General features: G+C 40.8%; 12 protein-coding genes and 1 non-coding gene across 20 annotated transcripts; 3 read left to right on the top strand and 10 right to left on the bottom strand.

Moving 5' to 3' along the window:
* The first annotated feature begins 5,408 nt into the window (after window positions 1-5,408).
* Window positions 5,409-16,588, top strand: cops8 (COP9 signalosome subunit 8). The gene is made up of 7 exons (XM_085136160.1): window positions 5,409-5,537; window positions 6,188-6,258; window positions 6,413-6,461; window positions 7,874-8,006; window positions 15,040-15,147; window positions 15,258-15,320; window positions 16,022-16,588. The coding sequence occupies exons 1-7, from the start codon at window positions 5,466-5,468 to the stop codon at window positions 16,099-16,101; spliced, it is 576 nt and encodes a 191-aa protein (XP_084992286.1). The 5' UTR covers window positions 5,409-5,465; the 3' UTR covers window positions 16,102-16,588.
* Window positions 8,045-11,148, top strand: trim63b (tripartite motif containing 63b). Its single transcript, XM_085136159.1, has one exon. It carries the CDS (start codon window positions 9,725-9,727, stop codon window positions 10,781-10,783), a length of 1,059 nt encoding a protein of 352 aa, XP_084992285.1. The 5' UTR covers window positions 8,045-9,724; the 3' UTR covers window positions 10,784-11,148.
* A 2,797-nt stretch (window positions 16,589-19,385) lies between the features above and the next one.
* On the top strand, window positions 19,386-19,459 carry trnai-aau (transfer RNA isoleucine (anticodon AAU)). The gene has a single exon. It is a non-coding gene; the product is annotated as a tRNA-Ile (tRNA).
* A 22,397-nt stretch (window positions 19,460-41,856) lies between these two features.
* On the bottom strand, window positions 41,857-68,928 carry LOC146500977 (collagen alpha-3(VI) chain-like). Of its 5 annotated transcripts, none has more exons than XM_085135142.1 (46): window positions 68,485-68,928; window positions 67,587-67,668; window positions 66,771-67,370; window positions 65,928-66,515; window positions 65,107-65,706; window positions 64,265-64,852; window positions 63,449-64,048; window positions 61,314-61,925; window positions 60,497-61,117; window positions 59,736-60,332; window positions 58,990-59,601; window positions 58,531-58,865; window positions 57,809-57,887; window positions 57,565-57,710; window positions 57,388-57,480; window positions 57,245-57,298; window positions 57,040-57,111; window positions 56,908-56,934; window positions 56,779-56,823; window positions 56,616-56,669; window positions 56,474-56,536; window positions 56,133-56,198; window positions 55,898-55,951; window positions 55,767-55,802; window positions 55,621-55,683; window positions 55,293-55,355; window positions 55,148-55,210; window positions 54,785-54,847; window positions 54,567-54,617; window positions 54,367-54,402; window positions 54,181-54,243; window positions 53,810-53,872; window positions 53,277-53,309; window positions 53,117-53,153; window positions 52,984-52,995; window positions 52,374-52,867; window positions 52,180-52,282; window positions 51,274-51,975; window positions 51,026-51,128; window positions 50,873-50,928; window positions 50,317-50,577; window positions 49,339-49,413; window positions 48,188-48,373; window positions 44,537-44,596; window positions 43,580-43,765; window positions 41,857-42,667 (listed from the first exon to the last, which is right to left on the bottom strand). In XM_085135142.1, exons 1-46 carry the CDS (start codon window positions 68,923-68,925, stop codon window positions 42,621-42,623), a joined length of 9,885 nt encoding a protein of 3,294 aa, XP_084991268.1. In that variant the 5' UTR covers window positions 68,926-68,928; the 3' UTR covers window positions 41,857-42,620. The 5 variants fall into 5 exon arrangements, with proteins under 5 accessions (XP_084991268.1, XP_084991267.1, XP_084991265.1 ...); XM_085135141.1 differs by having other exon boundaries at window positions 41,857-42,661; window positions 48,176-48,373; XM_085135139.1 differs by having other exon boundaries at window positions 48,176-48,373.
* Window positions 68,913-72,403, bottom strand: LOC146500978 (collagen alpha-3(VI) chain-like). Its single transcript, XM_085135149.1, has 4 exons — window positions 71,738-72,403; window positions 70,897-71,484; window positions 70,075-70,674; window positions 68,913-69,851 (listed from the first exon to the last, which is right to left on the bottom strand). Exons 1-4 carry the CDS (start codon window positions 72,258-72,260, stop codon window positions 69,475-69,477), a joined length of 2,088 nt encoding a protein of 695 aa, XP_084991275.1. The 5' UTR covers window positions 72,261-72,403; the 3' UTR covers window positions 68,913-69,474.
* A 49-nt stretch (window positions 72,404-72,452) lies between these two features.
* On the bottom strand, window positions 72,453-74,028 carry LOC146500979 (collagen alpha-3(VI) chain-like). The gene is made up of 2 exons (XM_085135152.1): window positions 73,381-74,028; window positions 72,453-73,159 (listed from the first exon to the last, which is right to left on the bottom strand). The coding sequence occupies exons 1-2, from the start codon at window positions 73,895-73,897 to the stop codon at window positions 72,537-72,539; spliced, it is 1,140 nt and encodes a 379-aa protein (XP_084991278.1). The 5' UTR covers window positions 73,898-74,028; the 3' UTR covers window positions 72,453-72,536.
* A 59-nt stretch (window positions 74,029-74,087) lies between these two features.
* On the bottom strand, window positions 74,088-76,389 carry LOC146500980 (collagen alpha-3(VI) chain-like). Its single transcript, XM_085135150.1, has 3 exons — window positions 75,873-76,389; window positions 75,050-75,649; window positions 74,088-74,829 (listed from the first exon to the last, which is right to left on the bottom strand). Exons 1-3 carry the CDS (start codon window positions 76,387-76,389, stop codon window positions 74,189-74,191), a joined length of 1,758 nt encoding a protein of 585 aa, XP_084991276.1. The 3' UTR covers window positions 74,088-74,188.
* Window positions 76,390-76,822: 433 nt separating this feature from the next.
* LOC146500981 (collagen alpha-3(VI) chain-like) lies at window positions 76,823-80,775 on the bottom strand. Of its 2 annotated transcripts, XM_085135147.1 has the most exons (5): window positions 80,024-80,775; window positions 79,201-79,800; window positions 78,357-78,944; window positions 77,535-78,134; window positions 76,823-77,312 (listed from the first exon to the last, which is right to left on the bottom strand). In XM_085135147.1, the coding sequence occupies exons 1-5, from the start codon at window positions 80,538-80,540 to the stop codon at window positions 76,966-76,968; spliced, it is 2,652 nt and encodes an 883-aa protein (XP_084991273.1). In that variant the 5' UTR covers window positions 80,541-80,775; the 3' UTR covers window positions 76,823-76,965. The 2 variants fall into 2 exon arrangements, with proteins under 2 accessions (XP_084991273.1, XP_084991274.1); XM_085135148.1 differs by lacking the exon at window positions 76,823-77,312 and having other exon boundaries at window positions 77,428-78,134.
* Window positions 80,776-80,791: 16 nt separating this feature from the next.
* LOC146500982 (collagen alpha-3(VI) chain-like) lies at window positions 80,792-82,288 on the bottom strand. The gene is made up of 2 exons (XM_085134637.1): window positions 81,689-82,288; window positions 80,792-81,465 (listed from the first exon to the last, which is right to left on the bottom strand). The coding sequence occupies exons 1-2, from the start codon at window positions 82,209-82,211 to the stop codon at window positions 80,792-80,794; spliced, it is 1,197 nt and encodes a 398-aa protein (XP_084990763.1). The 5' UTR covers window positions 82,212-82,288.
* A 181-nt stretch (window positions 82,289-82,469) lies between these two features.
* LOC146500983 (collagen alpha-3(VI) chain-like) lies at window positions 82,470-83,875 on the bottom strand. Its single transcript, XM_085134639.1, has 2 exons — window positions 83,353-83,875; window positions 82,470-83,098 (listed from the first exon to the last, which is right to left on the bottom strand). Exons 1-2 carry the CDS (start codon window positions 83,873-83,875, stop codon window positions 82,470-82,472), a joined length of 1,152 nt encoding a protein of 383 aa, XP_084990765.1.
* A 193-nt stretch (window positions 83,876-84,068) lies between these two features.
* Window positions 84,069-85,586, bottom strand: LOC146500984 (collagen alpha-3(VI) chain-like). The gene is made up of 2 exons (XM_085135151.1): window positions 84,999-85,586; window positions 84,069-84,775 (listed from the first exon to the last, which is right to left on the bottom strand). The coding sequence occupies exons 1-2, from the start codon at window positions 85,513-85,515 to the stop codon at window positions 84,153-84,155; spliced, it is 1,140 nt and encodes a 379-aa protein (XP_084991277.1). The 5' UTR covers window positions 85,516-85,586; the 3' UTR covers window positions 84,069-84,152.
* A 6-nt stretch (window positions 85,587-85,592) lies between these two features.
* On the bottom strand, window positions 85,593-87,303 carry LOC146500985 (collagen alpha-3(VI) chain-like). The gene is made up of 2 exons (XM_085135153.1): window positions 86,662-87,303; window positions 85,593-86,425 (listed from the first exon to the last, which is right to left on the bottom strand). Exons 1-2 carry the CDS (start codon window positions 87,182-87,184, stop codon window positions 85,767-85,769), a joined length of 1,182 nt encoding a protein of 393 aa, XP_084991279.1. The 5' UTR covers window positions 87,185-87,303; the 3' UTR covers window positions 85,593-85,766.
* A 71-nt stretch (window positions 87,304-87,374) lies between these two features.
* On the bottom strand, window positions 87,375-117,219 carry LOC146500986 (collagen alpha-3(VI) chain-like). Of its 3 annotated transcripts, XM_085135146.1 has the most exons (22): window positions 116,911-117,211; window positions 109,523-109,637; window positions 108,515-109,147; window positions 106,436-107,032; window positions 103,009-103,602; window positions 101,573-102,196; window positions 100,885-101,472; window positions 99,184-99,765; window positions 98,025-98,618; window positions 97,341-97,943; window positions 96,482-97,075; window positions 95,801-96,382; window positions 95,088-95,684; window positions 94,323-94,910; window positions 93,332-93,931; window positions 92,490-93,077; window positions 91,664-92,263; window positions 90,822-91,409; window positions 90,000-90,599; window positions 89,144-89,743; window positions 88,324-88,923; window positions 87,375-88,069 (listed from the first exon to the last, which is right to left on the bottom strand). In XM_085135146.1, the coding sequence occupies exons 2-22, from the start codon at window positions 109,611-109,613 to the stop codon at window positions 87,459-87,461; spliced, it is 12,054 nt and encodes a 4,017-aa protein (XP_084991272.1). In that variant the 5' UTR covers window positions 109,614-109,637; window positions 116,911-117,211; the 3' UTR covers window positions 87,375-87,458. The 3 variants fall into 3 exon arrangements, with proteins under 3 accessions (XP_084991272.1, XP_084991270.1, XP_084991271.1); XM_085135144.1 differs by lacking the exons at window positions 87,375-88,069; window positions 88,324-88,923; window positions 89,144-89,743; ... (2 more) ...; window positions 91,664-92,263; window positions 99,184-99,765 and having other exon boundaries at window positions 92,383-93,077; window positions 95,801-97,075; window positions 116,911-117,219; XM_085135145.1 differs by lacking the exons at window positions 87,375-88,069; window positions 88,324-88,923; window positions 89,144-89,743; ... (8 more) ...; window positions 98,025-98,618; window positions 99,184-99,765 and having other exon boundaries at window positions 92,383-93,077; window positions 116,911-117,213.
* Window positions 117,220-125,107: the final 7,888 nt, after the last annotated feature.

Here is a 125,107-nt window from a genome sequence, read left to right on the forward strand (position 1 = left end):
TTTTTCCTTTCCAGTCACCTTTCTCACTCACTATGTGTTAATAGACCTCTCTATATTGAATCATACCTGTTATTAATCTCTGTCTCTCTTCCACAGCATGTCTTTTATCCTGTCTTCCTTCTCTCACCCCAACCGGTCGCAGCAGATGGCCGCCCCTCCCTGAGCCTGGTTCTGCCGGAGGTTTCTTCCTATTAAAAGGGAGTTTTTCCTTCCCACTGTCGCCAAAGTGCTTGCTCATAGGGGGTCATATGATTGTTGGGCTTTTCTCTGTATCTATGAAGTGCCTTGAGGCGACTTTTGTTGTGATTTGGCGCTATATAAATAAAATTGAATTGAATTGAATTGAATTGAACAGAGACATAGCAAATTCAAAAACTACCAGGCTGACCTGACCAGAAATAAGTCAACTAGTCAACTGTTCAAGAGGGTTAAAACAACTGATATTTTGAGGGGGGTATCTTTTAAAATCATGTGAATGAGTGCATCTACAGGGTGGGCAATTTATATGGAAACACCGTAATAACATGGGAATGGTTGGTGATATTAAAGTCTTGTTTGTGGCACATTAGTATATGTGAGGGGGCAAACTCCTCAAGATGGGTGGTGGCCATGGTGGCCATTTAGAAGTCGACCATCTTGGAGTTTGATGTGTCACATGGCCCTCTTCCTATTGAAAAAACAAAAGTTGTATCCAAGATGGCCGACTTCTAAATGGCCACCATGGTCACCACCATGGTCACCACCCATCTTGAGGACTTTGCCCCCTCACATATACTAATGTGCCACTGTGATGGTTTTAAAGTATAGAACAGTGTGTGACTGGTGTACAGTGACTTTGGTGCAAGTTAGGATACAATCAAGTTTAGCAGAGATGAATCTGAAGTTAAGCTGATGATGTTTAGATGGTTCATACCAACTTTAAACCATCTAGTATAAAGTTAGTATAAACAGTTCTCCATCCCCTACACTGACTGAAACATCTGCGTACATGTTGTTGGATTGTGTACAACAAAGTTTTGTACATCCACAAAGAGCAGTGAACCTGTGCATATCCATATCAGCTGATCACAGCCTGTACACTAAGAAAATTAACCTATTGCAACCTACTTTTCCCCACACTGAGTGGCTACAACTGATGTTAGGGTTCCCCACGTGCTGAATCCCACTTTAACCTCTTCCCTACTCCCCTTTTCCTGTTCAGAGGCAAAGTCACCCTCTACAATGTAGACAACAGAAAATGTAGATTTTTTAAGCTTCCTTCTTTTCCTTTTGATTCAAGCTGAGTATTAAAAATTAGACTAAAGTTTGTATTCCCATCTTCTAATATTATTTTGTTATTGGATAAGTAGCTTTGCACAAAACGTTTAAGATGTTTCTTGTTAAACCGGACACAATAAGGTAATATTTGGAGAACGTGAAACACCTGCATTCGTTTTTGTTAAGTGAAAATAAGCAACCCAACAATTCCTCTTAGTGCATCCTTCTGCCCAAAGACTCAGTCATGCATTCAGCGTCATTAAACTCTTACAATTCAGAGATCAAAGACCCATTTTCTCAGTTATTTATAGAAGCCTAGCAGCTCTTAGTTGTGGAACTAAAGCCATACAACATCACATCATTAACAGTGTTTTCTCTTACAAAAATCACAGTTATTTTTATAATAGGGTGTTTATGGTCCTGGATTTCCGACGTACGTTTTTGCTTTGGGATTCCTTGGGAATTCTTCTGCTTTCAGGGTCTCTTTTCGTTTGGCTTTCTTTTGGTCCTTGGTTTGATGTCTACATTTTGACTTTAATTTATCAGGACAATTTCTGTTATTATTACTGAGTCTAATTATCCCTCAGGTTTCTGATTTCTCTTTTAACTTATGATCTTTATATTTTTCCAGTTCTACGTATTAATTATTTTGTTGTGTTCACTATAGTTGTCTGTGTTTTCACGTTTCATTTTTCCATTTACTTCCTGTTTTTCAATGCGTCATCAACTTGAAATAAAGGGTCGCTTTGTGTTATTTCTACCTGCCTTTTGGAGCCTGAATTTGGTACCTCAATCTACAGGACATGACGGTTTATGAGGCTCTTAAGATGAGGGGTTTTTTTTAATGACATTACTGAGTCAGAGAGTCTCAGTAATGTCTGGAGCTGAATCATTCACATATATAAAGAATTAAGAACATCAAAAGTCCTCATGAATTCTGCTGATGCAGCACATGGGGATTTCTTCTCAGAGCTGAACACTGAGATATATTTGGAGAGGAGCAGCTAAGTAAATAAAATCTGTTTTTATTATTATTCTTTATATTCTATTCTATGTTATCCACACTTCAGAGAAAGAAGCTGTTCTGATGTTCTTTATGTAGTTCATCGTGATTCATTCATGTGTTTATGGGATTCTCTTTCAGCATTATTAAACTATTAAGACCACTGCTTTACATTTCTTTGATCCTTTCCTTTGGTCTACAACATAACAGGGATTATGGTCCCCATATACTTTATTGATTTATTGAGGATTTGACAGGAGGGTCAAGGTAGCACATCTGAAAAGTCTTCTAGGTTTTCAATAAGTGGCTGCTGAGAACTGTAGTACTGTGATTGTAATGTAATAGGAAGTTCCAGTCTTAACTCCTTATTAGCAGACCATTAGATGAGACTTTTCATTCTTGTCAATGAAGATTTCAGATAGTTACAGAAGGTAATTCAGACACAAAATAGATTTTTTTTTATTATTTGTGTGCATTAAAGGACATTTAAAAGAGAAAAACAGACGTAAAAGCAAGTTCAAAATTGGTAAACAGGTAAGCAGGAGAATGAGAATCAATGTAAGACACAAATTAAATGTCTAACTTTACCCCAATTCCTAAAAACTTGTGCTGCTAAATAACATACCCCCCACCCCACGCAAAAAGCAAACACAAAAAAGAAGAATGCAAAGAATTAATATATGTGTTGTTTATTCACAATGGAAAATGGAAAACATATCTAATTTTTAAAGCAAGTAAATGTACTAATTTAAGGAAAAATATGAGCTCATTTGGAAGTTGGTGGTAGCGGCACATCTCACAAACGTTGCAGTTCGTAAACGTCTGGGAAGAGAGGAGACTGGCTGTTGGACTTCTGGGAGAGGACAGGTGTCCCATTCTTGTCTGATAGAGGATTCTAGCTGCTCACCAGTACTGGGTCTACTCTGTCGCATTTTTTTCACCTCGTGCTTTTCAGTTGGTGACAGGTTTGGCCTCCATGCAAGCCAGTTCTGCACTTGGACTCTTTTACTACAAAGCCATGTTGTTGTAAAACCTGCTGTATGCTGTTTAGTATTGTCTTGCTGAAATATGCAAGGCCTTCCCTGAAAAAGACGTCGTCTGGATGGGAGCATATGTTGTTCTCTGTATATCTTTTTTGTATTTCAAATAAGCAAATTTACTGTGGAAGATCAAGTGATACAAATGAACGCTGAAACTACATTCACTTACTGTTCATTCACTGCATCAGCCTTAAACAAGATTATTATGGTTATAGAATTATATAAAGTTTATAAAGACTGTTTACTGAATATCTTATTGAAATGAATATCTTATTCAAAATGGTTCCTACCAACTTAATTTTATTAATCAATAACAGAAGTTATCACACTGGTGAAGTGATAAAAGTCGTCCATGTCTAGTTAACAATTCTCAGAAATCTGGTTTTAAGATTTGAATTTATAATATACAGGATTTATGGAATGCAATAAATAAGTTCCAGCTCTTCTAAAACTCAATTTCAATACAAAATCCTTATCCTTAAAGGCATATCAAACTGCTTTCACATTACAGGATCACATTGTAGTCATTTTTTACCCAGTATACCTCCAGTAGCTCTTTAAGTCTACCTGAAGCACATCTGGGATGCCTTCTGACAATAAGGGACAATGCCAGATATGCCCTGCCATGCAGTTAAATCAACAAAAAAGACTCATAGAAATCTGATAATCTGTTTGCTGTTTTGATTTTCCACTCTCTCTCGTGTCAGGGTTGGGTCAGGCAGCTGAAGATCCGCCTGTGAGTGGAATCACGGATTCCTGCTCTTCAGCTGTCACACCTGTTGCTCACCACACCAACTCTACTCACTACTCAGCTGCCTGCCCATGAGTTTGTTTGCTGGTGCAAAACAGATCAGTGTCCCCACTCCACGTATTCTCCCCAGACCTGCAAACTAAGTAAACTCACATACTCTCCATAAAACCCCCTGGAACAATTCTGTGGAACACCTTTACCTGTCTATGGATTAACCTGGGCTAATTTACCTCTCTCAGTGGCTCCCAAACTCAAATTGTCCTCATTATATTTCCTTGTTGGTATTCAATAAACCTTTTGAACGTTGAAGTTGTCTGCACTGGGTCCTGCTTAAGAGTCCACAAAGGTTTTTTTTTTTCTATTTTGTCATGCAACAGTAATCTCAAACTTGTTGATTTACAAGATATCTATTATTTCCATAGAGATTAAAAAGAGCTTTTGAAGCTGATAAATTGATTAGTGCATGTTGTGTTCCAGCATTGATAAAAACAAATATTTTGGAGGCTGTGACCCCCAAAAATGAATTTTAAAAATCTCAGATTTGTCATTATAACTGGTGTTTTTAAGTAATTCAAAAATGTTGTAATTAAAGTGTGAAAAAGATGTCTGAGGGGTGTTTTTCGTTTGTTTTTACACATTTAGTGTTCCTTCAGACTGCAAAATACCACCCTCAATGCAGATTTTAAAAAAATCAAAAGCTTGGAGAATGATAAATTTTCTATATCAACAGTACAATATCTATCTAAATGAAGAAAACACATGAGAGCTGTGTCTCAGTTGCCAAGCTAATTTGTTAGAGATTGAGGGCATAAAACGGTATATTTAGTCTCCACCATCAAAGGCAAAGAAAAGATCAAAAGGAATTAAAATAGAGGAATGCCCACCACTGGCAGGAAGATCATTAGTGAATTAAAAGAAAAAAAGTATCTCTCAGCAGTGTTATTTAAAGAGTGATTGTTTCCCTGGTAGAAGTACCAATAATCTAAACTTGCATGTATATCTTAAAGTTTACAAACTACAGCATTTAATAATAATAACAAGAACTTTTATATGTATAAAACTCATTAAACTCTAAATTTACTTAAAGAAACAACAGTTTGTTACCCTCAGGATGCTCTCTAGATGTAGGGTTTAGATTTCTTCGATTTTGTGAATGCAGACTTCCTTTTGACAAACTTTTTTTTAAAATTATGTTTCTTTTTACATTTTTTCTCTTTTTGTTTGGAATTTATTTATGCATGCTTTATTTATGTCACTACTTTGGTCCCGTTGCATTTCACTGTAGTTTGCGTGTTGGCCAGCAGAGGACGGGGGTGAGCACACACCCGACGTCGGACTCGTAATAATACGGCGAAGACGCCAAAGAAGAAGAAGAAGAAGAAGCAAGTTTCCGGTGCAACAGCTAGGCATCATCATGCCTACTGCTGTGATTATGGAGGAAAATTTTGATAAATTATTAGAGCAGTGTGAAGCCCAAGAGCTTGAGGTAAGGACTTTGTGATCTTAAATATTAACAAGAAGGTCGCAGCGATTTTGTGGCTTTGAAAGCAGGATGGGAACGGTGCGGTTTCTAGATATTTTAGGCTAGCGTATTGGCTACAAAACCTAGCCTGTGTGTAGCATACCTTAAAGCTCTGTGAAATTAACTTATCAAACACGTTTTCTGGTAGGCGAAACATTCTCATGTTAAAAATGAGATATAGGCTTTTGCAACGTGTTCATGTTGGACTGCTCTTTGCTTTACCTTTGCCTTTACTTGCCAGCAGATAGTAGGAAGTTAGCGGTCATAATCTCTCCGTTAAATTGGAACATATCTGCAGGTCATGTGTTTGATTTAAGAACCTTTAAGTCTTGTCTGTGTTGACAGTCTGTCTATCTGCATGCAGCCTACGGACTGACAGTTTATAGTATAAGAATAAGTGAGCGAGACCAGTACTGTAATGTTAGCAGGAGCTAAAACTATTAACTGGACGCTTGCTGTTGGCTGGGTGAACATATGCGACTATTTTTTTTCTTTATTATGACAATAATAAGACAATAATAATAACCCGTTTTCTCTGAGAAGTAACATTTGTTCAGTTTTCGGCTTGTTTTAGTTCCAATGTTTAATCGCACACCTGCATTTCTTTGTAACAGGCTCCAGGGGGCATTGCAACACCTCAGGTCTACGCTCAGCTGCTGGCGCTCTATTTACTTAATAATGACATGTAAGTCACTGATCTCTGATCTCTATGTATTTATAAAGAGAAATGCATTTAAATGTATATTTGAGTCTCAGATTGCAGGTAGCTGATTTAGTTGATGAGCCCCTTTTTACTGCCTGTATCTGTATTATGAATGTGTTGTGTGTTTTCCTAACAGGAATAATGCCAGGTATCTATGGAAGAGGATTCCCCAAGCAATAAAATCGGTAAGCTTGTTAAAACATGTGTAAACACTGCTAAAGAAATAACATTTGAGCATGTAAATGTGAACAGTAAATGCTGTTTACTTTAAAATCCAATGTTGGTTTTATTACATTTTTCAAACCTACTCATACTGTCATGTATACAGTTACTAGACACTTTGTAAGGTGCACTTTGCTAGTACTGGATGAGCCCTTTTTTGCCCTCAGAGCTGCCTTAATTCTTCGTGCCATAGATTCAACAAGTTGCTGGTGTTAGAAGTTTTGGTCCATGTTGACATGATGTCATCACACAGTTGGTGCAGATTTGTTGGGTGCTTATCTCTGACATAAATCTCCTGTTCTGCAACCTCTCTAAACGCTGTACTTGCTTAAGATATGGTGACCGTGGAGCCCATTTGATTAGCCTTCCTATCAGTTCGAAACAGTTTGACCATTCTCCTGTAAACTCTGTCATAAACAAGAAGTGGCACTCATTTGAGTTTTCCTTTTTTTCTGAAAATACAGTGTAAATCCTAGAGATGTGGGGAAAAATCCCAGCAGATCAGAAGTTTCCTAAATACTCAGACCAGCCCATCTGACACCACCCACCATTCAAAGTGTCTTGTATTACCTTTCTTCGTCATTCGAATACTCAATTTGAATAGCATTTTGTCTTTGTCTCGTCTTGTTTGAATGCACTACGTTAATGTCATGTGACTGGTTGATTTAATGAGTAAAGACAAACTCATGGATTGGAGAAGTCCTTTAATGACTGAGCAGCCAGATCCATCATAGCATCACAAAGGGATGGTACAAGGAGCCAATGGTGAGAGGCTAATATGGAATAAAGATTTCTTTTTCTAGTCCCTGTTTGTTTTGGATCAACTGGAGGCTTTTCATGGAGCTTTCAGAAGAATATGATAATAAGGAATTATATTCTAGCTCCAAATTATAAGTTAGAAATGTATGGTCTGTGTTTTTCATCAGCTTTTTGCCATTGTGGTGCCTGCATCACATTTAATATTAAGGGCAAACATTTCTTTACCACCCTGACACAAGCAGTTCTGTGTTTCTAGAAAAATTGCTCAACTGTAAATGTAAGTAACTAAAAACATATGTAATTGGCATTTTTACTTGTATTGCAAAATGATCTTAAGTCCTGGCAGATCAGTTTGCCCCACAGGAAAACCTTTTGGACCTGCTTAGACAACCAAGAGAGCACTATGAAATAAATGGAATTATGGTACTGCCAATCAAGTCTTGACTTCTTGCCAAGTCCAAGAAAAGATAATTTAAGGATGATGGAACCATTATGATCCAACAGTCTTACATATATAGTGGGCTGTGAATGCTCTTCACAGTAGCATTAAAACCACTACCTGGTCAAGTGTTGCATTCTGATTGTGTTTGAAATGCTTCTCACTTGTTTCCTGCAGGCAAATCCTGAATTAGCAGCTATATGGGCAGTGGGCCAGCGTATTTGGCAGAGAGACTTTCCAGGGATCTACACAGCCATTGCTGCTTATCAGTGGTCAGAGAATATTCTTCATGTCATGGAGGCCCTTAGAGGTAACCAAAAAATGTTAAGAACACTAGTTGACTTCTCGTGCCTCTCTACCTTCTTCTTCTCTACCTGTTATTACACTTTTCAGATTAATTATGCTTCCAAATATTCTTTATCTGATATATAAATTTGGCTCTGTTGAAACTAGAAACTAAGGCAACATGTTCTTTCAGCACGTTTAAGTGAGTTCAATATTTTAAAAAAGTTTCATAAATCATTTAGAATAACTGCCAGCAGGGGGCAACAGCTGAACCCAGTCAGGCTATGATGCAACAAAGCAATGGGAAAATAAACAGAAACCCTCATGGTCATGAAGGGTACATCAAATAACCACAACAAGATACTTGCATATTAAGAAGGTGGTTGCGTACCTACATATTTTTGTCTGTTTTTCAGATCACCTTCTCAACTTCAAAGGAATGATTTTCTAGAAACATCAGGTCATAAAGTTATATCATCCGATGGTCACAGTTCTAGCTGCATTTGTATCATGTGTCAATTAAATTGTGCAACAGTTTAAAAATAGCTTCTCACTTATGTTTATGACACTGTGTGTTGATCAGATATTAATGCTCAGTACACTATGTCATAGCACAGTTAAGCAACCACTGGTCATAACTGCTTAGTAGATGTGTAAATAAACATTAACATTAACAAAAAATGCACAACAGTCAAGAACTGCAGCATTTATTCAAGATTACATTTTTTTGCAATCTGACTGTACTTCCAGGCACTTAATGTACTGAGTGTATTCATGACCATCATACAGCTCACACTAATTAGAATATTGCATAATGTATATTTTTTCCATCAATGTGTTAAAAGAATACATTTCCAAACGTATAAATTAATCTGAATATTTTTAATAAATCTGTTTAAATCAAAGCCACAAAAGGAAGACATTAAATATATTGAGAACCTAAAAAGTAATAAAATATATTATCATCTTACCTTAAATTTAATTTAATTTAACAGTCTCACTAAATTGTGTATTTTATTATTAAACGCATCAGGTTCCAGTGCTGAAGAATAAGCATTGCAAAAGAAAGAGACTAGCAGATAAATTATCATTTAGAAGAAAAGAGGCTTAAATGTTGTGTCAGTGGTAGTTTAATAAACATAATTGATCCTCAGCCATTTGCTGTTATCAGTTAGTTTAATTTAAAACATATGAAAATTGTTTTTCTGTACAGTCACTCCATTTACTAAACAGAACCGGTTACATAAATTGGCACATTGAGCAGATAAGTTAAAAGAAATCAAATGGAAAAACAGCCAAGTCACAGGATCTTGACACAGACTTGTTTACCAATAATACTGAGCCCCCTTTCTCAGGTCGAGCTCCTCTGAGCCGGTCACATGGACCCTGTTTGTCTGTGCTCAGTTGGCCACTTGGGTCACTGTTAGAGGGGACTCGGCGCCCACTGGGGCATGTGACACATGCTGCAATGGGCAGGAGGGGGAGTTTCGGTGAAAAGATCCTAGGCTAGCAAGCGGGTAGGAATGCCTGGTGGAAAGGATCGGGTGTCACCAGCTGTGAGTGTGCAGTATAAAGGACAGAGCTGCTAGCTCTCAACCAGAATAGATATCAGCATTTCAAGTACAGCACACCAACAGGAGAAGTTCTTAGACGCTGTACTCTCTTTTAGCGACTCAGCTTTTAGCTTTCTCCTTGTGAGAACAGAAAACTTCCTAGTCTAGGTGTACGCATAAAACTTACGAAATGGACATCCAGAGGACAGGATCTGTGGTTCGGCCCCCCAGCCCCATGGATAGCCTTGAGAAGCAGCTGAGCTGCCCCATCTGCCTGGACATGTTCACGAAGCCTGTGGTCATCCTGCCTTGCCAGCACAACCTGTGCCGTAGCTGTGCCAGTGACCTCTATGACTCGCGCAACCCGTACCGCTTTTCTGGTGGCGTCTTTCGCTGCCCTACCTGCCGGTTTGAGGTTGTGCTCGACCGCCATGGTGTGCACGGGCTTCAGCGAAACCTGTTAGTGGAAAATATCATTGACATCTACAAGCAGCAGCAAGAACTAAGTGGCAGTGGAAAGACAGAAACCAACCTGAAGCCTAAAGAGTCCAAAGAGCCAAAGTGCCAGGAACATGAGGATGAGAAAATCAACATCTACTGTGTGACCTGCCAAACACCCACCTGCTCCATGTGCAAAGTGTTTGGCCAGCATAAGGACTGTGAGGTGGCCCCTCTAACAGCTGTTTATGAGACCCAGAAGGGTGAACTGAGTAATGCTATCGATACGCTGGTGACCAGCAATGGTCGCCTGCAGTCTCTGCTCAATCAGATGGAAGACGCCTGCCGTGCTGTACAGGAAAACGCTCAGCGTGCCAAGCAGGGCCTCGCTGAGCGGTTTGATCTGCTATATGCTATCCTAGAAGAGCGTAAGGGCATTTTACTTGAGCAGATTGGGAAAGAGCAAGATGAAAAGGTGGCAGCTCTGCGGGCACTGGCTCAGCGTTACGGTGAGCGACTGCAGGCCAGCTCAGAGCTGACCGATTCGGCTGTGAGGGCATTGGAGCAGAGCGGAGCTGCTGAGTTCCTGTTGGCTTCGAAGGGCCTTATCACACAGACCAAAGATGCAGCCAAAGCCTCACTGGGGGAAGAGAGGCCCGAGCCAGGCTTTGAGAAGATGGACCACTTCACTATATCAACGGAGCATGTTGAAAGAGTCCTTGGAAAAATGGACTTTGGAGTGGTTGGAGGTGATGATGAATTTGAGGATGCAGAGGAGGAGGAGGAAGAGGAGGAAGAAGAGGAGGAATGATGAGAATTGGAAGTTGTTTTGAACTTAAGTACTCTTGAAGGTGTTTTGAAATAGGGCAGTGTTTGTCTTGAGGACTCTGAATTTAATGTTGAATGAAATATTAAGGAGGTGAAAGAGGATGTGGGCTGAAACTTTTGCCCTGTCAGTGCAATATCTAATTTCAGTGTCATATTCATTCTTTTTTTCTTAAGTTCTTTTTATACTTTTGTACCTCTAAGTCTGTTAAATGTAGAAACAGGTAGTATTTAGGAATAGTTGTTATTTTAGATTTCCTTTCTCATTTTCTTTTGTGGAATTGGTGATCAGCTGACCTCGATGTAATCACCAAGTCTGTTGTTACTGGTAATAAACCTGCATGAATTGAAGCAGCAATGTTCTTTATTTTTAGCTCAATGTAAGCCCAACTTAAAATATTGATTTATTTATATTAAATAAATGGGGATTAAAGGGAAAAAACCCCTACATGACTTAGGATTATTTTGGTGCTACAGACTTTTGGAGTGCTTCCATCAAAATGGTTCCCAGTCTGTTGCTGCTCTTACTTGGCAGTGGACTGTATTTAAAAATAAAGCCCCTTGCCATGTCCTGTCTGCTTTGCCTTTGCTGGTGAAAAGTGGGGGCTATTTTTAAGAGGTGAGATGGTGAGAGGTGATAGCTCACCCTGGAATAGACTGACATGGAAGGACAAGCCAGGTCCCGTTTCTCCTGCATAAAACTCCCATCCTCCCACTCACTGATGTCTTACTCAGCACCTCCAACCCAACTCTGAAGTGTCAGAGGGGCATGCTAAGAAAGGCCCGTCCAGTTGCCACACAAGTCATTCTCTAGCGGCCAAGAGGCCATGGTAAAAATATACATCTTCCCTGAGGCTGGGTTACAGAAAAAAACCCTTGAGGTGATCGGCCTTGTTGGGTCAGGAGCATTTGAATTTACAGATGGTCAGCTGCCAGAAACTTGTTCCAACACAAGAAGCAGTTTTATAAGCGGTGTCTCTTTTTAATAGATAGGAGTTTTTAGTATAGTGATGCACAACAAAATGGGTTTCATTTGGATTTCTTGATTTAAGAGGTCGTTTGAATCAGAACAGTATTTAAATAAATAAGGATTGTAGCTATTTGATCTCAAGCCTCCATTTCAGGGACGACACAGAGGACACCCAGTCAGTTTTTATAGTCCAACATATTTTTTTAGCTTGTTTTTGGCTAAGCTTTTGTTTTCAGTGCAGTTTAGTTTGTCTACAAAAACTTTGTCTTTATTCGAGTCACAGTTACACAGTTCGTTTTTTTTTTAAGGTTCAGGAAAATAATTATTCAGAAAAAGCTTCTGTAACATTTTAGTGAGACAGAACACCCCGCCAGAATATGACTATGAATTATTTGTTCAGGTCCCCTGAATCTTTTGGATATATTTAATGATCCCCACCACACACAAACCCAAACACACACTGATCTCAATCAGTAGAATCACACCATTCGTCTAGCACTCTTCCTTTACATAAATAAAGATTTATTTATTTTTTAATAAATTAATGGAAGAAACAAATTGGTGTATCTAATGGTCAAAATTCTCTAGAGCTGGACCCACAGATCACCCCCCCCTCCCCCCCCCCTCATGCTGAAACGCCACCTACAGTCATGACTTTGGTTAAAACTCAAGTGCAGCGTAAACGGTGTTGACATATTTTCCAAGACATGTGTTCAGCTTCTTTTTGCTTCTTTTCGATAAGTGCAGTAACATTTAGGACAGGAAGCTCGTTGGACATCACAATGGGAACGCGCTCTTGACAATCTCCGGCCTTCCCCTACACAGCTGTCTTTTCTCATCCCACTTGTTATTGTTACTGCTGCTAACGGCTGCAGCAGACAGGAGGATTATTGTTGGTATACACACAACCCGTTGCTAGGCTATAAAACACCAAAGGCCATAACCCCAAGGCACTTACGTGATAGCTGCTGTAGCAGCAGCAAATACCTGCCAGCGTATGTTGTTTTTGAGGCCCTGTCACTCCTACAGTTATCCCCACAGCACGTCAAGTCAGGCTAGATAAACAGGGCAGTTTGGAAGCTGAAGCCAGAGCCTGCTGATAAAGTCTTCAACGGGTCTGTGGTGTGAGCATATTCATGATTCGGCTTAAGCATGCTTCATTTAACAGATCTTTAATTAAGTGTACTTGATTGTGGAATTCATTTTAGCTCAAGTCAAAGTTTCCTGAACAACAAATGCAAGATTTCACTTAAAGCAAACCCAGATGGTATGAGGAATTAAAGACAGACAATTTTTTGTTAAGACTAGCTTTGTTTGATTTACCCAGAGCAGTTCCTGTTAGAGCTGCGTGTCATTGTGTGTTTGTTTGGGCTGGGATGAAGTGACTTGCCAAATACATACAATTACCACAAGAAAGGTGAAAAAAATCTGCAAAGTCAGCAGAGTGAGAAACAAAGAGCTTCTTCCAAGGCCAGTGCACTGTCTAGTTTTAAAGAAATCATCATCAGAATTTGTTAAGTTCCTTTCCCACCACATTCTCTTAAATTTGGTCCAGGGGGCGTTGTGTAATCTTGCAGATGGACAGAGAAACAAATACCCTTACTTGACATTTACTCAGGATGTAACAATTTAGAAACTAAGACTAAAGCCATGATGCAGCTGTTCAGTTTTATTAGGATGATACGTCTCATACTTAAAACATGAAGTTGGGAAAACGCATTACTGATGATGCATGTTGGGAGTGACAGATCTGGGTTATGGCATAAGTGACACATTACAAGAGATGGAAAATCCTCTCCAGCATTGACATTTCAATATTAAGTGATGCCCCAGGGATGAGATCAGTGATGCACGCTACATGAGTGCAGCTGACCATAGCAGAACAAAGCCTCTGAATATCCATAAAACTAATCAATGACCCTAAAGTGTTAAAGTCAGTGGAAGAACACAAATTATTGCCTGAAAATGCAATAATGATTGGGCTTGAATTTATTGCATTGCATATTCTAAACGGAAACAGTTTGATAACCAGATTTCACTATTAAGGACCAAAGGCAGTGATAAATCATTTAAAAATAACAGAAGACAAAAACAATGTTCTTAATGATGCCTACTCAATCCATGGAAAAATCAGTGAGTGATCCCAAGTGACCTGCAAAAATCATCAGATTTTGTGTACATCAGCTTTACTTTTTTCATTCAAGCCATGCAAAATATTTCCAGAGTTATAGACCCTCAGAGTGCAAAGGTGTGGGTTGAAATTTGGAGCTTTTTTTTTTTTTTTTATCCGCTTACTGGTCCAGGATTTTAACTGCATGAATACCAAAGAGATCCACATGACATCTCCAGAGTTGAGGGAAAAATAAAAAAAAAAACATTAAGTTCTGCTTAAAAACTGGAGCCAAATCAATTTTACACCCACACTAAGGGTCATGGTCTAAGGAGAAAATGTTTCTGTCCAGTCCTGTAACCAGTTTTGAGCATCGTTATAATGGGATATATCATAGTTGAAATAAACTGCACCAGTTTAATGTCCACGAGAAGAAAAAAGCTTTGGTACCATAAATGTTTAATGTTTCTGATCATTCAAAGGGGGAAAAAAACTCTAAAGTGTGATTCATGAATAATTGCTAGCTTGTGAAAACAAGTTATACAAGCCCCCCCCCCACCCACCCACCCACCCACACACACACACACACACACATTTTCATACCAGCCTCATCGTCCAGCCACAGTTCCTTTTGGGTCAGAATAATTTTCCTTAATGTATTTTGACAGTCTGTAATTCTGGCAGGTTTTGTAGCATGAAGGTAAATCTGTACATAGCTTTTTAAATATAATAAAGTTGTGCTCAGAGGGAAAGATCTATTCAGAATACTTTTTTAAATACATGTTTCATATCTAATTTAAAACAGCCTGTGAATATAGATTATTTGTGCTTTGTACGTTATGAGATGAACAAGTCTGTTCAGTGGTTCATTATAATCTGATGTGTTTCTGGTTCTCAGAGCTTTCTTCCTTAGAATATAATAAATCACTCCTGAAGAATTGTTCGTCACAGCATGTGACCTCCTGTGCTGTTGCTCATTAGAAGTGCTGTTTACATGAGACATGTTGCTTAAATATCATGTTAAAATGCTGCAACATCATACTCTCCTCGTGCCTGGAAGCTCCCAGCAAGTTGCCCTGTTTGCTGTGCACTTTAAATAGAACCAGAGCCTAGATTTAGCTCATATGCACTCCAAATGCACTTATCTCATATGTCTTCACAGAGAGCACACGGCAGCGGGCGTACAGCCTTGTGGCCCAGGCGTACACTTCCATCGCAGCGGAGGATTTTGCTGCCTTTGTGGGCTACTCTGTGGAAGAGGCGGTGAAGGGTAATGTTATATCTGCTTTTTTTTAGTCAGCCAGTAATCTTGCTCTCAATTTTATCGCATTACTTTATACAGAGTTATTAAGAATATTTTTTTCCCCCCTCACTTCAAAGGTGTGGTGAGCCAAGGCTGGCAGGCAGACGCCAACACCAGGATGGTGATGCCCAAAAAACCAGGTAGGTGGCAGTGTTGCTCTGTTAAACTGCAACCAGGATGTACCCAAAAGGAACCAAGCATCCAACTCCCAAGCGTCTCCTCCCCGGAGATTTTATTAGACACATAAAAATGCTGTGAGCACAGATTTAGGACTTGGGTCATGCTGACATTGTTTTTCCTTGAAGTTCTTGAAGTATGTGATTATCGTCCATATAGCCCAAATTTTATCACGGTCACATGTCCGCGATTCAAAGCGTCAAGGCCTAATCCACGGGTTTGTTGATTTATGTGGACATACCAGGAGGACATCTGTCTTATCTGTAATCATCAGAACTTACTGCATGACTGAAGCATCTGCTGCACACATGCATGCACGCATGCAACCAACCAACCCACCCACATGAATCCCCCAACTTTCTTCCTTAGTTTTTATTGGCTCTTTTAGTTGTTGATCTCACACCGGAAACGATTCTGTTTGAGATGGATGTAAAAAATTGTGCTGGCCTGGCAGGTAGTTGTTGTTTAACAGGTCAGGAGTAGTCTTGAGCTCACTTCTAGATGTGAACAGTAGGTCTAAATCGAATGAGCTGAGCTTCAGAGTCAGAGCATGTGGGCTAAAGAGCTAAAACTGAAAGGATGTAAGAAGATCGATAGCATTTGGCACAAGAGGAATCTCCTTCTGACTCAACTTCTCCTCCTCTGTGTCTCTCTCCTTCAACAGATCCTCCCCCTGTCTCGTTGGTTCCAAATGAGCAGCAGTTGGCCAGACTCACTGACTACGTGGCTTTTCTTGAGAACTGATAACCCACCACAGCGACTACCACCCGTTTTCACCCGCTCGGTACTGAGGGAGAATACAAGACTCTTCATCCTTCCTGCAGCCCTGGTTGAGACGTACACCCACCCCACCCCCCATCATCTTGCATGATTTCTCTGGGACATGGCTATTTATGTTCAGTGACTAATAAACCCTCTGCTCTTGATGTGTTGAAAATTTCAGACTGTGATGTTGTACATTTTTATGCTCTTCGCGAACCCACCTGATGTCTAGATTTGGCCGTTTTTCAAAGGAAGCTTCATTTTCCCGTCACCAACTAATTCTTTCCTCCCAGCAGAAATACACAAACCAGCTTGTACAGTCCTCTCCTTCTGTTTTAGCATTTAAAGTTGGCCTTGATATAAATGTCATCGGGTAACAGGAGTCTTGGCATGCATGCATCACCGTACGGAGACCTCATTTTGAAATTTTATGTTTTGACTGGTAAATAAATATTTTGCTGTTTCTATATTTCTGGTACTGTTCTTCTGAGTTTTGTCTGTAATTGGTGTTGTATTTCAGAGTCAACATTCACTGTAAATGAAAGTTTGTTGTCTTCTGTGGCCCAATATGAGGAAGCAGCCCTGTATTTATGTATGATTATGGACCACCAGGTAAGCTGATATTGGAGCAAATGGATATTTATACCCCAAAATCACATAAATTGTTCTGGAAAATGAAACGAGTTGCAGTTTAATCCTGGTGGTGGAAGGCAAAACATCTCTGCTAAATATAATAAACTTCTAAAGTGATGCTTTCTAATTAAGATCAGAGAGCTCATGGACATTTTTATTCTGTGATGTCATATCTGGCTGCCATCTGTTCCTCACTGCTGCAAAATAAAAACCTGTATAAGGCCTCTCTGTTCTGTTTTGAGGCATAATTTGAAACGTGCACTTCTCCTTTACTTTGTAGTCATATCAGCTTTTATTGTAGCTGGCACTGGAAGGGAGAGGCAGCCATTTGATGTGATTTAGTGTGAAATCCTGGACATCGGGGCCATTCCTTGCACTTTTGTGGTTGCAAGGACCTCATTTATTTCATGGCATGGTTTGCTTTGTTTTGAAAATGCCACATTGGACACGACTGCAAGCATGAAAATTGCCTGTCTGTTTACATTTACTGCTGTGTGTCCTTTTAAGTCTGTCTCGGGCTACAGATTTGCAGCATGTAAAGGGAACTGTGAACTTAAAGAGACTTCTCTTTGGTCTGGCACTGAACCAGCATGACAGTATCCACCAGGTTTAGTCAACACAAACACTAAAAGGTAACGGACCATAAGGATATACACACAGATGTGTGTCCAGCAAACTATTGTGCATAAACTGCCTAAACGAAGTAAAGAGTGCTTAATTTGATTTATATCAATAATTAATGTAGTATTAAGCTGACTGGAAGTTTAGTGACTGTCCTGACATTAAATTAAGGCAGGGGTGTCAAACTCCAGGCCTCGAGGGCCGGTGTCCTGCAGGTTTTAGATATTGCACTGGGTCAACACACCTGCATCAAGTGATTAGTTCATTTCCAGGCCTCAGGAGAACTTCAAGATATGTTGAGGAGGTAATTTAGCCATTTAAATCAGCTGTGTTGGATCAAGGACACATCTTTCTTTTTTTCTTTTTTTTTTTGGTCTGTCCCATTTGGTTCTTTAGCCGTCAGAATTGTTGTCTGAAGACCAACAAGGATACCCAATGGATTTATTTTGCCAAATGGATCATCATGGCATTGCCGTATTGGTCCATTTGATCGACCTTTGTCTTTATTATTTTTTATTTTATTTTCAGTTGTTACAGATGGGACAGACATGAGTGAGGGATAGGAAAGGGAGAAAGAAAGATGAAGGAAAAGAAAAACAGAAGGGGAGAGGGACAGTGAGAAAGGGGGGAAAAAATATCTCCAGGATCACCTGTTGAGAGAAAAAGAATAGAAAACAAGCAAAAAAAAACAAAGCAACATACTAAACACAACACCATCGCATTAATCTAGCTGAGTGTAAACAGCAGTAAATACTAAATATTGAATGTTGTTGTGCAGGACAGACAGCGCACAATGTGCTTTGAAGTAGCAGCCAAGAAAGGTGTGATTTAAGTCTACGAACAGTGAACACCCATGTGCACACCTGTGTGGATCGGCGCGCTTGTATTCAGATGGTTTCCCCATGTAATGGTCTGCAAGAGGATGTAGAGAGCCATAGCCCTGTCCCCCAGGGCATGAAGCAGGCATGGAGGAGATCCAGGCCCCAGACATCCAGAGGCCCCAGAGTGCAAGAGCCCAAGGAGGACCACCGGAGGGGCATCCGTGCCACCTTCATGGGAAGGGCTGAGGATCCCCAGACGAGGGGTCACCCAGTAGCCACCGGGCAGAAGCTAGAGGGGGCTGCACCGGCGTGCCCGCCGGCTCCGCCGGCTCTGCCGGCAGCCAGCTGTGCCAGAGTGAACCGAGCCGCAGGCACAGAGGCCAGAGGCCCGAGGGCCCTCCGCGCCCCGGAAGAGGCCTGACCGAGCAACAGGCGCCAGGCCCTGCCAAGTAGCCATCGGGAGTGAGCTGGTACATACCTGAGCGTCCAGCCCCGGACACCAAGAACCAACAATGCACCGACCCCTGAGGGCATCAGTCACCGGCAGGGAGTGTGGTGAGGGGAGATAGGCCTCCACACTTGGAGGGCCTGGGAGTTCCCAGAGAGGTGGAGTCTAAGACCCGACCTGACATATAGACACAGACAAACAGCCACACACAGACACAGACATGCATTCCCACCCTCATGCACACATATACAACACTCAGCACTCACCCAACGTAGGAATAAACGTAAATGGACATGTACACACAATCACACTCCCCAAACATACTCTATACCCCGGGTCCAGGTATCCTCGCCCCCAGAGGGGGAAACGGCACCCAGACCCAAGAGATGTTACCCTTCCCTCCGGGGTGGAGGCAAGCAGACCGCCCCAGGCTCCCCGGTAGCAGGGAGGCCAATCGGACAGCCAGCATCTCTTCCCAGCCCCCCCCCCCCCCCCCGCCCCGATGGCTAGCAGAGAACGGGGGTGTGTAAAGACCCCATACCTCAAGGACACATCTAAAACCTGCAGGAAAACAACCCTCTAGGCCTGGAGTTCGACATCTGTGAATTAAGGGAACACTGGCTCAAGTCAGGTGAAATCCAGGGTTTGGAGTTTTGGGTTATTCTCCCTGTTTGTGCAGTTTTCAGCTGGCAGCAGAGTTAGCACTGCCCACACGGGCCAAGGATGAATGTGCAGTGCAACATGGCCGGTTAGCTCAGTTGGTCAGAGCGTGGTGCTAATAACGCCAAGGTCGCGGGTTCGATCCCCGTACGGGCCACGGTTCCACGGTTAATTGAATATCTGACTCATCATTGAACTGCTGTGAGTTTTCCACGTTGTGCATGATTTCATCGACATGCAGTTCAAACAAATTTTCTGTTTTTTGTTTGTTTGTTTTTTTCAGGTTAACTGTTACAAGGACACCAGTTTTTTTCTTCTGAAGACGACTGCCAGGTTTATACTTTCAGGGACAACGCAGCCCAAGACTTTTTTTCCATCTTTAAAAAGATGGAAAAAAAACAGAGTTTCACTGAATAACTTTTAAAAACTCTGACTATTAACACAGAGTAATCTGATGTATGCAGAACACAATTCTCTAGGTTCATATGACACACAGTGACGACAGTGCTTTGAAGTAAGGGCACAAGGTCACACTGTGTTTCCAGAATTGGCTCTGTGCTTTTACTACTCGTGCTGGTTCAGATTACTGACACATGCACAATGCCATGTGGTATACATGGCCTCATATCTGCTATCTGCATTACAATAATAAATTTGACCTCAGTGTTCTCATCTACCTTTAACTGATCCAGTTTTGACACAGAGCTCTCATGTAGGAAGATTCTACAAGCACTGGTAACTTATTTTTAGATGAGGTGATCCATGGACTGAAAGTGAATGGAAAGTCATACACTTTCAATTATCCCCTCAGACTTCAGCTTCTTTTTCTCAGAAATCCTCACAGTCATAATATAAAGTAAGACACTTTAATTTGTCTACATATTGTTACTGTAGTAAGTGGTAGTACTCGTGGGAAGGGAAGCCAGGCCTCATATGTTTTCTCCAACTTCATTTGTCATTTTAATGAAAGCAATTTGTTTAATGGTTTCGGCCATTCTCTGCTCTTCTAATTTCTCACTGACTGTAAAATGGACCACATGAAACAGCAACCCTCTGAATGCCACGGTGAATATGTGGTGCAACACAGTTTTGCACTCTCACAATCTGAAGGCTGAGCAGGACTCCCTTGAGATGAGGCTCTGCTCCACTCTGATTACCCAGGGGTTTGTCAGATGAAGCCAGCTTTGAATTTGATTGATTTTTTTAGGTTTTAAGTAAATAATAATGTCACTACACTGCAGCTACAGCAGTTAACTCGTCGTGGTAGGTGTATACCAAAACCTGAACTTCAGTATGGAGAGAAAATTTGAACTGTCAGTATTAGAATGTGACATGTGCCAGTGCAGTAGTAGCACAGCAGCAATTTCACTGACCTTAACAACTTGGAGGAGGAACATTTGTGGACACAACAGACTTTTCAAGCCAGCAAAAAGGATTCTGTGAATGACTTGGTGCGGATTTCTTCAACATTCACAGTGGTTGTGAGCAAGTCTGTCTTTGCACACAGGATGCTTTTTCACTCTTTTTAAGTCCTCTTCTTGTACACAACCATTTTCAAAGCTTTGGCATTTTTAATACACAATTTAACACTGTTCAATGAAAAATTCGGGGATAAAAAGGCAACAAAGGATGAACCAGCGTTGTGTATTTACTGGCATTTCTTTTGTTGAATCTATGGAAAATTGCAAAGATAAAACAGTTTGACAGACATAAAATAGTATTTTTTGCACCATCTAGGTGATTTTCAAAGAGCTATTAGCTGTGTCAAAAGGAAAAAGAGAAATATCCAACACAGCGCCTGGACATTGATCCATCGGAGGTTCACTGACACGCCATAAGAAATTGTTTCAATGGAAGGGTGACTGTCAAGAAACCTTTGCAGCGAAACAGGGAGAAAAGGTAAAAGCCAATGGAACGTGATCAAACATGGACTGGACTACCCAGAGCACCGACTTCAATATTATCAAAACAGTGTGAGATCGTCTTGATGAAGGAGAGAAGAAAAGACAGAAACATTGAAAAAAAGGACCAAAGAAACCTGGAGAAGTATTTTTGAAGGCTACTTAAAGATGTTACAAGAAAGCTGCCAAAGAGAGTTCAGACACAGTTGAAGAATAAAGGCGGTTATACCAAATATTGACTTTCAAGCTTATTAGAATTGCTCAAACTCAACTTTTCCCTTGTATTCTCTATGTCCATATGTTTTCACATGTTTCAGTAACTCACTGCACATATTTTCTTTGCAAAATATAAAGAAATGAGGGGTGGCTCATGACTTTTGTGCATTACTGTATAATTGTTTTAAACGGTCAGGAAGTATGGGCGCTATTTTCATGTATTTCCAGGTTATATTGGACATACTAAAATGTTAAAATGTTGCACAGATTTTTCAGCTTCACTGATCAAGAGCCACGAGTGTTCTGTAACACACGACAGCTGCTGCTACAAAAATAATCGTCAGCTCTCCATACGTGCAAATGCTGTCCACATTGCAGAACACTTTGTCTTTCACATCTTCAGTTCGGCATGTTTCTTTTGAAGTGGCTGAGATAACTGTTTCCGATTCAATGTTCAACCCTCTCATTGTTGTTTGCAGTGAGTCTCTAGACAGTTTGTAGATTTTAGAAAGAATTAACATGAAAAAAATAGCCCAAGGAAAGACTGGCAGACATCTGGATGTTCTTGTTTTTGTTGTTAGGGTTTTTTATTATTATTCAATTTTATTTTGTTTAAGAAAAAAAAAACCCACAACAGCACTTGAGTCACTGGCTCAGCATCTTTTGCACAGCTGCTTATGTTTAGGTAGGAACTGTTGTGGGTGAGGTCATTTTTTCCAGGGGTCAAAAGTGACTTCTTCCTCACATGATGTTACAGACGACTGCACAGGTGAGTCGAGGCGCTTTTCCTTTTAGAAGTCTGTATTTGTTTACTTTCTCTCAAAATCAATGGCCATTTTCAAAACAGCTTTGTGCACTTATTTCACCAGTTATTTAAAGTCTAACCTTTCATTTCAGTGGTCAGTGGAACATTAAAAATTGTACTTAGAATCCCCAGTAAAATGATATAAGTTCTGACAAGCTCTTAAACACCATTGGCTGAAATGCCGTCCTAAAATATGACCCCATACTCCATGTTTCCCTTCCGCTTCTGATAAACAAGCTTCAGTGAACAAGCTTCATTGAAGAGTTGATGGATCAGCTGAATCAGGTGCATTTCCTAGGTACTGTGTCAGGTATTTGCTGGATATTTTCCTATTTCTAATGGATGTGACTGCTGCTGCAAAAAAATTTTTAAGGCCTGCCACTTCTCCTTTTGTCCTCCATTAGTCCAGTTTCCTCATTGCTTTAAGCATGCACTGCATACCGTGTCAAGATATATATAAGTTTTCAGCTAATAGCTTTCTGGGAATCACCTTGTGGTATAAATAATTTTTTAAGCTGTGAAACTGTGTTATCTTTGGCACAAAAGCCCAAATCTTTCGTTAAATGTGAAAACTATTTTGAATGAAAATTTAATTCATGTAGTATTTCCAACATTCGCCCTTACAAAACTAGGATAGGCCCAAACAAAAAATGTGCACTGAGTATTTTGACATGTGGGCTTCATAACTTAACAAAACAAGTTTCATAAAATTAAAACTGACTTATTTTAAGACATAGTGAAAATAAAATCAAACAATCCCCCTACAATGTGATTATAATCTGATCACACATTTTTTTCCAAAGTAATATGGGCTGATTAAGCTTTGTGATTGTTTGTAATCTGTTTGCCTAAACAGTTTCATGTAACACCCAATCCTGCTCAGGTACCTATTAGAGCTTGCTGCTGTTTTAGGAGCGTCAACAGGAACCGGAAGCCTGGTTGTTGATTGATGAACTGACTGCTCTGAAATTCAGTGGGTGGTTCTGTTTATTTTATTGTAACATGTGCAGTTTGAGTCTGGAGACGCAGACGTACGAGGACAATCATAACTTCTGTTAGTATCTGGATCAGGTGGAGACATTCTGTTCAGCAGTCTCATGATAGCTGGAGAGTGTTTTTACCTCACAGGGAATACCTTGGATGTGAAAAGAGATTACATAAAACACTGTGTACTAATATGATCCACTGGGGGGCAGTCTTCGCCAACACTGTGATCTCAAAGTGAGCAAAATATTGTTTGCCATTTCCAGATGTCAAAACGTTAAAGACCAGAAAAGCTCCCATTAAAACTAGTAGTATTTGGATAACAGCATAAAAAAAAGAAAATTCCTCTTTTTTCACATCTCTTCTCGCTGCTCCAACTGCAGTGGGGGTGTTGTTTGAAATTTCATTAACAGCAGTAAACGATCTTTCACATCCACACAAAAACTGTTTCCATGTGGGATGATGAGTCATAAGCATGAGACCAGAGAAAGACTCCAAGAGGATGTGGGAGACTGAACAGAGGATGGTGATGAGAAAAAACAAAGAGGATCAGAAAGGAGGAGGAGATGAAAGCTGGGGCTGTGGGAGCCAAAGTGAAAGAGCTGGTAGATGCGAGGAGGGCAAAGGGAATGTTACAGAGGCACTGCTACAGGAGTGCCAAGTGGAGAAATCAACAAAAGATAAAGAAATAAAATTATATCATTCTCATGACTAGTGCAGCTGTTTCCATGACCATGTGACCTCAGTTAACAGTTCCCAGATAATGGTCCATGGGGCTCCGAGCCCTCACATGTCCAATCTAAGAGATTTCCTAATCTGCTATTAAAAGTGGAGATATCCTGTAGGAGCAAACTTGGCTTCGACTGTGCCTCTGCCAGCCAAACTTGAATGGCTCTTTTATGAGTCCACCGTGTTTCATTTATGTCCTGCTCCCGGGGCCATGACCTTCTGACTTTAAGTAATTAAAGAGGAAATTAAGGTAGGAAAATGAATACAGATCACCGGTAGAGTAAAGGGAAGACAAGCAAAAGTGTGTTGTCATTTAATACAGCTTTAAAGTTGACTTGATTTTAAAAACAAAACATTTTTTAATGCCATTCATTATAAATCACCACCGAGTGCCAGAAGTCTTTTTTTTTTTTTTTTTTTTTTTTTTTAACTAGGACAGCTTCAGTGTAACACTATGCTTTCTGGAAAGTTTTAAGCTGAGGGAATGACATGGCTAAGGGCACACAGCAGACATGGCTTTTGCAATATGTGAGTCTCAGCCAGCTGGAACATTCATAATACACTTCTACCCCAACTGTCTGCTTTAGTTATACTTGATAAAAACTGTAAATTCTAGATATTTTTTCTGCTTTAAAAGAAAATATGTCTGGCAAAAATCCATGTTTATCATGCTGCAAACAAAAAACGACACTCAATGTATCCCACTAACATGTACATGTTAAAAAAAACAAAAACAGAAATAGTAGAAATTACCAGTATTCCTAGAAGAATTTCACTCCTAACCATAATTAGGCTTAAGATCAATGCTAACCATGCTTTTAGCACCTGTCATGTTGACTGGATGACTAATAACTCTTAAAAATGAAAAAAAAAAAAAACAGTTTTTAGTCAGGCCAGGTTTTAATGGTTTTGATGGCTGGGGCCCGGTTTAGGGAGTCAATAAATAGCTGAAGCATGCAAAACAAAAAGGCACGCATCAACAAACTGTAGTATTCTAATTCTAGTGCACTGTTTTGTATGTTGTTTGTTTTTTAACCATTAGTGCCATCTGTAACCTTTTTTTAAAACAGGAAGTTAAACTCCTGGCATTAAGTAACTCTTTTGCATGAGTGTCTTTGACTTTGGTTTTTTGATGGCAGAAGGAAAAGCTGTGCAGACCCCACTCCAAAATGCTGTACACAGGTTCAAATCATGCAACCTCTTGCTTTGACACAATAGCACAAACCACTGTTCCACCCAAGAGTTATTTATGAGCATGTGGAAGGTTTAGTCTATGCTAAAATGAAAATTGAAGACAGAAGCTCATTTTGTCTCATATGATATTAAATGTCAACCTATGACGTACCTAGAGGTAAAAGAAAGAAAGAAAGAAAGAAAGAAAGAAAGAAAGAAAGAAAGAAAGAACAGAGTGCTGCTGCTGGCTGCACTTTGAACACCCTGGAACAATTCCAAAAAAAGCAAGAGCAAAATGTTTTGAGTGCTTGCCCCCTTTCTCATTTCTCAATTTGCACATCCTCCATTCCTTTTCTCGCCTGCTTTCCTAGTGTCTTATTCCCTCCTTCCTCGGATGCATGTGGAAAAGGTGAGTAAAAGACACAAGGAGAGAGAAGGTGAGACAACAGGCATTTATTGTGTGTGTGTGTGCGCTGAAGAAGGTATGATCTACCTCTATCAGCTTACCACCGTTACCAGCCATCTCACCTGCCTTTCATTAGCTCTTGTGTGTATTTTTCATCTATTCCTCCCCAGAAAGTAATTTCAGCTGTTGTGTTAACTCATAGTTTAGTTATTTCTAGTCTGTCACTGCCTCTCTTGCAACATAGACCATATTCCTACCTTACCGACTTTAACCCCATTACCCACCTACCTTTTGTTTACTCAGTATGGGTTTATGACAAAATGCCTGTTGAACTAATGACATTCCCTTCATCATGAGCTGCACAATGTTTAGTGCTAATTAGCAAATGTCAAAAATGTAGCAAATAACCTGAAAGACATGCTAACATATCACCATGATGCTACAGAAACAGCAGCAAAATCAGAAGATAATGAAAGGTAAGAAAAAAAACTCACTCCATTTACTGAACTTGATGATGATTACAATTTATACCCAGAATAAAGACCTAACCTCACCTTGTGATAAAGCTTTAAAGCTCTTATAGAATTGGCTTTAACAGTATATTAAACTGATTTACCTGTTTTTACTGTCTGTCCATTCACTGTAGGTTTCTTTAAATCACCATTTTGAAGTGCTTGTGTTCCCAAAGGATTAGTCCCAACATTTCACTCTGGTTAAAAGTAAGCCACAGTCTCTCAATGCCATATTATTAATTTAGCTTTCCCTGAATTCTCTGGATAGTTCTGTGCAAGGCTGAGGAACATTATGTCATGTGGCTTTATGTTCCCCCCAGATCCAAATAATAGTTTGGATATGTTATCTTTGGATATTCTGGAGGCTCAGGTTCAGGGTTGGTTTTTTTCTTATGTTTTATTGTTTGTTTTTTTTTTTTACTATTCTTGGATGCTGTACAAATAATTTGGACATCTCTTCCCATCGGCACTGTGTAGCTTTAGAGAACACCCAGCAATTTAAAAAGCTATATGTTATGTATAGAACACATTATGTAAATAATGTGTATTCACAGTCCTGTGAATATTACACAGTATTTGCATATGGAAGAAGTCTTTATGGCCTAATTCTTAACGAGCATTAAGTTTGATGAAGATTAACAAACATCAGCTTATTTTTTATTGTGAAATTCACCATGGTACTGCAAACATTCCATAAGACAAAGACTCAAAAACTACACAATTTTACATTGCAAAGGTCTAAGGATAAGACTGCCTGAGTATGATGTTCATCTCAAGGAGTTCAAGTGCAGTGCCTGTACAAATGATGTGAGAATTGCACAATAAATTCAAAATAATGAACTTCCTGTTGTTTACATTGTGCTTTCTCATACATTTTGGGGGAACTTTACACATGCACATAAAAAGCAGACGTAGGGAAATTTCATTTAGATTTTCTACAGGGGCTCTGGAGAGCTGAACATTTGAACATTTTCAACCACTATGAACATCTGTGCAAATTGTTTGAGCATGTAGAAAAAATAGAAGAGGGTCGTATTGACATTTGCTAAAGTTGAAGGTACACACTAAGCTGAGCACAGTCACTGAATCACAGCAGCTTAACAGACTGTGACTCATATAATTCCAGCTGTGCGGTTCTAAAATAGTTCTCACAACCTGCATGATGGTGTGATTAATAAAAGCTAAGTAAATATGGTGAGAATCACGTAATTTATCAGCAAGTGTTTGAGCTGCATGCTTCAGATCCTGTGTCAGAGTTTGAGGAACAGCTGCAACCAGTATGAAGATGTGTGCAATACTAAAACTTAGAGGTGTTTTGGGAACAGTTTGTTTGGCTCACATCTACATTAATTACAGAGTTTTGCATTGTGTTCTGAGACAGACTGAAATATATTGTGTTGGGTAGCTGCTGAGCTGGCACATGTGCAGATCCCAACTTACAAAGACCAGAGGACTGCAGAAGGTCCCACATCATGTGAAGAAGAGTCTATGCATTGCAGTGAAAACACAAAGGATGTTTCAATGTGGACTTCTAAATGAAATCTTTTTCCTTGTATTTTGTTTGCTGTAGCTGTATTTGTTCATTGGTTTCCTGCTTAAGGATCAGAGTATCATACAGTGGGTTGTTGACTGACTGGTGCAAACTTAAAGATGGTGTGTTTTTGCTCATTTTTTCTGCTTCTGATGTGTAAGAACATGTCTCCTGTACTTGCATCCGCCATAAAATCTATGCCTATGACTTACAGTCAGCCTTTTCTTCTGGAAACCACCTCACCAACACAAGTGACAACCATAATTTAGCTATTGCTCACTCTTGCAATCCAGGCAGTTAGTATGCACTAAACCAGAATTAGAGGAATTTCAATGCAAAATAGACCAGACCTAATCTGGGTAAACATAAAAAGGAAAACTGAAGATTGTGGTTTACTTTGCTTCAAATTCAACAAATGTGAAAATCTGGACTGCAGATTGTTATGGAACAAGTCTACAAAAACCACTTCCATGTGACTTTGCACTGGTTGGCAGTCTGGAAATAAACCAAAAAACTGACAGAGTGAGCTGCTCAAATAAAAGCTGTACTTGTTTTCTGGACTTGCTGTGTGAGTGCCCCTCCTTTCTAAAATGATTGTTTCCATTTGTGCACGTCTACTTGAAGTTGACTCGTCATTGCAGCTTTTCTATGGGTTCCTGTGGTAGAAGCATATAAGCAGCCCTGTAAACAATTAAAAGTATTTTTGATCAACTATGGGACAAGATTTCCTGCAACAATGAAGTGACTTGTTATCGTAAGCATTCCTTCCTGATTTCTTTTCTGAAATCAAAGCAGATTAATCTTAATTAAATTATCTACTTTGCAAACACTTTTCACACTGATGACTCAGGATGGAAGGAATGTTTTCCTGATAGACAGGAAATGGACGTAAGTTTTACTGCTGTCTGATTAAAGTACCTCAGCATGAAATGGAAAAAAGAAGGGGGGGAACCATAATGGCTACAATTTGTCAATTTGTTGGCTAAACAACAAATCTTGAATTTTTGTTCCTAAGACACCAAATCACTATAACGGAGAGAAGGGTTTTATGAATTTTTCACTCAGTATGAAATAAAACTGGCTTCTCCAAAATTAAACTGCTCCTAGAAAAACAAGTGGATAATCATCAATGAACAAAAAAACTCTAGGAACATGTTTTTAAGGGTCTGACAATCAATGCTAAGTTGAGCTTAAAGGCTCTGTGTGTCTACACAGGTGGTTATAATGTTGACTTCTTGTTAGGTAGTATCTGGCAAGAAGGTGAGCTATGTCATACTAACACAGTAGTAACATCGCTCCTGTGCCACAGACTGTATATAAAAGGATTTATTTGTTAGTGTATCCATTTTCTCCCACTTGTCCAATTCCAAGTCACAGGAGGGGCTGGACTTAATCCCAGCTGTCATAGGGCAAGAGGTTGGGTACACCATGGACCGGTTGGTAGTCTGACACAGACAAACAGGCAACCACTCACTCCAACAAGCAATTTCAAATAACCAAATAATCTATCCCTTCATGACATTGGATTGTGGGAGTGTGCCAACTGCACACAGAAAGGCCCCAGTCTGGATTTTAACCTGGGACATTCTTCCTGTGAAGGCCTCCACCACAATGTTGTCATTAACTTGCAAATGGATTCCAGCCCTATGTCTTGGATTAGGGCTGGAAGTGATAGTCCCATTTGTTCTGCATTCTCTGTAAACTCAACTTGCAGCAGGTGCAGAACATGACCCAGGTGCAGATGATGCAAATAATCTTGAAACAATCATGTTAGTGACTCTAAATGTATGTCCTCACATCTTCCATAGTTTTGAAGGTCTAACAAATTGTCCTTAGCTTTTGGCTATACAATAGAGATGGGTAAGAAAAATCTGCCAAAGGACCAAAGGTTTTGAACCAGCCTCATACAACAGGTAGAGAAGCCATAAATAGATTTAAAAGTCAACACTAACATTTTCAAATCAGTTCCGATACATACTAAGAATCCAGTGTGCTTAGGCCACACAAACAACAGGTGATGTTGTTACCTCTTTGTTCTTGTTTGAAACCCAAACTGTTAAACCTACAAATAAGTATAGACAAAAGATGAAGAATTACATTCATAAAGTTTCAAATTTCCTCTTAAAAAGTGAGTTCCTAATGTTTTGGTTTATTGAAAATCTTTATGATTCAAGCTGTCATCCACATACAAACACAGGAAGCTCTGTTGGACATGCACCTGAACAGTGTAATGAAGTGTTTTGACATTAAACATTTTCCTGGCAAACTGCACACGACGTCAGATTTCAAGCATCTGTCGCTCTTTAAACAACCTGAGGAACGTGAAATGAAAATACTCCTTAATCTGTTTCTCTTCCACTGGAAGCAGCTGAATTCCTCTTGTGGTGATGTTGCTACCTTACATGGAGGTCAGGGACCTCAAGGAGTCAGTCACTGTAAATGAGCCCAGTTCCCTTTCCCTCAGTACTAATCAGTTTGCAGCCTCTGAAGTGAATTGCGGGCAGTTTCTTAATCATCCTCAAAACCCTGTTTCTTTTGTTAACAAGTATTGTTGGGTCAAGAGTGCATTTATGGTTTTAATGTATGCTGAGTACAGGCAAAGTGGTATGTAATCAGTAAGAGCTGCACTGTGTTTGTTGTTGGAAGCCTCGGTGGGATTTTACTGCAAGATTTAACTGAACCAAAGGAAAAGGCTATGAATGTAGAACTCATTTGTGGGAAGAGATCCCAACTTCATAACTGGCGGTTTCAGTTATTTCAGAAGTTATACGGTTATCTTTGTTTCATGGAGCATAAACATAATGCATAATTGTCCTCATCATAAAATCTCTCAAGTGCCTACAATCCATTACTACTCCCAGATTTTTCTGATTAAAACTTAAATATTTAGAGTTTAAAGAAAGATTTTCAGTGTTAAGTGGCATTTTGCTCTGGTAACAATAGCTCATGAAAACAACTGGAATTATGTGCTTTGGCCACGATCTAATGAGAATTACATTTCTATTATTCTAGTAGGGTTTATTTTTTTTTATTAGGGCAGATGCAACTCCCTAAGTAGCAGGTTTATTGTACAAAATAGGGACGTTCCTCCATGACAAACTTCTTGTTCAACTTAGCATTAGACATCAGAATCACACGAGCTTAACTAGCCTTCTACTTTATTGAGAAATATCTGATCTAAATTATCAGACTGTGAAAAGACTTCCACGAGGAATCTGTCAGCCCCACATTTACTGTAAAATAATTTAGTCTAAAAGGGGAACATTTTTCCAGGACTTACTGGGGAAACTTTTGTTCCTTCTTTTGCCTCAGAACTCTTTGGTCTTTCACTTCAGACATTTAACTTGGCAGAGCCAAAGTTCACCAATCCAGAGAGATTTGCAGACTGTATGCTCAGCATTTAGGCTGACCATGAATTAACAATAGCAGAAAGGCGTGCTGGGGATCCTAGAAAATGCCCATTTTGAATTCAAGTAGGCACTGAGGAAGGGAAGAGCTGAGTGTCCTTGTGGTTTCTTATGTGACTCAGAAGTTGCGGATAGCAGAAGTGCATTTACTGCTCTGCTGCTCAATGTGAAACTCATTACAGGCCCCTGAATTTTATGGCTCTTGTGGAAAGACGCAGAGCCAGCAGTATGAGTCATCAGTGGATGCATGTGTGCTGCTACAGCAGTAAAAAATCCTCACTCCTTTCCCCTCCCCTTGTTCTTTTGGCCACAAATGTTATAAAACCACCAGGGACGAAGCAGGGCTCCCACGCTCAAGGTTTAACCTTGCCAAGTTCATCAGCTGGAAAGTAGTTGAGCAAACCAGAAACATAATCATTCACCAGGATCACTTTGTCTATAAGACCTTATTAAATGTACTTTTGCTTGGTTTTCCTAACATCAAAACACACTTTTAACCACCATTTAGTATTTCACTCATATTCAGAAATGGTAATGCAGTTCAGGCTGGTTTTTCAAGTCCAGACCGCACATTTTTCAGTGATTTTCTTCAGTTTAAGTTTGTGGCTCAAACTTCCATGGTCTTCCATCCAACAATGTTTATGCTGGCTCTCTCATGGCCTCTATATGAATCATCAGCCTGTATGAACTGACCACACAACCACAGGTTTGGTAAATGCACCATATGGTGGAGCCAAAGGAGCTGGTTGAGAGAAATAAAAGTGACTCCTCATGATAATATGCTGTCATAAAGTGGATACAAAATTGTTTGATATCGGGTTCAAATTGCTCTTGTTTGTGATTCAGAAAGAAATGAAAAGGGTTTCAGCAAAATGACAAGACTTTACAGGCAATTTGAATACAGAAGCTGAAATATTTAACTTTTAGTGGTAGTGCACACTGTAAGAGCTAATCCATGAAAATGAAAAGATTTACTTCATGCATATTTGGCAAAAGTCATCTTCTCAGATGGACAGACAGCTGTGATATTTCTGTAGCTTCAGAACAGTTTTACTTTCACACTTTCTGTCATGAAACTGTATTCTTTAGTTTCACGACAGACCTCAAATTTCTGTCTCAAACCCACCTGAATTTCTAGGATTTTCTGAAAGTTTTCTAAGTTTTCTAAAACTGTCTTCACAGAATTCTACTAAAATGTTCTGAAGCATCTGAAAATGCATCATTGTCCATCTGTCCATCAATTCATCTTTGTTCTCCTTCTTATCTATATAAGGGTAAGAGAGTGTGGCTGGAGCCTACCAATAAATCATGAGCTGTCACAAGGCAAAAGGCAGGAGAGGTCGTCAGTCTAGTGAACCAAAATCTAAGTGAACCAAATCTAGATAAGGTGTAGTTTTTAACCTGTTCTCTGGTCTTTTTGACCACACCTTGTATTATTTGTCACGCAACCTATATTTGTATCATGGTTTAATACACTGTGGTGGGGTGCAGTTTGTGGCTCGGCTGCAGGAGAAGGTTGGAGCCATAGGTTCAGGTGTGGTGTCAGCGGAGGCTGACCAGAACCTGATTGTCATGGCTGTTTGTGGGCAGGCCGGACCCAAAATGCAGACTCGCTGAGGCGGAATTTAAACTCAAAGTCCACTGCTTTATTGCAGGTATAAATCAGGAAACGGAACAGAACGATGAAGGCATGAAAGTGAAACACACAGGCCAGAATGAGGGTATGGCACAATGACGAGCAGGAGCAGACACAGACACTAAATACAAGAGGAAATCAGGGCAAAGGGAAAACACCTGGAAGACACAGCTGACATCAATTAACAGACAGAACTGGCAGACGCCAAACTAGAAACACCAACGTAGTGCACAGCCTGTCAAAGTAATGCAGGACACAAACTGGCACAGAACAAAACCAATACTAAACACTAGAAATCTCAAATTACAAGAAAATGATAAAATAACAATACACAAAACACTGGGTCACCGACCCAGGACCGTGACACTGATGACTATTGTCTGATCATGCCTTCTGTATTTGAGTAGGGCGTGCAGAGTGAAAGGATGCAGCTGGAAAGTTGCACAAAGGAAACATATTTTGTGGTACTGTAAATAAACATCTTTGAATGTGTACTTTATCATGCCACATGCACTTTAGAGAGCATCTTTTATCTTCTTCAACCCAAACATACATTTTCTTCTATGCCAACACTAGCTAGCATATGGATAAGATATATAGGATAACACTAGCTCACACAGATTCCATATGAATGATTTAAACCTAGAATCTTCTTGCTATGAGGCAATGGTGGTAATCATAATACCACTCTGCTGTCCCTTACTTTTTTCCATGTCTTGAAAATTCTGACTAAAAATTCCCATGACATGCAATCTGCAGTTCACATCTACAAAACCCCTGCAGAAAACACAGGATATGAACATTTTTTAAATTCATGGCTAGAAAGAGACAAGCCCAAAGAAAAGTCACCAAAGTAAAATATTACATTTTGAATGAAAGGCTTCAAAGAGCTAATGAAAGGATTGCTGCTTTTTCAGATTCTCTATGACCCATTAATTACCTCACTATAACTGAAAGAATAGTTTCCTCTGTCACACAGTTCTGAAGTTATTTGTTTAGTTCAAATTCTGCCTTGTAGCTGCAAGTTGGAAGAGAGTGGTTTGCTTTGGCCTGTGCTGAATGCCCCGGCAGTGTATCACAGTGAGCCGCTGTCAGTAACTCACTCCATGCTATGGAAACTCTGACACACAATTACCAGTTTCTGTGTCGTTTTTTCTACATCAGTGAGTTCTGGCAAGTTGGTTTTAACTTCTGTAGGTCTAGTTTTACAACCTGTGAACTTGCAGTGAACAAAGCCCTGTGTTTAAAAACAAAAAAGAGACTTAATCTGTGTGGGTGGCATTCCCTCAAGTATTAGTAAAAGGTGATCTATGATCCAGGAAGCTGTATCCTACATTTAGGTCATCTACCCTGTGAAATCATTACACATAGTGTATTAGGCAAGACTGAGATGGTTTGGATGTGTTAAGGAGAGATAGTGGTTATATTGGACAAAGGGTGTACAATATCTATTTTCCTCCTCCCTGGCAGGATATTTGATTATTCATCAAATATCAGCGTAATTTTTGTCCTCGTGCATTAGTTTTGGTATAGTTATCTTGTTTTTGTCAGAAAAAAAGTTCATGAAAACTATGATAAAAAATTGTTTGGCAATGAAATGAACTGTGGTTAAAATAAGAAAAATACCCCCCCCCCCCCCCCACACACACACACACACACACACACACACCCCAAAAAGAAAAAAAAATTCTGATAACCCATTTGGAGCCTTTGTGTATACATCACATTATAATCTGTGTAAAATAACTTCTTAAAGTCTATTAAATTCCATAAAACGATCAATTGTTTTAAATTCATTTTATTTGTGGTTTTTTTCATGTTAACCGTTCGAAAAAGAAGATTTACAAAAATGAAATATACTGTTCAGAACTCACTGCTGGTGGCTGGATGAGTTACTGATTCATTGCATCAGCTCTTGCATATTTGATCAGTTTGCACCACAGTGTGTCATCATTGCTCAAAACAAACCATTTACTCTGATAGATTTAAAGGAGAAAAATGACAACTGTGACAAGTGTGTTAGTGATAAACTCCAGAAACATGCAACCCACAAATGTGTATATTCAGTATCTCAGAAGAGGATTACATGTGTACATCTGAATTTTAGCCGCAAGCAATGTAACCAATCTTTGACACATCAGACCAAAAGTACAAATTCCCACCCATGTAGAGAAAAAGACAGCACTGGTGTAAATACATCAAGTCTCACCACTAATTGTGAGCAGTTGTTTTTAGTTAAAGAACTGGTTTTGAATTATTGTCCTCTAGTGGAATGTTTGTGATATGCTAACAAGGTCTGATTGTATGTGATGTTTGTCATTTAAAATACTTTAACTAAAGCCTTAACAGCAAAGCGTGGAAAACCAAAACAACTAGATCAGAGGGCGAGGTTTTTGTCTATTTATGCATTATGTCTGGAGCAGTACTTGTAAAAAGAAAAGAAAAGAAAAGAAAAGAAAAGAAAAGAAAAGAAAAGGTTATATTTCATTGGTGTGGCCTTTTGCATATAGAGTATGTAGCCACATATAAGTAGATATCTGAACATCACCCTTATGTGTTTGCTAAAAATGATATTCCAAAGTGTTAATCTGCTGGCGGACGTAGGTTACTGGCCTGGTGGCCTGGCTGCCCCTGAGTGGATCCGGGGCGGGCGTGGGGGTTTGGGGTTCGGGGGTGCTTCGCCTCCGTGCTGGGGCTCTGGCTGGGCCTTGGGGGCTTCGGTCCTCGTCGGTGTGTCGCCGAGGTTGTGGGCGGGTGGGTGCACGGGGGCTCAGCCCTGGCGCAGGGGGCCTCTTGTGCATCGGCCTAACCGGGGGGCTCTTGAACTGGCAGGGAGGTTGTTCCATCTTTGCAGGAGTCCACTCTGCAGGTGGGGGAGAGACATAGGAGAGGTGGAGAATAAACTTAACCTGGGTGTCTGTGTCTTGTGTAGTCTGGGAGATGATTGAATGTTGGGGTGGGTACAGTTTCCTCTGCGGTGGGGTGGAGTGGGCTGCCCCGGGTCCTGTGGGGCTTGGCGGTGTTGCTGCCGTAGGCCCCGGTCTGGATGGGCCTGGGCTCCCTTGCCTTGGTGGATACCAGAGGACGGGGGTGCATATTGGGGTCAGCGGGGGAGCTGGCCCTAGGGAGGGACACCCTCCCCTCCCTTCTTTTCCTCCCCATCCCCGGCTGCCTCCCTCTTCACGCTCCACCACACCCACCCACACAGGTAGGGCTTTGGGGTGCGGGTGTGTCACCAGGGTGCAGGGGAGACATTCCCCCCCCCCTCTGTCCTCTTCTGGCCACCTGTGCCTCAATTTTATCTCACAACTTAGACATCCACATTACTTACACTCTCATAACACACACATATATATATATATAGGGCCTTGAGGGTGGGCACGTTAACGGCGTCCAGTAGACGGTCTGTGTATTCAAACCTGCCTCTGGCGCCGGTGCCCACCTCTCAATTTTAAATCCATGTAGACATTGAGGGTTCTCGGGAGGGGCCGTGCTAACACCTGCTGCTCTCTGGCAGCAGCACCATGCTCTCCCTTGTTTTAAATACACTTTAGAGCAACACGCAGCAACACTACACTTGAGCGGGAGGAGGGAGGTATGGGGTCTTAACACACCCCTGTTCTCTGCTAGCCATCGGGGCGGGGGGGCTGGGAAGAGATGCTGGCTGTCCGATTGGCCTCCCTGCTGCTGCGGAGCCTGGGGCGGTCTGCTTGCCTCCACCCCGGAGGGAAGGGTAACATCTCTTGGGTCTGGGTGCCGTTTCCATCTCTGGGGGTGAGGATACCTGGACCCGGGATATAGAGTATGTTTGGGGAGTGTGATTGTGTGTACATGTCCATTTACGTTTATTCCTGCGTTGGGTGAGTGCTGAGTGTTTGTATATGTGTGCATGAGGGTGGGAATGCATGTCTGTGTCTGTGTGTGCCTGTTTGTCTGTGTCTATATGTCAGGTCGGGTCTTAGACTTCACCTCTCTGGGAACTCCCAGGCCCTCCAAAGTGTGGAGGCCTATCTCCCCTCACCACACTCCCTGCCGGTGACTGATGCCCTCAGGGGTCGGTGCGTTGGTGGTTCTTGGTGTCCGGGGCTGGGCGCTCAGGTATGTACCAGCTCACTCCCGGTGACTACTTGGCGGGGCCTGGCGCCTGCTGCTCGGTCAGGCCTCTTCCGGGGCGCGGGGGGCCCTCGGGCCTCCGGCCTCTGTGCCTGCGGCTCGGTTCACTCTGGCACAGCTGGCTGCCGGCAGAGCCGGCGGGCACGCCGGTGCAGCCCCCTCTAGCTTCTGCCCGGTGGCTACTGGGTGACCCCTCATCTGGGGATCCTCAGCCCTTCCCATGAAGGTGGCACGGATGCCCCTCCGGTGGTCCTCCTTGGGCTCTTGCACTCTGGGGCCTCTGGATGTCTGGGGCCTGGATCTCCTCCATGCCTGCTTCATGCCCTGGGGGACGGGGCTATGGCTCTCTACATCCTCTAGCAGACCATTACATGGGGAAACCATTTGAATACAAGCGCGCCGATCCACACAGGTGTGCACATGGGTGTTCACTATTCGTAGACTTAAATCACACCTTTCTTGGCTGCTACTTCAAAGCACATTGTGCGCTGTCTGTCCTGCGTGCTGCACAACAACATTCAATATTTAGTATTTACTGCTGTTTACACTTAGCTAGATTAATGCGATGGTGTTGTGTATAGTATGTTGCATTGTTTTGTTTTTTTTTTTTGCTTGTTTTCTATTCTTTTTCTCTCAACAGGTGATCCCGGAGATATTTTTTCTTCCCCCCTTTCTCACTGTCCCTCTCCCCTTCTGTTTTTCTTTTCCTTCCTCTTTCTTTCTCCCTTTCCTATCCCTCACTCATGTCTGTCCCGTCTGTAACAACTGAAAATAAAATAAATAATAAAAACAAAGGTCGATCAAATGGACCAATACGGCAATGCCATGATGATCCATTTGGCAAAATAAATCCATTGGGTATCCTTGTTGGTCTTCAGACAACAATTCTGACAGCTAAAGAACCAAATGGGACAGGCGAAAAAAAAAAAAAAAAAAAAAAATCTGCTGGTTAAACTGCCTTCACTTTTCTTTCCAGTCACTCTTTCCAACCAAAGGAGAATTGGAGGCCCATTACTGAGTACCACTACTGTGCTCAGTAACGGGCCATTGCTCCGCCATATTCTATATTGAAAGGAGCCAGTTGACATGGTTCGGTCATCTGACGTCGATGCCTCCTGGGAGTTTCCTGGGTGAAGTATTCCGGGCATGTCCTGCCCCAAGCAGGTCCCTGGCACACCCAGGACTCACTGGATGCTGGGGCAGCTGTCTGAGCAGAGACAGCTGCCCCTGCAATGCAAAAAAGGATAAGCAGCAGAAAATTGATAAATGAATGGATGAGCACAGACTGTGTATAAAAGCAAAGCCAGTACAGGCTTGTCTTAAACCAGGATTCTTTGTAATGACACTCATGTGTCACTTCCTATGTTTGCAAAAAAAAAAGTCAAGAGTATTAAAATAAATGGGTAAACCGTCCTGTGATCTGAGTAACAGGAGCTGAAGAGTTTGTGGGCTCAATTTCTAGCTTCAAGTTCTATCATATAAAATGACCATTTTGTAAATTATGGTCCTCTAAGAATCAAAAACATCAATAAAACTGGGTGTGAACCTTGTCATCACAAGCATGAGGACATGGCTCAGTGAAAACCAACAAAAGGACATCATCTACAAAAGGCAGAAACTGGACTTTGTAGCCAATGTTATGTCATCAGTGAAACTGCTCAAAGTTGGCAGATACAAAGATATTTGGCACAGTACTGATTAGTAACCACTGAGGGTTAAAAATGTTCCGATCCAATAAATCAATGTCTTGATGACTGCTGGAGTGAGGGACATGATTGGCAGGTGTTTGGGGAATGAACTGTAGCCATGTTCCATCTGCTAGGTTTCACCTGAGCTAATTTTAATTATTGATCTCAAGCATTTTAGTGAAATTACTAGGCTAATAATACGGCTCACTGTGCACTTAACGTACCATCCAAGGAGTTGGTGCTTCGTTTCTGTGGACCAGGCTTGTTAACCTTAGGTGACCATTTTATCTGTCATGAGACAGCCTACCCTACTGATGTGTTGGGTGAGTGTAGCTCAGGATGTAGAGCAGGTCAGCTACTGATTGGAAGGTTGGTGGTTCAATCTCTGCCTGCTCCAGTCTGCATACTAATATCCTTGGGCAAGATCCTAATCCCAAGGTGCTCTCTGATGCATCTATCTGAGTATGAACCTTTGATAGAAAGAGTTTAGGGGAAAAAGTGCAAGCTGAGTGAGGCAAGTTGTATAAAGTGCTTTGAGTGCTCAGATAGAGTAGAAAAGCACTGTATAAGAATCATTTCATTTAACATAACTTAGCCTTCCATTCCGTCATTCAAATATGATCATTTCTAGCTTAAAAGAACTATAATCTCAATAATGATAATATGAATCTTTTTTTAAGATGAACATTTAGTTTAACTTTTTATTACTAATGTTACATTCTGTTGCATAATGGGAAACGAGGATGATTGTGGTAAGATACAGAATGACAAAAAAAGAACTGATTATATTTAAAGACCCCAGGAGTGATGACATCTGGAGATTTTGCTGTGGCTGAAGAGAAATCACATCTGCAGACTTTTTATATTCACACGCTGTTTGCATTTCTCCTCTCCAGAAGATGGCCAAGTCTGTGCTCCTCACATCCTTCCTTTGTATGCTTATGAAAGATTATTTGATCACTTTGGAATCTTTAAAGCTTGCAAATACAATGTGTTGCTTTAAAAGTTAAAAAGAGAAATGATCTATGAAATGATTTACAAATGCATTACATACATAGAATCACAAAGGAGTAGAATAAAATTTCAGTGGCTGCCCTGAGAATAAATCAGAGATCATAATTGTCAGAGACAATTAATTGTAAATATTTTGACTTTTATTGTTTCTGGGAAGTAGTCGGGATTTTAAGAATATAGTGCTGTAAAAAATAGGATAGTTATTAATCACTGACATTTTCACCATACTTGTGAAGATAGGATGAATTATTAGAATCTGTCAGTTATGAGGATTAAGGATGCAACGGGGCTTCCATAAAAATTGGTTCTGGGCTTATTGTTACTGGATTGGAGATGCTGCAAGATGAGCTGAAGATGAGCTCTTGTTACTGTTCAAAATCACAGCTCTATCATGAAAATACAGAAGAATCTGATAGATTATAACAACTCAACTGTAGAAAAAATATTTCATAGGAAGACCTACTCAGCAACTATCTGAAAAAGATGGAGGGTTAAAATCTAGTCTTGGTAGAGCAATTTCTGGTGGGTAAGGGGTTAATAAAGGAAAAAGTATATAGCTGTAAAACAATAAACTTGCTGTGAAAATATTTGCAGCCAACAGGATAAAACAAGTTGAGTCTAAGAATCTATATTTCTTATTGATGCTCATTAGAAAAAACTGTCTTCCATCAGCTATCTGTATGCATTGGTCTGAGGAGTCTTCCAGGAATGGTGACGTTTTGTTTTTTGTTTTGTTTTTTCCAGAGAATTGATCTGTCACTTCTCTACAGTGATAGGCAGTGATTTCATACCTCTTGATCTCTAATCTTGAATACTACCTACTCTGGAGCAGGTTTTGTTCACTATGTTGATACATCCTGTTGTGAAGAGAAACACATTTATAGTACAAAAAACCCAGGGTTAGGCCTGAAGTCAATAAGCCCAAATCCAATTCATAGTACAGCCCTAATGATACTAGGTTTCTGTGTTTCTGAGTTTTAGATTTAGTGCTTTCCTGGGGGAGGGAGGGGGGGGGGTTGCATCTACTTAGTCATAACAGTTTTAGTGCTATAGTAGTAACTGTTGTGATCTTCCTGGTGTTTCTGCTTCCCTTATTCTGTGTTTATTCCTTGGTCCTTTTCTGTTTCCTTGTTTCTTACATCTTAATGTCTTTTGGTTATTTCCTCTTTTACTGTGAAAGTTTATTTTCCTTTGCAGTGCTTCCTGTCCTTCTCCCCCTGATTGTCTCGTTCCAGGAACTGTCTAATCCACAGTTAGCCCTCCTCTAGTGTGTATGCATAGTTCTATGTTCCTCAGTCTCTTTGTTCTGTCATCTGTTATGTTGCCAGTTGTGCTCCCTGAGTTTTCTCTGAATGTTTTACATTTCTCTTGTGTTTTTAGTTCTTCACCATTTGATTCCTCTTTGCACAATCATCTGGGATTCATTCTGGCCCCAATAAAGATTTGTAGTTTATGATAATCTGACATCATATATTACAAAAAATATGGGGGGGTCGGGGGTCAGAGGAAGCCCTACTCAGCAGCTATCTGAAAATGGTGGAGGGTTTGGATCTAATCTCAATAAAGAGATTGCCTGGGGTCTAAAGGATTGACAAAGAATTAAGCTTGCCACAAAAAAATCAACCTAAAATTTTAGACAAATACTTGGAAAAATAACTAAGTTAACTAAGTCTACAATCCTAAAGGCCACTAATTCAACTGAAAGTAAGTTCAGCACTAAAATGCTAGGTGCTCGTTGTTCTGCTTTTCTCTAGTTAATGCAATCAGATTGCCAACTAAAACTCTAAACCTCAGTACTTAAATGAGCTGTGGCCCCCTGCTAGCACTGTCATCTCACTGGAGGGCCACTTGAATGCAATTTTTTCCCCTCACTCTTAACTGAAGCCTTTCATTGAACTATCAAATAAACACATTGTTACTCTCTCTCTGACCAGACACGTGGCAGCACTTCTGCTATAATTTTGTTCGTATTTAACAAAATAAAAATGCAGTCATGAGTGTACACTTTAGTTTTTGACTGCCAGTGAAAACTGTTTCCTTTACTCTAACTCTCTCACTGAACTAACACAGCCAGTCCCTTGACATGTTTGTATTTACTGCTCATATTGTCTTCATATTAAATAATGTTTTGTTTTATTTACGTTAACATTGCACTCAACAGCAAACAAGTCCTCCTTAATAAAAAAAAGTAACTTCAAGGGCCAAATTGCATTATATTTCTTCATGTCAATATACAAGTAAGTAGGGTTAATGTGGGCCACAAGTGGCCCTCGGGCCGCAAATTTGATACCCCTGCTCTAAACCATGCTACTCCAATGAACTATCACTTTGCAAATGAACTTCCATTAAACACATCTCTGTGTGACGTGAATGTCTAGCATTTTACTGCTGTGCAACATTTAATTCAAAACAAGAAATAAAATGAATCAGTTGCTCATGTTTATTAGAAAGTCTAATTCATTTTTATTTCACCCTTTCCCACATGGAACATAACTTTCTGCAAATCCAAAATGAAATGAAAAATAAAAACAGCTTGAAAAGTACATTCTGTTTCTCAATAGCTGGAAATCTTGTGTTTGAGGCAACGGATCCAGAAGTGCACTAAACATTACATTAATGTTGGCATCCCAGCAGTTGGTCGCTGTCTTTACATACACACACGCTGCCACACTAGACTCGTGTAAACATTGCTGTGGATTTGGTGACAGTGAAATAGTGAAATAATCCACAGGGATGAAGTGAGTGTAAAAAAAAAAACAATGCTGCTATGTGAATCTGGAATGTAAAAAGAAGACTTAACCACAATATAAAAAAAGATTACTGCTTTAAAATCCTTCATGTACTGAGTCATTGCTAATCTCTGTCCAAGATATTCATACATGTTTCTTGTTTAATCATAAAACTGCATTTTAAAAAATATGAAAACTGTGATCGTTCAATAGAACTTGATTTTACAAAACCAAATCCACTTAATAACTCTTGTAAAACAAACATATCATGTAGCACCAGTAGGTTAAAACAAATCATGCAGCAAATTGTGTTGCTTCCTTCTTGTTGTGAAAAAGACTACTTCAAGAGTTGGGGGATAAAGTCCATGTTTGTGGAATCCAGTGCAGCCACCATTACTTTATGGCCATTTTGGATGGTTCTCCTCAGAATCCCCTAAATGGAGGTAAGAGCTGGCCATGTCTGTCACTTTCGTCCTATGTTTTTATTGTAGCAATGACTCTTTGGTTCACTGGTTCTGGGGATGAAGGAAGAAGAAAACATGATTAAGTCCTTTGTATTTGACAAAATTCCATGTCTATTTCTATTAAATCTCTATGTTATCACTTGATTCTCAAGAGATTGTCTAGAGAAGTGTATGTGTTATGATAGTAGCAACTAAACGTCAATTTATTAACTCTATTTCTATGTAGATGCTTTACATTCAACCAAATATAGGCTAATTTGGTCATTATTAAAAGCATATTTAGATAAGGAAGGCAGGGGAGTTTGTGCTTAAGCCAGTTAAAAAAGGCTTGAAGATACAATTTTCTGCAACATGATAACAACCATTTTTCAGTGAAAAGTGTAATCAACTTGTACTCCTTCAGAATGATGGCTTATGACTTTTAAACCTATTTTATGGGATTGTGTTAGGCGTCTCCTTGCCCATGCAAACAGTGAAATGGTTCATAATATCAGTGAAATGGTTCATAATATTGTTTTCTGACCAGCGGCTGTGGACCAGTACTATTTGGTAAAAGAGTGAAACATAGCTCAATATCATTATAAGCTATAAAGCTTTATTTTGTTATAATCAGCCTGTTTTGTGCTGCATTTTAACTCCTTACTCCAAAGTTTTTTCTTGATCTGGGGTCAATTCCTTCCAAAAAGTTACAAAATTCATTTTGAGACACAGGAGAGAAAAATAAGGGCATATTTTCATTTCTGCTAGATTTGTCTTAAACATATCTGTGACATATACTTAAACAATAAGCCATCTGAAAGATTTATATATCTAAGATTATTCATCACATGATTTGATTTACTGGTGCTTAATGTCTTGTTACATTTACTGTGACATTTAGCGTAGAACAGCAAGCTGATTTCAACTTTTCCATTCATTAAATATGACCAGTCCCTACTGAGAGAAGACTACTACTAACAAGAGGAGTACCTGGTTTTCCACAAGCCTTCACACACTGCTCGTAAGTGTCGAAGCGATTCTGGTTTCCACCACAGCCACCATACCAGAAGCGCATGCAGCTCTTGTTGGCAGCATCGTAGTGCCACTTGAGAACAAATTTGGCACAAGTACCTTCTTCTTGTGGAAGCTGGCAAATGTCCACAGCTGTAAAAGCAGCTGGGAAGGAAATGAGAAAGAATAGTATTCCGTAAAAGGATGAAAACATGTGCAGCTAAAGGTTATGCGATATGTGCTAAATTACACTTTAAATATGAGATTTGGTGACTGATGTGATCAGCAGTTTTCCATAGTCATGAGATATGTGGACATATATGTAGACAAAGGTTTATAGTACATTTCCTAGCTGTGAGTATGTGATGGCAGTTTACTCCAAAGCTGATAAGTTACTGATGACTTAACCTTGTTATGTAATAAGCCTTCTGCTAAAAAAAGTAATGAATCCTTGAATATAGCTTTGTTTCCATTTATTTTCTCCATGTGACTTGGCCCCATTCAGAAAAAGCATAACCTTGGCTTGGCTTTTTACTTGCTCCATCAGCCATGTTTAGAGAATGTGAAGGGCAGTAGAGCATGCAGATGCCCCTGAAGACATAGTATTAATTGTACTGCAAAGTGAGCACAGCGTACAGCAGTGTGGAAAATATACGTAACACTGATATTACTTCCAAAGCCAGTGGCTGTTATGTATATGTATCAATGATGGTCTAAAAAGGTTTGATATGGATTTGCTTGCTTAAAACTAGACCAAAGGGAAAGTTTATTTTCTTCTGATTAATATTTGCATACCACGCACATGCATTTACATCAATTTCAGCTAATCAATAAAGTGGGTTGGCAAGGAAAGCATGTGTAACATAATAGTTTGGGAAAGAAGTAATCATGATATTCAGGTCTTAATATTGCCAGTGAGTGTATATTGGAGCTTACCAGGATCTGGGAGGACCTCCACCTGTTCAACTTGCTTCACCATTGGCTGAGGCTCTCCGACTGTGAACATACAAAAATATTACCGTGGTTTCACCTTAAAGAGGCAGATGTTGTTATAAAATACACAAATAAATACCACAACATTTTTCATTGGCTGTTTCATAAGCTCCCACCCCTACTACCTGGTTTGGATGCTATTAGGCTGTCTCAAAGTGAGCAGACTCCTGAAAAACTGGCTTTAGACTAGAAATAATTATTTCTGGTGTCTATGACTAGTGCCTCGTTTTTAACAAGGTTTTGATTTTAAAATACTCTCTAGCAGCTTAAACTGTATTAAAGGGTGCATTTTTTAGGAATGACAGATGGTTGCAACTAGGCTAGGTTGGGATCTGCTAGACTTCAAACAATGGCCCATTCATGAAGTAGCTGTATGATAAGCCTTTCTATGAACTTTTGCGAGATTTTGCAAAAGTTCATCTTCATTTTTTTTCTCCCATGTGCTTGAGGGGCTCCGTAATATATGTCAAAAATGACTGGAGAGTCATTATTGTTATGGGTAACGATTTAAATTGTAAGTTTTGTATATCCAGTTGAGGCCCCTGTTGCATACGTTGCATTAACCAGGTGATGGCACACTCCCACTGAAATCCTGACAACGTCACTTACCCAGAGGTGGGTAGTAACGAGTTACATTTACTCCGTTACATTTACTTGAGTACGTTTTTGAAAAAAATTTACTTTTAAAGTACCTTTTTTGCACGATACGTTTTACTTTTACTTGAGTACATTTGTGAAGAAGAAACGGTACATTTACTCCGCTACATTTGCAAAATTCGACTCATTACTTTTTAAAAAATAATTAGTTCAACACATTAGATAACTACACGATGCACACACGATTAAGGCAAAACTCGGGCCGATCCCCAAAACGGTTGCACGACTGAAAAATCGTCTCAAAATGGGCCAAAAATCGCACAGTGTATGGCCAGCTTTTGGAGGCTAGCTCCAAACAAACATCCGCAGCTTGGCAGTGTATACAGCACGATAATGACCAGACCTAATTCTTTTGAAAACCATACATCTTTCCACAGGTCTCCACTTCATCAGATATCACCTAGACACAGAGCTGGATGAATATTTTGGATGAATACAAAATATGAGTAACTGTATTCCGTTACAGTTACCGTTTAAAAAGGTGGCATTTACAATACAGTTACTTTGTTGAAATAAATGGATTACACGGTGGTACTTCCCTGTTTCATATTGTGGCGGGTCAGGCCTGTTTGGGTTTTGTTTGACAGCTATGTTCTGTTGTTCCAGGCGGCAGCGTTACGGTTGCCATGGTTACAGGGTGACGCTCTCTCTCTGCGTGTTTCCTGGGTGAGAGAGGCCTTTTTGTTGTTGTTGTGCTAAGCTAATAGGCAGAATGCTACCGGTATAGCTCTAAAGAATGTAGCATCATAGGCAGCGTAGTCCGTGCTGCAGGGAGCAGTGTTGCCAACTTAGCGACTTTGTCGCTATATTTAGCGAGTTTTCAGACCCCCTAGCGACTTTTTTTCTAGAAAAAGTCGCTAAAAAAAAAGTCGTGAAAGCGCATATCGCTTTTACTCTCAACAAGCAGCGGGTGCTGTAACACAGTCAGTTCTTCTTTTACTCTTATGCTGTTTTGTGGATCAGGTTTAAAACTACTTATAAACACACACACACACAAAGTAACTCCACCAGAGTGCCTATTTCGGGTCACTTTTGCCGGTCCAAGCCCGGGTAAAGGAGCAGGGTTGGAATTGTGACATTACAAAAAACAATAATTGCTAAAAGAAATTTAATTTGTAGTTCTAAATAAACTCTAAATGCATTTAGGATGTTTTTTGCCCACTTTATGTCTCGTCCACGATGTTATTTCTCTCTCCAGCAGCGTAGGTTACAATTACATTAGCATGACCAATTATGCAAATTAGGTGATGACGTCATTTAGCGACTTCTAGCGACTTTTAGGACAACCAATAACGATTTTCCTTACTGAGGAGTTGGCAACACTGGCAGGGAGAATGGACTGCCATACACGTTATGTGTCTGTGAGCGAGGGAGGGAGAAAAAGGAAAAGTACGAGCTGTCATCGAGAAAAAACGGGAGCTGGAAGCATGTAAATATAATAATAACCACTGCAGCCAAGAAGAGTGCCTGACAGCCCAGTTGTAAGTACGCTATTAAGACTCAACTGTACACCGTGTTCGTGTTTTCCTCCAAAAACAATAAGTTCAGTTGGAGCAGTCTTTCAACGCCTCTCTGTCTCTCGCTAGCAAAGTTGACCCAGACAACAAAGTAAAGCTAGTTTTCGGCTACGAGCCCGACACGAACCCGCCGACCTCTGGCCGTATTAGCCAGAGGTCCCTTTACTACGGTTCGGAGCCGCAGACCTTCAGTAACAGTAATAAATCACAGCAATAGTACATTCATGTAGTTGTAAACAGCATGATAATATATTAACCTCTTAAGCCCCAACGCCCCCTGATACGGGGGCAAAAAGCAGGAGATCAGGTAGGCTTGGGGCTTAAGAGGTTAAGTAATCCAAAGTATTCAGAATACGTTACTCTCATTGAGTAACGTAACGGAATACGTTACAGAATACATTTTGGGGCATGTATTCTGTAATGGAATACATTTTAAAAGTAACCTTCCCAACACTGGTTACAGCTTCACAGAAAGAACCTTGTGAGCAAACTGCTGCTGAAGCTTAACCATCACCTCACTGAGTGAAGAAATGGCACATTTTTGCTAAATATGCAGAAATAGATGCACACCCATACAATTTATGGTAAACTGAGCTGCCTTGTATGTACATATGTTGAAGATGCCTCGTTCTAATGTTTTCTCTGAGGCTGCTGTGCCATTTGGAGCAAAAATGAATCTAAAGTTTACAGCATATCTTGTCACTGGAAATTGTTTGCACTGTTTATATATTTATATTATTTACTGTAGGTATTGGTGAAAAAAGCTTTATGTTGTGAAAAACTGAAATCTGGAAATTAGAGTTGTTGTGCCTTATTTTGTTGATGTTTTTACATATATTCCTTTTGAAAATACTAAAATTTGTATATTTATTTATTTTTGTTTGTCTGATAGCATTTATTTATAAAATAAATCGGACATTTTAAACAGTTACTCGCTACCTGAGTAGTCTTTTCGCCAAGTACTTTTTTACTCTTACTTGAGTAACTTTTTTGACGACTACTTTTCACTTTTACTTGAGTAATAATATTTTAAAGCAGCGGTCCCCAACCCCCGGGCCTCGGACCGGTACCGGTCCGTGACTTGTTTGGTACCGGGCGGCGAGAGTTGAGGCTCAGGTGTGAAATGTATGGTTTTCAGGGTTTTTATCGGTTTTCAGCGTTATTTTGTTATCGTTTTTATCGTTAACTCGGTTTTCCTGGGTCTTTTCACATGTGTTATGAATAAATCTTCTTTTTTTCGGTACCGGTACTAGTTTTATTTTGTTGTATTTATCCGCGACACCTTAAAGGCCGGTCCGTGAAAATATTGTCGGGCATAAACCGGTCCGTGGCGCAAAAAAGGTTGGAGACCGCTGTTTTAAAGTAATGCGACTCTTACTTGAGTACAATTTTTGGATACTCGACCCACCTCTGCACTTACCTGACCTCACGCAGTTTTTCAGGCAGAGGGCCTCACTGTCGAACCTATTTCCATTCCCTCCACAACCTCCATACCAGAATTGTACACAGAACCCGTTCTTTCTGTCAAAGAACCACTTAGCCTCATAGTCTTTGCAGGGCATTCCAGGGTCATAGTCAAGCGAGCATGGGCCTGCCAATTCATTAACTAGAACATGCAGAACAAAAAACAAACAAACAAACAAACAAATAGCTGTGATATAGCAGGGATGGAGGACAAATAGAGAAAGAGGATGCGTTTGTGTGAGGATTAGATGAACAAATACAGCATACAACAAACTGTAAGCTTTGAAAGTAGCAAGTAAACAAATGTATTAGAAGTTCAGATGTATTTGAAAGGGGTTTTAAATTAGTTTTTGTGCCTGCAGAGGAAAAGAAATGGCATTCAGCATGAGACTATATCCACTACATGGGAGTTTGGATAATTGCAATATATTAGAAGAGGTTTTGCTTATTAAAAAAATAAAAAAGTTGTGATTAGAATGAAAGAGGATTATTTTTAGGTTTTCATGGATGGATCTGACAAGTTAGTTGTAACTAAATTCATTAAATGTTAGTTACTTTTGTGTTTTTATGCCTTAGTTGTGCTCTAAATTCTATGCCTTTCACAAGGACCAACAGCTGTAAGGTTTCTTTTCCTTTGGTATTTTCTGATGAAACAAACTTCTTCATAGAGCCACACATTTTACCCACAAGTGCCTTGTTTGTCACAATACATAAGGGAAAAGATTAGATTAACAAACCGAGATACCAGGGCTTAAACTGCCATTTTTGTAAGGTTTTGTAAACAACTTGCGGTGTATCTTTGCACATACTAGTGACTTGATAATAAAATATTAGTGCAGTAGTCCCATTTGATATTGCTGCATTACAGAAGCCCACGATCTTTGACTTGAACCTACAGGTTTTATTTACATAACTAATATAATACCTTGGAAACCCAGCAAAACACAACTCTATGGGGGCTATTTCTAAGATATATTACTGGACCATTTTGATTACAGGTCCAATATACTGGTATTCCAATATATGGCTGCTAATTATATAGGAAATGTTATAAAAGCAAAGAAGTTTCAAAGTAATATACAGACACAAGCATGCAAAGTTACTCACCAGTTTCTGGTTTGTCCAGGGGTGTGGTATTTGGAGTACTTGTGTTTTGGCTGGCAAGCTTATGCTCAGCTGCTTCTGTGAAATAATAAATAATGTATTTGTCAATACAACTTTAAAAATAGAAAGCATGCAATAAATTAATTTATTTAGCTAGGAAACGGCAATTCTTAGGGTGTGTCTGCGGATAGAGGTGGTCCTTAAAACCAAAGAAGCTAAAACAAGCTAGTTTATTTTATTTTGCCGTTTTGGGGAACTATTTAATTTGAATTTGTATTAACTTTGAGTGTGAAGTTGCAAAACATACTATATGCCATTAAATAGGGTGGGGACAGCTGTGAAATCAAGACCAGTGTTACATGGTGTTAATACAAATGTTAATACCAATGTCCATACATATTACAGTTTCCTCCTCCTGTACTGCAGTACCTATGTGGGGTAATCTGTATTCAAAGTATGGTAATCTGGTAGAGGTTGTATTCTATTCCATTTGGGGTAATTTATTTCAAGTCAAATCACACCAGTTGCCTCAGGGCACTTTACATTGCAAGGTAAAAATCCTACAGTGGTTTAAAAAAAACAAAACAAAAAACACCAACATCAAACAACTCTTTATGAGCAAGTACCTTTCAGCAAGAGATGGTATACATCAGAATGCAGACACGTTTGTTTTGTTTATGATCTAATCACCATTAAGTTATCAGGCCTGTGGTAATTTAATAAAAAAAACCTCTAATATACTGAGAATTATACATCCCTAAAATTTATTAGGATACACAACCTGTAATGTATAGTTACATCTGTAACAACTTGAAGCTAGCTCTTTTTAAGTGGTCTCCATAAGAGCTTTTGAAGACTTCTACATTTGTGCTTGTGTACTTCTGTACCCCAATGGCATGTTTACAGATGAATATGCAACACATGCAAAATATGTGTTTCTGAAAATTTCTGAAAAAGCTAAAGCTGTCTTTATAAACTCACTTGTAGTAACGACGCCTTTGAGAGTAGAGACAATTTGGCCCTCGGCCGTGTAAGCTGTGACTGCAGCCTGATACATTTGAGCACTTTCCAAGTTGTCCACAGCAAGCTCTGTACCCGACACATTGGTCTTCAGCACCAGTGCATGGTCATGGAGCCTCACCACAACAACCTCAAAGTAAACAAAGAGCTTTGCATCTGGCCTGCTCCAACGCAATTTCAAGCTGCTGGAGGTGACATTAGAGACGTGCAGCTCCTCTGCATCTGTGTGTAAGAAAATAACAGAAAAAGAGTATGTTGTAGTTGTGGTGGATGATGTCAACGTAACAAATGTTATTTTGCTGCATGGCCAAGAAGCATACATTTATAAGTAATCTTTACTTTGTGAAGCATGATAAAAGTAATATTCTAAAACAAGTGTAAAAATATTATTGAATTATGGGCAGGCAATTTTAGCAGTTAGCGACAGTGTGTATGACTTACAGTGACCAAAGCTGTCAGTACTTCTAGCCGAAAATGCAAAAGTAGTAAAGAAAAATTTGTTCAACAACAGTCTTACCCTTGTGCTTTCTTTCATGAACTGCTTGATGATTTTCATGATGCTTCTGGTGTTTCCTACAAATGTGGCAATGTTAAGGAAAAAAAATTGTAAAGAAAACCACCAATGATTCCAGCATTAATAAAACAGCATTACAAAAATTACAAAACTTACTCCACTTCCTGTGATGGTGTGAAGGGGTTTTTTAGTGGCTGGTCATTCTGAAACCACTTGCAGTTTTTGGAGACTTCAGGGGACATGTAGAAAGCATTTTCAACTGAAAAGCAATGCAACATAGAACACAACTAGTTCAGGATTTGTTAGACTGATGTAACAAATAGAATCTATTCTAAAATATTAAAAAAGAAAAGCAAAAGGTATTGAAAATTTATCATGCCCATCAAAATATATCTTGAACTTACTACTGATATACTTGGGCAGTAGCTGGCCAAAGGTCTGGATGTGTCTGTCATAAAAGTCTGAGCTACTCTTCAGCTGCTTGAAGAAGACATCTGAAGGCTCGCTGGCCATGTTTGACAAGACACTTGCATCCTTAGCACTCAATGTTTCACCTACACCAAAGATGACGAGGAAGTAGCCCCTGCACTTGACCTCAGTGGCAATGCGTATCAGCTGCTCCTGGTCTTGTTCCACACTTCCTGTCACAAACAGTATGAGTACCTTTTTGTCACGTTGTACAGGTGCCTTCTCAAACACTCGATCCACCGTCCTTTCAATTGCCTCTGCGAGTGCCCGGCCACCTTCCAGCTGGGGTGTTTTCTCTACCAGGAATTTGATAATATCTTGTGCTGAAGTGTGTTCAGTCAAGCCAATGTCAACATGAAGGGGGGACCCAGATTTGTTATTCAGGAACTCGTAAGGTGCTTGCTGAATTACAGACACTCTGGCGTGGTTAACAGATGATGTGGGATTTGAAGACACATGAAGATGCTCTACCATGTAAGCTATATAGTGTTTAATCTCGGCAAAGACAGTTGGGTAGGTAGACTCAGAGCTGTCCATGACAAAAGCAATGTCAATGTCGACATCTGAGGTGAAAGATCTCCTATCTCGGCCAGCCGTTGGGGGAATATAGTCACAGATTTGGTCCGGAGAGCAGAAATCTTAAAAAAGAAGAAATTAAATTATGCATTTTCTTTCCTTTACATGGGCTGAGACAATCTGTATTCAACAGTTTTTTATCTAGTCTCTTTTTATACAATGATTGGAAAAAATGGCTCTATTCTTAGATAAAAGTACATCAAAATCTGACAAAATAAAAGTGAGAAGCTGTTTCATAAATACTAATCCACCCAAACAGGTCTTACCCAGGCAGACATGGCAGTTCATAACCTTCTGGATGACTGAATTGTACTGTGGACTATTAGCGTTGGGAAGGACAATGACCTGGGCCAGTGCTGTGTTGTTGGCCTGGTATACAAGGAGAGGAAAGTTATAAGTTGAATACAAACTGATGGCCTATAAGATTAAAATTTTCTTTGGCTGTATGTTGTTATGTTACCTGCACCGCTCTGGAGAGTGCTCTGTCCTCCTGTCTGACCAGCAGCAAAGTGGCAATTCCAGCGTTGTGAAGGCGGAGGGCTGCACTAGTAATTGCTTGTGACCGACCAACTTGATCACCTACAAAGAAGATGGCCACCTTCCTTATGAGGAAGCCACTGCGTATCCTCTTGAAAGTGTTCTGGGCTACAAAGTTCATGGCTGTTTCCAAGCTGCGGGACTTTCTTGTCTGTGGGAGCTGAAGTCCTTCAATGCGTTCCTCCAGGGCACGTTTCTTCATGGCATCAGCAAACCGGACCTCAGTGGTGACATCACTGTGATACAGGGTCAAAGCAACACGAGCTCCTCTTGGACAGTTACTTTCAGTGATTGTAATTTTTTTGACTATGTTTAGGATTGTGTCACGCATGTTGTTGAAGACTGGACGGGCAAGGCCTTGTGAGATGTCGAGGGCAAAAGCCAGCTCAGTGGGGTAGAGTGGGCATTCCTGCTTACCTAATGATGTCAACATAAAGGATTTTTGTTCTCACTGTGGTTGTGGATACCGTACATACACAAAAAGTCTAAGTCTAAGAAATTATTATTTCATTAGCAAATCATTTTGCACTTACCAAAGCAGCAAGCTGGTAAAGAAAATTGCACAGAATATGGTAAGATGTTTCATGAAGCACACAGTGCATAGGCATCAATAGTTCACAAAAATATATAAAATCACATTGCTGAAAATGACTAAATTATACTTACGACAATTGTCTCTGATCTTTCTGACAAGGTCACATTGCTGAGGGAACAAAGAAACCACAGAAACATTTATTTTAAAAAAGGCTGTGATGTGTAGAACTGAGTAAAGTTATGAGAATTATGCTCTGTTCAATGCAGTTCACACAAATATCTGATCAAATACCACAGCTCCTTGTCCTCTTTGTCCTTTGATACCCTGTTAGAGAGAAAACAGGGTATCAGCAACTAAATAAACATCCAGCCTACCTGGTGAGAGTTACAGCCGATATAATTTGATTCAGTTTTATTTATATAGCGCCATATCACAACAACAGTTGCCTCAAGGTGCTTTATATTGTAATGTAAAAACCCTACAACAATACAAATAAATCAGAGAAAACCCCAACAATCACATGACCCCCTATGAGCAAGAGCTTTGGCGACAGTGGGAAGAAAATTCCCTTGTAACAGTAAGAAACCTCCGAGAGAACCAGGCTCAGGAAGGGGGCAGTCATCTGCCGCAACCAGTTGGGGGGATAAGGTGAAGAGCTTACATTAATAGGTTATAAAATAATATAAAGATATTGGCCATAACTGTGTATTTAAACACCTGTATCTAGGCAATGTTATAAATGAACTTGAAATAAACTTGTTGATGACATAATGTCATGCAAATTAAATTCACGCAAGTTGTAAAAAAGATTTTTAGATGCTTACATATGGCCCAGGATATCCAACTTCTCCTTTTTGTCCCTGTGTACCAATATCCCCAGAGACTCCCTGGAAATAGTTAACAGTTTGGGTAAAGAAAGAAATTCACATTTAAAGCAGTTCAGATGTCCGTACTTTAAAACAGACCACGAGTCTCTGTACTTCGCTATCTTCAAACATTAAAAAAAATGTGCATGCAAGTCATTTGCTGCCAAGAATGCATGATATATATTTAAACCAAAACTTCAGAACCTGTCCTCTACTTCACAACAGCAAACACATCTGCTCAGCTGAGATCTGGAACAAAGCTGGGGCATCTGATGAAACTGTAGCAGACGTGTATATTAACCTTATTTAAATGTGGACTTAAAACTTACCCTCTGTCCACGATTTCCTCTGGATCCAGGTCCACCCGAGGTGCCAGGGTCTCCAGCTGCTCCCTGAAATGATGGATAAAAAGAGGATTGGAAATTGGAAATGACAAGTATCTAATAATAAGCTTACTCATCTGAGGAAAACACAACAGTTTGTTTTAAAGGTTCACTGCTAGTGTTCTGCATTACCTTAGGACCTGGGAATCCTGGGAATCCTTCATCTCCCTGTAAAGAAGAATCACATATGCATTAAGTACTCTTTGTATAAAACTGCAAAAATAATTTTATTTTGGATGCATCAGAGCCATCACCCTATATACAGCTCTATTCAACATTACAGAAGGGGTTGTTATCTTTAATTAGGCATGTTCAGTTCACAAATCACTTGCCTTTCTTCCTTTAGGCCCTTGAACACCAAAACCATCTCTACCATCTTCACCCTGTAAAAGAAAAACATATTTTAATTCAAAATACTGGGGTAGCAGAGGGAAAACAATAGCAACGCTATCATCTTCCCTCCCCCCCAATTAAAAAATAATTTCTTGCTCAATATTCAGAAAATTTACATTCAGTAACATTGCAATAAAATAAGATGGTTTGCTCTTACAGGCTCTCCAATGGGGCCAGTTGGTCCAACATCACCTTTAGGTCCTGGTTCTCCTGGCTCTCCCTACAAAGATATGAAGATAATCAAATACCTTTAGATGTAAGGTAAATGTCAAAGTGATGAATAAAGTGCGACTATATATCTTTAATATGATCGGTTTTCTATAGATTTAATTAATAACATGTGCTTGTTTTGCAAGGAGATCCTTAATGTTTTCTTACAGTGCTTTCTGGTTCACTCAAATAGACTCCACATGTATGTCCAGTAATGTGATAGAGCTTGGCTTAAGCCAGTGTGTTTATGATTAAATCAAACCTGTTATGAAAGAACATGAGCCACTCCTAATTTAGTTCCATTCAGTACCTTGCGACCAAGAGGTCCTCTTCTACCTTTTTCTCCACTAGGACCTGGGGTACCTCCAGGACCCTAGACAAGAAGAAATTAGAACATTAAAATTAGATTTTGAATGCAATCAACATAGAAAATCTGACCTATTGTATTCACTCACTCTAGGTCCAGGATTTCCATCTTCTCCTCTTGATCCTGGTGCACCATTTGGTCCAGACGGACCCTTGGAAAAAGACAAATCCGCCATCAGTGATGCACCACTTACTTGCATATTAGAGCTGCAGTACCAATTCATCAGACAGACAGACAGACAGACAGACAGACAGACAGACAGACAGACAGACAGACAGATAGATAGATAGATAGATAGATAGATAGATAGATAGATAGATAGATAGATAGATAGATAGATAGATAGATAGATAGATAGATAGATAGATAGATAGATAGATATGCACCAAAATAGGGTGAGAAGATGACAAACTTACCCTTGGTCCATCAATACCAGACTCTCCCTGCACACCAGGCGCTCCAGGGCCTCCAACATTTCCCTTTAATGATAATGCAGAAAGATGTTACTGTCATTACGAGGGCAGGTATTAAACTCTATTTTAACAATGAAAAAGGCACTTACAGCTGGTCCAAGTGAACCTCTTCTACCATTGGGTCCCTAATGAGGAATGAGTTAATTAAAAAGAAAAAAAACACTTAATTAACATAAACTTTGGCAAGTAACTGATCAGAAAAGACAGTGAAAGTGTTTACCCTTCTTCCAGGTTCACCAGGGCCTCCCCTCCTTCCATCCTGACCAGGCTCTCCCTGTCATACAGGACAAACATCCCAGTGAATTAAATTCATGCTGAGAGATATCCAAAAAAAATAATAAAACAACAAAACAAACGAACAATATACAAGCGATATTAAGCCTCAAAAATTAAATCGAGTACAGAGATGCAGGATTTATTTCAGCAGCACTATAATTAGCTCAGGGGGGTATTACCGCTGGTCCAGCATCTCCAGGGTCTCCTTTGGGTCCTGCCTGGTTGTTATCTTGTCCAGTTGTTCCCTATTAAACAGAAATCACTCTTTCAGTCGCTGCTACATCCAAACACCAATAAATACAAATTTGTCTTCAAAAAAACAAAACAAAATAACCATATTTAAACATTGCCTTAATCACAAGATCTGTATTCATTAGAAAGTAAGTATGTGCAGCTTCACATGAAGCATTAGTAACACTCTTCTTACACATTCCTTTCTCACATACTATGTATGCATGCAAAATAAAAGTGATGCACATAAAATCAGTCAAAAACTATGCCATAATAATCAGCTTCTTACAGGGTTTCCTCTGATTCCCTGTTGTCCTATGTCTCCTGTTTGTCCTTTGGCACCTTTGGGACCCTAAAAAACAAAAGAATTTCTCAGCATTAACCATATTCAGTATTAAGAAAAAAAACCCCAGATGCATCTAGTCACTCACTCTTCTGCCAGGGTTTCCTCTTTCTCCAGGGGGCCCAGCCACGCCACTTTTGCCCTAAAACCAAATCAAAGAAAGCTTTAAAGCTGATAATTTTATATGATTTTGTATGATTAATTGTTAATCTATGGAACACATAGCATAAAAGACAAAATAAATGACTCACCTCTTCTCCATTGATGCCATCAAGACCAAGTTCTCCAGCTTCACCCTGAAATAAGGGGGCAGTAGGTTAGCCTTATTTTTGTCAGAATGTAAGAAAGAAAGAAAGAAAGACAGAAAGAAAGAAACATACCTTTTCTCCTGAGTATCCACGAGACCCCTAAATAGAAATAAAGAGTGTTAGATTATTGTATTCATGAATAAAACAATATATAACAATTAAACCATACAACTTGAATGGTAGGGTTAATATTAAAGGGCTTACCTTGACACCTCTCTGGCCAGGACATCCTTGGAAACCCTGGGTTCCATTTACACCAGGAGAACCCCGTTCTCCCTGTATTAACAGAACATGACAACAAAATTCACTGACAAAATACCAAAGAACAGAATCTTAAGAAAGGACACAGAGAGGTGATAAATGAAGAAGATAATAGACCAACAACCATAAACAAAACATTCAAACTTACAGGTCCACCTTCATCTCCAGGATGTCCTTGACTTCCTGGCAATCCTGGACCACCCTGACAGACAAAAACAAAACATATATAGCTTTGTAATTAAAAACAAAATCTCCAAGTATAACTGAGGGGTATTTTTTAGGATAAGATACCTTAGATCCAGGCTGTCCAACTCCTCCTCTGTCTCCTCTGTTGCCAGTACATTTGCATGGCACTCCACAGATCTCTCTTTCTGCAATGTTGTCCTGTGCAGTAAAAGAAAGCATTTTCAGTTTATGGGTGTCATAAATGAAAGGCATAGTTTTTATTTATTAATCATCAGTACCCACCAGTTCTTCCAGAAGCTCATAGTCCAAGTCCATGATATTCAGTCTTAAGGGTCTTGTGTACCTGAAGCCACGACCAAATTCTAATAGCGACGCCTCTTTAAATTTGGATACCCCCTCCAACCCAACCAGAATGAAACTGTTCACTCCTGTTTTCGAAATGCAACATATTTAAGTTCACTAATTACCTTTGCGATTTCAGGATAGATAATACCTGAGTGCACTTTATGTTTCATCATCTTTTTACCTGACAGCCGAAGCTCCTCAACTCGCCTTTTCATTTCATCATATGAAGCATCAATACCATCAGTCAGATGAATAACAACCTTCAGGGAAAAATAGCAAAAAATACAAGTTTTATACTTTCTTAATTTTCAAGTTTCCAATAGTCTTTTCACTGTATAAACTCTAAAGTTTAAACTCTACAGTTTGGCAAAAAGGTTTTTTAGCCTTGATCTTATTCCTTAATATTAAAAAAAATACAATTAATATACACTGGCAGTGACTAATTCAAGGACAAACCTAAACAACTGACCCCAACAATGAGGGGATCTGGCTGATTTCATGTGGAAATTTTTTACTTTAGCTCCACGAAAGATTCAAGGTCATGGCGTACTAAAGCTATCCTGATGGTATATAGTGTCCCAGGTAAAAACCAACAACCTAAAAAAAGCTTTTGGTTTGTTTGTGTTTTTTTGTTTTGTTTTGGGGTTGTTGTTTTTTTTTGCTTGTTTTGTTTTGCGTTTTTTTTTTTTAGTTTTGTCAGCAATATCTATAGGTCAAACTAACTCAGCTCAATAATTACACTAAGTTGTTAAGCCAATACATGTGACAATACATGACATTTTCAACATCAACTTGAGATATACATTATTTTAGCAGATATTGAAATATTCCTAGAATAGCCCTGACACCGATGCATGTAAACTGCTTGGGCCGTTTCTACTTTAGTATATTTGAGTAACTAACCTTGACAGTGTCATCCTGTCTGACTTTGAATCTGTTGGTGTAAGCTGATATGGTCTTGCCATTGAGATTAAAGGGGCCACGACTCCCCAAGGCTCTGAAAGCCTCAAATAACTCATTTGGATTTGTTGTGAAGTCCAGCTGGACCGGCTCAGAAGCAGAATCCATGGCCAGCATGCCCACTTGTACAGATGGAATCTGCCCACCGGAGCAGCTAATGGATGCCATTTTGGAAATCCTCTGCAAAATAGCCTCCATCTTGCTCTGGAGGTTGGTCTGAGAACTGAAAATATTCTGGGCGGACACATCAAATCCGACCAACACTTCTATATTGGAGGCTGTAAAACATAATATTATTTTACCTTAGACACTTTTGGTCACCCCAAATCATGTGACAACCTTTAATCATTTAATTTAATGTATCATCGACAAGCAAGAAACACATAATATTACTTCTCTTACTTTTAGCAAGTTCTTTCGCACCGACACACAGCTTCCCTTTTACTTCATCATCCAGAGTTTCCAGGATTTGTTCATTGAGCTCTGAGAGTTCCTGAACGGTACTTGCTCGAGCCACCATGGAAGGTTCACTTGCCAGGTTTTCCAACTCATTCTGAATGTTGCCCACTCCCACTGCAAAGACTCTCACACCTTTATTCTTCAAGCCAAGCACTGCTGATTTACTGTCATCAGCTGAGTTTCCTCCAGTGACAGTTATAAGAATTTGAGGAGTGCCCTCATCAGCCCTGCTGCCCCTTTGTTTAGAAAAGTAAGCATCTTGAATAGTGCGAAGGGCTGCACCGGTGTTCAGTCTGCGTCCACCTTTGTACTCTATTTGACCAAGAGCATTTAGGATCTCATCCCTGTTACTGTATGTGTTGAGGTAAAAGCCATCATTGACATCTTCAGCATAATGTGCCAAGCCAATCTGTAGGTTATCTCTCTCAGTGAAGAACAGATCAATTAAGTTGTTGATAAAAACCATGATTTCTTTGAAGTCCTCACGGCCCACATTAATGGAGCCATCCACCAAAAACACTATATCAGCCTTTTTAGATGGAGGCAGGCCTGGTGCTACAAGAAGGGAAATACAGATATGTTAAGATATGTTTATATTGAAAATATTTACCTTGGTTTTTAGTCCAAAACCACAACACGTCCTAATCATTCTAGGCCCTGTAAAATGAGTACATTTTAGTGTTACTTACTTGGAGTGTCATATCCTGTTGTAACATCAGGAGTAGTCTCTTTCAACCTGTTAATAAACTTGTCCTTTATTGTTGGCAGGTTTGAGAACTTAGAAACCTGAATGACATCAGCTGAGCTCTTGGAAATACTCATCAGTTGCCTTGTGTCAGCACGATCAGCACCAATACCAATACAGTTAACTCGGGAGGTCTTGAGCAAAGGTCCATAGAGGGAAACATCTTGGGGTGAACGTCCACCTGTGAGAACCACAAGATGCTGGGAGGCCTCAGTTGGTCGAGCACCAGCAAAAGAGCTTAACTCAAAGCGCAGAACATGATCAATGGCATCAGCCAGGTCTGACGATCGTCCACCCATCTGACGGAGTCTTCTGATAGCAGAGATAACAGCTGCCTTGTTGTTGTGTGAATTGAGTGAAAATTCAGTTTTAACTTTGTTTGCATACTGGACAAGAGCAACACGAATTTTATCGGGGTGTACATCAAGTTGTTCAACAATTTTGGTGATGAAGTCACGGATGTGAGCAATCCCTTCAGAATCTGTATTATCTGAGCCATCAATTAGGAAAATAATGTCCTTTTTCCCGAGATCTAGAATGACTGAAAAAAAAAAAAACACAACATAAGGAAAGAAATGCCTCCATAACAGTGAAGGTAAATTATAAAAAGCAAATGATGTAGACAATCAGTAACTGCCTTTAGCACTTTCAGTTGAACTTAATTGGAGTCTTAAATATACAGAATGATTACACACTATTTCTTACCTTGTGGGACACGAGTATAAATTTCAGTGATATCATCGGTGGATATTTTTTTGACTGAATCAATGAGCTGTTTTTCCACCTTTGAAAAATCTCTCAAGCTGTCAACTGTATACACAAGCTCTGGCTTCATGGAAATCTGTCTCAGTTCATCTTGGTCTGCATTTCTTGTACCAATGGCCAGAGGTGCTATCAGGCTTTTCTTGAGTTCACTGGCTGAGCTGGATACATCATCAGTAGATTTGCCAGCCGTAACTAGAATGAGGAATTGAGGCACACGTTCCTCAAGACGGCTTCCGCCTGATCTCTGGTAGACTCTTCTGGCGACAAACTCGAGAGCACGTCCTGTGTTTAGATTATTCCCACCTTTGTTTCGAAGTCTCGACACGGCCTGGAGCACTTCATTTTTTGTTGAGTGTGCATTCAGTGGAAATTCTATCTTTGGATCATCGCTGTACTGAACCACTGAAACTCGGACCTTGTCCAGTCCTACATCCAGCTTCTCCACAACTCTTCCTATCATATCACGGATGGAAGGGAATTCACTACGCACTGCTGTTGTGCCATCAATAAGAAATACAACATCCCTTTTTTCTCCTCCTGTGGGTACAGATGGTACTGGTGCTTGAAAGGAATAGAAGCAAAATAACACAGTCTGATTACTAATCCTGAATGGAGAGTTCCTAATAGTGTACACAGATAAATATATATAACATACAGTATGATTTGGGGTATGATTCTAGCTTTAATACAGTAGTAACACAGTAATAATATAAATGAGGACTGTGTTAACCTGTAGATTTTATTAAATTCAATTTACCTTCATAAGTTGGGAACTCTGGACGCAACCTGCTGATGTCATCATCTGACAGCTCAGTGAGTTTGTTGATTAATTCTTGTTGAACTGTGTACAGGCCAGGAAGGTCATCTATTACGTGGGCGTAATTGGAGATATATGACACCACCCTCAGCTCTGTGGGGTTCACATCCCTGGTCCCAATGCTGAATGGAAGAACTCTAGATTGTTTAAGAGAAGAAGCTGCACGACGGACATCATCTGTAGAAGGCCCACTAGACACAACAATAACAAATTGTGGAACACCATCCTGCTTTCTGCTACCCCGTGCTGCTGTCAGAATATCCTGATTGAGAAACTGTAAGGCCTGACCCAGGTTACGTTGTCTTCCACCTAGCTTCCTCAGTCCCTTGATGCCATTCAAAACACCTTCTTTGGTTGTATGTGTGTTTAAATACATATTAGCCTGAGCAGTGTCACCATACTGGACCACACCAACACGGATTTTATTTTCGCCCACATTGAGACTCTCGACGACCCTGCGGATAAACTCCTGGATGATTGGAAATTCCCTTCCAACGCCATCAGATCCATCAACGAGGAACACGACATCCTTCTTGGGGCCCTGTGATGCAGCTGGAAAAGACAGAAGTTGATATTAGGCTCAGTTTCATCAATGTATGACAATAAAATGGTCATATTGGTGGTAAATTGAGCCTACATCTTTTTTATCATGAAGATTCTGGTGCATATTCGAAGAAATAAGTTACTTTTTTTCCTGTTTTTGACAAAAAAGGACAGTGCAACACTAATTAATTACAATAGTCCAGCCTAGGAGTAATAAATTCAATAACTAGTTTGAGACTTGATGTTTTTATTTTTGTTTATTCATTTACTGCACAATTGCTGCAATAACTGTAATGTGCTGAATATGCACATTAAAGGATGTATCCTGGTCAAAAATGATTGGACAAGAACGTCTGATCTCTCTTGTGGCATCTATCACTATAAATGATAGATGCCACTATATAAATCACTGCACAAAAATGCCTGAGACATTGCCTGCATTTTAATGTAAATAGATATGTATATATTTATGTTGTTTGCAAAGATTTGTACATAGGTTTTTGAAATTAAATTTATATTTGCCTTTCAAGTTATGAAAATGATCTGTTAAACATGTTTGTGGGTATATTCACAGAGACAGAATGATCCTATTTAAGTTTAATTGTAGGACTTTATTGAACAGTCTCAAAGAAGTAAGAGCTCAGGGCTCTGACTAATTGTCAGCCTGGCTACAGTGGTGAAAAGAAAACTGGAGTTGACTTAGTTTTAAGGATCATTGGCTAACAGTAAGATATCCTGGTTATCCAGAGATCTCTACAGTATAGATAACTTTGTATAGATAGCAAAATGTTTTCTAGAGCTTACATGTTACCTGCATTAAAGTATGTGTGTGTCTGTGAGTTATACCAGGGACTCAATCACTTTTGATTGCAAACTGTCTTCATCGGAGGAGCCACAGCATTGTAATCAGTTCATATGCGTTATTAATCATTTATAACACTTTTAATGGCATTATGAGATAAAAGACATGAGTGAGGCTAGAATTTAGGCAACTATTCTGCATGTTGGCACATGGCATATGACAAATTGATTCATTTCATGTATAATGATTTATATTATTAAATGCTTTTAACTATAGTAATTCAAGAAGTTACAAATTCTAAAGACGTAAAAGACGAGAGGTTATTTGGTGAAAATAGCAGTGAAAGAATTGTTGGTTTAATGGATAACAAACTATATAAGGTTGTTGGCTGGGGGAAAATAATGAAAACTGCAGCCTCCAAAGACAATTTAAAATGAACTTCAACAATATTAAGTTCAAAAGAGTGATTGACAAAAAATTAAATATCGTACCTTAAAGCAGATGATTGAAAGTTCTGTGTTCTCACAGAAGTTCAGACGATCATGCTATGTTCTCAAAAGTCTTAAAGACAATAGCCTGCCTAACTTCTATTTAAGAAAGACAAAAGCATGCTTACAACTGGTTTGAAATGCACCAGAAAATCATATTCGTTTATTATATTTTTCTCACTGTAACTGAAATAAGTCAATTAACTTTTGGAGCCAGCAATAGGATGTGTCTGACAACGTACCAATTACGGTTGGTAATTCTGGGGTGACTTCAATAACTGCAACCTCCACAGAGGACTCAAGTTGCTGTTGCACTTTGGGTAGGTCAGTAAGTTCAGACACAGATAAAGCATAACTGGGCTCGCCAGTTATGGTCTGAAGTTCTCTGGGGTCAGAGCCTCGGGTTCCAATTGCAATGGTCAAGACACCCAGCTGTTTGAGAGCAGAGGCTGGTTCATCAATACTGTCAAATGATCTTCCACCAGTGATCAATATTAGGACCTGCGGAACTCCTGATGGCCGCCTGCTTCCGGCAGAGGCCGTGAAGACATTATCCCTCAAGTACCGGAGAGCTGCTCCAGTGTTGAGGGGTCGTCCGCCTTTGTGCCTCAAACCTCTGACACTGTCAAGGACCTCTCTTTTTGTGGTGTAAGTGTTTAGATAGAACTGGACGGCTGGATCGCTGCTGTACTGAACAACCGACACATGGTCTTTGCCATCATCCACACTGAGTGTGTCTACTTGTTTTTGGACAAAGTCTCTCATAGCTGGGAATCCACTTCTAGTAGCATCAGATCCATCCAGCAAAAACACCACATCCCTTCCTGCTGGCTGTCTGACCACTAAGAGACATGAGATTTACCATATGTTTAACTTGCTCAATCAAATATTTTGCAGCTAAAAAGAAACATCTTGAAATTGAACTCTTTCTTCGCAAGCAAAACTATTTTATAAAAAAACAATCCACTGGCTAACTGAACACAGCAAATGACATTTGGTTTCTTTGCACACTGTTTCCTACCATGATACTGGAGATTACAAAGGAGTCACGTTCTTACCGGTCACTGTTGGTGTCATGGGCGTGGCCCTCACTTTGCTCATTACAGAAGAGAGCTGTTCTTGGACACTGGGAAGGTCAGTGAACTCGGACACTGACAGAGCATAACTGGGCTCATATGATATTTTCTGCAGCTCTCTAGCATCTGAGGTCCTAGTTCCAATGCCAATCACATAAATGCCCTGCTGTTTGAGAGCTGAGGCTTGGCTATCTACATTGTCAAAAGACCTTCCCCCAGTTAGTAAGATCAATATCTGTGGGACACCCTGCAGGCGTCTACTTCCAGAGGAGCTTGTAAAGACGTTGTCTCTGACGTATTGGAGAGCTGCCCCAGTGTTTAGGGGTCTTCCTCCTCTGTGTCTAAGCCCTCTGACCGAGTCCACCACATCCTCCCTTGTGGTATATGTGTTCAGATAGAAATTGACCTCTGGTTCTCTGCTGTACTGGACCACAGACACATGGTCTTTGTTTTCTCCCACATTGATTTTCTCCACCACTCTCTCTACAAAATCACGCATGGCAGGAAAGCCATTCCTTGTGCCATCAGAACCATCCAGAAGGAATACAATATCTTTTCTGTCACGTGAAGCTGAGAAAAGACAGTAGGACAAAAAAATGAAAACCTTTCACAAATCTTGTGAGATTATCTTTCACTGGCACACTAATATTTTAACAACACTAGCCTGGCCTACTTCTGTTTTAGAAAGACCACAGCATGCTACCAACTGGTTTGAAATGCACAAAAAAACTATACACACATCACATTCATTTATTTGCTTTTCCTCACTGTAGCTGAAATTAGTAACTTTTGGAGCCAGCAATAGGATGTGTCTGACAACGTACCAATTACGGTTGGTAATTCTGGGGTGACTTCAAAAACTGCAGCTTCCACAGAGGACTCAAGTTGCTGTTGCACTTTGGGTAGGTCAGTAAGTTCAGACACAGATAGAGCATAACTGGGCTCGCCAGTTATGGTCTGAAGTTCTCTGGGGTCAGAGCCTCGGGTTCCAATTGCAATGGTCAAGACACCCAGCTGTTTGAGAGCAGAGGCTGGTTCATCAATACTGTCAAATGATCTTCCACCAGTGATCAATATTAGGACCTGCGGAACTCCTGATGGCCGCCTGCTTCCGGCAGAGGCCGTGAAGACGTTATCCCTCAAGTACCGGAGAGCTGCTCCAGTGTTGAGGGGTCGTCCGCCTTTGTGCCTCAAACCTCTGACACTGTCAAGGACCTCTCTTTTTGTGGTGTAAGTGTTCAGATAGAACTGGACGGCTGGATCGCTGCTGTACTGAACAACCGACACACGGTCTTTGCCATCATCCACACTGAGTGTGTCTACTTGTTTTTGGACAAAGTCTCTCATAGCTGGGAATCCACTTCTAGTAGCATCAGATCCATCCAGCAAAAACACCACATCCCTTCCTGCTGGCTGTCTGACCACTAAGAGACATGAGATTTACCATATATTTAACTTGCTCAATCAAATATTTTGCAGCTAAAAAGAAACATCTTGAAATTGAACTCTTTCTTCGCAAGCACAACTATTTTTGTAAAAAAAAAAACAATCCACTGGCTAACTGAACAAAGCAAATGACATTTGGTTTCTTTGCACACTGTTTCCTACCATGATACTGGAGATTACAAAGGAGTCACGTTCTTACCGGTCACTGTTGGTGTCATGGGCGTGGCCCTCACTTTGCTCATTACAGAAGAGAGCTGTTCTTGGACACTGGGAAGGTCAGTGAACTCGGACACTGACAGAGCATAACTGGGCTCATATGATATTTTCTGCAGCTCTCTAGCATCTGAGGTCCTAGTTCCAATGCCAATCACATAAATGCCCTGCTGTTTGAGAGCTGAGGCTGGGCTATCTACATTGTCAAAAGACCTTCCCCCAGTTAGTAAGATCAATATCTGTGGGACACCCTGCAGGCGTCTACTTCCAGAGGAGTTTGTAAAGACGTTGTCTCTGACGTATTGGAGAGCTGCCCCAGTGTTTAGGGGTCTTCCTCCTCTGTGTCTAAGCCCTCTGACCGAGTCCACCACATCCTCCCTTGTGGTATATGTGTTCAGATAGAAATGGACCTCTGGTTCTCTGCTGTACTGGACCACAGAGACATGGTCTTTGTTTTCTCCCACATTGATTTTCTCCACCACTCTCTCTACAAAATCACGCATGGCAGGAAAGCCATTCCTTGTGCCATCAGAACCATCCAGAAGGAATACAATATCTTTTCTGTCACGTGAAGCTGAGAAAAGACAGTAGGACAAAAAAATGAAAACCTTTCACAAATCTTGTGAGATTATCTTTCACTGGCACACTAATATTTTAACAACACTAGCCTGGCCTACTTCTGTTTTAGAAAGACCACAGCATGCTACCAACTGGTTTGAAATGCACAAAAAAAAATATACACACATCACATTCATTTATTAGCTTTTCCTCACTGTAGCTGAAATTAGTAACTTTTGGAGCCAGCAATAGGATGTGTCTGACAACGTACCAATTACGGTTGGTAATTCTGGGGTGACTTCAAAAACTGCAGCTTCCACAGAGGACTCAAGTTGCTGTTGCACTTTGGGTAGGTCAGTAAGTTCAGACACAGATAAAGCATAACTGGGCTCGCCAGTTATGGTCTGAAGTTCTCTGGGGTCAGAGCCTCGGGTTCCAATTGCAATGGTCAAGACACCCAGCTGTTTGAGAGCAGAGGCTGGTTCATCAATACTGTCAAATGATCTTCCACCAGTGATCAATATTAGGACCTGCGGAACTCCTGATGGCCGCCTGCTTCCGGCAGAGGCCGTGAACACGTTATCCCTCAAGTACCGGAGAGCTGCTCCAGTGTTGAGGGGTCGTCCGCCTTTGTGCCTCAAACCTCTGACACTGTCAAGGACCTCTCTTTTTGTGGTGTAAGTGTTTAGATAGAACTGGACGGCTGGATCGCTGCTGTACTGAACAACCGACACACGGTCTTTGCCATCATCCACACTGAGTGTGTCTACTTGTTTTTGGACAAAGTCTCTCATAGCTGGGAATCCACTTCTAGTAGCATCAGATCCATCCAGCAAAAACACCACATCCCTTCCTGCTGGCTGTCTGACCACTAAGAGACATGAGATTTACCATATGTTTAACTTGCTCAATCAAATATTTTGCAGCTAAAAAGAAACATCTTGAAATTGAACTCTTTCTTCGCAAGCACAACTATTTTATAAAAAAACAATCCACTGGCTAACTGAACACAGCAAATGACATTTGGTTTCTTTTCACACTGTTTCCTACCACGACACTGGAGATTACAAAGGAGTCACGTTCTTACCGGTCACTGTTGGTGTCATGGGCGTGGCCCTCACTTGCACTTTGCTCATTACAGAAGAGAGCTGTTCTTGAACATTGGGAAGGTCAGTGAACTCAGACACAGATACAGCATGAACTGGGCTCGCCAGTTATGGTCTGAAGTTCTCTGGGGTCAGAGCCTCGGGTTCCAATTGCAATGGTCAAGACACCCAGCTGTTTGAGAGCAGAGGCTGGTTCATCAATACTGTCAAATGATCTTCCACCAGTGATCAATATTAGGACCTGCGGAACTCCTGATGGCCGCCTGCTTCCGGCAGAGGCCGTGAAGACGTTATCCCTCAAGTACCGGAGAGCTGCTCCAGTGTTGAGGGGTCGTCCGCCTTTGTGCCTCAAACCTCTGACACTGTCAAGGACCTCTCTTTTTGTGGTGTAAGTGTTCAGATAGAACTGTACGGCTGGATCGCTGCTGTACTGAACAACCGACACACGGTCTTTGCCATCATCCACACTGAGTGTGTCTACTTGTTTTTGGACAAAGTCTCTCATAGCTGGGAATCCACTTCTAGTAGCATCAGATCCATCCAGCAAAAACACCACATCCCTTCCTGCTGGCTGTCTGACCACTAAGAGACATGAGATTTACCATATGTTTAACTTGCTCAATCAAATATTTTGCAGCTAAAAAGAAACATCTTGAAATTGAACTCTTTCTTCGCAAGCACAACTATTTTTGTAAAAAAAAAAACAATCCACTGGCTAACTGAACAAAGCAAATGACATTTGGTTTCTTTTCACACTGTTTCCTACCATGATACTGGAGATTACAAAGGAGTCACGTTCTTACCGGTCACTGTTGGTGTCATGGGCGTGGCCCTCACTTTGCTCATTACAGAAGAGAGCTGTTCTTGGACACTGGGAAGGTCAGTGAACTCGGACACTGACAGAGCATAACTGGGCTCATATGATATTTTCTGCAGCTCTCTAGCATCTGAGGTCCTAGTTCCAATGCCAATCACATAAATGCCCTGCTGTTTGAGAGCTGAGGCTGGGCTATCTACATTGTCAAAAGACCTTCCCCCAGTTAGTAAGATCAATATCTGTGGGACACCCTGCAGGCGTCTACTTCCAGAGGAGTTTGTAAAGACGTTGTCTCTGACGTATTGGAGAGCTGCCCCAGTGTTTAGGGGTCTTCCTCCTCTGTGTCTAAGCCCTCTGACCGAGTCCACCACATCCTCCCTTGTGGTATATGTGTTCAGATAGAAATTGACCTCTGGTTCTCTGCTGTACTGGACCACAGAGACATGGTCTTTGTTTTCTCCCACATTGATTTTCTCCACCACTCTCTCTACAAAATCACGCATGGCAGGAAAGCCATTCCTTGTGCCATCAGAACCATCCAGAAGGAATACAATATCTTTTCTGTCACGTGAAGCTGAGAAAAGACAGTAGGACAAAAAAATGAAAACCTTTCACAAATCTTGTGAGATTATCTTTCACTGGCACACTAATATTTTAACAACACTAGCCTGGCCTACTTCTGTTTTAGAAAGACCACAGCATGCTACCAACTGGTTTGAAATGCACAAAAAAACTATACACACATCACATTCATTTATTTGCTTTTCCTCACTGTAGCTGAAATTAGTAACTTTTGGAGCCAGCAATAGGATGTGTCTGACAACGTACCAATTACGGTTGGTAATTCTGGGGTGACTTCAAAAACTGCAGCTTCCACAGAGGACTCAAGTTGCTGTTGCACTTTGGGTAGGTCAGTAAGTTCAGACACAGATAAAGCATAACTGGGCTCGCCAGTTATGGTCTGAAGTTCTCTGGGGTCAGAGCCTCGGGTTCCAATTGCAATGGTCAAGACACCCAGCTGTTTGAGAGCAGAGGCTGGTTCATCAATACTGTCAAATGATCTTCCACCAGTGATCAATATTAGGACCTGCGGAACTTCCTGATGGCCGCCTGCTTCCGGCAGAGGCCGTGAAGACGTTATCCCTCAAGTACCGGAGAGCTGCTCCAGTGTTGAGGGGTCGTCCGCCTTTGTGCCTCAAACCTCTGACACTGTCAAGGACCTCTCTTTTTGTGGTGTAAGTGTTCAGATAGAACTGGACGGCTGGATCGCTGCTGTACTGAACAACCGACACACGGTCTTTGCCATCATCCACACTGAGTGTGTCTACTTGTTTTTGGACAAAGTCTCTCATAGCTGGGAATCCACTTCTAGTAGCATCAGATCCATCCAGCAAAAACACCACATCCCTTCCTGCTGGCTGTCTGACCACTAAGAGACATGAGATTTACCATATGTTTAACTTGCTCAATCAAATATTTTGCAGCTAAAAAGAAACATCTTGAAATTGAACTCTTTCTTCGCAAGCACAACTATTTTTGTAAAAAAAAAAAAACAATCCACTGGCTAACTGAACAAAGCAAATGACATTTGGTTTCTTTTCACACTGTTTCCTACCATGATACTGGAGATTACAAAGGAGTCACGTTCTTACCGGTCACTGTTGGTGTCATGGGCGTGGCCCTCACTATCACTTTGCTCATTACAGAAGAGAGCTGTTCTTGAACATTGGGAAGGTCAGTGAACTCAGACACAGATACAGCATGACTGGGCTCGCCAGTTATGGTCTGAAGTTCTCTGGGGTCAGAGCCTCGGGTTCCAATTGCAATGGTCAAGACACCCAGCTGTTTGAGAGCAGAGGCTGGTTCATCAATACTGTCAAATGATCTTCCACCAGTGATCAATATTAGGACCTGCGGAACTCCTGAGGGCCGCCTGCTTCCGGCAGAGGCCGTGAACACGTTATCCCTCAAGTACCGGAGAGCTGCTCCAGTGTTGAGGGGTCGTCCGCCTTTGTGCCTCAAACCTCTGACACTGTCAAGGACCTCTCTTTTTGTGGTGTAAGTGTTCAGATAGAACTGGACGGCTGGATCGCTGCTGTACTGAACAACCGACACACGGTCTTTGCCATCATCCACACTGAGTGTGTCTACTTGTTTTTGGACAAAGTCTCTCATAGCTGGGAATCCACTTCTAGTAGCATCAGATCCATCCAGCAAAAACACCACATCCCTTCCTGCTGGCTGTCTGACCACTAAGAGACATGAGATTTACCATATGTTTAACTTGCTCAATCAAATATTTTGCAGCTAAAAAGAAACATCTTGAAATTGAACTCTTTCTTCGCAAGCACAACTATTTTTGTAAAAAAAAAAAACAATCCACTGGCTAACTGAACAAAGCAAATGACATTTGGTTTCTTTGCACACTGTTTCCTACCATGATACTGGAGATGACAAAGGAGTCACATTCTTACCGGTCACTGTTGGTGTCATGGGCGTGGCCCTCACTTTGCTCATTACAGAAGAGAGCTGTTCTTGGACACTGGGAAGGTCAGTGAACTCGGACACTGACAGAGCATAACTGGGCTCATATGATATTTTCTGCAGCTCTCTAGCATCTGAGGTCCTAGTTCCAATGCCAATCACATAAATGCCCTGCTGTTTGAGAGCTGAGGCTGGGCTATCTACATTGTCAAAAGACCTTCCCCCAGTTAGTAAGATCAATATCTGTGGGACACCCTGCAGGCGTCTACTTCCAGAGGAGTTTGTAAAGACGTTGTCTCTGACGTATTGGAGAGCTGCCCCAGTGTTTAGGGGTCTTCCTCCTCTGTGTCTAAGCCCTCTGACCGAGTCCACCACATCCTCCCTTGTGGTATATGTGTTCAGATAGAAATGGACCTCTGGTTCTCTGCTGTACTGGACCACAGAGACATGGTCTTTGTTTTCTCCCACATTGATTTTCTCCACCACTCTCTCTACAAAATCACGCATGGCAGGAAAGCCATTCCTTGTGCCATCAGAACCATCCAGAAGGAATACAATATCTTTTCTGTCACGTGAAGCTGAGAAAAGACAGTAGGACAAAAAAATGAAAACCTTTCACAAATCTTGTGAGATTATCTTTCACTGGCACACTAATATTTTAACAACACTAGCCTGGCCTACTTCTGTTTTAGAAAGACCACAGCATGCTACCAACTGGTTTGAAATGCAGAAAAAACTATACACACATCACATTCATTTATTTGCTTTATCTCACTGTAGCTGAAATTAGTAACTTTTGGAGCCAGCAATAGGATGTGCCTGACAACGTACCAATTACGGTTGGTAATTCTGGGGTGACTTCAAAAACTGCAGCTTCCACAGAGGACTCAAGTTGCTGTTGCACTTTGGGTAGGTCAGTAAGTTCAGACACAGATAGAGCATAACTGGGCTCGCCAGTTATGGTCTGAAGTTCTCTGGGGTCAGAGCCTCGGGTTCCAATTGCAATGGTCAAGACACCCAGCTGTTTGAGAGCAGAGGCTGGTTCATCAATACTGTCAAATGATCTTCCACCAGTGATCAATATTAGGACCTGCGGAACTCCCGATGGCCGCCTGCTTCCGGCAGAGGCCGTGAAGACGTTATCCCTCAAGTACCGGAGAGCTGCTCCAGTGTTGAGGGGTCGTCCGCCTTTGTGCCTCAAACCTCTGACACTGTCAAGGACCTCTCTTTTTGTGGTGTAAGTGTTCAGATAGAACTGGACGGCTGGATCGCTGCTGTACTGAACAACCGACACACGGTCTTTGCCATCATCCACACTGAGTGTGTCTACTTGTTTTTGGACAAAGTCTCTCATAGCTGGGAATCCACTTCTAGTAGCATCAGATCCATCCAGCAAAAACACCACATCCCTTCCTGCTGGCTGTCTGACCACTAAGAGACATGAGATTTACCATATGTTTAACTTGCTCAATCAAATATTTTGCAGCTAAAAAGAAACATCTTGAAATTGAACTCTTTCTTCGCAAGCACAACTATTTTTGTAAAAAAAAAAAACAATCCACTGGCTAACTGAACAAAGCAAATGACATTTGGTTTCTTTTCACACTGTTTCCTACCATGATACTGGAGATTACAAAGGAGTCACGTTCTTACCAGTCACTGTTGGTGTCATGGGCGTGGCCCTCACTATCACTTTGCTCATTACAGAAGAGAGCTGTTCTTGAACATTGGGAAGGTCAGTGAACTCAGACACAGATACAGCATGACTGGGCTCGCCAGTTATGGTCTGAAGTTCTCTGGGGTCAGAGCCTCGGGTTCCAATTGCAATGGTCAAGACACCCAGCTGTTTGAGAGCAGAGGCTGGTTCATCAATACTGTCAAATGATCTTCCACCAGTGATCAATATTAGGACCTGCGGAACTCCTGAGGGCCGCCTGCTTCCGGCAGAGGCCGTGAACACGTTATCCCTCAAGTACCGGAGAGCTGCTCCAGTGTTGAGGGGTCGTCCGCCTTTGTGCCTCAAACCTCTGACACTGTCAAGGACCTCTCTTTTTGTGGTGTAAGTGTTCAGATAGAACTGGACGGCTGGATCGCTGCTGTACTGAACAACCGACACACGGTCTTTGCCATCATCCACACTGAGTGTGTCTACTTGTTTTTGGACAAAGTCTCTCATAGCTGGGAATCCACTTCTAGTAGCATCAGATCCATCCAGCAAAAACACCACATCCCTTCCTGCTGGCTGTCTGACCACTAAGAGACATGAGATTTACCATATGTTTAACTTGCTCAATCAAATATTTTGCAGCTAAAAAGAAACATCTTGAAATTGAACTCTTTCTTCGCAAGCACAACTATTTTTGTAAAAAAAAAAACAATCCACTGGCTAACTGAACAAAGCAAATGACATTTGGTTTCTTTTCACACTGTTTCCTACCATGATACTGGAGATTACAAAGGAGTCACGTTCTTACCGGTCACTGTTGGTGTCATGGGCGTGGCCCTCACTTTGCTCATTACAGAAGAGAGCTGTTCTTGGACACTGGGAAGGTCAGTGAACTCAGACACTGACAGAGCATAACTAGGCTCGCCAGTTATGGTCTGAAGTTCTCTGGGGTCAGAGCCTCGGGTTCCAATTGCAATGGTCAAGACACCCAGCTGTTTGAGAGCAGAGGCTGGTTCATCAATACTGTCAAATGATCTTCCACCAGTGATCAATATTAGGACCTGCGGAACTCCTGAGGGCCGCCTGCTTCCGGCAGAGGCCGTGAAGACGTTATCCCTCAAGTACCGGAGAGCTGCTCCAGTGTTGAGGGGTCGTCCGCCTTTGTGCCTCAAACCTCTGACACTGTCAAGGACCTCTCTTTTTGTGGTGTAAGTGTTCAGATAGAACTGGACGGCTGGATCGCTGCTGTACTGAACAACCGACACACGGTCTTTGCCATCATCCACACTGAGTGTGTCTACTTGTTTTTGGACAAAGTCTCTCATAGCTGGGAATCCACTTCTAGTAGCATCAGATCCATCCAGCAAAAACACCACATCCCTTCCTGCTGGCTGTCTGACCACTAAGAGACATGAGATTTACCATATGTTTAACTTGCTCAATCAAATATTTTGCAGCTAAAGAGAAACATTTTGAAATTTAACTCTTTCTTTACAACCACAACTATTTTATAAAAAAGAAAAATAACAACAAAAACACACAAAAAAAAAAAGAAAAACCAATCCACTGGCTGATTAAACACAGCAAAACCAAATGATTTCCTTTCACACTGTTTCCTACAATGATACTGGACTTTGAAGATGGGTCATGTTCTTACCAGTCACTGTTGGGGTCAAAGGTGTGACCCTCATTGGCACTGTGCTCATTACAGAAGAGAGCTGTTCTTGAACATTGGGAAGGTCAGTGAACTCAGACACAGATACAGCATGACTGGGCTCGCCAGTTATGGTCTGAAGTTCTCTGGGGTCAGAGCCTCGGGTTCCAATTGCAATGGTCAAGACACCCAGCTGTTTGAGAGCAGAGGCTGGTTCATCAATACTGTCAAATGATCTTCCACCAGTGATCAATATTAGGACCTGTGGAACTCCTGATGGCCGCCTGCTTCCGGCAGAGGCCGTGAAGACGTTATCCCTCAAGTACCGGAGAGCTGCTCCAGTGTTGAGGGGTCGTCCGCCTTTGTGCCTCAAACCTCTGACACTGTCAAGGACCTCTCTTTTTGTGGTGTAAGTGTTCAGATAGAACTGGACGGCTGGATCGCTGCTGTACTGAACAACCGACACACGGTCTTTGCCATCATCCACACTGAGTGTGTCTACTTGTTTTTGGACAAAGTCTCTCATAGCTGGGAATCCACTTCTAGTAGCATCAGATCCATCCAGCAAAAACACCACATCCCTTCCTGCTGGCTGTCTGACCACTAAGAGACATGAGATTTACCATATGTTTAACTTGCTCAATCAAATATTTTGCAGCTAAAAAGAAACATCTTGAAATTGAACTCTTTCTTCGCAAGCACAACTATTTTTGTAAAAAAAAAACAATCCACTGGCTAACTGAACAAAGCAAATGACATTTGGTTTCTTTTCACACTGTTTCCTACCATGATACTGGAGATTACAAAGGAGTCACGTTCTTACCGGTCACTGTTGGTGTCATGGGCGTGGCCCTCACTATCACTTTGCTCATTACAGAAGAGAGCTGTTCTTGAACATTGGGAAGGTCAGTGAACTCAGACACAGATACAGCATGACTGGGCTCGCCAGTTATGGTCTGAAGTTCTCTGGGGTCAGAGCCTCGGGTTCCAATTGCAATGGTCAAGACACCCAGCTGTTTGAGAGCAGAGGCTGGTTCATCAATACTGTCAAATGATCTTCCACCAGTGATCAATATTAGGACCTGCGGAACTCCTGATGGCCGCCTGCTTCCGGCAGAGGCCGTGAAGACGTTATCCCTCAAGTACCGGAGAGCTGCTCCAGTGTTGAGGGGTCGTCCGCCTTTGTGCCTCAAACCTCTGACACTGTCAAGGACCTCTCTTTTTGTGGTGTAAGTGTTCAGATAGAACTGGACGGCTGGATCGCTGCTGTACTGAACAACCGACACACGGTCTTTGCCATCATCCACACTGAGTGTGTCTACTTGTTTTTGGACAAAGTCTCTCATAGCTGGGAATCCACTTCTAGTAGCATCAGATCCATCCAGCAAAAACACCACATCCCTTCCTGCTGGCTGTCTGACCACTAAGAGACATGAGATTTACCATATGTTTAACTTGCTCAATCAAATATTTTGCAGCTAAAAAGAAACATCTTGAAATTGAACTCTTTCTTCGCAAGCACAACTATTTTTGTAAAAAAAAAACAACAATCCACTGGCTAACTGAACAAAGCAAATGACATTTGGTTTCTTTGCACACTGTTTCCTACCATGATACTGGAGATGACAAAGGAGTCACATTCTTACCGGTCACTGTTGGTGTCATGGGCGTGGCCCTCACTTTGCTCATTACAGAAGAGAGCTGTTCTTGGACACTGGGAAGGTCAGTGAACTCGGACACTGACAGAGCATAACTGGGCTCATATGATATTTTCTGCAGCTCTCTAGCATCTGAGGTCCTAGTTCCAATGCCAATCACATAAATGCCCTGCTGTTTGAGAGCTGAGGCTGGGCTATCTACATTGTCAAAAGACCTTCCCCCAGTTAGTAAGATCAATATCTGTGGGACACCCTGCAGGCGTCTACTTCCAGAGGAGCTTGTAAAGACGTTGTCTCTGACGTATTGGAGAGCTGCCCCAGTGTTTAGGGGTCTTCCTCCTCTGTGTCTAAGCCCTCTGACCGAGTCCACCACATCCTCCCTTGTGGTATATGTGTTCAGATAGAAATTGACCTCTGGTTCTCTGCTGTACTGGACCACAGAGACATGGTCTTTGTTTTCTCCCACATTGATTTTCTCCACCACTCTCTCTACAAAATCACGCATGGCAGGAAAGCCATTCCTTGTGCCATCAGAACCATCCAGAAGGAATACAATATCTTTTCTGTCACGTGAAGCTGAGAAAAGACAGTAGGACAAAAAAATGAAAACCTTTCACAAATCTTGTGAGATTATCTTTCACTGGCACACTAATATTTTAACAACACTAGCCTGGCCTACTTCTGTTTTAGAAAGACCACAGCATGCTACCAACTGGTTTGAAATGCACAAAAAACTATACACACATCACATTCATTTATTTGCTTTTCCTCACTGTAGCTGAAATTAGTAACTTTTGGAGCCAGCAATAGGATGTGTCTGACAACGTACCAATTACGGTTGGTAATTCTGGGGTGACTTCAAAAACTGCAGCTTCCACAGAGGACTCAAGTTGCTGTTGCACTTTGGGTAGGTCAGTAAGTTCAGACACAGATAGAGCATAACTGGGCTCGCCAGTTATGGTCTGAAGTTCTCTGGGGTCAGAGCCTCGGGTTCCAATTGCAATGGTCAAGACACCCAGCTGTTTGAGAGCAGAGGCTGGTTCATCAATACTGTCAAATGATCTTCCACCAGTGATCAATATTAGGACCTGCGGAACTCCGATGGCCGCCTGCTTCCGGCAGAGGCCGTGAACACGTTATCCCTCAAGTACCGGAGAGCTGCTCCAGTGTTGAGGGGTCGTCCGCCTTTGTGCCTCAAACCTCTGACACTGTCAAGGACCTCTCTTTTTGTGGTGTAAGTGTTCAGATAGAACTGGACGGCTGGATCGCTGCTGTACTGAACAACCGACACACGGTCTTTGCCATCATCCACACTGAGTGTGTCTACTTGTTTTTGGACAAAGTCTCTCATAGCTGGGAATCCACTTCTAGTAGCATCAGATCCATCCAGCAAAAACACCACATCCCTTCCTGCTGGCTGTCTGACCACTAAGAGACATGAGATTTACCATATGTTTAACTTGCTCAATCAAATATTTTGCAGCTAAAAAGAAACATCTTGAAATTGAACTCTTTCTTCGCAAGCACAACTATTTTTGTAAAAAAAAAAAACAATCCACTGGCTAACTGAACAAAGCAAATGACATTTGGTTTCTTTTCACACTGTTTCCTACCATGATACTGGAGATTACAAAGGAGTCACGTTCTTACCGGTCACTGTTGGTGTCATGGGCGTGGCCCTCACTATCACTTTGCTCATTACAGAAGAGAGCTGTTCTTGAACATTGGGAAGGTCAGTGAACTCAGACACAGATACAGCATGACTGGGCTCGCCAGTTATGGTCTGAAGTTCTCTGGGGTCAGAGCCTCGGGTTCCAATTGCAATGGTCAAGACACCCAGCTGTTTGAGAGCAGAGGCTGGTTCATCAATACTGTCAAATGATCTTCCACCAGTGATCAATATTAGGACCTGCGGAACTCCTGAGGGCCGCCTGCTTCCGGCAGAGGCCGTGAACACGTTATCCCTCAAGTACCGGAGAGCTGCTCCAGTGTTGAGGGGTCGTCCGCCTTTGTGCCTCAAACCTCTGACACTGTCAAGGACCTCTCTTTTTGTGGTGTAAGTGTTCAGATAGAACTGGACGGCTGGATCGCTGCTGTACTGAACAACCGACACACGGTCTTTGCCATCATCCACACTGAGTGTGTCTACTTGTTTTTGGACAAAGTCTCTCATAGCTGGGAATCCACTTCTAGTAGCATCAGATCCATCCAGCAAAAACACCACATCCCTTCCTGCTGGCTGTCTGACCACTAAGAGACATGAGATTTACCATATATTTAACTTGCTCAATCAAATATTTTGCAGCTAAAGAGAAACATCTTGAAATTGAACTCTTTCTTCGCAAGCACAACTATTTTTGTAAAAAAAAAAAAACAATCCACTGGCTAACTGAACAAAGCAAATGACATTTGGTTTCTTTTCACACTGTTTCCTACCATGATACTGGAGATACAAAGGAGTCACGTTCTTACCGGTCACTGTTGGTGTCATGGGCGTGGCCCTCACTTTGCTCATTACAGAAGAGAGCTGTTCTTGGACACTGGGAAGGTCAGTGAACTCAGACACTGACAGAGCATAACTGGGCTCATATGATATTTTCTGCAGCTCTCTAGCATCTGAGGTCCTAGTTCCAATGCCAATCACATAAATGCCCTGCTGTTTGAGAGCTGAGGCTGGGCTATCTACATTGTCAAAAGACCTTCCCCCAGTTAGTAAGATCAATATCTGTGGGACACCCTGCAAGCGTCTACTTCCAGAGGAGTTTGTAAAGACGTTGTCTCTGACGTATTGGAGAGCTGCCCCAGTGTTTAGGGGTCTTCCTCCTCTGTGTCTAAGCCCTCTGACCGAGTCCACCACATCCTCCCTTGTGGTATATGTGTTCAGATAGAAATTGACCTCTGGTTCTCTGCTGTACTGGACCACAGAGACATGGTCTTTGTTTTCTCCCACATTGATTTTCTCCACCACTCTCTCTACAAAATCACGCATGGCAGGAAAGCCATTCCTTGTGCCATCAGAACCATCCAGAAGGAATACAATATCTTTTCTGTCACGTGAAGCTGAGAAAAGACAGTAGGACAAAAAAATGAAAACCTTTCACAAATCTTGTGAGATTATCTTTCACTGGCACACTAATATTTTAACAACACTAGCCTGGCCTACTTCTGTTTTAGAAAGACCACAGCATGCTACCAACTGGTTTGAAATGCACAAAAAAAAATATACACACATCACATTCATTTATTTGCTTTTCCTCACTGTAGCTGAAATTAGTAACTTTTGGAGCCAGCAATAGGATGTGTCCTGACAACGTACCAATTACGGTTGGTAATTCTGGGGTGACTTCAAAAACTGCAGCTTCCACAGAGGACTCAAGTTGCTGTTGCACTTTGGGTAGGTCAGTAAGTTCAGACACAGATAGAGCATAACTGGGCTCGCCAGTTATGGTCTGAAGTTCTCTGGGGTCAGAGCCTCGGGTTCCAATTGCAATGGTCAAGACACCCAGCTGTTTGAGAGCAGAGGCTGGTTCATCAATACTGTCAAATGATCTTCCACCAGTGATCAATATTAGGACCTGCGGAACTCCTGATGGCCGCCTGCTTCCGGCAGAGGCCGTGAAGACGTTATCCCTCAAGTACCGGAGAGCTGCTCCAGTGTTGAGGGGTCGTCCGCCTTTGTGCCTCAAACCTCTGACACTGTCAAGGACCTCTCTTTTTGTGGTGTAAGTGTTCAGATAGAACTGGACGGCTGGATCGCTGCTGTACTGAACAACCGACACACGGTCTTTGCCATCATCCACACTGAGTGTGTCTACTTGTTTTTGGACAAAGTCTCTCATAGCTGGGAATCCACTTCTAGTAGCATCAGATCCATCCAGCAAAAACACCACATCCCTTCCTGCTGGCTGTCTGACCACTAAGAGACATGAGATTTACCATATGTTTAACTTGCTCAATCAAATATTTTGCAGCTAAAAAGAAACATCTTGAAATTGAACTCTTTCTTCGCAAGCACAACTATTTTTGTAAAAAAAAAAAAACAATCCACTGGCTAACTGAACAAAGCAAATGACATTTGGTTTCTTTGCACACTGTTTCCTACCATGATACTGGAGATTACAAAGGAGTCACGTTCTTACCGGTCACTGTTGGTGTCATGGGCGTGGCCCTCACTTTGCTCATTACAGAAGAGAGCTGTTCTTGGACACTGGGAAGGTCAGTGAACTCGGACACTGACAGAGCATAACTGGGCTCATATGATATTTTCTGCAGCTCTCTAGCATCTGAGGTCCTAGTTCCAATGCCAATCACATAAATGCCCTGCTGTTTGAGAGCTGAGGCTGGGCTATCTACATTGTCAAAAGACCTTCCCCCAGTTAGTAAGATCAATATCTGTGGGACACCCTGCAGGCGTCTACTTCCAGAGGAGTTTGTAAAGACGTTGTCTCTGACGTATTGGAGAGCTGCCCCAGTGTTTAGGGGTCTTCCTCCTCTGTGTCTAAGCCCTCTGACCGAGTCCACCACATCCTCCCTTGTGGTATATGTGTTCAGATAGAAATTGACCTCTGGTTCTCTGCTGTACTGGACCACAGAGACATGGTCTTTGTTTTCTCCCACATTGATTTTCTCCACCACTCTCTCTACAAAATCACGCATGGCAGGAAAGCCATTCCTTGTGCCATCAGAACCATCCAGAAGGAATACAATATCTTTTCTGTCACGTGAAGCTGAGAAAAGACAGTAGGACAAAAAAATGAAAACCTTTCACAAATCTTGTGAGATTATCTTTCACTGGCACACTAATATTTTAACAACACTAGCCTGGCCTACTTCTGTTTTAGAAAGACCACAGCATGCTACCAACTGGTTTGAAATGCACAAAAAAAATACACACACATCCCATTCGTTTATTTGCTTTTCCTCACTGTAGCTGAAATTAGTAACTTTTGGAGCCAGCAATAGGATGTGTCTGACAACGTACCAATTACGGTTGGTAATTCTGGGGTGACTTCAAAAACTGCAGCTTCCACAGAGGACTCAAGTTGCTGTTGCACTTTGGGTAGGTCAGTAAGTTCAGACACAGATAGAGCATAACTGGGCTCGCCAGTTATGGTCTGAAGTTCTCTGGGGTCAGAGCCTCGGGTTCCAATTGCAATGGTCAAGACACCCAGCTGTTTGAGAGCAGAGGCTGGTTCATCAATACTGTCAAATGATCTTCCACCAGTGATCAATATTAGGACCTGCGGAACTTCCGATGGCCGCCTGCTTCCGGCAGAGGCCGTGAAGACGTTATCCCTCAAGTACCGGAGAGCTGCTCCAGTGTTGAGGGGTCGTCCGCCTTTGTGCCTCAAACCTCTGACACTGTCAAGGACCTCTCTTTTTGTGGTGTAAGTGTTCAGATAGAACTGGACGGCTGGATCGCTGCTGTACTGAACAACCGACACACGGTCTTTGCCATCATCCACACTGAGTGTGTCTACTTGTTTTTGGACAAAGTCTCTCATAGCTGGGAATCCACTTCTAGTAGCATCAGATCCATCCAGCAAAAACACCACATCCCTTCCTGCTGGCTGTCTGACCACTAAGAGACATGAGATTTACCATATGTTTAACTTGCTCAATCAAATATTTTGCAGCTAAAAAGAAACATCTTGAAATTGAACTCTTTCTTCGCAAGCACAACTATTTTTGTAAAAAAAAAAAAACAATCCACTGGCTAACTGAACAAAGCAAATGACATTTGGTTTCTTTTCACACTGTTTCCTACCATGATACTGGAGATTACAAAGGAGTCACGTTCTTACCGGTCACTGTTGGTGTCATGGGCGTGGCCCTCACTATCACTTTGCTCATTACAGAAGAGAGCTGTTCTTGAACATTGGGAAGGTCAGTGAACTCAGACACAGATACAGCATGACTGGGCTCGCCAGTTATGGTCTGAAGTTCTCTGGGGTCAGAGCCTCGGGTTCCAATTGCAATGGTCAAGACACCCAGCTGTTTGAGAGCAGAGGCTGGTTCATCAATACTGTCAAATGATCTTCCACCAGTGATCAATATTAGGACCTGCGGAACTCCTGAGGGCCGCCTGCTTCCGGCAGAGGCCGTGAACACGTTATCCCTCAAGTACCGGAGAGCTGCTCCAGTGTTGAGGGGTCGTCCGCCTTTGTGCCTCAAACCTCTGACACTGTCAAGGACCTCTCTTTTTGTGGTGTAAGTGTTCAGATAGAACTGGACGGCTGGATCGCTGCTGTACTGAACAACCGACACACGGTCTTTGCCATCATCCACACTGAGTGTGTCTACTTGTTTTTGGACAAAGTCTCTCATAGCTGGGAATCCACTTCTAGTAGCATCAGATCCATCCAGCAAAAACACCACATCCCTTCCTGCTGGCTGTCTGACCACTAAGAGACATGAGATTTACCATATATTTAACTTGCTCAATCAAATATTTTGCAGCTAAAGAGAAACATCTTGAAATTGAACTCTTTCTTCGCAAGCACAACTATTTTTGTAAAAAAAAAAAACAATCCACTGGCTAACTGAACAAAGCAAATGACATTTGGTTTCTTTTCACACTGTTTCCTACCATGATACTGGAGATAACAAAGGAGTCACGTTCTTACCGGTCACTGTTGGTGTCATGGGCGTGGCCCTCACTTTGCTCATTACAGAAGAGAGCTGTTCTTGGACACTGGGAAGGTCAGTGAACTCGGACACTGACAGAGCATAACTGGGCTCATATGATATTTTCTGCAGCTCTCTAGCATCTGAGGTCCTAGTTCCAATGCCAATCACATAAATGCCCTGCTGTTTGAGAGCTGAGGCTGGGCTATCTACATTGTCAAAAGACCTTCCCCCAGTTAGTAAGATCAATATCTGTGGGACACCCTGCAGGCGTCTACTTCCAGAGGAGTTTGTAAAGACGTTGTCTCTGACGTATTGGAGAGCTGCCCCAGTGTTTAGGGGTCTTCCTCCTCTGTGTCTAAGCCCTCTGACCGAGTCCACCACATCCTCCCTTGTGGTATATGTGTTCAGATAGAAATGGACCTCTGGTTCTCTGCTGTACTGGACCACAGAGACATGGTCTTTGTTTTCTCCCACATTGATTTTCTCCACCACTCTCTCTACAAAATCACGCATGGCAGGAAAGCCATTCCTTGTGCCATCAGAACCATCCAGAAGGAATACAATATCTTTTCTGTCACGTGAAGCTGAGAAAAGACAGTAGGACAAAAAAATGAAAACCTTTCACAAATCTTGTGAGATTATCTTTCACTGGCACACTAATATTTTAACAACACTAGCCTGGCCTACTTCTGTTTTAGAAAGACCACAGCATGCTACCAACTGGTTTGAAATGCACAAAAAAACTATACACACATCACATTCATTTATTTGCTTTTCCTCACTGTAGCTGAAATTAGTAACTTTTGGAGCCAGCAATAGGATGTGCCTGACAACGTACCAATTACGGTTGGTAATTCTGGGGTGACTTCAAAAACTGCAGCTTCCACAGAGGACTCAAGTTGCTGTTGCACTTTGGGTAGGTCAGTAAGTTCAGACACAGATAGAGCATAACTGGGCTCGCCAGTTATGGTCTGAAGTTCTCTGGGGTCAGAGCCTCGGGTTCCAATTGCAATGGTCAAGACACCCAGCTGTTTGAGAGCAGAGGCTGGTTCATCAATACTGTCAAATGATCTTCCACCAGTGATCAATATTAGGACCTGCGGAACTCCTGATGGCCGCCTGCTTCCGGCAGAGGCCGTGAAGACGTTATCCCTCAAGTACCGGAGAGCTGCTCCAGTGTTGAGGGGTCGTCCGCCTTTGTGCCTCAAACCTCTGACACTGTCAAGGACCTCTCTTTTTGTGGTGTAAGTGTTCAGATAGAACTGGACGGCTGGATCGCTGCTGTACTGAACAACCGACACACGGTCTTTGCCATCATCCACACTGAGTGTGTCTACTTGTTTTTGGACAAAGTCTCTCATAGCTGGGAATCCACTTCTAGTAGCATCAGATCCATCCAGCAAAAACACCACATCCCTTCCTGCTGGCTGTCTGACCACTTAGAGACATGAGATTTACCATATGTTTAACTTGCTCAATCAAATATTTTGCAGCTAAAAAGAAACATCTTGAAATTGAACTCTTTCTTCGCAAGCACAACTATTTTTGTAAAAAAAAAAAAACAATCCACTGGCTAACTGAACAAAGCAAATGACATTTGGTTTCTTTTCACACTGTTTCCTACCATGATACTGGAGATTACAAAGGAGTCACGTTCTTACCGGTCACTGTTGGTGTCATGGGCGTGGCCCTCACTATCACTTTGCTCATTACAGAAGAGAGCTGTTCTTGAACATTGGGAAGGTCAGTGAACTCAGACACAGATACAGCATGACTGGGCTCGCCAGTTATGGTCTGAAGTTCTCTGGGGTCAGAGCCTCGGGTTCCAATTGCAATGGTCAAGACACCCAGCTGTTTGAGAGCAGAGGCTGGTTCATCAATACTGTCAAATGATCTTCCACCAGTGATCAATATTAGGACCTGCGGAACTCCTGATGGCCGCCTGCTTCCGGCAGAGGCCGTGAAGACGTTATCCCTCAAGTACCGGAGAGCTGCTCCAGTGTTGAGGGGTCGTCCGCCTTTGTGCCTCAAACCTCTGACACTGTCAAGGACCTCTCTTTTTGTGGTGTAAGTGTTCAGATAGAACTGGACGGCTGGATCGCTGCTGTACTGAACAACCGACACACGGTCTTTGCCATCATCCACACTGAGTGTGTCTACTTGTTTTTGGACAAAGTCTCTCATAGCTGGGAATCCACTTCTAGTAGCATCAGATCCATCCAGCAAAAACACCACATCCCTTCCTGCTGGCTGTCTGACCACTAAGAGACATGAGATTTACCATATGTTTAACTTGCTCAATCAAATATTTTGCAGCTAAAAAGAAACATCTTGAAATTGAACTCTTTCTTCGCAAGCACAACTATTTTTGTAAAAAAAAAAAAACAATCCACTGGCTAACTGAACAAAGCAAATGACATTTGGTTTCTTTTCACACTGTTTCCTACCATGATACTGGAGATTACAAAGGAGTCACGTTCTTACCGGTCACTGTTGGTGTCATGGGCGTGGCCCTCACTTTGCTCATTACAGAAGAGAGCTGTTCTTGGACACTGGGAAGGTCAGTGAACTCGGACACTGACAGAGCATAACTGGGCTCATATGATATTTTCTGCAGCTCTCTAGCATCTGAGGTCCTAGTTCCAATGCCAATCACATAAATGCCCTGCTGTTTGAGAGCTGAGGCTGGGCTATCTACATTGTCAAAAGACCTTCCCCCAGTTAGTAAGATCAATATCTGTGGGACACCCTGCAGGCGTCTACTTCCAGAGGAGTTTGTAAAGACGTTGTCTCTGATGTATTGGAGAGCTGCCCCAGTGTTTAGGGGTCTTCCTCCTCTGTGTCTAAGCCCTCTGACCGAGTCCACCACATCCTCCCTTGTGGTATATGTGTTCAGATAGAAATTGACCTCTGGTTCTCTGCTGTACTGGACCACAGAGACATGGTCTTTGTTTTCTCCCACATTGATTTTCTCCACCACTCTCTCTACAAAATCACGCATGGCAGGAAAGCCATTCCTTGTGCCATCAGAACCATCCAGAAGGAATACAATATCTTTTCTGTCACTTGAAGCTGAGAAAAGACAGTAGGACAAAAAAATGAAAACCTTTCACAAATCTTGTGAGATTATCTTTCACTGGCACACTAATATTTTAACAACACTAGCCTGGCCTACTTCTGTTTTAGAAAGACCACAGCATGCTACCAACTGGTTTGAAATGCACAAAAAAACTATACACACATCACATTCATTTATTTGCTTTTCCTCACTGTAGCTGAAATTAGTAACTCTTGGAGCCAGCAATAGGATGTGTCTGACAACGTACCAATTACGGTTGGTAATTCTGGGGTGACTTCAAAAACTGCAGCTTCCACAGAGGACTCAAGTTGCTGTTGCACTTTGGGTAGGTCAGTAAGTTCAGACACAGATAGAGCATAACTGGGCTCGCCAGTTATGGTCTGAAGTTCTCTGGGGTCAGAGCCTCGGGTTCCAATTGCAATGGTCAAGACACCCAGCTGTTTGAGAGCAGAGGCTGGTTCATCAATACTATCAAATGATCTTCCACCAGTGATCAATATTAGGACCTGCGGAACTCCTGATGGCCGCCTGCTTCCGGCAGAGGCCGTGAAGACGTTATCCCTCAAGTACCGGAGAGCTGCTCCAGTGTTGAGGGGTCGTCCGCCTTTGTGCCTCAAACCTCTGACACTGTCAAGGACCTCTCTTTTTGTGGTGTAAGTGTTCAGATAGAACTGGACGGCTGGATCGCTGCTGTACTGAACAACCGACACACGGTCTTTGCCATCATCCACACTGAGTGTGTCTACTTGTTTTTGGACAAAGTCTCTCATAGCTGGGAATCCACTTCTAGTAGCATCAGATCCATCCAGCAAAAACACCACATCCCTTCCAGCTGGCTGTCTGACCACTAAGAGACATGAGATTTACCATATGTTTAACTTGCTCAATCAAATATTTTGCAGCTAAAAAGAAACATCTTGAAATTGAACTCTTTCTTCGCAAGCACAACTATTTTTGTGAAAAAAAAAACAATCCACTGGCTAACTGAACAAAGCAAATGACATTTGGTTTCTTTTCACACTGTTTCCTACCATGATACTGGAGATTACAAAGGAGTCACGTTCTTACCGGTCACTGTTGGTGTCATGGGCGTGGCCCTCACTATCACTTTGCTCATTACAGAAGAGAGCTGTTCTTGAACATTGGGAAGGTCAGTGAACTCAGACACAGATACAGCATGACTGGGCTCGCCAGTTATGGTCTGAAGTTCTCTGGGGTCAGAGCCTCGGGTTCCAATTGCAATGGTCAAGACACCCAGCTGTTTGAGAGCAGAGGCTGGTTCATCAATACTGTCAAATGATCTTCCACCAGTGATCAATATTAGGACCTGCGGAACTCCTGAGGGCCGCCTGCTTCCGGCAGAGGCCGTGAAGACGTTATCCCTCAAGTACCGGAGAGCTGCTCCAGTGTTGAGGGGTCGTCCGCCTTTGTGCCTCAAACCTCTGACACTGTCAAGGACCTCTCTTTTTGTGGTGTAAGTGTTCAGATAGAACTGGACGGCTGGATCGCTGCTGTACTGAACAACCGACACACGGTCTTTGCCATCATCCACACTGAGTGTGTCTACTTGTTTTTGGACAAAGTCTCTCATAGCTGGGAATCCACTTCTAGTAGCATCAGATCCATCCAGCAAAAACACCACATCCCTTCCTGCTGGCTGTCTGACCACTAAGAGACATGAGATTTACCATATGTTTAACTTGCTCAATCAAATATTTTGCAGCTAAAGAGAAACATTTTGAAATTGAACTCTTTCTTCGCAAGCACAACTATTTTTGTAAAAAAAAAACAATCCACTGGCTAACTGAACAAAGCAAATGACATTTGGTTTCTTTGCACACTGTTTCCTACCATGATACTGGAGATTACAAAGGAGTCACGTTCTTACCGGTCACTGTTGGTGTCATGGGCGTGGCCCTCACTTTGCTCATTACAGAAGAGAGCTGTTCTTGGACACTGGGAAGGTCAGTGAACTCGGACACTGACAGAGCATAACTGGGCTCATATGATATTTTCTGCAGCTCTCTAGCATCTGAGGTCCTAGTTCCAATGCCAATCACATAAATGCCCTGCTGTTTGAGAGCTGAGGCTGGGCTATCTACATTGTCAAAAGACCTTCCCCCAGTTAGTAAGATCAATATCTGTGGGACACCCTGCAGGCGTCTACTTCCAGAGGAGTTTGTAAAGACGTTGTCTCTGACGTATTGGAGAGCTGCCCCAGTGTTTAGGGGTCTTCCTCCTCTGTGTCTAAGCCCTCTGACCGAGTCCACCACATCCTCCCTTGTGGTATATGTGTTCAGATAGAAATGGACCTCTGGTTCTCTGCTGTACTGGACCACAGAGACATGGTCTTTGTTTTTTCCCACATTGATTTTCTCCACCACTCTCTCTACAAAATCACGCATGGCAGGAAAGCCATTCCTTGTGCCATCAGAACCATCCAGAAGGAATACAATATCTTTTCTGTCACGTGAAGCTGAGAAAAGACAGTAGGACAAAAAAATGAAAACCTTTCACAAATCTTGTGAGATTATCTTTCACTGGCACACTAATATTTTAACAACACTAGCCTGGCCTACTTCTGTTTTAGAAAGACCACAGCATGCTACCAACTGGTTTGAAATGCACAAAAAAACTATACACACATCACATTCATTTATTTGCTTTTCCTCACTGTAGCTGAAATTAGTAACTCTTGGAGCCAGCAATAGGATGTGTCTGACAACGTACCAATTACGGTTGGTAATTCTGGGGTGACTTCAAAAACTGCAGCTTCCACAGAGGACTCAAGTTGCTGTTGCACTTTGGGTAGGTCAGTAAGTTCAGACACAGATAAAGTATAACTGGGCTCGCCAGTTATGGTCTGAAGTTCTCTGGGGTCAGAGCCTCGGGTTCCAATTGCAATGGTCAAGACACCCAGCTGTTTGAGAGCAGAGGCTGGTTCATCAATACTGTCAAATGATCTTCCACCAGTGATCAATATTAGGACCTGCGGAACTCCTGATGGCCGCCTGCTTCCGGCAGAGGCCGTGAAGACGTTATCCCTCAAGTACCGGAGAGCTGCTCCAGTGTTGAGGGGTCGTCCGCCTTTGTGCCTCAAACCTCTGACACTGTCAAGGACCTCTCTTTTTGTGGTGTAAGTGTTCAGATAGAACTGGACGGCTGGATCGCTGCTGTACTGAACAACCGACACACGGTCTTTGCCATCATCCACACTGAGTGTGTCTACTTGTTTTTGGACAAAGTCTCTCATAGCTGGGAATCCACTTCTAGTAGCATCAGATCCATCCAGCAAAAACACCACATCCCTTCCTGCTGGCTGTCTGACCACTAAGAGACATGAGATTTACCATATGTTTAACTTGCTCAATCAAATATTTTGCAGCTAAAAAGAAACATCTTGAAATTGAACTCTTTCTTCGCAAGCACAACTATTTTTGTAAAAAAAAAACAATCCACTGGCTAACTGAACAAAGCAAATGACATTTGGTTTCTTTTCACACTGTTTCCTACCATGATACTGGAGATTACAAAGGAGTCACGTTCTTACCGGTCACTGTTGGTGTCATGGGCGTGGCCCTCACTATCACTTTGCTCATTACAGAAGAGAGCTGTTCTTGAACATTGGGAAGGTCAGTGAACTCAGACACAGATACAGCATGACTGGGCTCGCCAGTTATGGTCTGAAGTTCTCTGGGGTCAGAGCCTCGGGTTCCAATTGCAATGGTCAAGACACCCAGCTGTTTGAGAGCAGAGGCTGGTTCATCAATACTGTCAAATGATCTTCCACCAGTGATCAATATTAGGACCTGCGGAACTCCTGATGGCCGCCTGCTTCCGGCAGAGGCCGTGAAGACGTTATCCCTCAAGTACCGGAGAGCTGCTCCAGTGTTGAGGGGTCGTCCGCCTTTGTGCCTCAAACCTCTGACACTGTCAAGGACCTCTCTTTTTGTGGTGTAAGTGTTCAGATAGAACTGGACGGCTGGATCGCTGCTGTACTGAACAACCGACACACGGTCTTTGCCATCATCCACACTGAGTGTGTCTACTTGTTTTTGGACAAAGTCTCTCATAGCTGGGAATCCACTTCTAGTAGCATCAGATCCATCCAGCAAAAACACCACATCCCTTCCTGCTGGCTGTCTGACCACTAAGAGACATGAGATTTACCATATGTTTAACTTGCTCAATCAAATATTTTGCAGCTAAAGAGAAACATTTTGAAATTTAACTCTTTCTTTACAACCACAACTATTTTATAAAAAAAAAACAAAACAACGAAAACACAATAAAAAAAAAAAGAAAAAACAATCCACTGGCTGATTAAACACAGCAAAACCAAATGATTTCCTTTCACACTGTTTCCTACAATGATACTGGACTTTGAAGATGGGTCATGTTCTTACCAGTCACTGTTGGGGTCAAAGGTGTGACCCTCATTGGCACTGTGCTCATTACAGAAGAGAGCTGTTCTTGAACATTGGGAAGGTCAGTGAACTCAGACACAGATACAGCATGACTGGGCTCGCCAGTTATGGTCTGAAGTTCTCTGGGGTCAGAGCCTCGGGTTCCAATTGCAATGGTCAAGACACCCAGCTGTTTGAGAGCAGAGGCTGGTTCATCAATACTGTCAAATGATCTTCCACCAGTGATCAATATTAGGACCTGTGGAACTCCTGATGGCCGCCTGCTTCCGGCAGAGGCCGTGAAGACGTTATCCCTCAAGTACCGGAGAGCTGCTCCAGTGTTGAGGGGTCGTCCGCCTTTGTGCCTCAAACCTCTGACACTGTCAAGGACCTCTCTTTTTGTGGTGTAAGTGTTCAGATAGAACTGGACGGCTGGATCGCTGCTGTACTGAACAACCGACACACGGTCTTTGCCATCATCCACACTGAGTGTGTCTACTTGTTTTTGGACAAAGTCTCTCATAGCTGGGAATCCACTTCTAGTAGCATCAGATCCATCCAGCAAAAACACCACATCCCTTCCTGCTGGCTGTCTGACCACTAAGAGACATGAGATTTACCATATGTTTAACTTGCTCAATCAAATATTTTGCAGCTAAAAAGAAACATCTTGAAATTGAACTCTTTCTTCGCAAGCACAACTATTTTTGTAAAAAAAAAAAACAATCCACTGGCTAACTGAACAAAGCAAATGACATTTGGTTTCTTTGCACACTGTTTCCTACCATGATACTGGAGATTACAAAGGAGTCACGTTCTTACCGGTCACTGTTGGTGTCATGGGCGTGGCCCTCACTTTGCTCATTACAGAAGAGAGCTGTTCTTGGACACTGGGAAGGTCAGTGAACTCGGACACTGACAGAGCATAACTGGGCTCATATGATATTTTCTGCAGCTCTCTAGCATCTGAGGTCCTAGTTCCAATGCCAATCACATAAATGCCCTGCTGTTTGAGAGCTGAGGCTGGGCTATCTACATTGTCAAAAGACCTTCCCCCAGTTAGTAAGATCAATATCTGTGGGACACCCTGCAGGCGTCTACTTCCAGAGGAGTTTGTAAAGACGTTGTCTCTGACGTATTGGAGAGCTGCCCCAGTGTTTAGGGGTCTTCCTCCTCTGTGTCTAAGCCCTCTGACCGAGTCCACCACATCCTCCCTTGTGGTATATGTGTTCAGATAGAAATGGACCTCTGGTTCTCTGCTGTACTGGACCACAGAGACATGGTCTTTGTTTTCTCCCACATTGATTTTCTCCACCACTCTCTCTACAAAATCACGCATGGCAGGAAAGCCATTCCTTGTGCCATCAGAACCATCCAGAAGGAATACAATATCTTTTCTGTCATGTGAAGCTGAGAAAAGACAGTAGGACAAAAAAATGAAAACCTTTCACAAATCTTGTGAGATTATCTTTCACTGGCACACTAATATTTTAACAACACTAGCCTGGCCTACTTCTGTTTTAGAAAGACCACAGCATGCTACCAACTGGTTTGAAATGCACAAAAAACCTATACACACATCACATTCATTTATTTGCTTTTCCTCACTGTAGCTGAAATTAGTAACTTTTGGAGCCAGCAATAGGATGTGTCTGACAACGTACCAATTACGGTTGGTAATTCTGGGGTGACTTCAAAAACTGCAGCTTCCACAGAGGACTCAAGTTGCTGTTGCACTTTGGGTAGGTCAGTAAGTTCAGACACAGATAGAGCATAACTGGGCTCGCCAGTTATGGTCTGAAGTTCTCTGGGGTCAGAGCCTCGGGTTCCAATTGCAATGGTCAAGACACCCAGCTGTTTGAGAGCAGAGGCTGGTTCATCAATACTGTCAAATGATCTTCCACCAGTGATCAATATTAGGACCTGCGGAACTCCTGATGGCCGCCTGCTTCCGGCAGAGGCCGTGAACACGTTATCCCTCAAGTACCGGAGAGCTGCTCCAGTGTTGAGGGGTCGTCCGCCTTTGTGCCTCAAACCTCTGACACTGTCAAGGACCTCTCTTTTTGTGGTGTAAGTGTTCAGATAGAACTGGACGGCTGGATCGCTGCTGTACTGAACAACCGACACACGGTCTTTGCCATCATCCACACTGAGTGTGTCTACTTGTTTTTGGACAAAGTCTCTCATAGCTGGGAATCCACTTCTAGTAGCATCAGATCCATCCAGCAAAAACACCACATCCCTTCCTGCTGGCTGTCTGACCACTAAGAGACATGAGATTTACCATATGTTTAACTTGCTCAATCAAATATTTTGCAGCTAAAAAGAAACATCTTGAAATTGAACTCTTTCTTCGCAAGCACAACTATTTTTGTAAAAAAAAAAAAAAAACAATCCACTGGCTAACTGAACAAAGCAAATGACATTTGGTTTCTTTTCACACTGTTTCCTACCATGATACTGGAGATTACAAAGGAGTCACGTTCTTACCGGTCACTGTTGGTGCCATGGGCGTGGCCCTCACTTTGCTCATTACAGAAGAGAGCTGTTCTTGGACACTGGGAAGGTCAGTGAACTCGGACACTGACAGAGCATAACTGGGCTCATATGATATTTTCTGCAGCTCTCTAGCATCTGAGGTCCTAGTTCCAATGCCAATCACATAAATGCCCTGCTGTTTGAGAGCTGAGGCTGGGCTATCTACATTGTCAAAAGACCTTCCCCCAGTTAGTAAGATCAATATCTGTGGGACACCCTGCAGGCGTCTACTTCCAGAGGAGTTTGTAAAGACGTTGTCTCTGACGTATTGGAGAGCTGCCCCAGTGTTTAGGGGTCTTCCTCCTCTGTGTCTAAGCCCTCTGACCGAGTCCACCACATCCTCCCTTGTGGTATATGTGTTCAGATAGAAATGGACCTCTGGTTCTCTGCTGTACTGGACCACAGAGACATGGTCTTTGTTTTCTCCCACATTGATTTTCTCCACCACTCTCTCTACAAAATCACGCATGGCAGGAAAGCCATTCCTTGTGCCATCAGAACCATCCAGAAGGAATACAATATCTTTTCTGTCACGTGAAGCTGAGAAAAGACAGTAGGACAAAAAAATGAAAACCTTTCACAAATCTTGTGAGATTATCTTTCACTGGCACACTAATATTTTAACAACACTAGCCTGGCCTACTTCTGTTTTAGAAAGACCACAGCATGCTACCAACTGGTTTGAAATGCACAAAAAAACTATACACACATCACATTCATTTATTTGCTTTTCCTCACTGTAGCTGAAATTAGTAACTTTTGGAGCCAGCAATAGGATGTGTCTGACAACGTACCAATTACGGTTGGTAATTCTGGGGTGACTTCAAAAACTGCAGCTTCCACAGAGGACTCAAGTTGCTGTTGCACTTTGGGTAGGTCAGTAAGTTCAGACACAGATAAAGTATAACTGGGCTCGCCAGTTATGGTCTGAAGTTCTCTGGGGTCAGAGCCTCGGGTTCCAATTGCAATGGTCAAGACACCCAGCTGTTTGAGAGCAGAGGCTGGTTCATCAATACTGTCAAATGATCTTCCACCAGTGATCAATATTAGGACCTGCGGAACTCCTGATGGCCGCCTGCTTCCGGCAGAGGCCGTGAAGACGTTATCCCTCAAGTACCGGAGAGCTGCTCCAGTGTTGAGGGGTCGTCCGCCTTTGTGCCTCAAACCTCTGACACTGTCAAGGACCTCTCTTTTTGTGGTGTAAGTGTTCAGATAGAACTGGACGGCTGGATCGCTGCTGTACTGAACAACCGACACACGGTCTTTGCCATCATCCACACTGAGTGTGTCTACTTGTTTTTGGACAAAGTCTCTCATAGCTGGGAATCCACTTCTAGTAGCATCAGATCCATCCAGCAAAAACACCACATCCCTTCCTGCTGGCTGTCTGACCACTAAGAGACATGAGATTTACCACATGTTTAACTTGCTCAATCAAATATTTTGCAGCTAAAAAGCACCATGGTAAAATTTAACTCTTTCTTTACAACCACAACTATTTTATAAAAAACAAAAAAACAAAAACAGAACAAAAAAAAAAAGAAAAAACAATCCACTGGCTGTCTGACCACTAAGAGACATGAGATTTACCATATGTTTTACTTGGTCTGTCAAATGTTCTTCAACATAAAGCCATTTTTTGAACTCACACTTGTTGTTTTCTTTTTTTCTTCTTTAATTAGAAATACAGTTGCTGATTAATTTTTACTCACTGCTAATTCACTTGAATAAAATGTACATATTAAAATTAACGTATTAAATTTGAGAAATCATTTAAATTCTTACCTCCCATTGTTTCCCCTTCAACTGCCATTTTAGTAAAGTGACTCTTCAAATTTTCCTGTATTCGAGGCAGATTTACAAAGTCTGGGACTGAGTATTTGAAATTTGGGTTTGATGAAATCATTTCCATCTCAGCTGAATTGGACATTCTTGATCCAATTGCAAATGTAGTGACACCTGCTGTTTTAAGCATACTTGCTGGTCCTCTTGGAGAATCTCTTGATCTTCCACCAGCCAATACAATAAGTATTTGTTTGACTCCTTGATGTTGTCGACTTCCAGCATTTGGAACAAAGACATTATCCTTCACAAATTGCAGTCCTGCCCCAATATACTGTGGCCTTCCACCTTTGGGTTTAAGACTTGTAATGTGCTTTAGGACATCAGCTTTTGTTTTGTAAGTATCCAGATTAAAGTTAAGTTCAGCATTGTTGCTATACTGCACAACTGCAACTTTATCTTTTCTTTGGTCCAGGTCAAAGCTCGCAACCATTTTGGCAACAAATTCACGTATGGCACTGAAACTCTTCCTGACATCATCAGATCCATCAATGAGAAATACAATATCTCGTTTTATGCTGGAGCTTGAACCTAAAAAAAATTCATAATCATGTAAATGTGTAAATGTTGTTTCTAACCAATTCAACAGTCATCAAATTACTGTTGAAGACACTTCAACATGAGGTTTACAAGGTTTGTATTTAAATAATATTAAATGAGATATTTATTTAATCAAACTTCATATCATCAAATGTTATTTTCACTTACCCACATGAGGTCTGATAGTACTTTTGAGAGAGGATATGACAGACAGCAACTGCTCTCTCACATGAGGAAAGTCAGAAGTATTCTTTATAAAATACATTGCTGTAGGAGCTAATTGTTCCATCTCAAACCTATCAGCATTATTCACACCAATGCCAAACAGAACAATTCCCATATTTCGGAGCCTTTCTAATGGACCTAAGATTTCATCATTTGAATTTCTTCCACTGAAGAGTATCAGTATCTGTGGGACTGCATGCAGTGCTCTGCTACCAGATGAAGCAGTGAAGACATTATTTTTCACATAATCAAGGGCTACACCAATGTTCACAGTGGACCCTCCTTTCAGTTTCATGTTGTCCAAATGATTAATGATATCATCTTTCATTAAGTATTTGTTTAGAAGAAACTCAGTTGTGGGCTCTGTGCTGTACTGGATTAAAGCAACTTGTGCTTTTCTTGGCCCAATTTCTATTTGCTTGACAAACTCTCTGACAAATTCCAAAGTTTGTTGTTCACTTGGTTGCATATCATCAGATCCATCAAGAAGAAAAACAATATCAGCACTCTGGAATCCTGCTTCTGCTGTCACAGATGTATCTGAAATGGGTTATGAAATATTTTACAAATTTTACCTCTCACATATAACCTAAAAGATAATCATGATATGCAATCATGTCCAGAAGGAAGCTATAATAAATTGTTGTTCCTCTTACCAATAGTTGAAAATTCAGTTGTTTCTTTAGTGCCCCTCAACATGGCTTCCACTGATGGATCTAAGCTTTGTAGATTATTATAGTTTGTGACATAAAAATAATGTGCTGGTGTATAGGAGATAGTCTGCATTTCCAAAGTATCAGCATTCTCCGTTCCAATACTAAAGGTTTTGATGCCATTGTCTTTGAGTGATTGTGCTGGTCCTCTGACATCATCTCCAGATCTTCCACCACTAAAAACATACAGATACTGAGGCACCAAGTCTGCACGTCTGCCTCCAACTGAAGCAGAAAAGACGTTGTCTCTGACAAACTCCAGTGCTTTTCCAATGTTCAGTGGTCTTCCAAATTTATGTCTCATTGTTCTTATGGAATTGAGCACATCATTCTTGGAAGAATAAGAATTCAAGTAAAAATTAACAGTGGCATCACGACTATACTGAACAACAGCCACTTGGTCTCTATCATTGCCCAAATTTAAACTTTCCACAGTTTTTTCAATAAAGCTTCGTATTTCTTCAAAACCATTCAGTGAGTCATATGATCCATCAATGAGAAACACTACATCAGTTTTCTTAGAATCTGCAAAAAAAAAAAATGTAAACAGAATGTGACAATGATGGTTTCTGAAAATCCTCCAATCTCTCCTCTTTACTAGATAATGAAAACATTGATTCTTACCGAGACCTGCTGTGGGAGCAATTTGTTCTACATGGTGCAAAGCCTCTCTTATCAATGCCAACACATCTTCCTGAACACTAGGAAGTTGTCCATATTCAGCAACTGGAAGCGCGTACTTGGGTTCATGAGCTATTGTCTGTAGCTCTAGAGTGTCAGCATCAGATGTCCCAATTACAACTGAAATGGCACCAATTTGCTTCATCATTCTGGCTGGGGTTCTTATGTCATCTGCAGATCGTCCACCAATCAGTAGTATGAGTATCTGTGGAATTCCCTCCTGACGTCTACTACCAGACATAGGGGTATATACATGTTCCTTCAAGTACTGGAGAGCAGCTCCAATGTTGTGAGGATAGCCCCCTTTGTGTCTCAGACCATTTACTGCTTTAAGAATATCATTCTTTGTTGAATAACGACTCAAGTTAAAATTAATCTCTGCAGTGTCACTGTACTGGACCACAGCCATGCGATCTTTGTTTATATCAACATTTAGATGCTTTGTTATCCTCTTTACAAAGTCAATAATATCTGGGAATTTTTGCTGAGAATCATCAGAACCATCAAGCAAAAAAACAATGTCTCTTCCGTTGGCATCTGTAATCAAAGAGGAATTTGAACAAACTGGTTGATGATGATATTGAAAAATAAAATTGTTCTTGTAAATATGCATTTATCCTGCATACACAGCTTGTGCTTCAATTACAACTAATCAAGCAAAAGATTCTGTCAAGCAAAAGATTTGAGTGTGAAGGAGTTCATCATGTATCGTTCACCGAAAATAAGGGATTTCATGTCTGCAACAATCTGACAATCCATTAAGTCGCGCGCCCAGTGTAAGAGCTAACCATTACAACCTTACCGTGCGATGGTGGTTTGATGGCAGGGTTTTTAATCTCCTTCATGGTAGAAATGATTAGTTGTTCAATATCTGATAGATTATTGATATCTGCTGCATGGAAAGCACGGTCTGATTTTTGTGCAATAGACTGAATCTCAAGGGTGTCTGCATGATCTATTCCAACCACAAAAGTTGTTACACCCATTTCATTCAAGTTTTCAGCAGCATTTCTGACATCATCACTGGAACGTCCACCAATTAAAAGAATCAGAATCTGGGGGACACCTTGCTGGTGCCTACTTCCAGAGGAAGCTGTTAAAACATTATCCTTGACATACTGCAGGGCTGCACCAGTATTGAGGGGTTCACCTCCTTTATGCCTCAACCTTCGCAAACTGTCAGTAACATCTTGCTTTGTGTTGTATGTATTTAGGAGAAAATCAACAGAAGGTTCTCTGCTGTACTGCACTACTGAAACACGATCTTTGTTTTTGTCCACACTGAGTGTCTCCATGATTCTTCCAACAAAGCCAAGAACAGCATTGAAGGTTTTCTGCATTTTATCAGAGGAATCCAGTAAAAACACAATATCACGTTGAATGGGTTCATTTTGACCTGCAGGAGCTTGACAGAAATGATGATGCTAAGTTAGAGTTAAGCATTAAAAGACAGATAGACCATGAAAACATCAATAAAAAGCCTTACCTAAAGGACTTTGTGATTTTTGTCTTGGCTGCTGCCGAGGAACCCTTTTTAGAAGTGACACAAGTTGATCATGTATTCTCCCAATATCATCAAATTGAGTTATGGAGAAGGCATAGGAAGGGTCATGTGCAATCATTTGGAGCTCAAGTATGTTTGCATTACTGGTACCCACACAGAATGGAACAATTTTTTCCTGTTTTAGAGCAGCAGCAGCACTTGCAACATCATCTTGAGATCTTCCATCGCTCAGCAGAATCAATATCTGAGGGACACCTTGTTGATGCCGACTACCTGAGGACTCGGCAAAAGCATTTTTTCTTACATAGTCAAGAGCTACCCCAGTGTTGAGGGATATGCCTCCTTTATGGTTCAAACGTTGGATTGCACCGAGAACATCTTGTTTTGCCATGTAGGTGTTCAAATTGAAATGTGTCTGTGGATCTCCGCTATACTGAACCACAGAAATACGATCTCTGTTCTCATCAACTGTGAGTGTTTCTACCATTTGTTCCACAAAACTCCTTATTGCTGGGAAGTCACTTTGTGTATTATCCGATCCATCCAAAAGGAATACTATGTCTCTTTGAGGAGATTCTAATTCAGAGAAAGAATATGAAAACCTCGTTTAGCAGTCAAACATAAACATAAGCCAAAATGTACTGTAGTGCAATAATCAGCCATTATGTTGTTGGCAAATATACTAAAATTCAAAGAATTATTGTTTTAAACGATGTGTTAGATGCAACAATTTGTAGGAAGACTGGCTAACAAAGAAAAATATTGAGAAATTACAAGCTAAGTAGCATATTCATCTTTCACGCATGAAAGATAGATTAAAGCCAAACAAGTTCTTTTGTTCAAAAGAACATATTTTCAGTCAATGATGTGATTATCACTGGCTCAAGGGAGAGCTTACGAAAAGAAAGAAATGCTCTCTGGAGTACAAGAAAAAAAAGGATGGCAGCCAACCAAGAAGCAAGTAACACGTAAGATGTGTCTGGCCAGTGAAGAGAATTTAACAAATGTGAAACTGAATCAATGACATTCTTAAGAAAATAATTCAGTTTCATCACATTTGAAATTAAGAAAGACCAAATGTGCAAGAACAGAAACAGCGAGTCAGTTTAAATCTAAATTATATATTACATTTGTTTCTTACCTACAACAGTAGCAGGCTTAGCTGATATTTCTGTCTGGACAAATGCTACTAAATCTGGCTGAATGGACAAAATTTCAGCAAAGAAAGGCAAGTTGAAAACATATCTGGAGGAGAAGGCAATTTTTTGAAGTTCCTCTTGTCCAGCGTTTTTCATTCCAATTGCAAAAGACATAACACCGATTTGCTTTAGTCCAAATGAAGCTCTGGAGACATCATCTTTGGATTTTCCCCCAGTCAGCAAAAAAAGAATCTGAGGAACTCCCTCCAGGTGTCTACTCCCAGATGAAGTTGTGAAAACATGGTCTTGCACAAACTGTAAAGCAGCTCCAGTATTGCGAGATTTCCCTCCTTTATGTCGAAGACTTCTTACAGCATAGATAATAGCTTTTTTGGATCTGTGAGTTATTAGGTTGAAATAAATTGAGGCATCATCACTATACAGTATAACGCCCACTCGAACCTTATCTTCGCCAACATCCAACTCTTCAACCATTCTTCTGACGAATTCTCGAATAGCTGGGAGACCATTTCTGGAGTCATCTGACCCATCAAGGAGAAACACTATGTCCCTCCGTGTGTCAACTAGATGATACAAGGATGGATAGAAGATTTGCGAATTACGCATTTGAGATGTTCTAACAGTCATGCATATTTATTAGCATGAGCAAGTCAAGCTCAGTGAAAAAACTGAGCTGTAAAGACGTGAGCTATTGCTCTGAAAAGTGAAAAAAACATCTTTTTACCAAAAAAGATGCATAAGACAATTGAATGACTGATCTTCCAAGTGACTTCAAAGTAGTAAGTGAAATGGACAGTTGGAAAGAAAAGATAAAACCAAAAACCACACCAAAATTAATTCCTTATTCAGTTAGAATAGGCTTTTTAGTGAGAACAATCGTGAATTTTACACAATAGAAATGGCTTAAATAATGGGGTGAATAATTACCAAAATCACCAAATAAAATTTTATCAATCATTCGAGTTTAGGGATATGTTAGTTTTATGAGAAAATGCAACGGTGCTAGGGAGTAAAACTTGATTGTCCTGATTAAATAATATTAACTTATACACTGACATGACAGCAGTGTGTTATCTTGAGTGTCTTTGTGTCTGTTCAGTGAAATAATAAGTTGTGACTGGACTGAGGGTAATTCAGAAACCTTATATGTGAAACTGGGTTTGAGCGCAATCATTTCCAACTCTGATATTTTGGCATCTCTCACTCCAAAATGTTGTGTAAAATGTAATGTTCTTTAAGAGGAAACGCTGGGCTTCTCACATTATCAGTGGACAGTTTGCCACTTAATTAAAATCTGGATGATTCCTTTTTAATCTTCTGCTACCCATGGAGGAAGTAAAGACACTATGCATCACAAACTGAAGAGCTGCACCAATATTATGGCATGTCCCTCATTTGTGCCTTTAAATTGTAATTCTTTGTCTTGTGAGGATTTAGATAAAAGCTGACCTGAGTGTTATCTGCAAACTGTTTAAAGTGTTTAATGTCTGTCAATCCATTTCCAGTGTTATCAGTGCCATCAAATAGAAACACAATATTTCTTTTTACAGCATCACCTTGTGTTAAGACAACAATAAGAATCTAATTAAGATTAAAATGGGGTTAACATAAGTTAGATGAGATAAAGCACCAAAAATTGCAGATTTTGTGAGTTTCGGACACCAGAAAAAAAATAATCTTACCTTGCTGTAGGACGACCTCTAACGCTTCCCTTGGTAGGCTCACATAATTATTCAGTCTTTGCGGTATGGTGCTGAGCTCACTGAATTCCTTAACGTTGAAGGCAAAAGAAGGGTTGTGCGAGATGGCCTCAATCTGCTTTGGGTCTGCGTCCTTGACACCAACACCAAATGGTACAACTCCATCTGTCTTCAGTGCTCCAGCGGGTTCCCTTACATTATCCGTAGATCGGTCTCCAGTCAAAACAATCAGAAACTGAGGGACATTTTGTGCAGCACGACCACCATTACTGCCAGACAAGATGGTGTCTTTCATGAATCTCAGAGCATATCCTGTGTTTAAACTACGTCCACCAGTCACTCTGAGTCCTTGGACAGCTCTTATCACTTCATCTTTGGTTGTATAAGTGTTAAGGTAAAAACTTGGAGTTGGCCTTTCACTGTGTTGAACCACTGAAACTCGTACCTTGTCATCTCCAATGTCAAGTGGTTCAATTACTTTAATGATAAAATCCTTTATGTAGGCAAAATCTGCTCGAACTCTATCTGTGCCATCAATGAGGAAAGCAACATCTCTTTCAGCTCCAACAACTGAAGGAAAAAAAATACAATACACATTTATTTATGTTTTGCCAGATATACAGTTGATCATATTTTTATTAGACAAAGAAAACAGAAATTCCAAACTAACCAGTTTCCTCTTGGAATACTGCCACGTCGGTATCGCCAACCACTGTTACCAACTCTGGCATGATTTGTTCAGCAAGGCCTGGTAAACCAGAGAAGCTTCTTGCATGGAAAGCCAAAGTTGGAACAAAGGCAACACTCTGGAGTAGGGCTTCATCTGCTTGTCCAGAACTGACGGTGAAAGTCAAAACACCAGCCAGAGCCAACTTATCAGCCACAGATTTAACCTGATCTTGGGGTGGACCACCTGTGATCAGAACCAACACCTGCTGGACTCCTTGCCTTCTGCGTGACCCCCTTGATGAGTGAAACATGTTGTCCAGGGCATAATTCATGGCAGCTCCTGTATTCACAGCTGAGCCTCCGGTCAGCCTGAGTTGAGAGATTTTTTCTACAACCTCTTCCCTGGTCCTGTAGTTGCTCAGGTAAAATTCTATTTTTGGACGGTCAGCAAACTGTAGGAGACCAACCTGGACCCTGTCAGGACCTACATCAAGTTGGTTGATCGTATTGATCATAAAGTCTCTCACATAGGGCAAATTACTGCTGCCAACATAGTTTGAGCCATCCACAAGAAAGACAATGTCTCTGACCATTTTTGTGGTCTCAATTATGGTTTCCTCCGTCACTGAAGAAAAGCACAAAAAATGTATTAATTACTCTCTGTGTAATGCCATGAACATGTACTTTCAGTAATAGTGACACATTAACTGTTGCAACATTTATCTGTGTGTAAATGAAGAATTTAACAAGTCAAGTGCCCAATATTTTTTACTTTAATTTGTATTTTTTAACAAATATAACTGTGAAGAATACTTCAAACCACAAAGACGTAGTACCAAAGTAGAAAAAAAATGCCAACTAAACACTAAAACTGTCACTAACACTACTTACTCAGGGTCAATTTATATTTTTCAGCTGGCATGAAACTGGCTCTTGTGTTTATACTCCACACAAATCACAGAATTTTCCTAGTTTTCAATTTTGAATGGAAACTTTTGCTTTAGTTGTTTTTCCACATATTTATTCAAAGTTTTCCTTATCTATCATATTTATCAAAAGTTCATTTTAGTTCTAGGTTTCCCTTTCTAATTATCCTGAATTTCACTGAAAGACAAATCATTACTGACCACTTGAAATGAAAGCAACCAGACTTGTTTTTGATTTGTTAAACTGGACTGGACTTTCCCCTGTGACATTAAGAACCATCTCTTTGATCCACACGGTGGCTCACATGATTGTAGAGTGGGTTAACAACTATCAGTAACGATTCCAAGGGAATAACCCCACCATGGGTTAAATACCTCGGGCTCTCCACAGTTTTTTGACCTGAAAAAGACCCTTGGGTGAGATCGAAATTTCTTCACAAACCAAAGGGTGTCCTGTTGCCTTCATTTCAAGCACTTAGGGGCTCAACAACCTATATTGATGTAGCATTACCTGTTGTGGTGGGTACTCCTCCAGCTAAAGTAGAAAGAGCACTTATCATTTTCTCTTTCTTGGTTCTAATCAGTGGTCGCATATCCTTGTCGTAGAACACAGCATCGTCACTAATGGCAATCTGCTTCAGCTGCTGCTCATCAGCTGCCCTTGCGCCTGCAGCCAGGGTCAACACACCTAGTTCCCTCAGGGCACTCGCAGGTTCTTCCACGCTATCACTGGACCTTTTGCTGGTTAACAACATTACAAGCTGGGGTACGCCCTGTTGAATACGGCTGCCCTTCTCTGGCTGCAACATTCTTTCCCGGACAAAGTTCAAGGCTGCTCCGATGTTGACTGCCTGTGATGGTCTTGGTCTGATAGTACTCAAAGCAGAAATGATTTTCTCCTTGCTCCCATGGGTGTTGAGATCCATCTCAACTTTCGGGGAAGCAGAAAACTGTGCAATACCCACTTGAACTTGATCTGGACCAATTGGCATGCTTTCCACAAACTCTCTGATGAAAATCCGCACAGAGTTAATGTATGCTGTTCCCATTGTACCGTCAATAAGGAAAATGATGTCTCGATTTCCAACTGTTTTTGACTGAATAACTGGAAAAAGAAACAAAGAACATTACAGTTAGGAGGGAATATTGTAGGAGATGCTATAATAATCGGTCTATAAGACTAAGTTTTTGGCTGACAAAACTCTGAAAATATATTCTGTTAATAAATGTATATTTTATATTTGCATTAAATTATTTGGCATGAGGGTAAAGTATTACTGACATGGAAAAAAGTAGGACAAGTTCAGATGCCTTCTAATAGACATCAATTACAATTTACAAAATGTTAGAAATGTTGTAACTGCTATAGATCAAGTGATAAAGGGATTTATTTTATTTCCTGAAACCCATATATTTTTTAGATTTTTACAAAGTACAGCTAGTGTGCATGCTCCTTTAAAAATAAGTTAAATACGCTAAAACTATCAGATTTTAAAAATCTATTTAAACTGCATAAATAATACAAATGCACAAAGCTCTTTCTGTTAACTGATTTAACTAAGATGATCTTATGCCATTGTTAAAAATATATATTGTCTAATAAACCCCATTTTGAGCAACATACATCCTAGTTACCTAAAAAAAAAAAAAAGCTGTAACTCTTTGTAAAATGTAATTTAAAAAGGAATTCAATTATCCGCTAAAAGCTTAAATTCTGCATTTAATTACAAAAATTACAACCTATCAGATACTGAAACTGAGAAATTTGTTTATTGAAAAATACATTGTCATTCTGATTTTTTTTTCCAGAAACACTCTGGGAATAGAAGTTACATCAAATGATTATAAAATAGCATCCCAGAGAGTTAGAGACATTCACTGCTCAGTGATAAACACTTCCAGAATTTGAGAATACAATTTCTGAACACAAAATTGAAGAAATAATAAACAATAAAATTTGGATTTCAAAATCTACAGGTATTAAATATTAAATATTAAAATATTCTGAGAATCCAAAGACATTTTTGTGTAAAAAGGTTGAGGCCCAAAATCACAATGGAACAGTGGATTACCTTTGTAGTGAAAAATAGCTGCTGATAAGACTTGTGAAAAGTTTTAAACACATTAAAATCTTACTATTCGCCCATACATCGTTGCCTCTTTCATTGAATCTTTTTAATGAGAACATATTTTCCAGCAACATATCTTTGTAGTAAAAGAGCTTAGATGCTAAACTGCCCTTCCTGCGGTCCAGACCTGTACTCAATTGAAAACATTTGGAACATTATGAAATAAAACAATTACAGAAAAGGCCACTGCTGAGCAGATAAAATTATTTACCAATCTTGAATTCACAAAAACTGACCTACAAGACAAGCTAAACATATATACAATCAATTCCAAAAATGTTCTCAGTTTCAACATTTGATATGCTGTTTTTATAATGATTTCTTCTTATTGACATCATATTACAATTTTTATGGAAACACAAGCACCAGACCGACATACAAATATCTTTTTCTTATTAGGCTGTCTGGTACTAATGACATCTTTATCTTCATCAAACATTTATGTAAGTTAACCCTCTCAGGCTCAAATTAAGTTTTTTGTTGCTAATGCACAACCAAGTCCTGCAGTGGTACTTCTGAGTAAAAAAAAACTCATAAAATATTAGGGGTGCAACAATACTCGTATCGATATTGAACCGTTCGATACAGTGCTTTCGGTTCGGTACGCATGTGTATCAAACAATACAAAATTTATTTGATCAACTTTTCTTCTGACGATGCTGTCTGTGTTGAGCGCTCAGTGGATCTGCGCTCGACAGTGCAGCCTAGGCGGAGTAGTCGAACGCAGATTCACTGAGCGCAGGGCAAGCTAGCGAGACAGAAGTTAAGCTCTCCTTGCAACATGGCAAATTGAACCTCCCTCACCCTCATTCAGATCTGGCGTTTGGAATTATTTTGGTTTTCATGTGAGGTATGACCCTGAAGGTAAGCGCGTCATGGACAAAAGTAAAACAGTATGTTGGATGTGCCAGCAATGCTCAATTACATGGTGGGAACTACTGCGTTAGCACAGTTAGCTCGTTAACGGTCCCACGCCTGGGGCAATCTGCGGTAGCTCGTTAACGGAGATTTGCCGTGTTGTGGCGTTAACGTTATTTCAACGAGATTAACGCTGACAGCACTAGTGGGAACACAACGAATATGACTGCACATTTACGCCTACATCATCCTAGTGCAAAGTGGAAGCAGACAAAAACAACAAGCACGCATGCTACAAACTTTACCCGAGTCATTTAGACAGCCGTTAGCACATGATTCTCCTTATGGGGACCTGATATGTTTAATATGCAGCTGAGAATATAGCCCAGAAGAAGCGTATAGTATAGCTTTTATTTTGGAAAGAGACATTTCTCTGTAATAAACTCTCTTTTCCACAGATGAGTGATTTCTCGATCAGATAGATTTATTTTTTATTACTTTGTTGTTTCAGCAACATTAAATTAAAAAACTGTACTTTTGAGTTAAAATATATATTTATAATTTTAATAAATGACAAATTAAAAAGGCATGAACATTTTTTTGTATCGAAAAAATATCGAACCGTGACACCAAAGTATCAAACCGAACCGAACCGTGAATTTTGTGTATCGTTGCACCCCTATAAAATATGTATGTGGGGTAATCAGGTTGTTAGTTTTTAACTGTTGCAAATCGGCAACGTCTGCCTTGAGAGGGTTAATGGAATGGAGTCAAATTTCAAATATTTTTAAAATGGTAATAAGACTTCTAAGTGTTACCACTTCTGTTATAAACTTAAAATTGGGGATATAGAAACTAACCTACCATGTGCACTATAACATATCAATTGAATTATGAAGTCCCCTTCCACAACCGTAATGCCCCGCCAGGGTTTACTGAGAAGTTACATACCTTCTGTGAACTCATTCTGAACTATAATAGTGCGCTGGATCACCCCGTTAATGAGTGGGAGCAGTTGGTCACCAATGTTTGCAACTTCTCTGACATCAGAGGCTGACTGGACAAAACTTCTATCTGTAGCAATTGTTTCCAGATCTGCAGTGGCAGTGTCACCAATCGCCACGCCGAATGTGATAACACTGGCCCTCTTAAGAGCTCGGTCACCAGCACCAGTATCATCAGTGGATGGCCCAGCAGTGATAACCACCAACATCTGGGGCACACCCTCGTCAGCCCTGCCCCCAGATGTTTCACTTAAAAGGCTCTCGGCCACTTCCTCCAAGGCAGCCCCCAGGTTAGATTCATCGCCCCCTGTGTAGGTGAGGGCTTTCACAGCATCCAGGACTGATGATTTGCTGTAAAAGCTATTTAGATAGAACTTTATCTCTGGGCTGCTGTTGTACAGGACCAAGGCCACCCGAACAGTGTCCCTGCCCACATCAAGGCGCTCAATGATTCTCAAAACCAAATCACGCACATAGGGGAAGTTTGCTGCTCCAATGTTCTGTGATCCATCAATTAACAGTACTAGGTCAGCTGTGTCTTGTGCTTTAAGGGGAGAGAGAGAAAACAAAACAAAATGGAACTTGTGAAAGCGTTAAATAAGTGAAACTGAGACAGACATAAATCAAAGAACTCGTGCTAGCTGTGTCATTCAGTGAATAAATCAACAACACTGCAAAACATCATACTGCATGTTGGCTGAACCAAGGAGATTTCCTAAAGTCCTGTAATTTGTCGATTACTTTGCTCCATAGATTTTTTTTTTACTTGAATTCAATTCTAATTACAGTAACACTAGAATTTATGTACAGAAAAGTCACAGTGTTTAAACTTTTGCTTATCTACATGTCTTCTGAACAAAAATAAAATTTTCTATATGTTTTAAGACAATGTTAGGTCTTAGAGTTGGATGTATCTCACAGTTTTCTATGGGAATAAATTGTGACAGAACATGATCTGCTATTTAAAATCTGGAGCATCTAGGAACATAAAGAACTAAAAGAAAATCTGCAGATAGGCATAATGCATTAAGAATTTCCATTCTAGAGGAAAACAAATAATTAAATATATAAATAGATATAATCTTTTATGATATTTAATATTTAAAAAATAATGTAATATGCCCATTTGTATGAGCTCCGCTGAGTTCAACCACTCCATGCAGACTCTTGTTACAGACCTCAGATGACGTGACCAGTCATGACCCTGTGAACCATCCTTGGTGCCTGCATATTTGCAGTCATTGAGACATATGATTTTGTTTAAAAAGAGCAAAACCACATATAATGGCAATGCTTCATTTGAAATGAGCATGTACCCTTTGGATATTTGAGTATCTTAAATTACCATTCTTCACTACCGTTCGCCTTTCTTATGTCATTAAATTACAACAGCAAATAGATTAGGCTATTTAAAGATAAAAACATTCTCAAAGTGCTTCTGCAGGTCAAGGATGTCTCCAGACAGGTTCATCACTGTTTCAAAAACAGAATATTGCACATATTTTACACAAACAGACATTGTGATTGAAAAAAGACAAACACACATGTGCAGGACACATAAGCAGTGGTGCATGGTTAGCTATTGTTAAAAGCTCACAGTTTGATTTTCGGGGGCTTTAAAAGCTTTTAAAGTGTCCCAGAGACCTTGTTATCTTCCAAAGGTTTTAGAAGAGGACACTGGGGAAGATCTGATCTTCTGAAAATGGCGTGTTGAATTATGACAGAAGCCATTTCAGCCTCCATCAGAGACCTACCTTTTGCAAAAGTACCAGGTACAACACCTAATGCAGTAAAGTGAACACATGCAAATCGTACTGTGATCTTTGAAGCATTAGAGGTATATTACATGTTGAAAGACAAACCAAAAAAGTGGTGTTAATGTTGCAGGTGAACAGTGGAAGGTTACTGTGGTTAAAAAAATCGTTATGTTAATTATAAAAAGGTCCAGTCACAGCCGCATGTGCAGCAGCTTCTTTCTGCACATGTAGACATTAGTATGGTAGTGACGCTGGTCCCATTTCATTACCTGTCCCTCCTCCAGCCACAGGGGCCTCATTTGCCACAGGAAACCCCCCTGACTGGGTCACTGCATCACAAAGTCCCACAACTAAATCTTGAATTATACTCTGTAAGGCTGGGAAAGTGTCTACACTGAAAACGTGAGTGCTTTGAGGTTGGCTAGCCATCTCCCTGAGCTCCCAGTCCACTGCATCCTGAACTCCAACCGCAAACATCTCCACGCCTGCCATCCGCAGCACTTGAGCTGGCTCGGCAACATCATCCTGCGAGCGGCCGTCTGTTAGCACCACCACCACCTGGGCGACTCCGTCAGCAGCACGGCTGCCCGAAGCAGCAGTCAAATGTGTATGTATCAGAAAATCCAAACCCAGGCCAGTCCGCGTGCCCCCACCACGGTAAGACATAGCTTTGATGTGTGCCAGGACTCCCTGTGCAGTTTTGTAGCTGTTGAGCTGGAACTCAGTGTGAGGCCTGCTATTGTACTGTACAAGGGCAAATTTAAACCTTTCTCCTCCGACCTGGTGCAGAGATTGTATCAAGGTGTACAGAAAGTGTCTGACATGCTCAAAGTTCTCTTGACCCATACTCCATGATGAATCCACTAGAAAGTACATATCAGCTGCCAAACCTTGTGCACAATCTTCCAAAGGGAGTGTTGGGAGGACAAAAGTAAAGACCAGTGAAAAGATGCTAACAAAGTGCACAATATAAATGTACTTCAGTTTGATAGCATCAGTGTGTTTATGTATGTTTATTGTGTCAAATGTATCAGACTTACTCTACTATAGTATCTCTTGAGGTTTTATATTCTAATTTTTATGTCCCATTTTGAGGTTAACTGTTTGCATTCAGTCTTGAAAGCATAATACATGTAAAAGTAAGAAATGCAAATATAGTTTTATACTCCCTTTGCTTGCATTTGATATTTAAACACTTGCATATTGAGACCCAGGGCTATCATCTGTAAAATGAGTGCTGCTGTTGACTGCAATGAGATTAAATTAGTTAAACTTACCTTCATCTTCCTGGGCATCGAGTTTAGGAAGAAGTCCTGCAAGCAGGACGCCCAGAAGAGCACATAGCGGTAGCAAATGATGACTCCTCATCTTCAGAAGAAGCTAAGAGGGCACCTGTGAAACCAGAATTAGCGAAATATGAGCTATAAAGCATGAATATAAAGTTTATTAGCCATAACCATAAAAGAGGTTTTGACACATGGTCAGTGGGCACAGGTGACTCTAGGCCAGGGGTGTCAAACTCAAATACACAGTGGGCCAAAATTCAAAAGTGGAAGAAGGTCGCGGGCTAACATTTATGTATTGAAAAAAAATCTTCTTCCACATTTAAGAATGAATCTTTTCTTATGGACTCAAACAAGTTTTGCTGAAAAACTGAATATGGAACAAGCAAAGCTTAATACTAAACAATATATATATTAGCTGTATAATACCAGTAGGTCAGCTCTAATAATAATTTGGTATGGCTTCGCGGGCCAAATGTAATTAGGCTGCGGGCCAGAGTTTGACACGTATGCTCTAGGCAGTGACTGTTAGCTAGGCTTCAACTCAGCAAATTCATGTACCTGAACTGTACCTGAATGTTGACAAATAATATGCTTTAGTGTTCAATTAATTGCACTAATAGCTGGTTCAAAATATCTGTGTTCCAATTTTGGTGTGTGGAATGCTGTGTGTGGGAGATGCACCGATTGCACTAGCTGAATGTAGCCTAAAATGTGGTCATGTTGCCTCTTTAATTTCCCAATTCCAAAGCTATCTTTCCAAGGGAATAACACTGCGATGAGTTATTTTCATTGCACTGTCCGTACATTTTTGCGTGTACTGATGTACATTCATGACAACCTATTTCCACAGTAAGTGAGGGAGCTACAGCATGTGCAGGAGTGGAGAGGGATGGTGATCAAAACCACCTGTGAAAACTACCATCCAGTGTGCCTTAGTAATTAACTCTGCCTGGCAGGGACTCAGTTTTCCAGCTCACAAAAATAATGTGCTCTTAAAAGCGGTATTAGACTGGAAAGTCCGGTTTCACAGAGGATGTGCTTTTTTTTCTACTTAGTTAGATTTTCCTTCATTATGATGTGCGGTAACATCACAGGAAATGAAAGAGAGGTCACACATGGTTCACTTAGGACCTTATGAGACCTAAGCGCAAAGAAAGGTCTCAACCCATCAAGAGCCTGAAAAGACAGATCTATGGGTACAGGCAAAACACACACACACACACACACACACACACACACACACAGTGGAGGACTTGTCTTTGACATGATTCATTCCCATAACCATCATAACCCATAAATCCCAGCCCACAACTCATTCAAAGCCCTTTGTGAACAGAGAAGTCTGTACAGCTTTTCAAGATCCAAGAGCATAAAAGCAAAGTGCAAAAATCGTATCTAAGAAGAAGCTGACAGAGCAGAAATAAACATATGCTTGTAACATCTGCATGACTCACCACTCAAGAAGCATTTCAACTCAAGGATGTGAATGCAAAAACAAAAAGGTTAATACTTACGAATGAAATGGCACACATGGCCTTTGACCAATAAATGCTTCTTCATTAAGGTAATGATGGATATTAAACCAAACCCAGAACTGTCTTTTTAATAGTCCCAGAGCCTGTTAGGAAAAGCACTAAAAGCTCAGCACTCTGTGGTTAGGTGTGAGAAAAGTCACATTTTGGATCATAAAGAGTTTATGGTAGATGTCTTTAGTTTATAAAAAGGGGAGGTCTTTTTCATGTCAACAAAGTTTGTATTTTCCAGTGCACAAAACGCAAGCTAAATAAACAGACTATTGACCTCTGGTGGAGAATGCAGATATAGCACCTTTTATAATAAAGTAACATATATCTAATTTCTCCTGGGATTGTTTGACCTTGATCCTGTGGTCATAGTCAAAAAATCAAATTTTGAATGAGCACCCTCAATATCAGGGCCATTTCTTATAGTATTTTATGTTTTTCTTGTTCTTTTTTTGTTTGTTTGTATTAGTCAGCTGGAACTTGGCTACTGCCATATTTTATTGTTAGCTTATTTTTATTGTGCGAGCCAGCATATAGCTGCCTTGTTGAAGTTATGGACACTCCTCTAGATTTCCATGCCATGCACGAGCCCTTAAATCTGATCTTAAAAATGTCATGTGGTCAATTGAATGCCAGGTAAAAGCATGTTAGTAAATTTAAGTGGATTATGCAGCAACTATTTGGTCCAAAATTAGTAGATATTGAAAATGAAAACACAAAAGGAGAATTTTCTGGCAAGGTGTTTAAAAACAACATGAAATTACATTAAGGCAGTGTTAGACTTAGAAGGAAAAGCCAAAAAAGTACTATGTCTGCTACAGTAGATTTAATCTATAATGAATTCTAAACACATTGTACTCTATGCAGGATTGCAGGCACTGAGTCATGGTGTTTATACTTTGCTGTGCACTATGTTTGTGCAGGCCATGTTTTGCAGATGACCATACAACTTTATTGTATGGTCATTACTGTATATACTGTATTTGTATTCCCATCCTACACAAGTGAGCCAGTATGACCTTTCAAATGCAAACAAAACATAACTTTTCAAAAGTTGGCCTGCAGATGAATGCTGGTGAAGGAAATAAAACTACTGAAAACAGCTGCAGAGTTGTGTCACACAAATAATATCAATCACATTTATAGGGTCAGTGTATAGTGCCCATAAAGTCCACGTTTGGAGTTTTTCCTTAAATTTTCAGCATTAGTGTTTGCATTATGAAACAAACATATACAGTATAGTATAGATCAACCACATAAGGGAAGTGTAAAATATCCCTGTAGTCCCCAGATGCTGTTACTCTCCATATTGGGCTTAAACCAGTAAGAGCATTCATTTCAAGGAAATCTAAGCTGCCTTGGACACTGCGACAGATGTTTGTGTTCACCCATGTGATTTCGGGTCACACAAAAACCACTGCTCTGAGGAGTTCAGCCAGGCTCGTCCAGTGTGTGAACACTATGGCTTCCCCTCACCACCGCAGAGGAAAACATAGCAGGGCAGGAGAATCTTGTTTTCACTGATAGAAGCAACCAAAACAATGGCAGCACAGGGACAGAGCATTCATGAAGAAATTTAGCAATTTTTTTCCCACTTCATCTCTAAAAACAAGCTGAACAGTTTGTTTCTGGCATGCTACCATCAGGTCCAGGTTTTGATAGCAAACAACAGAATGCTAACGGAACGTCCAAGCCACAAAGAACAAACAGGGAAAGGTGCAAAAAGGCTCATCAGTGAGCCACTGCAATCAGCACACATTATTCTTTGTCATTTAATCTACTGTTAAGTACATACTGGAACAGTATCTCTCTGTGGGTTTAATGTGAAGAGAATCTTTAAAAATACCATTAAAGTTGTGTTTGAATAGAATTGAGCCTGTAACTGCAATAGCTCTTTTGATCTTTGTGTAGCTTGTAGCCCATTACATATCTTTTTTTCACAGCTTCCACTGGGTGGCGCCAATGTTTAGCCTTTTTATATTTTAAACTTTAGGAAGTTTGTGATATGTTAGGTCATTCATATATATATATATATATATATATATATATATATATATATATATATATATATATATACATATAAACACAGATAGAAAAGCTCAGAATGCAGTGCAGCACACACATCCATTATCAGCACATGTTCAGATGCTCCAAGGACCCCATAGGGAACAAACAGGGATGCAGTTCAGCCAGTTCAGAGAATCAAATGTGTCCCAAATTGGCACAACAGTCCATCCATTCATAAAACAGGGCCTGTTCCAAAAACCTCCTGTGTGATTATTGGTTGCTAGCAGATTGCCACAGTTGCCTGTAGTTCCAACTATGAGCCCAGCAGTAGTAAAACTTGAAAAAGTGTGACACATACTGGAAATGGAAAAGGTTTGCCTTAAAAGTAAAAGCTGTGGCTTTTAAAAAATGTTGACAGCGCTGAGGCACAACTCTTTACATTGAAGACAAACATTCTCCATTTTCACTTTGTGTTCCACTTTTCACAGTTTTACAGCAGCTCGGAAAGTAGCCGGGCACTCTTTGTAGACAGGTTTGTCACTGCTATTCAAACTACCACCTGTGAAATAAGCTAGTGACCAAGCAGGTTTTTGCCAATCGGTTAGGGAATACACCTTTTTCCCTAGTGACAAGTGTAGACTTACATTACTGAGACTTTCATTATCCCTGCAAATGCCATCACTCTCCAAGCACCACTCACAACCATTTGGGACAAACTGTTTCCACGAGTATTTATGCCTCTGTTACAGAGGCGTTATTCACTTCATCTGTGAATGTTGACATGAATGACTAAGTGGCAGACAAGTTAATGTAAATGGTCAGTGGTCATGTGTCTGCCAAATTTATTATTTTACATTTAGAATTATAAATCTAATGTATTATGGTGTCCTATGTTAGAACTACAAAGTAACTAAATAACTAACTTAATAACTATGTCATTAAAATCGTAAAAACTGTGACTCTGTAATGTAATTTGTATGTTTCTACATAATGAGCACTTTTATTTTAGTCACTTTAAGTATAGTTAATGCTGTTTAATTTTTTGTACACCACACACGCATTCTCAATGTGCATCATATTAACCTTTAGGTTTTCACCATATGATAGCTTGTTTTTGCTCCAGCCAAGCACTAAACACTCAACGATTACAGATTTTAAAAACCTGTGTGTTAAACAGTGAACCTGGCCTGAAGTATACAAATTTAAGGCCCTGTGTTCAAATTAAACTATTAAAATTAATGTTGATGAAAGAGCTGCATTTATATAACACAGTTGGCATTTAGCCCTTACAGGTATATTTGGGACATTAAGTCTTTTACTTTGAAATACAATACTATCCTAACTTTAAAATAAAAGTGAGCCAGTGTCAATGGCAGTAGCATGTCTTCTTACATCACCTCAACCACTGGGAGCCACACATGATCTTTCATCTCACTGTATAAACAAGATGTTGTTACATTTGCTCCATTATACTAGCTAATGGTTTCCATTAATTTACTTTAATATAATTGAGTCATTAACTATAAATCTACACGTGCACTGCTGGAGAAGAGGGGGAACATTCTAACTGTTAGTTTAAACAAGCAAATAGAGGATAAAATCCACCTAACAGGAAACTTTAATGAGAAATCCACACTTTAATGAGTCGTAATAAAGGCTGAACCAGCATCTACACTTTTATATGTTTCTTTTATTGTTACATTTAATGCCACTGCCAATCCCCACAAATCCATTTTAAAGGCCTGCTCTCTATGCACAAGATGTATCTTTTATATCAGATAAGTGAAATCAAAAGGCATGAGATTCTTACAAGTGTTCTGATCGTGAGGTGGTGCTACACCGCCACTCGCTGGTGAACAAATATCACTTGTGACTTTGTGCTCCAGCATGTAAAAGTCAATCCTGCATCTGTGAGGACCTGCACATCCAACCGCACCGCACCCCTCAGCTGTAAGGATGCAATGTGACATGTGTGGAGCAGATGAGAGGAAGATCAATGATGAAGTTAAAAAGGCGGGAGGGGGAGGCTGGCTGAACAGGCAGTTCTACACAGCTGGTGTGTGTTAGACCGTCTGACACCTGGCAGATGTGTGCTTGATCTGAGCCTGTTCACATATTAAACCTGACACTCCTGTAGCATTGGTAAAGACGAGAAAGATGCACATGCTGGATCAACTTGTAGCCAAGGAAAAGGTCTGTTTTAAAGCCTGATTTCCTTCTGATATACCTTTAAGCTGACCTGTGCAAGTGATTGCACTATAATTAATCTGTCTGCACGCTTGCAGCCACTCAAACGTGCTTTCACCAACCAGAATATGCTTCAGATTTCTTACAATTATTCATGGTTGCCTTCTTAAAAAGAGAAGATTGGGGTACTAAATCCCTGAGACTAGAGCATTCTGAAAACTCTTCCAACTTTCCAAACATCTGCACTGCATCACGGAAAAAAAGAGACAAAAGCTGGAGAGAGCAGAGCAGCTATAAAACACATTAATTGTGATTTATTCTGTATATCTAAAAATCCCTTTTGTTAACAATCGTCCCGATGCACCACTGCCAATAAAGGTTTTGATACCAGCTTACAAAGGGAGCTGCAGCACTGTCGTAATGCCGGTAGTAAATCACGTCGAAAAAAAATTCAAACACATAAAACCAAATCTGGAGCGCACACCAAGTTTCCTCTAGCATATTTGAACCGCGACCAAGCTCTTCCTCTCTGTATCACAGCAACGGGTTTACATGCAAAACACACAAGTACGTGGAACAGTAGCTCATGAGAATTACTCGTGATCATTTTTCCAGTGCATTCTCATTACGTTTGGATTCGGAAGAATATGACAAGTTAATTCATCAAATCCCACATGGATACACTGAAACACTGCTGAACTCCTCCATCTCCGCTTGGACAGTCGTACAGGAGAAATGGAAGATTAATGACTCACACCTGGTCAACTAAACCCTGCAGCTCCCCCTTCTACCACAACCAGCACCACCTCTCATCCACCCACCAATAGACTAGCCCCCTTTTGGCTCTCCTGGTTCATCTGGCCAGAAGCCTGGAACACTTAGTTCACGCTTTTCCACTTGTGCACTGGTTTCAGGGAGGGTGTGGTATTGGGCTGCAGCGGAAACATCTAGCCATTTGACTATTCTTCATTAGAGCTCTCATGTGGGTGGGGAGACTTTAAAATTTGGTTACCATAAGAATCCCCATTCGATCTAATGGAACAAATTATCTTGTTCTATCCTCAAAGACAAAAAAGTAGTCCTCACATCTTGATATTAGTTATTTAGTGAAATCGCAAAGCATGGTGCTTGTGGTTTTACTTGCTTAAAGGATAATTGTATATCATATGGTGCAAAGTAATGCCTTATTTTTCAAGACCTCATGTAGCATCTCTGGGATTTTACACCACGTATTTATTTGACATTTATAAAGCAAAGACAAAAAAGTCAGACAGAAGACAAAGTTTTAACAGAAGGGGCAAACATGCTCCTCTCTCCACTCACATGTATCACACACTACATTGCTGAGGTCTCCTCCTTCACCCTAACTGCGGCTCACCTCTTGCCCTCACAGCACTCTCACCACTAAAGTATAGGTTTCAGTGTTAGTGCTAAAAGCATGCTGTTTGATATTTATGAGGTAGATGCCAGAAAGTCTTGCACAAACCTCCTATTATCTCACCCATCATGACTTTACATGTTCTGACTTGAAACTATGCTATGGTCAATGCACTATATATAATCATGTAAAGTGCAACTGAGGTCAAACTTAAAGTAAAAGTGAAATTGAGCAAGCATGCAAACTTTTTCTGCAGCAACACCACCGGCACATTCAAAACTTACCCTGAGCTGAAGTAGCTGTACTCCACTGGATTCGTTTTTGAGGAAAAATGATATCAGTTACGTAAAACGACTGAGAGCTGGACTACTGGGCATTATCCTCCTGCTAAATTCCCTTCGCTGGCTTTTCCAGCACCCCCCGAAGGAAGGTAGCTGAGCAAAGCAGTGATAAGGCCACTGATAAGAGATGCAGAGAGAGAGACAGAGAGAGGTCGTGAATGAAGAGGGGAAATGGTTGAGAAAGAAAGAGACAGGCACCCTCCCGGTCTCAAACCAGAGGAGTTGTGGTGCTGAGTTCAAGGCTGAGATGGGACAAACTGCTAAACTCCTGGAGTTCTGCCATCTCTCTTCCTCCGCCCACTTTCTCTAAAAAAAGAAGAAAAAAAGGAGGGAGAGGAGAGAAGGGAAGAGGGGGAGAAAAGAAGTAAATGAAAACCAGACACATGGCCCTGTTTGGTCTGGATGGGAGCAGCGGGGAGGATGATGTCACACATCTGGAGTGGGCTTTTCTCTTTACCTTTTCCTACATATTGTCATTTCTTCCTCTATCTCTGCAAAGCCCCTTTTTTCAAGCCTTTGCCATGTCAGCTAACTTGGTGTTCATTTGATTTTGAGATTTCGAATTGTCAATGCATCCTCCTTTTGATGTTGGACTCAAGTGACTCAAATGACTCAAGTAAAAGCACAATGCAGTTTAACTAGCTTCCACCAATCAATCTATTATTGTCAATGACTGATTGAAGCTATGTCATTTTCTACTGTCTAGACAGCTGATGAAATGCACTGTGTGTGCTGGCCATTAAGTTTCACTAGCTCACCAGTAAAAATAAATTACAGTCAGGACAGTGTACTGGCGCACACTAAAAATTTGAGTCCTGCTAATACATTTTATTGCTCTGCAGCAACAAAATAAAATCAGCCATGAAGCCACGCATAATGACACTGCTTATGAGTTAATTTGTGTAACCACTGTGTCACAGGATGTATTTCATGCTGGAAAACTGAGAGAAGGAGCTAAAAAATGAACATCCACATAAACAATGTTGTTACTTGTTTCTGCTGGATGTGCATGTAGCCTGTTTGCATTATTCCCTCCTTCGCGTTTTATTTTTTTTAGCATGCAAGTTACAGGAGATGCATGAAGCTGTTTTCTCCAGAATCGGTGGAAAAGTATAGAAACATACTTTATAACAAAAACTTGTGCAGGCACAAGTAGTTAGCAAGCTAAATTAGCACATACAGAGCCATGCCATATGTATTTTTTTGAAATCCTCTGAAAACATCATTGTGCCGTGCCTGTCCAGCTACAAAGTACATTGGTATTTTATCAGCAATCCGAGCAAGCAGCCTGTTTGCTTCTTCTTGTATCATGTTAGTACCTAACATATACAGCACAAAGAGACATATACAGGACTTTTCCACTAAACTGCCACAAGTTAGTAAACTTTGAGAGGAAGTACGGAACATTTTTACTGAAGGCGTAAACAGGAGGTCTAGTTAGAGATTTCTCAGTTGATCATGATCATGTTAGCATTGTAGCTAACGTAATATTTTTCTAGCCGTCAACTTTGTTCCTGCTAATTCACAATAGAAAACCTTTGCAACAGATTTCTTAAAATAAATGCTGTGTATGACAAGCAGACACAGTTAGCAACTAGCTGGCAAACACACTGGGGCATTTAGCCATTTAGCAGCTGAAGAGAGATATTTTTCTTAAGGAGAAGAAGAAGAGAATAAAGCTCAAAACATATGAATAACATGAATGTCTCTCATTTGTGTCTTTTCTGTGCTAAAATGCATGTTTAACAGCACATTTACCAAATAAACCTATTACTTGTTACTGCTGTAGATGATCCTGGAGTCGCTAGAGTTGGATGAAATATTTGAATTCCAAACCCTGATCTTTTCATAGATCATTTATATCATAAAATGATGCAAAAAATCTTAGAACGTGCAGATGTTACATACAAAATGTGCCCAGCCATTTGGATGCAAATGGTGGACCACTCTTAAGCTGTGCTATGCTGCAGCAGTTAGCATTTCCAAGTTGTTGGTAGAAATTTGAGTTAATAGACAGTGAATATTAGGACTCTGTGCAATGTTGCTGTTAAGCTAAATTTATGACAAAGGAGGCAATGAACTTGTGAAGAGCTGAAACCCCATAATAAGCAAGAACTGTAGAATATTCTGCTTTCCTCCAGTCATTGGCCTTCTCACTTACCAAAGTGTGTATTTAAAAGAGAGGTTATTGAAACACAATGAGAAGCATGTTCCTGTTGCAGTTTTCTTAAAATGTATTGTTCACATTACTTTTTTCACCTAAATATAGCCATTAATTACTCACAAATTACTGCAATCTGTTTTTATAATGGGATAGTAGTCTGGAATGCATTATAAGGCATGGAACTAAAGTGGATGTTAAAAAGAAAGGACTCATCACTCTTCTAGCTGAAAATGTTCAGACCAGATGGAGGGAGGATTGCTTTCGCATATTTCTGTCAGTGAGTTAAAACAGACTTTGCTCCTAGAGGTCAGTATGCTGCATCTGACTTAATTCCCTGATATCTGTGGGGGAAAAAACACTAGTAAGTGGAGGTACAACAACAGTTGATTATAAGACAAGATAACCTTTTATTCCACTGAGCTCTGTGTGCAGTCACACTTCCACAAACTGCATCCAAAAAAGGGATTTGAAAATGCACCATATGGAAGCATTTATAACAGTGGACCAGTGCATCCATGTTCTGTTGTCTGAAGGTCATTACTCACACCACCAAAAATTTCCTGCAAACTCTGCACTGTTATGGTGCTGCTAGGCAACCCCACTGCTATAATATTGTGTGAGTAACAAGTTGTTATATGTTCAGAGAGGAAGTGAAGATGGATAAGCAGCAACTGTCCCAAATACCAAATGATGAATGAAACTGCTGACAAAATTCCGGGTTCTTATTAAATTCATTCATGTATGTTATAAGTTAAGATCAAAGTGAGATGTGGGTCGGTTGAATCCAAATATTCCTTCATCACAGAAAACATGTCTTACATATATTTCCTTGTGAGTGAGCAGTAACTGAACACAGACCTTTCACAATCAAAGCATTCAATAGTGTCAGTGTGAAAAGGACAGCTAATTATATTGTTGGCTGATGTTAATGTCCTGCTTACAGCTTTGAACAATTGTCTGAAGTAAGGCGATACTTTGATGCACACCACCAAGGTGACTTTGTGAGAGTGCGGCTCATTGTTTCTGTCATTAACTACCCGCAGGTAGAGGTGGGACTCAAACAAAAACCCAAACAAGTGGGCATTTTCTTCAGCAACCAGACGATGTTTTGGGTGTGACTTTGGTAGGTTCTTACAGTATATGGAAATTATGAAAGGCCCTGTAAAACACCAAACACACATTCACTGTTTATTTTATTCACAAATGAAAGCATGAGACTCCCTTTCACATAAGTGAAGTATTCAAACTGCTTGCTTTCCATTCCTGTGAAGGCTTTAGCATTAGGAACAAACTGTTCATTGGCTTATTTGGGGGAATGTGTTGCTTTCACCAACACACTTGTTTCCAATGGAGCATAAGCAAATAAAAGGGAAGAGGACTACTGGCCACTCATTACGTCACTCATACTGTTTCCGAGGAAAGTATTAATAGTAATAACAGTAACGTTAGAAGTTCAAACATAGTGAATCCCACTGAGGATTTTTACCTTTTTAAAGCTTCCTCACATTGGGCATTACCATATAACCATTACAAAGGCATAGGTATTTTTTTCCAAGTCTTGTAGAAAAGTAGCTTTTTGGGTTTTTTTACTTAAATGCAATTCTAAAATGCCTTCTGTGTTTGTTAGGTTGACTGAAAGCTTTCAAAACAGCCCCCAAAATTAGGCAAATACAATGTCAGCCTGAAAAATAAACTTTATATGGAAAAATTTCATTAAAGTGTACATTATGATTAATAAAAATATATACATTGTCCACCATACATGCCATTCTTGCTATATTAATGGCTCTACAGTAAGGGAGTAAGATTTTAGGCATATGAAATTCAGATCAGAAAACAAGGATCCAACATTAGCCAGTTAGCCTGACAGTTAAAGTCAGAATCCAATTAAATCTGGGGAATATCTCCATACTAACTGGTTTTCCTGGTTTCCATACTGGTTTTCCTATTCCTGAAAATGGTATAATCCTAACTGGCTTTGCAGTGCTTTCCATTTTTTTCAAGGAGTTTGACTCAGTACCACCCAATGACTCATGAAAGTATGAGTTGCATGAAACCGTCAGTTTTCTTTATGCCACATAAAAACCTATTGTGCCTTCTTTGTGCACCAAATCTAACAAACAGCACACTTCTAAGTGAACCGTGTATGTACTACATCACAAAAAAGGTCTGCATAATTCACAGTTAATTTTTTAGTGCACATGGTTGACCTAATAATAGTATAATCAGAGGTGCTCTTTGCTGTGCCAGAACTCTGGACTCCAAAAAGAAAGGGTGGGACTTTGAGAGACTTTTTTTCTGTTTCCAGCAGGTGGCCTTATTCAAAATCCAAGCTATCATTCATTTCCTGATGTTGGATATGGCCATCACATCTGGACACATGATGGAAGCTATTTAAGGCAATTCTTTTTGTGCTTTGACTTGAATAACTGACTAAAATGCAGAGTAATCATTCTGCTTTCGCTTGACAGTGATGGAGCCTAGGCTTGCGCTTAAGACCTCTTAAGTTAAATATGTATGTTTTCATCCAGGTGTGTCATATACTCCATGTGTTACATTGTTATAGACAAGATGTCCTTTGTCTACAGTAGCTAGCAGTGGGAATTGATGAGAATTTAGTCATTACAAATCAATTATCGATATCACTTATGGATTAGATTCTTTGTCAATTATCTTCTTGATTCTCACTGGGTTCTCACTGACTCCGCTGTGAGACTCACCACCATCTCTAAGCAGCATATCAAAGACATTACATTCATGCATGCTGTGTGGGCAAATGTTTGTCCAGGTTGGAGGTATTTCCCTTGTAAGCACACTATTGCCCATTTTATTGCCCACAATCTTATTCTGTTCACTTTATTTTAAAGGACAGGTTACACACCAAAAAATACAAAACTAAACTTTGTTACCTTCAGGTAAGAAAAAAAAACCCTCCTTTAGATCATTAACCCTGAAGGATTTATTTTGTTTGATTGTTTTCTTGGCCAAGCTGACACACAAGGAGTGACAAACCTTTGTGCATTAATTCAAGTAAGTACTGTATATTTTCTACATAATTTATTTAATATACTAACCAGATTGCTCTTAAATCCAAGTGAAGTGTTGCATATTAATCTTACAAAATCTGGAAAGTTGGAGTGGCCTTTCTTTGTTTTTCTTTGAATAAAGACGTATCTGGTCATATCTAAAATCAGCGATTTGTTCATTATTTCTCCCTACTTCTGATGTAATATATTTTGTGTGGAGGATGATATAGTGTGTTCTTCAGCAAAATTAAAAGAACTATTACTGCCATGGATTTTTAAATATATATATAAACAAGCTTTCTTTCTGAAATGAATACATACAAATAATTCATAAAATTAATCTCTCTTTTTTCCCTCTAAATGGCGTATAGTGCTTTGGTAATTACCATCAGTTGTATACAACTTTTCATGAAGTACAGTAGGGTCATACTCGCCGTACTTTAGGGCAGCACAAAAAATATTATTCATTACATAACCAGTGTTGGGAAGGTTACTTTTAAAATGTATTCCATTACAGATTACAGAATACATTTTGCGGCATGTATTCTGTAACGTATTCCGTTACGTTACTCAATGACAGTATCCTATTCTGAATACTTTGGATTACTTAATATATTATCATGCTTTTTACAACTACGTGAATGTACTATTGCTGTGTGATTTATTACTATTACTGAAGGTCCGCGGCTCCAAACCGTAGTAAAGGGACCTCTGACTAATATGGCGGGGCCTGTGTCGGGCTCATAGCCGAAAAAAAGCTTTACTCTGTTGTCTGGGTCAACTTTTGCTTGCGAGAGACAGAGAGGCGCTGAAAGGCTGCTCCAACGGAACTTATTGTTTTTGGAGGAAAACACGAACACGGTGTACAGTCGAGTCTTAATAACGTACTTACAACTGGGCTCGTCAGGCACTCTTCTTGGCTGCAGTGGTTATTATTATATTTACATGCTTCCAGCTCCCGTTTCTGCTCGGTGACAGCTCGTACTTTTCCACTATCCTTTATCTCCCTCCTATTGCTCACAGACAGATAACGGGTATGGCAGTCCATTCTCCCTGCAACATGGACTACACTGCCCATGAGGCTACATTCTTTAGAGCTATGCCTGTAGCATTCTGCCTATTAGCTTAGAACAACATCAACAACAAAAAGGTGCTCTCTCTCACCCAGGAAACACCAGTCGCAGAGAGAGAGAGCGTCCGGCCTGTAACCATGGCAACCGTAGGCTGCTGCCTGGAACAACAGAACATAGCTGTCAAACAAACCCAAACAATCCTGACCCTGCCACATTATGAAACAGGAAAATACCGCAGTGTAATCCATTTATTTCAACAAAGTAACTGTATTCTAAATACCACCTTTTTAAACAGTAACTGTAACGTAATACAGTTACTCATATTTTGTATTTTAAATACGTAACGGCGGTACATGTATTCCGTTACTCCCCAACACTGTACATAACCAACTACATCTCACAAGTGTGCAAAGAATCCAACTTCCTCACAAACAGTCAAATGTTTTATCACATTTTGGGTTCAATAATAATCCTAACCTTTGAAAGAGAGTAAATGGATAAAAGCATAATGATGCCTCAGAAACATTTTAGGACACACATTTAAAATTAACATTCATATGAATATGAACCACATTATCTTCTGTCACTGTAGCACATTCCCTGGATTCAGAGACCCACTGAGCAAATATCTTTTTACTGTTCCACCACAAAATAGCAAATGAACATGTTTTGTGGATTTGTGAATCTGTAGTGACATATACATATGCTTTAGGTTGTATGAGAGGCCTCACAAAAATAAATGCATGTGGTTGCAACAGCAATATTTGCTTAAAAGTAGACACCCACCCACCCCCCCCCCCCCCCCAGCAGTTTATGTAACAGAGTCATACTCTGGTCATGTGATTGGTCAAGTCGCAAACCTTTTGCATGCCATGAACTGTGGAGCTGCTGCCTCTAATAAGCAGGAGATACAGGTTACAGATGTGTTACAGTGTGTGTGTGTGTGTGTGTGTGTGGAGGAGGGAGGTTGAAGGGAAAGAGAGTGAGGAAACAGACTTATCTCTGCTAACAGGAATGTCTTCGTAAGCTGTGTTGTTTTGTTATGTCGTGTGTGTTTCTGAGTGCAAATGTGTGTTTTTCCTTATCCATGCGCTCACTTGAGCATGGTGTTTTGCTATTGTGTGATTGTTTGTGAACTATTTTGACCATTAAAATAACAGCATTTTTGTCAAGCAAGGTCATTCTATCCAGACGGTCGGCCCTGGATTACTCTTATGGTTGAAAATGTTGAGTACTGATAAAACGAGTCGGGAATTAAGTTGTAGTGTGTTAGCAGGTATTATTACATTCTATTATAGTAGAAATAACACCAACTGAATGGTGCTTTTAAAGCCTTTTTAAGCCTTGAAGCACTGTCCACTGAGCAAAAACCCATACAAAGTTCAGTTTTGTATGATTTTATATTCTGTAAGTCCTCCAAGGTTCTATTGTCTCCAAAAATGAGACCGTTTTTCTTTTTCCAAGTAAAATTTCCAGAGTCACTCCATTTATTCAGTTGTTCACATTGTTTGGTACCTAGAAAAGGGAATAGCCGTCCTCTCTATTTTCTCTAGTTCTCTCTGAACTGATTTCAAACAGAATTGTGTAGTGAACGTGAGCCAATCTAAACCCTGATGGTTTCATTATTGTGTAGCCATTACATAACACAATAAACAACCACTTCATTATTATAAACTTCAAAGTTAACAGCTTCCTACTTCCGATTTTAATCTGGACTCCTACATCTGCTTGTTGTGCTAAGCTACACCTAATATATTATTGTTTTCATTATTTTCTGTCATACACACACACACCCACACACACACATACATTATATACAGTGGGGCAAAAAAGTATTTAGTCAGCCACCGATTGTGCAAGTTCCCCCACTTAAAATG

This window comes from Neolamprologus multifasciatus, chromosome 16 (genome assembly GCF_963576455.1).
Source record: "Neolamprologus multifasciatus chromosome 16, fNeoMul1.2, whole genome shotgun sequence".
Taxonomy (NCBI): Eukaryota; Metazoa; Chordata; class Actinopteri; order Cichliformes; family Cichlidae; genus Neolamprologus; species Neolamprologus multifasciatus.

What these genes read in the sequence shown, in the direction of transcription:
- LOC146500981 (XM_085135147.1), bottom strand. Translation starts at nt 80,540, where the DNA reads ATGCGTGATTTTGTAGAGAGAGTGGTGGAGAAAATCAATGTGGGAGAA. An exon ending in CATGACACCAACAGTGACCG is followed by an intron (nt 78,135 to 78,356) that starts GTAAGAACGTGA and finishes CATGTCTCTTAG; the next exon opens with TGGTCAGACAGCCAGCAGGA. An exon ending in CATGACACCAACAGTGACCG is followed by an intron (nt 77,313 to 77,534) that starts GTAAGAACGTGA and finishes CATGTCTCTTAG; the next exon opens with TGGTCAGACAGCCAGCAGGA.
- LOC146500982 (XM_085134637.1), bottom strand. Translation starts at nt 82,211, where the DNA reads ATGAGAGACTTTGTCCAAAAACAAGTAGACACACTCAGTGTGGATGAT. An exon ending in CATGACACCAACAGTGACCG is followed by an intron (nt 81,466 to 81,688) that starts GTAAGAACGTGA and finishes CATGTCTCTTAG; the next exon opens with TGGTCAGACAGCCAGCAGGA.
- LOC146500980 (XM_085135150.1), bottom strand. Translation starts at nt 76,389, where the DNA reads ATGCGTGATTTTGTAGAGAGAGTGGTGGAGAAAATCAATGTGGGAGAA. An exon ending in CATGACACCAACAGTGACCG is followed by an intron (nt 75,650 to 75,872) that starts GTAAGAATGTGA and finishes CATGTCTCTTAG; the next exon opens with TGGTCAGACAGCCAGCAGGA. An exon ending in CATGACACCAACAGTGACCG is followed by an intron (nt 74,830 to 75,049) that starts GTAAGAACGTGA and finishes CATGTCTCTTAG; the next exon opens with TGGTCAGACAGCCAGCAGGA.
- LOC146500984 (XM_085135151.1), bottom strand. Translation starts at nt 85,515, where the DNA reads ATGCGTGATTTTGTAGAGAGAGTGGTGGAGAAAATCAATGTGGGAGAA. An exon ending in CATGACACCAACAGTGACCG is followed by an intron (nt 84,776 to 84,998) that starts GTAAGAACGTGA and finishes CATGTCTCTTAG; the next exon opens with TGGTCAGACAGCCAGCAGGA.
- cops8 (XM_085136160.1), top strand. Translation starts at nt 5,466, where the DNA reads ATGCCTACTGCTGTGATTATGGAGGAAAATTTTGATAAATTATTAGAG. An exon ending in GTGAAGCCCAAGAGCTTGAG is followed by an intron (nt 5,538 to 6,187) that starts GTAAGGACTTTG and finishes TCTTTGTAACAG; the next exon opens with GCTCCAGGGGGCATTGCAAC. An exon ending in TGTGGAAGAGGCGGTGAAGG is followed by an intron (nt 15,148 to 15,257) that starts GTAATGTTATAT and finishes CTCACTTCAAAG; the next exon opens with GTGTGGTGAGCCAAGGCTGG.
- trim63b (XM_085136159.1), top strand. Translation starts at nt 9,725, where the DNA reads ATGGACATCCAGAGGACAGGATCTGTGGTTCGGCCCCCCAGCCCCATG.
- LOC146500978 (XM_085135149.1), bottom strand. Translation starts at nt 72,260, where the DNA reads ATGAGAGACTTTGTCCAAAAACAAGTAGACACACTCAGTGTGGATGAT. An exon ending in CATGACACCAACAGTGACCG is followed by an intron (nt 70,675 to 70,896) that starts GTAAGAATGTGA and finishes CATGTCTCTTAG; the next exon opens with TGGTCAGACAGCCAGCAGGA. An exon ending in CATGACACCAACAGTGACCG is followed by an intron (nt 69,852 to 70,074) that starts GTAAGAACGTGA and finishes CATGTCTCTTAG; the next exon opens with TGGTCAGACAGCCAGCAGGA.
- LOC146500985 (XM_085135153.1), bottom strand. Translation starts at nt 87,184, where the DNA reads ATGAGAGACTTTGTCCAAAAACAAGTAGACACACTCAGTGTGGATGAT. An exon ending in CATGACACCAACAGTGACCG is followed by an intron (nt 86,426 to 86,661) that starts GTAAGAACGTGA and finishes TCAGACAGCCAG; the next exon opens with CTGGAAGGGATGTGGTGTTT.
- LOC146500979 (XM_085135152.1), bottom strand. Translation starts at nt 73,897, where the DNA reads ATGAGAGACTTTGTCCAAAAACAAGTAGACACACTCAGTGTGGATGAT. An exon ending in CATGACACCAACAGTGACCG is followed by an intron (nt 73,160 to 73,380) that starts GTAAGAACGTGA and finishes CATGTCTCTTAG; the next exon opens with TGGTCAGACAGCCAGCAGGA.
- LOC146500983 (XM_085134639.1), bottom strand. Translation starts at nt 83,875, where the DNA reads ATGAGAGACTTTGTCCAAAAACAAGTAGACACACTCAGTGTGGATGAT. An exon ending in AGAATTACCAACCGTAATTG is followed by an intron (nt 83,099 to 83,352) that starts GTACGTTGTCAG and finishes GTCTTTTCTCAG; the next exon opens with CTTCACGTGACAGAAAAGAT.
- LOC146500977 (XM_085135139.1), bottom strand. Translation starts at nt 68,925, where the DNA reads ATGCGTGATTTTGTAGAGAGAGTGGTGGAGAAAATCAATGTGGGAGAA. An exon ending in AAGGGCCTAAAGGAAGAAAG is followed by an intron (nt 54,403 to 54,566) that starts GCAAGTGATTTG and finishes TCTTCTTTACAG; the next exon opens with GGAGATGAAGGATTCCCAGG. An exon ending in ACTGCCCAAGTATATCAGTA is followed by an intron (nt 51,129 to 51,273) that starts GTAAGTTCAAGA and finishes ATTGCTTTTCAG; the next exon opens with TTGAAAATGCTTTCTACATG.
- LOC146500986 (XM_085135146.1), bottom strand. Translation starts at nt 109,613, where the DNA reads ATGAGGAGTCATCATTTGCTACCGCTATGTGCTCTTCTGGGCGTCCTG. An exon ending in AACTGAATTTTCAACTATTG is followed by an intron (nt 95,685 to 95,800) that starts GTAAGAGGAACA and finishes AACCCATTTCAG; the next exon opens with ATACATCTGTGACAGCAGAA. An exon ending in AGAATTACCAACCGTAATTG is followed by an intron (nt 91,410 to 91,663) that starts GTACGTTGTCAG and finishes GTCTTTTCTCAG; the next exon opens with CTTCACATGACAGAAAAGAT.